At 49.5% G+C, this 116,165-nt stretch overlaps 2 protein-coding genes across 2 annotated transcripts; both read right to left on the reverse strand.

Moving 5' to 3' along the window:
• Window positions 1-6,316: 6,316 nt before the first annotated feature.
• Window positions 6,317-42,976, reverse strand: GTF2IRD1 (GTF2I repeat domain containing 1; the record flags this gene model as incomplete). Its single annotated transcript, XM_079545118.1, is given in 31 exon segments — window positions 6,317-6,391; window positions 7,017-7,153; window positions 8,031-8,068; window positions 8,405-8,597; window positions 9,603-9,680; window positions 12,069-12,116; window positions 16,552-16,580; window positions 17,046-17,229; window positions 18,294-18,377; window positions 19,072-19,131; window positions 19,294-19,352; window positions 20,074-20,257; window positions 21,344-21,409; window positions 21,773-21,832; window positions 22,105-22,194; window positions 23,405-23,485; window positions 23,667-23,704; window positions 25,670-25,790; window positions 27,874-27,899; window positions 28,837-29,020; window positions 29,697-29,780; window positions 30,672-30,761; window positions 31,141-31,451; window positions 32,600-32,783; window positions 36,063-36,209; window positions 39,374-39,515; window positions 41,284-41,412; window positions 42,590-42,611; window positions 42,613-42,804; window positions 42,806-42,870; window positions 42,872-42,976. Coding segments are annotated over 31 exon segments (3,210 nt in total). The 5' UTR covers window positions 42,881-42,976.
• A 23,850-nt stretch (window positions 42,977-66,826) lies between these two features.
• CLIP2 (CAP-Gly domain containing linker protein 2) lies at window positions 66,827-110,852 on the reverse strand (the record flags this gene model as incomplete). The annotated part of the gene is made up of 16 exons (XM_079545263.1): window positions 66,827-66,838; window positions 67,410-67,472; window positions 70,573-70,758; window positions 71,367-71,526; window positions 71,619-71,775; window positions 72,550-72,633; window positions 73,824-73,881; window positions 76,764-77,708; window positions 79,442-79,546; window positions 82,692-82,752; window positions 84,062-84,165; window positions 85,402-85,599; window positions 86,502-86,715; window positions 90,289-90,413; window positions 97,534-98,072; window positions 110,741-110,852. The coding sequence occupies 16 exons, from the start codon at window positions 110,850-110,852 to the stop codon at window positions 66,827-66,829; spliced, it is 3,123 nt and encodes a 1,040-aa protein (XP_079401389.1).
• Window positions 110,853-116,165: the final 5,313 nt, after the last annotated feature.

The following is a 116,165-nucleotide window of genomic DNA, read 5'->3' on the forward strand; positions in this document are numbered from 1 at the left end:
TCACTGCTTTACTTTCTTTTGTGCTCAAACAGATGTTTTTCCTCAAGCTGAAGTTTTTCAGCCATAGGAAGAAACAGATGTCATCCATAAGAGGAAGCAGAGAAAAGCAGTTCTCTGCTCTGCTTTGGCAGGTTCACTTCTCTCCTATCTCCCCTCTTGCAGCTCTTCCTGCTCAGGCTGTCTGAAGCAGCACAAGCCAAATTCCTCATCAGTCTCACACAGTGCCAAAGCAGCAAACCGACCACGCAGCACTAAAAACACTAAAACCAACCCTACTGTACAGATGGAAAGACTCGTAACCAAGAATTCCAAAATACAGTTGCTGCTGCAAGCGTGCCTGCACTCAGCCTTGCACATTGCTGTAGATCTGCTGCTCCCAGGGAAAAGCAGCCCAGCAGGGGCCCTTCTATAAGAAATGCCATTCTAGCTGAGCACTTGTTGCCTTACCAAGTTGGAATAAGGAGGAACATAGATTTATAATGAATGCTCTACCTGGAAGGCAGACTGCTGCCTGGCTGTTACTAGTCTCAACCCTTGGCTGCTCTGCCATCAGGGTGAAGGTATGTTTAATTGCACCCAAACATCAGCCTTCAGACAGAAGGCACCGTATCAGAACTGCACAGATTAGAACTCACAGCTGTTAAGTACAAGCAAATCTTTTTGACGATTCATACTGGCTACAAGAAAGCTCTATTTTTCTCCCTCAGTTTGATTCAGAAAACATTAATCCTGATGTGCCTTAGCTAATGGAGCACAGAAACCCTGCAGGGGTGCAGGCAGATCTGTGATGCTCAGGAAGATGCAATGCCCTTTTACCTCTACTACTATTAAAGACCACTTAAAGAGACAAAACAATCCCAACGTTGGCTACTTTAAGAACATCTCTGATTCCTTTCACCCTCAAGTCTGCTAGCAAAGCAATACTTAATTCAAACCTCACTATTTCTGGACCAACGTACACTGACAAAGTTTTAGATAAAAAAACAGCATCCAACCACACTGCTCACGAGGCAGGTATACAAAACAAGTGCATTACCCACGGAGCAGCACAGAAGCTGTCAGCACGGAGCTCCATCCCTGCACTGCAGACTCAGGAGCCCGCCCCGTCCTCACGGCCCCATCCCAGGAGCCCATGGGGCCTCACCCTACATTAGTTGCATACAGACCACGCCCCTCTCCTCCTGCACCCAATCGCGACCGCTTCTCGGTAAACGCGCCCCCGGCGCCAGCCAATAGTAGGCGGCGGCAACACAGTGGTGCCCGCCTCCTCCTGTTCCCACACCTGGATCCCGGGGGGGCGGGCAGAATGCGGAGCTCCGCCTCCACCCGCGGAGGAAAAGAAGCCCCCCCACCCCCAGAGCCGGGCCCGGGGCCTCTCCCAGCCCACAGCACGAGGGTCCCCGCTGCCCTCCCTCCCCCTCAGGGTGCCGGGGAACAGCGGTTCTCTCCCGCCTTCTATCCCCGCGTCGCACCCACAAGGTCCGATCCCACCCCGCCGCTCACCGCTGGCTGTGGAGGCTGAGGGGAATGGCGGGCAGTGGCGGCGGCCACTTAAAGCAGCCTCTCGGCGCTGGGACGGGCCCAGAGGCCCCGCTGCTCCCCTCGCGGTCTCGGGCTGAGCACAGCGCCGCTCACGGGGAGGGGAGTGGAGGGGGAGGTTTTTGTTCACCGACGTACCACTGCGCATGCGCGCGCCTCGCGGGGGCTGCTGGGATATGTAGTCCGCTCCCCTGCGGCCGCACCTCGCCACAGCGCGCGGTGTGTAACGCGGCGAACTATAACTCCCATCGTGCCCCGCGCGGGGCGGAGCGGCGCGAATCCCAGGGAGGGAGCGCGGGGGCAGTGGTGGCCTTGGAGGGGCATCCTGCGTGAGGGGGTCCGGTCGCCATTTCCTGCCCGGCCGGTTGCACTGGTCCTTCAGTTTGGGACCTAAATTCCTCGTGTCCCTTTGCTTTCCCCTCTGCTTGTCAACCAGATGAGCATCGGCTGCAGGCTGAATGAGGTGTTCACACCAGGCAAGGAAAGCATTTCTCTTCATGCTGTAACACCGGAGTTGCTGTGGAGAGGAGAATTCAGAGTCGTTTTTGCCATCGTTAAAACAGAGAAATTCCATCTTCAGCACATAGTCTCCTCCTGGAAACAAAATGAGACCAATCCGTACTTATTTCTTCTGACTCATTACTTCTGTTTCATCTCCAGAAACACGTATTATTCTCTTTAGCACTCAAAGGTTTTAGGCTATGTCACAAAACTTTGCTCCAAGATGTGCATGAGTTACAAATGTCACCTCCAGCTAAGCACAGAGTAAGGTGTTTCACTTGACTCCCATTTGAAGTATCCATGGGAAAATCTAAGTATTCTTGACAAATTACGCCTAAATATCTAACATCTGAGAGCGAGAACCTCAGTGTGTGAAACCAGAGTGCTGAAGAGCTGGTGGCAGGGTGATGGGGAGCAGGGGGAAGCCCCAGGCCCTACAGAAACAGTCCTGATGCTGAATTGTGTGGCATTCCCTTATATTTTATACTCTGTGCAGAAGCTCAGTGTCAGACACAGACCAGAGCCTAGAGCCCAGGGCTCTGGGCTGCCCATTGAGCAGTGCTCCAGCTGTAGCTAGATGGGATGTCTTTTCTTCTCCCAGACTACGAGCTATTTGAATTTCAGTTCCAAAGCCAGGAACAGCGAAGAACCCTTTGCACTTGAGAACACTACTGGAGGACAAGAACAGCACATGGATGTGCTCCTGTTGGCTCGATTCCTTTGCAGTTTTCCTTCGCTGAGCTTTTTCTCTGTTAAATAGTAAGTAAGGACATCCTGTTTTCACTTGGAACATGATGCACATGGTAAGTACAGTTACTTGCACAGTAATAGCATTATTTTCCTCCATACTTTGCTGCTGTGCCCTGGGGCATTCAGCAGGGATGCTGATCCCAGGGTGCTCCAGGTCCCACCCATTTGCCCTGCAATGCCTTTGGCCTGGAGACAGAGCCTGCAGCCAGCTCCCGCAGACTGACACCAGCACCATCCAGCTCATATCTGTAGGACAGAAACCTGTGCCATCCTATGGCAAAGCAGTGAAAGTGCCACCTGTAGCTGTCTTTTTCATTCTCCTCTTCCGTTTGATTCAAAGTTGGATATAGGGGAGAAGCCTGTTTTGGAAGAAGCTCTGAAGCAGGACAGAAGTTGTCATCACAAGCCAATGGACTACAGGTCTTCAGGGTTTCCCTGTGCCAGGCTGTGCTGCAGCACAGCAGCCCCTTGCCAGTGGCTGATCCCTTGGTATTCATCCAAGAGAACAGGACCAGACTGGGTTCAGCAAGACCAGCACCAAGCCAGAGCCAAGAGACACGACCAAGGGACCATCGTCTCCTCCCACAGGCTACCTGCACTCTTCCCTGCTCTTCCAGACCCCCAGGAACAGGACAGCCAAGTGGATCTGCACATCCTCAGAGCTGTATGTCTGGAGTCAAGCACAAGTGATGCCTTCCCCTGCTGCTCACCCAGACCCCAGCTACCTTCAGGAGGTTCCTGCCCATGATGAGCTTTGCCAGCTTGAGTGCTCAGCACTCAGCAGTCCCTGCTTCCAAACTTCTCCAGCCTCCCTATGAGCCCACACAAACATTCCATAGCACTCTTTGAAATTAGCTGAAATGTCTCCCGATTCTTGAGGAGGGAGCATCCATCCATCCAATTTTGCCAATAGCAAAATGGCAAAGCCATGGAGCTGCCCAGCATGGGTCCAGAGGGGGCCACAAGGATGCTCAGAGGGCTGGAGCATCTCTCCTATGGAGCAAGGCTCTGGGGGCTGTGGGTGTTCAGCCTGGAGGAGATTCACATCCCAGCCCTTTCCCCAAACACGCAGTGCTAACCCCTAAACCCAGCCAACAAACTTACCATTTCCCTGCATATTTTTTTTCCCGAAATGTTTCCTTGCAAATGGATTCGGGGCTCTGAATGCAGCACAGATGCTGTTTATGCTGCTCTCCAGCATCTCCGTGCACTATATTTTTTAAAAATGATTTGAATCAAAGCGCTCATTCTTTAATTAAACTTCATTTAGCTGCCATCTGCCTGGGATCAAAATGGCTTCATGTTTTGCAACTCTTAATGAGGATTGTTATTGGATTTGTAAACACAGAGACTACAGCAACAAAAAAAAAAACACTACCAAAGTCTTTGAAAAGTAATAAATGAGGAACATGGCTCAAGTGTTAAGATCTCCATCTTCTAATTGTGACAGAGTGCATCCCATTCAGCAGAAAATCACGTTGCACACAAAAACTGTGTATAAAAATATCCTGTGCTAAAAGACCAAGACGAGGGAAGATGCAAAATTGCAGCTAAGGGAAAGCAGCAATAAAGCAAGATCTGGAGTTTGGGGGAATAGGGTAGCTTGTAAGTGCAGCAGGAATCGCTGCTCATCACTCCTCAAAACTGTGACAAGAGAGCAGCATCTCCAAACCCCAGCCTGGTGCCAGCTGGCTGCAGAGCTCGGGGGCATGGGGAATCTTTGAATTAAGCCATGTCCAGAGCAGGGGTTACTGCACCTGGATTTGGGTCCAGAATGACCCTCATGCACCCACTTGGGGAAATGAGGCAGCCAAGAGTGGAAACAGCCCTGCTCGCTCCCCCTCACCTCCCTTTTCCCCCACTTCTCTAGCCTTTAGGAATGCACTCAGCTCTCTAAACAGAGTCATGAGTCCCCAGTGCAGCTCAGTGCCCTGATTTGGCTCAGTGCTGGGATCCCTGCCTGCCCATTGCTGGGAACCTCGCTCATTACCCAGCCTCAGTGCCGCCCTCGGTGTTCCAGAACCAGGCCTTTACACTGCAAAAAATAAGAGAAGTCAAGATATAATGAACGTGCTCTCCCAGGAGACACCTCCTCAGGGTGGTTTGATCTGTGAGCGAACCCCTTTCAGACATTTTAGAAGACAGAAAGTGTATTTTTTTTTTTAACCTCTAAAGCATTTTTCTTTTTGTTTCCTAATTGGAGATGCCATGGGGTTTCAGCACCAGGCAGAAACATGAAAGACTTCAGATTTTGATGCCAACTGATCAGATGTCAAACTGCACATCTAATTGGGGTCATGGGTACAGATCTTTGCCCTTCTTCCAGCTGCCAGCCTCGTGCCTTCTGCTGCATTTGTTTAGGCTTTTATTATCTCGTGCCATCATTTGCATCCAACTCCACAGCAAGTCGAGGATGAGGAAATAAAATTGCAGCCGTTTGAAACAGCTCTGCCACTGCTCAGAACCCTCTGCCAGCATGGAGACGGATTTGTGCACATCCAGAGAGGACTCATAAAGCCAACAGAGCAGCTTGTTACACTCAGAAAAGCCACTGTGAGTGACTTTGATGCCTGTGACCAATGCCACCTCTGCCTGAAGGTGGCGGCTGGAAGCAGGAATGTGGGCACGGAAACCATTCTGCTCGCTGACCCCTTACATGGCCATGCACTTGCTCCCATTGTGTCACTTGAGCACAGCTCTCAGCACCCAAAAACCCACATTAAATACCTGCAGTGATAACAGCAACCGGCAACGCCAGCTTCTGCTGCCAAAATCTGCTGGTGGAATGGAGGTAAAGTTGGGGAAATTCCAAATAACAACCCTCAATTGATAGGGTTGCTTCATTTGGTTCTCGTGGTGCACAGAGGAAGCTCTCCCCATCTCTCTGTAACACTTGCAGCTTTTGGTCCAGCACCATGGAATGGGTTGAGCACCAGAGCTCTATCTGAACGGACCATTGGAGCTTTCCTCTCCCCATAAGGCACCAAAGCTCTGCAGGAAATCACAGATCAGAGAATCACAGAATGGTCTGCGTTGGAAGGGACCTTAAAGCTCACCCACTCCATAGGCAGGGACACCCCCAGTGGACCAGGCTGCCCAAAGCCCCACAGCTTCACCATGTCAGAAGGCAGCACGCCGTTCCTCCTGCAGCTCCCAGTGAGTTTTTACCTTTGCTTCCAATCTGAAGACATCAGTGGCAAACGAAGCCCCAAAACGAGCCCAACCTCTTGGTCACAAAGACTTCAATCAGCAGCCAAAGCACAAGGATTCCTGACAGAGGTGTCCTCCTGCACCTTCTCCTTCCTACAGATGCTATTTGTCAATTATGTACGTAATAAAATAAGTACTTTTAAGAGCAAGGCAACACTTTTTATTTTTATTTAAAAAGGCCTTGATGGCAGGAATATAGTGTAAAAATCATTGGAAAAACTAAAAGGCATTGATACATATTGGAATATACACTTTTTACATAAATTACATTTATTTATTTATTCTTTCATTTGAGGTTCTTATTCGGTATTGAGGTCTAATAGTTAATAGGTCCTGGGATCTGGACATTTAGACCACCATAGTCTAACATGTACATGTTCATGGGCCATTGCTGAAAGAGAGGGAGAGAAAAAGAAGGCAGAAGTCTCTGTTAGCACATGACCAACAAATGCAAACATCAAATCTCTGACATGTTCAGACATGAGCAGTTGCTCCCACTTTCCAAATAAGATAAAAGAACCAACCCAAAAGCAAAACACCACCAGCAAACAAAAAAAGCCTTTTAAGACTGTATTTCTCTCACTTTTTTTTTTTCTAAGAAGCATTTAGTAACATCCACAACTGAAGCCAAGCCCTGAGGGAGGACAGGCTGAATGCAGCTCCACTGCTTTCATTTCCTACTTCTGTAGTTTAGATGTGCGCTGGAGCTCAGCGTTGCTCCTGGAATAAGGACTGAAGGGGGATGCTGGGTCCCACCAAGAGGCACACGGGGCCATGGGGCCACAATTACCTCCATTTGGGCAGGATGGAGCCCCATGGAGCACTGCTCCACTGACACAGCCGACAAACCCAGCAGGGAAGGGCAGCCCCAAAGCTGCATCCCCTCCTCCAAGCCCGGCCATGCCACTGAGCTTTATAGTGCTTGTCAGGAGGAGCACTGATGGTTAGAGAGCAAAGAGCAGCGTCCTGCTGCCAAAAGGCAGATAGTAAACCACTTAATATATGGAAGGCTTTACCACAAGTGAGATCTGATTTGTTGACGACGTAGACTCCATATTGGAAGAGGAGGAAGAGGAAGATGAGGAAGAGGAAGATACTGAGTTCCCTTCGGAGATCCTCTTCCTCTTCCGCTTGGGAACACCGCTGTCTTTTTCTGCAGGGAGAGAGGGAAAAAATGAGGTGGCCGTGCCCCACAAGCGTGGCTAAGGGGAGAACAGCCCAGGGAAGTGGGGGGTCACCATCCCTGAGGTGTCCAAGAGCTGTGGAGATGTGGCACTGAGGGATGGGGTCAGGGGGCATGGTGGGGGGTCGATGGTTGGATGTGGTGATCTCAGTCTCAGGTCTTTTCCAACCTTAATGATTCTGTGATTATATATCAGTGTGTATACATACATATATGATATACCCATGTATATGTGATATCCTATATGATATACCCATATTTATATATGCATATATAAAGTCTCTCATCTGTCTCATTCTACATCAGCTCAAACTGCAGGTTTGCCAGGTCTGTCTCCTCTCCCTAGCCACCTATTTTCATAAAATAAAAAGGATCCTAATTATCTCTAGAGCTGCTAATTCTGACACATTTGATTAAATGAAATTTATTGGGGAGGATGGGACACAGAAAAACACATTCAGAGGGATCACAGAAACCTTGTTTCCTTAGAAGCTCAATGGATAAACGACAGATGAAATTAAGGACTCTAACCAGTGAATAAATTGCTCGTGGTGAATAAATTGCTAATGGGAAAGGGACTGTTAAATCCTCCAGAACACGCTGAAAATTTGAGTCTAAGAGCACAGGTCTCTTGCCAGCTCATGGCAATACAGTCACCAAAATCGACAGGTTGCCTCTGAGCAGATGCTGAGTCTGACTTTTCATTTTCCAGGTCGGATCCTTCCCCTGGCCTTGCTGAGGGATGCAGGAGAGACTAATGCCTGCTCCCCATAGCCCCCATCCGTTTTGCCCATCTGTTTTCTCTGCCACACTGCAAGGAAAGTCACAGACACGTTCCAGCCCTTACCTGTTGGTTTGGCCTCAGTGCAGATTTCGGAAAATGGCCTGTGTAAGAAAACAGCATGTGGTCAGAGCCTGCAGACACCTTCCCCACCTCTTGGCAGGGAAGAAACCCCAAACAACTCACTGGGTCTCTGGGCCATCCCCTGATCTGACCCACGGCAGCCCCTGGTGCCAATGCCATGCCCTTCCCAACACAGTCATCTCAAACTGTGTAAGAAAGAGGGGATTAGTGGCTGAGCACCTCCTGTGGCACACACAGGCTCTCCATGGGTGTGCAGCAGCACGGTCCCGTGCTGGTGGCTCTGTGGGGACGCAGTCAACTGGCTGGAGAAACGGGGACAATACCTAATTAGTGCTCACAGATCTGGAAGAACTTACTGGAGCTGGTTGATAATCACCATCCGGATGCTCTCCCGTGCCTTCAGGATCTTCTCCAGCCGGTGGATGTCGTAGGTGTTAGGGTTTCGGAAAGGGATATCGTCCGGCAGCCCGGTGACCTCCACCGCATCGGGGCTGTCCCTGATGAGTTTATAGGGCACCATGATGGGTCGGTTCAAGCCCAGAGCTTCTCCTGTAAGGGCAGAGCAAAGGACATGAGGCTTCACCCCACAGGGCTTGTGACAACATCAACCTGAGGAGTGAGAGCTACAGAAGAAGCCACAGCTGCTGTGATGACCACAGGGCAGACGTGGGGCCGCGCTGCCGTGTTGCAGCCATGTCTCACTGAGCTGCTCCATGTCTGCCTGCCCAATTTTCTGCCTGCCTACAAGCTGCCAGCCTGCATTTCTCCAGCTATCAGCAGTTTTGGGGTGGTGATCACATCCAGCATGCTGTGTTTAACAGATCGCAGAATCATAGAATGGCTTCAGGAATCATTTTTTTAATTCCTTCATCCTACAGCAATGAAATATGACCATTTAATCACATGCAGCACTGCAAGTACTTCCTTCTGTGCAGCTTAAACCTGCTGTCCATTTCTCTTGGTACCCCTTTAACTCCTGCACTGTACAGAACAGCAAGAATCCCTCCCTCTTGTGCTGGTCACGGTCCTAAAAGCTTCTCTCACCTCCTCTTTGCCATCAGCTGGCTCTTTTCCCTTCTCTTTCAGTTACTTTTGGCTACTGGCTGCCCACAGATGCCACCAAACTGCCGCTGTGAGGCTGAGCAGCCACCAGGACTTGGGAAATAACCACTAAGTTGTCACTGCAAGGAGCAGCAAGGGGACAGCCCATGGGCTGAGCCAGTGACACCACTCAGGGCTGCGCATCCTCTCGCCAGCTCCTATTTCCCCCCAGTTCCAGCTGATATTCCTATTCCTTTTCCCAAACACCCAGCAGGCAACACAGGGAGCCCGCAGAGGGCACTGAACAACTCCCTCCCCATCCCAACAGGAAGGTCACGGTCCCACCTGCAGGAACGTCCCCAGGGCCAGGCTGCAGCAGGAAGAATCCCGTGCTGCGGCAGGCTGCCATGTGCTCAGCCTATAAATAGAGCCCCTCGGCCTAATTAATTTTAACTACGGCTGCTGTCAGCAAAAACAAACTCTCCCTGCTCAGCGTGCAGGCGGGAGGCTCACCGTATTTTTCATTGAAAAGCTCTTTCACTTGCTCTCGGAGAATCACCTTCTCTCCGAGCCTGTTGGCGTCATCCTCATCTGCAAAGCAAAAAGGGCAGCCAATTAAATCCCCCACTTCCTTCTGACCCACAGAGAAACCATCCTGCTGCCATCACGCTGAGCTCGAGGTGCTGCCCTGTCTGAGCACCGCTGTTCTCTGCCTGCACTTTCTGTATGAAGGAGCTATAAAACGCGGCCAGATCTGCGTCTGCTGCAAGCTGACATGGTTGAGAGCCTTTTACATCTACTTCGCAGTGCTGGAAATGACTGCAAAATATGCAAAGCAATGGAGACTCAGACCCCGAGTGCCACAAACGCTCCCCCAGGTGACATCAAGGACTATGATAGTGCTTTTATAGCCGGGTTCCTAAGTACAGTATTGTTTTATAATACGCCATATAATCAGCTTGGCTTTACTAGCTTTTTTAATTACCCTCATCATGCCAACCAGTTTCTTCTCTGTTCTCCTGTTTTAAACACCATGCCTGCACCAGGAGACCTCTCACAGCTACACAGCAGCCTCAAGGGGCTCCAGGACAAAATGAATGCGTTTGGTTCCTGCCTGCTTCGGTGCTTTGCCACCCACAGACACCACGGAGTGACCAAATGAAATTCTTCCATATCTGGCCATGGACAGCCGACCCAGCCCTGGGATACAAACCTCCTTCAATATGGGAATCACAGAGGCATTCCCACCAAGAACCGAGCTTGCCATGCAAAAAACAGGCACCTCTGCCCAGGGCCAAGGTGGGCACTGCAAACCGTGGCACAGCTAGCAAGGACCCGAGCATCTTCTGCCCACGCTCTGGGGCAATTTAATTTGATTGTGAGCAATCACACAGCCTGAAAGTTTGCTTTATGGACACACACGTATGGGTCCCTCCCTCCCTGCGTGGAGATGTGGCCCTTGTGGCACAAATCACTGCTGTGCTGCTGGAGAGCTGGGTGAGGGGCAGAAGCTCCATCCTTAATGCTCTGCACTCTCAGGAAAGCCTCCTCTTAGAGCTGCTGAGCCTGAAAACACTGGTTTCTTATTCCCAACGTGTTTTCCCACAACTAGGAAAAAAAGGGGAGAACTTTCTATGAAGCAACATCCGGGCCAAGGTGTGTTTCAAACCCAGAAACGGCAACAAAAGGAGCTTGAAATGAATGGAGCAAAAACAAATAAAATAGAAGAAACTAAAAGAAGCACCCCCAAGAACCTCTGATTTCCAGAGATGAGGCAGCTGCTGCAAGGGGCTGGCGGGGGGCAAACCCTGCGGGCTCCCTCTGTGACTTCCTTGTCATTTATGCTCAGTTTCTGGGATGTATGCAGACACCCATATGGATGTATAGATGGTAGCAGACAAAGAAGCATCAAAGTGACGTGTTCTCACTTGTTTCATTTTCCTCCCAGACTGACAAATGCAGAAGCTCTTTCCTTTCCACTAATGCTCCCTAGAGATCCAACGGGCCCAAACAGAATCCCAGGGTTTGTTCTGCCTTGTGGTGCCTTGTGCAATGGGCAGTGCTCCTCGATTCCCATCCAGGGGTATGTGAGTGCCGTGGCGAAGCTGGAACTGAGCATGCGTAACAGAGAAGCCAGAGAGGAGGCTCTGTGCCGTGGCACCGCTCCCAGGGCCCTGTGATCCCATCACCCCAGGGCAGGAGGGACCTCAGCCTGCCCTGACATTCAGGCATTTGGCTTTGGAAAATAATCAATGCCACTGAGGCATTTCATAGAGCCACAGAACCATTCTGGTTGGAGAAGACCGCTGAGATCACCAACAGCTGACCCACCCCCACCAAACCACTGCCCACGTCCCTCAGTGCCACATCTCCATGGTTTTCAAACACCTGCAGAGATGGTGACCCCACCACCTCCCTGTGCAGCTGTGCCATTGCAGCACTGCTCTTCCTGAGAAGAAATGTTTCCTAATATCCAAGCTGAAACCACAGTAGCATAGAACAGTTTGGGTTGGAAGGGAACTTACAGCCCACCCAGATCCAAGCCCTGTGCCATGGGCCTGGTGCCCCCCACTAACTCAGGCTGCCCAGGGCCCACCCATGAGCTGGGGCACCTCCAGGGATGGGGCACCCACAGGTTCTTCTCACTGTACCTCTGGATTAACACGCTAACATTACTTCAGGCTGTTCCACAGTGACGTGGGCTTAAATACAATCAGAAGCAGCTCCACCTATGCGTGTTTTCCAAGTGGGACTTGTGGGAGCAGGCACTAAGCATCCAGACACGTGGCCAGACGTGCAGAGAGGATTAATAACAACAACAGAACACTGTTAACACATACTGCATCATTCAGTTCTCGGCATCACAGGGAAAGAGAGGAAAAAATACCTGAAATTTGGGAGTTTTACACGTTTTCATTCGCACATTAAAATGCATTTCTTGTCTGCTACCATCTACGATGCATCAACTGAGCTACGTACCATTCAAAGCAGCGTACGCTTTTTCCAATGACGTTATCCGTCTAGGGGCTACAGCACAAGTTAAAAGAAGAAAACAAAAAGAGAGAAAGAAAAAGAGAGCAATGAGTGCTACAGCTTGGTTTCTTGTTCACAAACAAAAGCAAAACCCAGGGCGATGCTCTCCCTACAAAATTCCTCAGGTCCCAAGGCCTCGTGGGACAAAGACGGTGGAGGCTGGGTGCCACGGGCTGACTGGACTGTGCTCTGATTTATGACATACTCAATATCTGAGCATCCCGTGAGGTTACAGCGTGGGAGCCCGAGAGATGCACGGGAAAATCAGAGGTTGCAGCAGATGGAAAGCAGAGGGAATTGGGTTAGTTCTGCAGCAATGGGGGGAAATGGAGAAAAGGGCTCCCCAAGGAGAGGCTGAGCCTCGCTGCTGACTTCGACACAACAAGCGACATCAAAAAGAAATGGATTTCCTGGGGAAGAGCCTCAGCAGGGGGGCTGGGCCAGAATGTGCTGACAGTCCCACAAATGGTAAAGCCTAGGGGAAGGGTTGGGCAAGCAGGGGAGCACGTCCTGGTGGGCTGAGCAGAGATAAGAGCAACACGAAGCATCTCGGAATAGGCAGAGACATGAATATTTCAAGCAGGCTGGGGAAAGCCGAGGTTGCAAAATTCTGGCCAATGGTTTTTGGTGAATACATCGTGCAAGGAGGAAGAGATGCAAGCAAGGCACGCCAGCATGGGAAAGAAAAACCTGGGACAGGGATCAGGGTGCTGGGATGGAGCTGAGCACAGATAGGAGGTGAAGTCAGCCACCACTGTTATTAAAATGCATTGGTAATAAATCAGTAAAATAAACCCAAACACTTCCAGCAGGTGGAGATTTCAAGGTGCTGTTATTAAATCATGCTGATTAAGAAAGATAATTTACTTCCTTGCCCTGCTAATACACATGTGCTCAGCCAACCCCCAGGGTCACACCGCTGCCCTTGGGCACAGAGCATGAAACATGCCGGGGTGCAGCCATGACACAGCATGACCCCAAAAAACAGAGGTCTGGGGTGACTGAAGCAGGGTATGAGGCTGATGGGGAGCAAAGCAAGAGCAAAGCAAGCACAAAGCACAAAGGCCAGGATTAGCTGGGTGTTAGCACTGCCCTCTCAACGCAGGGATGCTGTGTGAGTTAATGGAAGAGAAAACAAGGAAATGAAAGGCAAAGTTCAAAGCAATCTGAAGCACAGAGGTGTTTAGATACAGGCTTGGAAGCTACAGAGTCATTTATCATACAGAATGGATTGGGTTGGAAGGGTCCTCACAGCCCCCTCTGCCCCACCCCTGCCATGGGTTGGCTGCCCCCCCAGCTCAGGCTGCCCAGGGCCCATCCATGGCCCGGGGAACCTGCAGAGAGAGAGCACCTACAGCTCTGGGCAGCAGTGCCAGGGCCTCAGAGCCCTGTGAGTAAAGAATTTCTTCCCAAACCAAATGCAAATTTCCCCTCTTTTCATTTAAAGCCATTTATACCATCATCCGCTTGGCGCTCCACCCTCAGATTCACATCACTAACCAGCTCAGAGGTAAACAAGCAATCATTCACCCTGGCTGAAGGGAAGGCAGAGCAGAAAGAAGGAGCACTCAGTAGCTCTGGTAGGGGTTAAGCACAGAGGCAGCCCTGGGACTGCAGCAATGGAGCCGTGCTCTGCTCCAAACACTGCGCACCGAGGGCTTTGCTCTCCTTTTTTTGTCATCAGGGGCTTCCAACGTGAGGCACATCTCATCAAAGTCCTGCAGAGGATGGTGCTCTCATGATTAAAAAAAAAAAAAAGAAGAAAAAAAAAAAAGGATGCCTGGATGTGTGGCTTTTTTAATTAAAGAACACTGCCTGCCCTACTTTATTAATTGGAGTATGGGAAATAATCTATCAGGGTGGTAGGGAGTTTGGGGAATAGGACAGATGGAGCTGGTGTACATTTTCAATCAAAGCACATAAAAATTAACATACAGAATGCTTGATTCTTTTTTTTTTTTTCTTTTTTTTTTTTTCCAAAGGCTCAAATGAAGCCTGTTTTGTATCTCTGTGCCTAGGGAAAGAAGAAAAGAAAGGATAAGTGCAGTGTTTATTGCACTGGAGCTTCACCCCATCACTTCCACTTCTGTTCTAACGCTGAAAGATTGCTCTGCTTTCAAAAAGTGTTTGTGAATTGGATACCAGTGGTGGGGGGAAAAGGAAACTGGAACAGAGAACACCCCATGGTACCCATGGGACACAAACCCAGGGGGAGCCCAGCTGGGTTTTGGCTGCTTTGCACTGCAGCCCCCATCGATGCTGACTACAAGGAGAGCAGGCACCTGGGTCAGCAGCACTGCGATCACAGCTGAACCTCCCAGAGCTGCTGGAAAGCTGTGCTGCAGGGCAGTGCTCACCTCCTGGGGACAATGGGGAGCACCCAAAAAACGGCCCGTTCTCACGAACACCCCATCTGCTGAGCACAGAGCTCATTGCACACACACAGCAGCCAGTCTGATCCCTGCAGCTCATATCCAGACAGAGCACCTCGCAGAGAAACAGAGATAATGTGCAGGGAAAGAGCACCAGCACTCAGACTGGACTTACATGCCTTCATCTGCTGCACTCAGAGAGTGGGATCCCCACAGAGAACAACGCACCCTGCAGCTCTGTGGGTATTTCCATGCAGGAGATGCACCAGACAGCAAACAAAATATCACAATGCAGCTTGAAGGCAAACCCCACCTCACCCAAGTGATTCAAGGGGAAAAAAAATGTTTATCTAAAGTTTCCTTTCTCCCTTAAAACATATATTTCTCACCTAACTTTTGGCAAGGCAATCCTCAAAAACACAACCTCCCTTATAATTCATAAAGTCATCTCCTGGGCTTTCCAGCTTTTCAAACCCACTGCAATGCCATTCTGTTTGGGAGTAACCATTGCTTTCATTTTAATGCTCCTCTGTGAAATAAAAGAGATTGCCATTGATTTTGTTGTAATGCCAAGCATGCACTTCTGCTGGTCTCAGTGCTACGTGGCAGGGCACCACTACAAGAGATGGAGGTGAAAGGAACATGACAGCCTCTCTTACATTTGAATTTCGTCTAATCTGTGGCTATTCATTTTGTTAAGGCAGATGAAAAGCAATCAATTTTAATGCATGGAGATACACAACCGTGTTACCACCCTCCACTGAGGCATACGGTGATGGAGAAGCAGGAGAGAGGTTAATTGCTGTCAGTGGGGCTTTTAGGGGGCAGAGACATTGTGAACTCCTCCCGAGCCCCCTCAGGTAAAACAACACAAAGATAAAACATCTTGGGTTTTGTGCTAGCATGGACAAACCCATGGAGCACACACTCAGCTAGGAAAGGAGGAAGAGAAATACTGGGCATTGAAAATAAAATCCAATTTTTCTACATCTCTATCTATCATACTGTGTTTCCAAGCCAGCTGGCAGGCTGAAGTATTTGCCTTCTGATATGCTCCTTTGTTAATGGTGTGATTTGTGTCAGATCAGTGTCTCTTAACGTAATTATCCAGATTATAGCAGGGGAGCAGGAAGACGAGATGAGGATGGAGCAGTGGTGCGTCCTCAGCTCGTTCCCATCCACGTGATTCCACTGAAAGCCAAATTCTGTCCCATTTAAGATCTGGCTGATGTGATGTGTGACCTCTGTGCTGTGCACCAAAAGATGGGAATCCTAACCCAAAACCCATGGGGTCGTGGGGCACCTCCACGTGGAGATGGCTGGGCAGGGAATGGGGACCATGCACTGCACGTCAGACAGACTGCTGCCGTCAGAGCCATCTCTGGAGTCTAACACCTTCCTGCAGTTCCAATGAGGCCATATAAATGTTTTCCCCTCTGTCAGATTTCTCTTGCCTAAATTGTGCCATCTCCATGGAGGCTGGCCAAGAAAATGGAAAGCCATCAATAAAAGACAACAACGCTTTTTGCACCCATCTGTGCTCTTCCTTTGGCTGTAATCACAGACACTGGAAACAAAGGCGGGTTGCTGGATGCACTTCCAGCAGCAGCTCTCTTTTTCAGGGAGCAATGGAGCAGCCATGGTGGGACACAGCAGTGGTGCAGGCCCACAGGTGAGCACGCAGCACTCCCTCACTGCTGAACTTGCCATCTGATTGCAACAGATATTTATTTTTATGCACTTTGTTAAGTGCAGAAAGCAGATTCCTGCCCTAGATCAGCTCTTTAAAAATGCTGTCATTTGAAGGAAATAGCAGCCGTGCACGTGGGTGAAGCTGAGCCCAGCTATTTCGGTCAGGGGAACGTTATCAAATGCATCAAACAAAACAAACATACACAAAAAAAACCCCAACAAAAAAGGAAACACAGGCAAGCAAGATCATAAGCAACCTTCCTCCAGCTGATAAAATTAGCGTGCCATTCACATCTTGCAACTCCCTGACCAGTAACAAACAGCAAGGCAAAGCACTGCTTAGGCAAAAAGGCACCATCTCTTACCGGGCTTAGGGATGAGTCCTTGGAAAGGCCTGTAAAACAAAGGAGGCAAAATGAAGATTTCATAGGCAACATCTTGAGTATACACCTGGGAAAACACTCAGCAAGTAATGGATGTGTAGGAAAATCTGTTTTTCCCCCAAGCTCCTCAAGCTTCTCCCACCTCAGGTCTCCAAGAGAAGCAGCACGGATGTCTCTGCAGAGGCACCCAGCACTGTTTCATCCCACTGAGCTGTTTTGGGGGCTGCAGCCCTGCCAGCACCACCCTGAGCACCTCCTCACCTCCTCCTTGGGCAGCGGATGGGAGGAGAGAGCCAAAGGATGCCACGCTTTATAGCCCACTCCAAACCGTTGGCTGCCAACTGAATTGCTGTCCCTGGGGCTGGAGATCTGTGTGGTATTTACCAAAGCTGTGCATTTCGGTAGAGGCATGGCAATCCCACGTCAGCCCCTTCCCCTTTCCCCTGTGGGGTGGCAGGCAGCCCTCGGGGCCGTACCTCGTCACCGTGAACTTGATTTTATCAGCTACAGCCAATATCCTCTCCAGGTTCTGTGAGCCAAAGGTGCATGGCTTGCGGAAGGGGATGCCGGGGGGCAGTCCTTCAATGATCACCGAGCCTGGATTGCTCTTGATCCTCTTGTATGGCACTTGTACGGGGTATTTAATCCCCAAGGCTTCACCTGGAAGAGAAGCAAGAGGTAAGCATGTGGGATGGCAGCGATGTAATTTTGACAGTGGTTCTGGCTCCATCCCTGTCCTCCCAAACCCCACTGTAGAGCCAGGTGAGCTGGGTCAAGGAGCAGCACATTCAGCCTTAACCATGGGGGTAATGGGTCCTGAGGCAGAGCTGGTGGGAAGGATGGAGAACCCAGAGCTGTTTGCCTGGGGACATTACAGTGGACATCACATCCACGCTCCGTCTCTCACATCTGGCTACAGGATTGAAGGGGAATGGCTTGAAGTTAAAAGAGAGGAAATTTAGGTCAGTTGTTAGGAAAAAAATTCTTTACTCTGAGGGTGGCAAAGCACTGGCACTGCTGCCCAGAAAAGTTGTGGGTGCCTCACTCCTGGAGGCATTCAAAGCCAGGTTTGATGGAGCCCTGGACACCCTGATCTGGTGGGTGGCAACCAACCTATGGCATGGAGCTGGAAGTAGATGATCTTTATGGCCCCTTCCAAGCCAAAGCATTCTATGATTCTATGATTTCCTTGCCATAATTGTACTGGTTTGTTAAACGATCACCTAGGAACATGGACAAGCCTCAACCCCATCTAGAAAATGAGATAATGACATTTCCCTGTCTTGCTTGATAACAGCAATTGTCCCTAACATCCCCCTGGCAGATGGGAAGAGCAGTGCCACAGAATTGCCTGCGGATCCCTTTACTCTCTTCTCAACATTCCCTACCTCCTTCCCACCATAGAATCATTAAGGTTGCAAAAGACCTATAAGATCATGCAGTCCAACTGCCACCCCTCCACCAGCACACCACTGACCACATCCCTCAGTGCCTCATCTCCACGGCTCCCAAACACCACCAGGGAAGTCTGTGCAGTCTGTGCCAATGCCTCACTGCTCTCTCTGAGAAGCAACTGCTCCTAATGTCCAACCCTGGTGCACCCAGCACAACAGCAGCTCCGGATGGGGAGATGTTGGGAGAGAGGGATGGGTAAGGGCAAAAAATCAGGGATGAGCCAGAGGGGAATGAAAGCAGCTAAAGCAGCTCCCACCCTGATTTCTCACCGTATTTCTTATTGAACAGGTCCTGGACTTGTTCCCGCAGCGTGTTAGCAATGTCTATTCTGGAAAGCCTGGCATCATAATTTTCTGTAAAATAAAGGAACAATTATGGACTTCTGCTGTTAAATTAAAAGGCACTCTGTGACTTTTAAGTAATACGATTTTCTAATTATAGGAAAGTCCTTATCTTGCAATTAGCTAATCTCTGGAGTAGGCCATTCAAAGTCCTTAAAAATAATCTAAACAGAAATATGTGGGTTTTTTTTTTCCCCCCGCCTGTTTGCTAAGAATAAAAGCTGCATGAAATCAAAGATTCAGTGGTGATAATCACCAGCGTTAAAATAAAACACACTCGAAAGCCTGACAAACCAAAACCCTTTCAAGGCCTCCATCCCTGGCTGAGGAGTGGGGCAGAGCTCACCCATCCCAAACCACGGGATCCTCATTGCTGCCCCTTTCCCTGCACAGAGATGCCCCAGCAGACCCTCCCCACTGGAGAGATGCACTGCGGATGGGAGCGGTGTTTATATATTAAAGAAGAAACCAAAAAATAGCCAAAGTCCAAATCTTAGAAGACTTGATGTGTCTCACAAGGTCAGATGGTGAGATAAGCAAAGCTGTTTAATTAGGGCTCCATTCAGAGCCTCTTGTGTGGACCCATGGCTGTGCACCAGCCCTCCATCTTCCCTTCGACTCTTTCCCCATCTCCTCCTCTCCCACCCTCCAAGCCCTGCAATCTCACAGCTCCTCCATTTCCACAGCGGTTCCCTTCAGAGCCCACCTTGGAAGCCCTGTCTCTTCACGGCATCATCCAGCAGTGCATCACCACAGTCGCTGGCAGCTGGGCAGGGGACAGAGAGCCATTAGCATCAGCAGTACCAAAGGGCCACGGGACCACCACGACTGCCTTTGCACAGGGCAAGAACAAGGTGGCACAAGACGTGCTGCAGGGACGTGCTCTCCCTCCCTTTCTACCCCATCACTAACAGGTCTCAAGCCCTACCTTTAGCTCCTGGGCTGTCCAAAGCCATCTCCTTAATGCCCTCTGCCAGCAGCTCCGGTCTGAATAACAGCAAGAAGCAGACACAGCGTGATCAGATCCCCATCCAGCAAAGCCATCAACGTTTTACTGCCCCATCTATCACTGAGGATAACGCTCCTACAGCAGCAAACCCACTAAACATATCTGGCTAATGCAATTTCAAAGCTCCTGCAATACAGCGGGGGAACTTCAGAAATAATTTTCATGCTGACAGCCTCTTTAGTGAGCCAATGTAACACTCCATGCGATAAGATTAAGCTTGTGACAGCTGAGTAGCTTAAATCAGCGCCTCCAAATTTGCATGAGATGTGGTCCCAACATTTCTCGGGGACAGGAAAAGCCTGCCTAACTGCTTTCAGTGTACAGAAAGTCATCGTTGTTTGGATAAAAAACCCTTAGAAATACCCAAAGATATTTTCTGTCCATCTCTGCTGGATTCTTTCCCCCACCTTCCAGGACAGCCCCTGCTCCTCATCACAAGGACAGCATCCATCCCGGTGCCTGTGGCATGCACAGATATGGATGGGCCTTGGATGAGCCACTGCACATAGGAAAGCTTCTCCTTGCCCCACATCTGGCACCCTGAAGTTTCAAGGCTTTGGCTGCTCCTAATTAAGCAAAATGACTGTAGGCGACCAAGTGATGGATACTGCCCAGGACACTGCATGGCTGCTGCATCCCCAGCAGCAGGAGTTCCAACCTGCAGCATCTTCCCATGGGATGGCCACTCCTCCTGCTCACCTTTTAATGACAAACTGAATGTTGTTGCTTGCTTGGAGGATCTTCTTCAGCTTTGCAATCCCAAAGCAGTTGGGACGCCGCAGCAGGATGCCCTCTGGCAAACCTACCACAAACAGGTCCTCAGGGTACATCAGGAACTTGGAGTAGGGAACTTTGACCGGCTCTGATATTCCTATGGCTTTTGCTGCACGAGAAACAGATCTCATTAGTCTGACACTGGATCAATGCAGCAGAGATATGGTACATCAGCATAAGTGGAAGAAGTCTTCAGAGAGTTTCTGGTTACCCTGTGCCCAGTAGGGATGCCCTGTGATGTGATAAAACCAGGTGGCCACCAAGTGTTTGCACTGGGGACTCCATTGCCGGGCCTCATTGCCGTCCCTCAGGCAGACATGGAGATGGGGGACACAGCTCCCAGTCCATCACTGTGCAAAGCCCACTGCTCTGCTGGCAGCTTGATCTGCAGCTCTTCCCTGCCCCTCCCCAAGAGCATCGTGGTCCTTCTCCTTTTCTCCCTTTACAGCCCAGGTTGGCTCTCACAGCTCTGTACTTTGGAGCTGGATGCACAGAGCTCAGTTTTCTCTTCCGTTTTCTCTCCTGCCCCCAGCAGCAGCAAAAACCTTTTGTCAGTTCACCAAAGGCACGTGTGACCTTGCTGAATTTTTCCCAAGTTAAGTAACCTGAATAAAAAGTAGCAGGAGGTAAAAGATATGTTTTCTCTGCACCTCCCAACGCCCTGCTAAACTTAATTAAGCTAGGAGACATCCTTAGGCACCGAAAGCAGGTAATAACCTGATTTTTGTTTATTATCCAGCAGACCTTTCTGTCTTTCTTTGTAAGGAAGGAGAAGGTGGAGGCATGGGATACACGACCCCAGGACGAAGCATGCCATGTCCCTGCAACCCACCAGCCCTCCTGGCCACCACACAGCCCAGTCGGATGGAAAATCCTCTTGGACGTATTTCAAACCAGTGCTGGGTGCACCCATCAGCCCCACTTCAGTGGGAGGAAGGCTGAAGGTCACCATGGCAATTCCTGGGCTGTGCCAGCACAAAGGCACTGAGAAAGCCAAGGGGAAGAGCTGCAGTAACGAGGCCCAGGGAGACTTCAAACGTGCTCAGAAGCCCGGCAGACAGTAAATGAACAAACTACATTGCACCTTTACTCAGCAACTGGTCTGGAAAGAGTAGGTGGCATTTCTTAGCAATTAGGATCTCCTCACGGCCGAAGCCAACACTTGGCATTACAAATGTGTTAATGACCAACCTACCGTATCTCGTGTTGAACAAAATTTCTACTTGTCTCCTCAAATGACTCAAAACATCCCCTATACCATCTGCAAAAAAATAGAAAAAAAAAAATAAAGGGATGCTCTGAGAAATCAGCTGCCTCCAGCACAGCACCGATCTCCCCAAGGAGGCAAAAAATAGAAGTGAATCTGGGCAAAAGATGCTACCAATGCAAGATGGGAGGAGAGAGACCTCTACTCATGAGTGGGTTGGCACCAGTGAGAGTCCCCCCACCAACCAGCAGTGCTCACAGTCTGAGCACCGAGTCCCCAAAATACAGAGGTGCATCTCTGCACGGAGGCTGAGTTCTTCACAGATAACGCAGGCAGCCCACCAAACACAGCTGTGTCCATCAAACCTCCCAAAGCCTTGCAGCTATTGGAGGTGCTCCAGGTTCATCAGAACCTCACCTGATCCCTCCATCTGTTTCTCTTCGTGTCGTTGCTCCTCACCAGGCCCCTTCTCTGTCCCTGCCAAGGAAAAAGAAGGGTTAGCAGTGGCCAGCACCAGCAAAATCAGACCACGTATCAGCAGGAACCCTCTGGGTCACCCACAGGCACAGGTTGGGTCTGGCAGTGCCATGCCTTCCCCCAGGAGCTCGGTTCATGCTATGGCAGCCCCCAACGAGCACCACCTGCTTGAGCTCCGAACTGGACTCTGTGAGAAGGTCCTGACTCCATCACCTTGGCTCGTCACCCATTGCATTGGATGACCAGTCTCCTGGATACGTAATTTCCATTACCTGCTACTGCATCTAGGATGTAGCTCGACTCCTCCGAGGCCACGTGCGCGGTCACCTGGTCATGCAACTCATCTGAACCGGGCGATCGATCTGCGGACAACAGCATGGGAAGCTTTGGTCTCAAGAAGGGCACCATCCCTCCAAAGAGTTTCAGAGGCAGGTGGCCCAACAGCAAGGGCTGAACAAAGAGCATCCTCAGCCTGGGTGCCACAGCCTCCCACAAATGCAGCCCATCTCTCTCAGACCCAAGGGGAAAAGTTTCACCTTAACCTCTACAGCATGTGAAGAGCAAAAACAGCCCTGAATTATTTAATTGGCTTAACTCCATGTGAACACTCAGTTCTGGCTTAAAAAGTTAATGCTGCTTGACTTAACTACTCCACCTTGAGAACAGCATTCCACTAATGCCGCCTTCCTCCATGAAATGACACCTCCTGAAGTTTCCCTTATGTATATATGTATGCCCTCTCAATTTAAGCCTGCATCCCCTAATACCGGACTGCCCAACGCCCTCGAAAAGCTATTCAAATTTAGTTTTAAATAAACCTTTAGCTAGTTTAAATACTTCAATCGGGTCACTTTTTAATCATCTTCTCGCAGGATAAATAATCCAAATTTCATCAATTTCTTCTTGCACCTGAGCACTTTTCTATTAATCATCTTCATTGCCCTAAGCTGTACTCCCTTTGATTGAACTGTATCTTCAAATAAGGTAATAAAAAGTGGACTCTGGACTTCAAGTGTGATCTACCCAGTGCTGGAGAAGTGATAACACCTCCTCCTCCCACACGCTGCCAGCTTGCCATGCATTAACTTTCTTCTCTTCCACGAGCTGCCAAGTTGAAAATTAAAATGTTTGATCTACCGCCATACTTTGCTCCTTCCCTTCCTCTATGGTAACCATATGTTAAATCCATTCCATGATAATCCTGGAGAGACTCCCAGCATGCCCCTGTATTAATGGGATCGGTGCATTTGGGTGCAATTGAGACTGCAGCAATTTGGGTGCCACGAGATAAGCGCAGATGCAGTTGGACAAGTTGGACAGGGCATCACTGCTGCCCGCAGCATCACTTGCACTCAGGCTCACTGGGAGTCATGTTGCTGCCCTAATTCTGCTGAGATGATTAATTGATGGTTGGAAAGCACACTGACAATGCAAAGTGCTACCTATCCACTCATTAAACCCTAAGGACAGCCCTACCATTTGGTGTGATACCCAGGTCTGGTAACTGCTCTAGGCACGGCTGCTTCTCCAAACAAAACCTGGAGAAAGAAGCAGCAGGGAGTCGGTGCCCACCTGGAACAGTGATCTGAATGATGTCCAGCTCATCTGGCTCGATTTTGATCTGTCTGATCCCACCCAGCTCTCCTGAGGTACCTGTAGGAGAAAGACAAGCAAAGACAATCTCCAACATGAACCAGAGACACTGCCTCTGCACACCTTGGTGGGCAACTGCATCACCCATGAGCCAGAGGTCAGCAGCTCACTGAGCACCTCGTATTTCCTGGGATGGCACAGAATCCCCCCCAGCAGCAAGAGAAAACGAATGATTCCTCACCTGGTTCACAGCTTTCAGGAACACCACATTTCTCTGACCTGGAAGGGAAAGGCAGATGAGAGGTGCTAATGGAGCAATCAAAAGGAAAGCTTTAAACCCATGCGCGTGCACTGGACCCATCCCAGGGGCTTTAACAGCCTCAGACCTTGCAGACTCCATCACACTGCAGCACAGAGCAGTGCATAAAGCCTCATTACAATGTGGTTACTCACGGAGAAAAAGCAAATAGAGAGAAAGGAAAAAGTCAATTGATTTGGTAAATATTTATTCTGCCCAAAGCTTTTCTCCCCTGGATACTGGGCACTATCCCAAACTTGTGTCTACAGTTAACTTCACATGCTTAGAAATTTATGCAAGGTGTTCAGCATCCAAATTAGATTACTTTTCATTCTCGGGATGGATATTCTCTCTGTCTTTCTTAAACAAGAACAACTGCTTTGGCAGTAAAGGACAGAAGGAACGGCACTGGAGAGCCACAGTGCTGGTGCTCTGAGGGAAAGGACAGCCCTTCTGATGCAGCTTCACATCTGTGCTGGCTCGGGGGGGTAGGGGGGTTAAAAGCACCCCACCCTCACCTCAACCCACTCAACAGCATCTGAATTCAGGCAGTGCAATAAATTTGTTGTAAGGACAGATCTTAACTGGGCAAAGAGGATGTCCAGGCCTGTAAGTACAGTGTGTGCCACACTGGAGCTGCAGGAAGGGCTTCCAGCTCTCCCAGGTCAGGTGAAAGGCAGCCTTTCAGAAGATGCCCTCCCCAAGTGCAGTGCAGTGCACTTCCCTTTGCCCTGCAGCATCTGGCACTGCCCCAGACCAGACTCTGACCTGGGTGGACCACAGGTATGGAAACGCTGTGCTCCTACTGGGAACAGAGCTTTCCTCATTGACAGGAAGAACAAAGCAGGATTTGATTATTTGTCAAGTACACATATGGTTTTCCTGCAGATATGTGTTATCGAGGTACTGGGAGGGTTAATTTCCACCTGCAGGAGGGCAAAGCAAGGTTTGCACCACCACCACCACAGCAAGGCACAATTCCCTTTGCAACCAAGAGAATGAGAAAAGCAGGGCATGTGGCCTCACTCAGCTTGCACCCACACAACACAAATAGGGACCAACGCACATCTATACACACAACCAGGGTAGATCTGACAGATTCTGAAGGGACCTCAGGTGATTCTGCTGCTTGTACCGAATTTAGGCCAGCAGAAGGTCAGCCCAGCCCAGCATCACCGTGGGAAGCACTACCCAAACCTGGCTGCATACAAACTGCCCCTACAACACCTACTTTTCTCCCATCATGTCTTCTGCAGTGGTTTGTCTGCCCCATGCAAACCCTGCCTGGCCTCAGCTGCTGAGATGGGGCAGGAGCAGCATCAGCAAGGTGGGACAAGGATGCTACTGCAGAAATGTGCCACTCATTTTCTACCCCTCGCTTTGCTCAGCACCCTTCTGTCTTTCTGCCTGCTTGCTTTCGGTCACACTGATTGAACTGCACTGTGAGATCTCCCGTGGCAAAAATTAAGAAGCGTCCTAATTGCAAATGTTAACAAATGAACAGAAAAATGAGAAGCCTCAGGCCAGACTTCAGCCCTGCAGTGTGCTTGGGGGAGATCTGCAGCACCAGTTTCCCCTGCTCACCCCCAAGGATGGCGTGTTTGATAAGGGCTGTGAAGCACTGCACAGGCCGTACAGAGAGGTGGGAGATGCTCCACCCCTGCAGACACCCAAGGTCAGGCTGGATGAGGCTGTGAGCACTGATGGAGCTGTGGGCATCCCTGTTCGCTGCAGGGAGTCAGACCAGATGGCCTTTAAGGGTCCCTTCCACCTCAAACCACTCTGTGACACTACGATTACTGCTGCTTCTCCTTGCTAAACGCTTCCAGTCCCAAAGCTGTGCGGGGCAGGAGGCAGCTCACATCACTCCTGCAGGTAACAGCACCGATTTCACCCCAAATCAACGATTCCAAGCTTTATTCTTCTGATACCTGAGTGCCACTTACCTGCTGGCAGCCTGTGATGTCCCCGCCAGGTCCAGCACGGCCCCGCGGTGCGGCTCGGGGGAGATCTCCCCAGGGGGACTGGAGGGCTCCAGCTTGGTTGGATCTTTGGTAAATTTACTTCCTGGTGCCAAACGTGCAGAGTGGGTTTGGAATTAAAAGCAAAACCAGAATAAGCAACCAAAGAGCTAGAAGTGCAACAATGCTGCATCTCCACCTCCATGTCCTTCCTCTCTCTTAGCCCTCTTAGTCCCAGAGCTAAGGTCAGGGAGAGGAATGGGTTTTAAGAGCTGCCTGCTTGCAAAGAAGAGGGTGCTGATTTAATTGGGCTCGCAAAGGGAGAAAGGATGTGCTGCAGGGACACAAGAGGGGACAAAAGGATCCAGTCACCACCAAACACCCCCTCTTCCCCTTCCCTGTTCCTCAGCAATATGAAAGGAGCTGAAACGAAGCCTCAGCAATGACCTTGGAGATGAAAAGGGTGATCTGATGACAGGATAGGAAATGAGAACCATGCAGGGAACGTGAAGGAAGTGCTGAAGAATTGGTGCTGAGGGAAGGAGGGAATGGAATTACGCAGCCAGGCTTCAAAAACCATATAGGTGTTCTCTTAAATAGCTGTAAAGGGCCTCTGGCTGGAATCAAAGTGCCACTGCAACATCCCCACCCTTCCAAAACACATCCTGCCCCATGGGAAAATGAAGATTTCTGGCTTTAGACCCCAGCATGGATGGAAGGGCAAGGCTCTGGCAACAGGACCAGCAGCAATAGAGAGCCTCAAAGATGCTGTTTATCTACCGACAGTCCTTTTAATTTGTACTTTCTATGGACTGAATCTTACTCTTGCAGCAATGAAGCTTGCCTTCAGCTGCTACCCAGGGGAGTAGCAAAAATAGGTTTCCTAGCAGTGGTGGGTATTTTAATTAAAGGGTGAGCAAAACTGTAAGGGGAAGCTTTGGGATGCTTTATAGCTCCGCACTGAAAAAGTGCCTTTGCAAAACTGGCACCTCCTGACTCAGCAGATGTTTTTTTTTGCACAGTCAGATGTGCTGACACGAATCGCAGTAAGACAGGTTTAATGTATTTTGCTCCTGGTAGCCCTGCGGGGAGCAGGAGGGGAAGGAGGGGCCGTCACCCACACGGATTTGCTTCCTCGTCTCCACGTTTCCATTTGCAGCTCCATGCCAAGTGACCCTGAGCTCCCAGCACAGAGCTTTCCTGCTGCAGCTCGCAGGCGTGGGCAGGCAAGAGCTGCTCCATCACCCCCTGTGTCTGAAAACGCCTCCCCCAAGGCAAACTGTGATGGATTTGCAAGGAAAATCCAAGCACCCAAGATGCGGTTCAGAGCTCCAAACCTGAGGGGTGGGCGACAGCTTCAAAATCATTTTCTAGAGCAAGAAAATCACAAATGGGACTCCAGAACCACGGAGGTGGGACCTCCTCCAGGTTATGCTGGGACTCCGCCTGGGAGCACCCTCAGGTTGTTAATTTGGCCTGTGGAGATGTCACAGGTGTTGTCTGGGAAGCTGGATGGCAGCTGGGAAGAAAGGAAAACCCCAAACACGTCTTTACTTGTGAGCCAAGCCCAGGAGCAGGGCTGGGTGATAAATCTGGGAGTGCCTGGTGCTGTTCCTGAAGTTCCTCCCCAAATCAGGGCACTGGGACGTGGCAGCCTCCCCAGCTCCTGTCTTGCTTTATTCATTGGGAAGCACTGAACGTGGCTTCTCGACCTCCAACAAGCAGGACTAAACACGGGGAAAAGAAAGCAGAAGAACCTCTCCCAGTGTTTTGTTACTGATCAAATCCATTTTTGCTGTTTTTCTTTTAAAAAACAGCCAGCCACTGGGCGATGCTAGCACTTCCCAGTTAAAATTAAGAGAATCATTTACCAGGGAGGAACCCGGTGGTGACTCTTCTTACCCACAAAAGCAAAGGAACACCCCACGTGCCTCCTGCAGCTCTGTGCAGGGAGCCAGCCCAGCCTCACGCCCCACATATTCCTCCCTTCGACCTTCAGAACACAATTTGAGGGGTGCAAAGTGCCTATTCTGAGCCCAGGTAAAGCCAGCCTGGGTTTGGCACAGACCAGGTTTCTTCTCACTGAGTGTAAAGATGTGTCCTACACCTGGCTGTCTGCATTTCAACCCTGCTTCTCTGGATAATCTTTCAATTCACAGGCAATAAATCAGAAGACATGAAGAACGTACCTGTGAAAATTCTCTCATCAAACATCCTAGGAGGGAAGGGGAAGAAAAGGATTAGAAAGAGATGCTTCTAATGACTGACTTTTAGGTTCTATTTATGAATAGGATTAAACTGAATCAAAATAGTCAACTTATTCATTCCCTCAAAAAAAAAGAAAAAGAAAAAGGCTCTGAGCCTGTTGTGCAACCAAGCAATCTTACAGCATATGCTTTTTAACCAAAGCACTTTTAAATCTCTATATAAGTCGTTCTCTTCATTTAATTAACTCATTAAATGAGGCTGTTCGAGGCTGGTCCCAAAAGATGATAGGACCAAAGCAGAAGCTTTCACTCCAGCAGAAAAGCAGTGCCCAGGACACAGCACCCTGCCTGCCTGTGACACATCCTCATGGTGTCATCAGTAGAGGATTTCAGATGTCCACAAATGATCGCCCCCAAGCACCCAGGTGTGTGCAGTAACTATGGGTGTTTCTCCTCCCGGACACCAAATGTCATCTGATAGCTGTGCTGTGATGGAAGGGTTCCAAAGCCAGTTGAAATGCTGAGTGGGACACCTGCAATGCCTCACAGCAGGATGACAGGGGCTACGGATGGCCTTGTGGCATGCTTACAAAAAGGGAAAGAGAGATGGAAGTCGGGGACTGAAACCCCCTGCTCATCTCTTACACAACAGCTGTTTAACTCTTTTCCATAAATAAGGACAAAATGAGTTCTGGGTGTAAAACAAACCCTCTGGGCATGGAGGCAACAAACTGAGCTTAAATTCCCAGTTGTGGTGCTGGCTGTGTTTTCATGGAGCTCCCAGGGCACCCAACCAGCCAAAGATGTGCTGAGAGAGCCAAACCACGAGCCAAATGTGCTGTAACTGCCCCGTTCACGTTAGACATACCAAGCTAACCCCAAGATACCTGATTCAGTGCAGCCCCTTCCTGCCAGTGGCAGCTCCTGCAGAGGATGGCCACTCACCTCTTGATGACAAAATGGATGTTGTGCCTCTCCTCCAGTATCCGCTTGAGTTTGGGGACGCCGTAGGTGCAAGGTCTTTTGAAGGGTATTTTGTCAGGGATGCCAATGATTTCCACTGCCTCGGGGTCGCACGCGATCTTCCGGTATGGGACGGGGACCATGTGGTCTAACCCCAAGGCTTCAGCTGCAAGGTGAAAGGTTTTCACTCAAACACACACTTTTCCTTTGAGGAATGATAAAAATGAAGGTGAACTCAAGGTGGTCTGAAAAGCAGAGCGCGTGTTGTCTTATCTACTGCTTTTCCCCCAGCAGGTCTCTGAGCCATGCAGCTCGTATCTCAGTTATCACTTCACAGCCCACATGTAGCTCCTGCATGTGACTTACATCACAGGTAACAACCCACAGCCCATCCACGAGCCACATCCTAACCCTATGGAGACGTGACCCCAAAGCACCTTGCCACGGTCAGCACTCATAAGCATCACAAGCAGGAAAAAAAAAAGCACTTGGAATAGCAACGATTTTCCTTTTTTCCTGCCGCATTAATTTAATATGGCTGCACACCATTGCTCCCCCTTTGCCTGCAGTGCTGGTGGGCACTGACCCGGCCCTGCCATGCTCCACACCAGGCCAATTTATGGCTGAGTTATAAATTCCTCAACAGGGGAGGCTCCAAATGGAAATATTGACATAACCTTCAACAGACACCCAGACAGGGAGCTGCTGGGCTAAATGTGTTAAGAAGGGAGCTCTAGCATATGGCTCCTGCTGCTGTGTTAGGGAACAAAAATGATTGCTATATAATGATATGCAAACCACAAGCACTGCAGATGCATAATGGGATATTAACTCCTACTCACCATATCTGCTGTTAAACAGAATTTGCACGCACTCCCTAAGGGTGTTGATATCTTCAGTTTCTTTTATAAAACTGTCCCACTTATCTATCAAAACAAAATATAAGAAATAAGGAACTTCCATATGGTTCATACACAGCAGATGCACTTTTCTCGTGCAAAGTGTTGAGAACGAGGAACGAGACTTTGTTGCTTTAAAAATAATTATTTCCCTCTTCCAGAGCTGATTCTGCCAGGTTGGCAGATAAGGTCTGGGCTTCCCCATCCCCAGCCTGCAGCAAGCTCTGCTGCAGCTCTGCATGTGCACAGCAGATTCCTGAGGAACAACCCTATAAAACATTTCAGCCCTGAAATGAAAGACCCTCCTGCACACAGCTAGCTCCACCTGAAGCACACCTCTGAAAGGCATGGCAGTTTCACCCATACCTTCTCTTTCCCAACTTTCCCACTCCTAAAGCAGAAAGGTGAGGGTTTTGGTGCAAACACGTCAGCATTTCTAGGCTGCACATCCCTGGGGTGGGGTTAGGAGGGGATGTGGCAGTCTCCTCCTCCCACCAATCCCCTCTGGGCACCACTGGCACAGTCAGATTGGGGTGAGAGGGTTCCACTTGTTTCGAAACCGCAGAAAACTTTCAGCTGGGAAAACAACCTCACCCGAGCTGTGCCCTGGTTCCCCTTTAGGACTGGGACTCCCCAGTGTCATCTGTGTGGTGGCATAACTGGTGCCTCTAGGTGGGGAAACCTTTCCCAGAGAGGTGCAGGATCACAGAATGGCTTGAGTTGGAAGTGACCATTAAACATCATCTGACCCAACTCCCCTGCAATGAACAGGGTCAGCTGGATCAAGTGCTTAGAGCCCCATCCAACCTGACCTTGAGTGTCTCGAGGGATGGGGCATCCACCACCAACTCTGGGCAACCTGTGCCAGTGCTTCATTGCACTTCTTGTAAAAAAAAAACTCCATGGTGGGACACTGACCTGTCTTGTCGTGGACAATGGAGAAGAGGATGCGCTTGGATGAGTGCACGTTCTGGATGAGAGGACCCCCAGAGACAGCTGATTTCTGTCCTGGACACAAGGGAAGATGAGAAAGCGATGTTAAGAGCCCAAGAGAGGCTTAGGGCACCTCAGCAAGCTCCTGGATGTCTGCTGGTGATACCAGCCCGGGGCTAGGCATCTGTGACACATCTCTCACCCCCTTCACACACCCAACCCCCAAAGCAAAGCACATCCATAGCGGCACCATGGAGGCACCCAATGCAATGCTGGGGCAGCACTGCAGGGCCTCCTCATCTCTGTGAGGGCTGCACAGCCCCAGGGCCAATAACAGCGTCCACCTTCCAGCCCCAGCCCGCTGGCCCCATACGCCCGGCCCCGAATGTTTCCCTCTCAGCTCCATGGGGCTTTGCACCAGGCCCTCGTCTGCGAGCAAACTCGAGGCTATTACCACAGCAGTCGCTGTACTCCTGTGAGGAAGGCACCTTCAGCTCTCCCGAGGGCCTGGGCAGCAGCACCTCACTGGCCATGGTCGCCCCGTGCAGACCGGAGGACACCTCCTGCTTTAGGTCCATGGCGATCTGCGTAGGCAGCGAGACACCATATAAAAAATTGGTCACGGCTACGGCGGGGGGAGCGTCCTGGCCAGAGGGTTTGGCCATGTGGCTGTTGGCACCGGGGTCTCGGCTGCCCTTGGGCACGAGGGAGGTACAAGTCAACTCTACGCTAGGGTTCGGCTCTCTGCTGGGCTCATCCGCCGGCCTGAAGGGAAGAAAAGGAGAAAAAGAGGAGAAAACAGGTTCTGCTGGGTCTGTGGCACTGCTGGAGACCTGAGAGTCGAGCACCACGGCCTGCGTGCGCTGGGAGCTGCCACCAACACCTTGTGCCTTGGAAGGGGAAAGCTGCTCAAGGCAAGGGTGCACACAGCTCCAAACTATGGGGACAGTGGTGGCTCCAGGCAGTGAGTTGGGTGCCTGTGGAAGTTGAGCGCGTCCTCTGCCAATGTTCAGGGTGGATGTGAGTAGGAAAAATAAGCCGTATGAACAAAGAGATGGAAGGGGAAAGGAGAGCCTAAGGGCCGTGCCCAAGAGGATGGGAGTCCCTGCACTTAAATCCTTTTTGCTCAGGGTTTCAGAAATGACAGCAGATACCCAACCCCCTATAGCTTCTTTGGGAACCTACACCATTTTCTCCTTTAAGAAGAACAGGTTAGCTTATGGCAGTGCATAATGCTTATGGCTTCGGCAAAGCCATCCAGTCCCATAGCCTGGTGTGCTTAGGAATAAAACAATTTGTGGGACTGTAACCAAGTGTCTGAGCTGCCTTTCTCAGCACTGAGGCCTCACGGCACTCTCACCAGGGACCTCAATCAGCCCAAGGATGCGTTTCGTACCTAGGAAGTGCACAAGCCTCACATGAGACAGGCAGCCATGGCTTCACTGAACGGCTCAAATTCTGCGTGTCCTACTTTTAGCCATCTCAGCCTGATTTTCCAGAAGTGCTGAGCCTTCAGAGGAGGTATTTGTCAGTGCTCAGCATTTCTCTGAATGATCCAAGGTGCCTCAAGTCAGGCGAGCTCAGAGCATCCAAAACCAACAAGTCCCTCGTGAAAACATGGCAGCTGGGGGACCTCACCCCGCTGCTGTCCCCCATCTCCCTTGTCCTCTGGCACAGAAATACATTTCAGCCTAGAAAGGAGCTTGCGACATTTACACTGGAAATCTCTTTGGAGACGAGAAAGCACAGAGTGTACTGCAGCTGAGATGCTGGCAGAGTGGCACAGAGCACTGCAGTTAACCTCGTGCACTGCCACATGCTTACAGCAGCAGCTCCACCGCACAGCAGTGTGATGAGAGCCAACGGGCCAAGGGTTCAGCCCCCTGCAGCCCCTCCAGGATCCCTGCAGTTACCTTTTTAGCCTGAAGCGGATGCTGTGGCTGTGCTCTAAAATGGCCATCAGGGACTTCACGTCGTACTCCATGGGCTTTTTGAAGCTGATCCCCTCGGGCAAACCGGCCACCGCCAGCAGTCCCGGCTCCTTCAGGAAGCGTTCGTAGGGCAAAGGGACCACGCTGCTCTTCCCAACTGCTTCACCTGGGGAAAGGGCACAGTTACACAGAGCGGGGACCCCCGGCCCTCCAGGCAGGGCTCGAGGAGCAAACCCAAAGCGAGACTGCAGGCACTGCTGTGCAAAGCCTGATGGAGACACTGTGAGAAGCAAGCAGTCTGGTGCTTAGGATCTTCCAGCTCTTTCTAAGCACTGAGCTCTCCTCATGGAGGTGGCACAGTGAAATCCTCAATTAGGGTCGCTTGGCGTGAGCCCACCTCCAAGGGACCCCAGATCCGTGCCAGCAAGGAATCTGTGCTGACAAAGCACAGATGCCAGGGGGCAATTCTTTACAGAGAGAGTGGTGAGGTGCTGGAACAGCTGCCCAGAGAGGCTATGGCTGCCCTGTCCCTGGAGGTGTTCAAGGCCAGGTTGGATGGGGCTCTGGGCAGCCTGGTCCAGCATTAAATGGGGAGGCTGGTGGCCCTGCGTGTGGCAGAGGGTTGGAGATTCATGATCCTTGATGTCCCTTCCAACCCGGGCCATTCTGTGATTCTGTGATTCTGTGACAAAGGAGATGTGTCATCCTCAGCTCGCGTGGGTTTTCATCTTAGTTTACTGAAATATTCTGCATATCTTACTGTCAGTACTTTGTCTTTACCTCTTGGAGAAAAGGAAAGCACTCTGATCCCCACTGCTGTGAGGCAGCCTTCGCTCACAAAGAAAAAGAAGAAAATCCCCAAAAGTTTCCCTCCGTTCCATGATTTGAAGGCAGAGTGAACACAGACACTTCTGCCCACCCCTTCCCCTTCAGCAGCCCCATAGTCCCACAAAGTGCAGGGCTGGCTGGGTGACACGAGGCACCTCTATACCTCTGATAACCAAACATGGCCATACAGCCAGGAGCACATGGCTTCCCCTTGCCTGGCAGCACAGGATGACCACACGGCATCACTGAGACACAGAGATCTGCTAAAAGGACGGAAGAGGCCCCGTGCCCACATCCGGGATGGCCAAGGCAGCATGAATACCAGATAGAAAACCAGGCTCTGCCAAAGCATTTTGGGGGTATTTGCCAACTCCCTTGAGCTGCTCTGTCCTGAGCAATTCCTTTGGAAGCCAACCCAACTGGCTGCAGCCACTGAAGCCTGGTGCTTGAAGCACGAAGCAAAAGAAACAGCCGTGCATGCATGTGACCTGTCTGGCAAAGCAATGTCCAGATGCAGAACATCTGGCTGCATGGCATGGGTTCACTCCTCAGCTCCTGTCCCATGGGATCTCCATCCATGCCCCAGCACTGTGGTCAGGAGCAGAGGACTCTATGGGACATTTAAATAGTGATTCTCCTTAAAATCTTCTGGTTTTTCTCTCTCTCTTAAAAAAAAAAAAAGACACACAAAAGATCTGACAGAAACCCTGGAAATCCTATGGCACTGTCAGCAAGTCCTTATTAAAAGTGATTTCTTCAACATGTTCTTTGAAGCAACGCATGATAACTAATGATGTGTGACTCGCACAAGCCATCAAGGTTCCTTATAGCTGGGCTGGATAATATTTTAATTAAGCCAATAACAGAAGCTTCAAACCAAACCTTTGAACCACAACACTGCAAGAAGACTTTCTGCAGGCTCAGAAGGCACTGCTGCCTCGATGCGCCGGCGTTAGCAGCTTTCCACCTCCCACCATCTTTGCTATGGGAGGAGGACGATGCCCAAGCGGCCCCTTATCAACCCAGCACTCAACAACTCCCTGAACACATTTTTATGGGGAGCGTGTTCCTGTCAAAGTGACCTTCACCAAGCCTTGTGCTGCCACGCAGAGCCTCGCGGTTTAGCTGAAGAGAGACAATAATCATCATTAATGCCTGTTTAATAGAAGCTGGCGGTAATCAGTCATCCTGTTGGTGCAGAGATTACCCGGCTCTGGAGGGAATATGCCGTCTTTTTGACTGAGCATTCTCTAAGATTTTTGTTTCCAATCCCTGTTGATGGGAAGCAACTGAAAGGATGAGAAAATTAAAAAAAAAAAAAAAAAAAGGCAAAGAGATAACTCCTAATTTCCAACAGCCCTGTCGGTATTGGAAACAGAATCCCCCTGGGGCTCCTACAGCTTCTCCCTGATCAACCGGGAGAGGCTTTACCCTGGGACCAGCCTGGGGATGCAGTGCAGCACTGCAGGAGCTCTTCTGCTGGGAGATGCATCCTGCAAGTCAGGCACTGCATCAAACCCACACACGTCCTCCACACCGCAAACAGCATCTCCAGCCTTATCCTCATACACGGGCCATCTAGTTCATCCAGCCCCATGCAAATGAGCCCTGGTAAAACTTACATAATCTAAATACCTAATTATATAAAAGAATAATTCTTGTATTCCCCGTTGGCTTTACAGCCTGCAGCAGGAAAACGCAGCCTGCAGCTCTAACCCGAGCAGCCCCAGCTCATCCGCTTGGCTCTCTGTATTCCCTTCTCCTCGTGACTTGGGATGAGCTCTCAAAGGCAGCAAGAGGATTTGATTACCCCCTTTAATGGGAATATCACATCCAAGCCCTTTAAGTGGTTTCAGAAAACCTCCACTTCCGATCCCAACTGCTCTGCCCCAGGGGAAGCAATGCCATCTCCCCTCCACCTCCAAAGCCTGCGATGCGTGCTTCAAACAAACAGCAATGCTGTGTGCAGGTGTGAGTGGGCACTGAAACGTGGAGCTACACCACAACCAGGAGCCCTGCAAGTGGACCCGGAGGGGATGTTCTGAGTGCAGAAGGAGCGCTGCCGCAGCTCCAGCATCCACAGCTTGGGCCCAGAGGGAGCCCTGCAACCCACCAGGCAACGTAGCAGCAGCCATATGGTCATCTACATTTTAATTGCAGGAGCTTTATTGCTGGGGATGATGCATGTGTTGGAATGGCACCAGCTTGTCTCTCAGAGCTGAGAAAATCATCTTTCTGCTTTTAAGCAGAGCTGCCATGGAAAGGGGAGAGCGAGGTGCAGAGCTTGGGACACCTGTGAAGTGCTGTATGGGCAGCACTCAGGATGAGGGTGCATTTGAGAACCCCACTTAGCCCACAGCAGAGGCTTCAGCTGACCGGGGAGCTGCAGGGTGCTCCCCCCAAGCACACTGCTACCCATTTGGGGTACAGCCCCTTTCACTGCAAAGGGACAAGGCAGTGACTGGACCTCCTCCCAGCACAGCACTGACCCCACGCAGGAGCAGGGCCCGCTGTTTTGGGTGCCAGTGGTCCCAAAGCCACAAGGTGGGCTGGTGCTGGCAGTGCAGCGAGCCCCAGGGCCGTCCAAATCCCCAGATGGAATTGTGAAGGTTCTTACTATAAAGCACATCAAACACTTCCTCTACCATCTTCCTGAGGAGGTACACGTCTGATCCCTGGTCCGGGGAGACCCTGAGCATGCTTCGCCCGCACTCCTTTGCCTTCTTCTGCGCCTCTGCGTCCTGCTCCCTCCGCTGCTGGACTCCTGGAACAAAACAGGAGATGCTGCAGTGGGAGAAGGTTCAGTGGACAATGCTGCCAGCAACTCTGATTGCACAAAACGATGAAACTGGCCGGCCAACATCAACAGCTCATCACGCAGCCTGTCCATGCAAGACCGAGACCCACAGCTGCCAGACTCCAGTGTCAGCAAAGGCCTTTAAGATGCATGGGGAAAGGTGCAGGGACAGGCAGCACTGCCACGGTGCACCCCAGCGAGCCGTGGGCATGCTCAGCTCACACGTACCCCTCTTCACTCCTATTTTACACACTCAGCTGCACTGACACCATTGTGATTAATTGGCCAGCGCATTTCTTTTCTCTGGTTTCAATCTGCTTAGCCTTCAATCTCTCGGAAAGAGAAAATCCTCCTTTCTCAGAGGCTTTTTTACCCTTCAGCGTCACATAACTTGGTAATACCAGCTATTTCCTGCTAATTTCCCCCATTAAACCTCAAATAAAGCATATCTTCAGCAACGACTTCCTCGCGTCTCTAAATGCACAGAAAATTAAACACTACAAGTACATTATTGCTATTCTAGCTAAACCGATTCACCAGGGATTTTCAGTGGCAAAGGACTAATTCCTTCATCATCCTTGACAGGCTCTCACCAGCCATCCAACCTGGCTGCTGCTCACAGAGAGCTCAGCCATCCTTCCTGGCACAGGGGGACAGCAGTGGCAGCCCAGTACTGAGGGCAGGTGAGCTGGCACGCGTCCGGTTTATACTGATGTTCGGAAGGACAGACTTGGAGTAAATCGTAAGAACTAAAAAAGTCCTTGCTCTGCCACTGCTGGATGGCTTCTGGGAGATTGCTGATGGTCTCATGGTTAGGGCAGCATGAAGGATTTAGTGGCACCACGCTGCCTGTCCCCCTACAGACCTGTTCCTGAGATGTTCCCAGGTGAAAGGAGGACATGGAGGGATTCAGCATCCCTGTGCCACCCCCATGCTGTCCCTTATTGCCCCCACACTTATTGACTGGAGTGGTGACCATGCCTTCTACTCCACAGCCTTTAGTAACTGTTTTTAAGGTGCTGGAAGGATTGGTGGTAAAGACAACAGCAGGAAGGAAACCCTGAGTATTCTACAAAAGTGGTGAAATCCACTCAAACTCACACCCTTCTAAGACTCTCCCTCCCATCTGAGTGCAAACTCGCCTCCATTAACATCCATCTTTATAACTGTCAGGTCCCACCGTGCGTCAGGAAAGGCTGAGCCAGAGCTCCAGATAAAGGAGAGCCTCCAAGTGAGGTCTGTGTGCCCGGAGGAGCAGCTCGGCAGATAAGAGCCTTCTTACATCTCCCAGCGATGTCTGGTTTAGATTATTTCAGATCCTTTCTAAGGGGGCAGCTAGCCTATAAATCAGAGGCATTTCCAGGGATGCTTTACGATGCATGCCAGTTGTAAGAGCTTTATGTAGTGGAGCTGAGCCTCGGCCATTTATAATTCAAGACAGAGTTATCACGTTTCACCCTGTCTCGAGTATCAGTCGCTTTGTTACAAACCCCAACAGTCAGAATCTCATGCTTTGTACCAGATGTTAGAATTCCACTTCCACAAAGGTGTAAATTAAACCAAAGGCGAGGGGAGCTTCAATGCCGATGGTAACTGACCGGAATCTATGCGGATGTATTACTAAAAGTGAGATGTGCATGCAGTCATCAGCTAATGGGAGCTGCAGGGCCTCACAGCTGGCATCTCATAGAATCATAAAGGTTGGAAAAGACCTCTATGATCATCCAGTCCAACCATCAACCCGTCCCCACCACACCACTGACCACAACCATCAGCACTGCATCTCCGTGGTTCTTAAACACCTCCAGGGACACAGTGACTCCACCACCACTCTGGGCAGCCTGTGCCAAAATCTGTAAGGCTCAGCTCCATTAATTACACTCACTGTCCTGCTGCTGTTGACAACCACGTTCCTCTCCTGCCTTCTTTTCACAGCGGGAAGAACCTTTCCCAAAACGCCACCGTTCAAAACAAAAACCTGCCTACAAAAGGAAACACATCGAGCTGGAGAATAACTGCAGACAGCTTTCCTAGCCCCAAATAGAGTGGAAGAAATGCCAGCCTCCCATCTGCAGCGCGATGGAGGAGTGGGGTCAGTAGGGCTGAGATGCTCAGGGATGCGGTGCTGCAAAGCCGAGTGCTGCGGGCGAGCCTTGTGCTTCACCCAGCACATGTGCAACGAATCAGCCAAGCAGACAGTGACCCTGGCAGCTTTACAGCACTCATGTTTTCACTACAATGAACCGTTCTTGAACAATTTCTCCAACGGATTAAGCACAAATATGGTTTTCATCAACACCAGGCCACTGCGTGCACGCATATGTGGGTTGTTGTCCCCACCACTGTCCCACCACGTGTGGTGGCCCTCCTGCAGGGCTCAGGGCCACCTCCCCCCATGTTAGGGCTCACCAGCAGCACCAAAACCCCATCCCTACTCCTGCAGGGAACCATGAGAAAGCTCCAGCTTGTGTGAAGGGATGAAGCCATCCCACAATGCAGGTGTGCAGGTTGGGGTGTGTTAATTGGTGGCACCTAGAACATCGTGGCTTGAGATCCACATGGAATGGGATATCCCATGGAATGAAGATTCCCGTTGGCTTCAAAAATCCAACCAGTGCTTCCAGCTCTCCAAATCTGCTCCTGTGATTCCAAAAGCCAATAAAAGCCTTGGCTGCAGGCTGATCCCTAGGAGAACCTAATTCTGCTAATTCCCTCAGACTTCCTCCTGCTCACAGATGGCTGCCACAAACCTCACCGACCAAAGGATGCAAAGGAGCCGGGACACACGGTGCCCTCCTTGGAAAAGGCTTCCATCTGCCCCACCAGCCCCAGCCTCTTTATGCAACTCTGGGGTCATGAACCAATGGAGCACCAAGTTCCATGCCCGAGGAAATCCATTCAGGGGGTTTGGAACTGAATGATCTTTCAGGTCCTGACCCATTCAAGGCACTCTATGATTCTACAGTTCTAAGGTTCTGTGATTTCATGAATCTATGATTTCATTCTGCCAAGCCCCACAAACACCACACACGAAGCCACGCCACCTGTAACCTGCCCATCCTCAACCACACAACGAACGAACCCAAGCACGTCATACAGGCAGACAAGCTCAAATCACCCAAGATACTCACGGCAGAACTTCTGGAAATCAGCCTGCAGCTCCTTCCTGGCACTGAGGAAGACTCTGCCCTTCTCAGTGCCCAGCACAAAGGTGTTCTCGTCATGCACAGCAATGCAGGCCACCTCGGCGTTCAGCTTGGACAACGCGGAGCACTGCAGAGATGTGATGGGTTAGAGCTCAAGCACTGCCTTGCATCAGCCACCCGTGGCCATCTCCCCATCATAAGCAATGTTTTGGATAGAATTTCATGGGTTTTACAGCACCCCCTGCACCACAAATACTTTGACCACTTTACAACGCCATAAAGGCTTAGATATGCAAAAAGAAGCTTGTTTTATTGGTAAACATGTGACTTCTATTCCTCCCCTCCCCGAAATAACAATTTTATACTATTTCTTTAAAAGAAAACATTCCTGCATAGAACAAAGAAACAACAATTTGTGGTTTTCCACCAGCCCTAATAAAATAAGGAGCACAAGAATCTTATTTCAGTTACAGAACACTAATATGGTCAAAGTCTGGATTAGTCGAGTGATTCTTCTTGTACAGTTATGCAAAACATTAAAGAGATGGAAAAGACTTCCTCCATTAATCCATTTTATGTAATTTGTCCTTCCTGCTATACATAACACGTGTATATGCATTTTCATTATTATTTTTCATTGTAATTCCTACACAGTGCCCGCAGCCTGGGGCCCATTCCCACGGCTCTGCCACGGCCCCATCCAAAGCTCACAATGTAAATGGGGATTTTCCCACTTTCATCCTTCAGTGACGACAAAAATGGAGCGCAGGTGACCCAAAGCACACCAGCTGAGCTGAGGATGGAGCAGGAAAGTGCTGCCCACGGCCCAAACCCCACTGCAGCCACCGCCTTCCTCCAGCTCCTTTGCACATGATTTCCTTTTGGTTGGGCTCAAAGCAAACTCTATTTGGTCATTTTCCCTCCTGCTGAGCTTCCTCAAGAAGGGAGTATTTCATTATATCACCAAAATATGTATTTTTAAGAAGTCTCCTTTCAAGAACCCGGCAATAATTTGGAATATTTTGATCAAGAAACTCAACATGCGGAAAAGAAATATAAAACCTACTGTGAGAAGGGAGGTTCAGAGGCAGCAGAACAACGGGCGTTCATTAAGAAGCCCAACTACGACAGCACGGTTTGCTGTAGATGATGGCACTGACACACATCAAAGCCATCGGGCCGTGTCAGCTCTGGGGAACCTGCTCTTTAGTGGGGTGACAGTGGTCAAAAGAAAGGAAATTGCTATCTGGGGAAAAATGCCTTCCTGGTCGAGATGAAGATGCTTTCGAGATGAATACATCGAACACTTGGCTTGAAAAGGGAGGGCTGCTGAGCACATTGCTTTCCATTAGATATTTGTTGCTACACTCGCACCTTCTCTTCTCGATCACATTCACAGTTAAAAATCAGATTAGCTCTGGTCCATGAGAATTAATCCCAACAGTTATCTTGTTTATGTAAGCACGCCTGACTTATGCAAGGTTTCCACTGGGAATTCTACGTCAAAAGATATGAAAGTTATTTTCTTTGTTCTGCCAGATAAAAGCCATTGTTCTCCTGTTGTGTAAAAGTGCACGGTAACATCGGTAAAACATCAAGTAAAAAACCCAACCAGCCCCTACATTCAGTTGATACCGACATAAATATTAATGGGGAACACTGCGGAGCTGAGATGAGCACGGGCTGATCCAAGCAGGGCTGTCAGAATGTGATGAACTCAACATCCCTCAGCACAGCCCTTTCAATGGGAGCTCAATGAGTTGAGGGGTGGTTTTGCTGGGGGTATGGAGGCTTTTTCCCCGCTTTGGGCTCTAATGTGAGCCCTGCTCAGGCTGCAGCAATGCCTTCAGCAGCTGGAAACGGGCACAGGGATGGAGAAGAGTAGGGACCCTTACCATGGAGTCTAAGGCAGACACTAAGCTGGTGATGATTTCATCTTTCTGGGGAAAAACCATATTCCACTGCTCAGGTCTGGAGCTGCCGAGGGTCACATCTAGAGGCCTCCCTGCCAGTGCCATATTCACCTGAAAATAAGATTAAAAAAAAAGGCAATGCTGTTACTGATAGAAGCAAAAAAGAATGATGAAAACCACCCCCAAAGAAAAAAAAAAAAGAAATTGTTTTTTTAGCAAGCACTCAGCACACCATCAGCGCTGCTGGGTCCCTCCTGCATCATGGACAGCACCACGGCGCCCGGCCCCAGCACAGACACCATGCACACGAGTGGGCAGAAGCAAGAGGAAAAGCAGAAAACCAAAGGCATGTGGAAGACACCCACGTGCAAATCAGCTCAGCCCTGCCAGGAGCAGAACAGACAACCACGAGTGCTGCCAAGCTGTGAGCAAAGCCTGTCGCCGATGCCACGCATCCCAACCGTGCCAGTGGGGACTCATCCCTGGGCAGGTGCCACCCAGCTGGGACACCCCGAGCAGAGCTGTGCCACGTGGGAGAAGTGACACCAAACAGCGCTGGATGACAAATGTGTCCCCATGCTCCCCATCCCCGTGGGCTCTCTTTATTCTCAGGGGAGCAACTGGCATGCAAAGGTGTCCTCAAGGCATGGCGCAATCTGCCCTCACTTTGATCAACACATAGGAGCTCAGTGTGGGGAGAAAGCAAAAGGGAATTGATCTTTTTAGGGTATTTTCCTTTTTTTTTCTTTCTTAATTGTCCACTAAACCATCAGCTCTTCTTCTAGGAGAAGCTTTGGGTTCCTGAGGGGTGGAGGTGGGGGGAGTAGAACTAGCCCTAGAAGCTCCAAAATGAGGAAAAAAATGGGGAAAATGGGACTGGATTGAGCCACATCACAGCACCCATTCGGTCACACAGGTGAAGAAGATAAGCGCCAAAATGCATTTCATCCTTCAATCCCAGCACTGATATCTACAAGCAGCTCAGAGCAGCAATGTGATGTGGGGAAGGGGAGATGCACAGAGCCCATACAACACGGCACTGCCCGGCTTCCATCCTATGAATAAAAGGACAGCAAAGAAGATGGAACGATGGCCATCCAACCAGGCTCATGAATCAAGTGCTGAAGCTGCGAGCAGATAAAAGGGGACGGGGAATTTCTAATGAGACGAGATTAGAGGGAGCCGGGCAGGGCGAGCCGAGGAATATGAATGAAGCTGCGGGCACAGAACGAGACCCGCTGTGCAGACTCAAAGCAGGGCCACCCCACAGGGTGCCAACGGGACCCACACCCAGGAGGATTCTCACAGGCCGTGCCGGTGTGTTTGGGCACAGAGTGGTGAATGAGGCTGCGCCAGCACTTCTGCTGCGCCAACACTGACCCAGAAAAATCCTCTCCTGAGCAGCTGACATTTCTGAGCGGCGCTGCCCGCCCGAGCGGAGCTGACGGCTGAGTTTTCTCCCCAAGGATGATGCTGGCAATAGGATGCGGGGGGGGGACGAACGACCCAAAGGTTCATCAGCTTGTAAAATGAAGCAGGGACACAAGCATGTCCTGCAGGCAGCCCACCCTGTGAGCATCGGGCAGTGCCGCAGAGCTGCCGCGGGATGCGATGCTGAGCAGCGATGCCACACGCCAGGCTTGGGCCATCCGTCACCTGGAGGCTCCCACTGCTCAGCCCCCCTCCCCTCCAAGCATTCATGGAAAACAGCCTTACTTTGATGATGTGCATCTTTGAGTGCCCCAATTATTATTCCGTATTGCCACCGTTATATGTTTGTTGGCAGCATTGCAGAGAGCCCCAGAGGACGGGGCTGGGGCAGGCCTGCAGCAACAACTGCAGCAGCCTCATCCCACAGCCTTCCAGGGACAGCAGGACGTGACCCAAGTAATATGTCTGGGATTTCATGAAGGGGGGGTGAGGGAGGAAGAAATATTCCTACAAAGCTTTTAATCATTTACGGTCACGCACAGCAGTGACAGCAGATTTAGAAGGGAAGAGGGGGAATAAACGGGAGGAAAAAAACTTCATGGCGAGCGATAGGCTTATTCAAATCAAATTAAGATGTACAGCTTGAAGTTGTTTGTCTAATCAGAGGGAAACTAAGCTCAAGGGAAACTGGGGTAAACCATTCTTACACCACTTAGGGCTGGCTGCAGGTGGGACGGGGGCACAGTACACGCGAGCTGGCCAGATCCACGAGCAAGGGGCCGCGGTCCTGCAGGGATGGGGACGATGTCCAAGTGCTGCCATGGGGATGGGGACTATGCATCCCCACCCCAGCCCCGTTCTGCCCCTATGCCATGGTCCCCCGCCTGCCCATGCCGTGCACCCTTCTCAGGAATAAACATCTGCCTGCTTTGTCACCATTTCCAAAGCGCCAGGAGCAAACAGAATAACAAAACAAGTGAAACAAAGCTGGAACAACCCACCCCCCCCTCTCCCTCCCCCAGAGGAAATTTCCAAGCAGAAAATGGTGTTGTTGGAACTTTCAAATTATAAACAGGTTCCGTTAAGGCAAAGTGAGGGGTACATCACCCAAAGCTGAGTTCCACTGCAAGAAGAGGGGAAAAAGAAGGCATAAAGCTCATTATTTGGGTAAGGACCCACAAGGAAGCCCTGTGGGCAGGACGGCTGCATGCACCAGGGTTAGCAATGCTATAGGATGAGAACAGCCACGTGCACATCAAAGAAATGGGTATGTACTAAGGAGAGGGACTCATAGGGCATCCATGCCTCATGGGCTGGAGAGAGACAGCCTGGGGCAGGTGCTGGAGCTGTGCCGGGGGCAGCTCAGCCACACAGCATCAAAAGGACTTCTGATGATGGCATTTGGGCTCCTGAGTCACCCAGGAAGCATCACCCAAAGGGCTGGCGGCAGAGGGACGCATGTGATGGGGACCCACAGGTAGCAATGAGACGGCGGTGATAGGGCTGTAATTGCCTTCTGCTCTGGGAAGGCGCCTTGAAAGGGGATTTCTAAAAATCACACCAGCCTTGGAGGGCACGTAAGTCATTAGCCCTCACTATCATTAAACGTGCTTTAAAATTCATCATGAGCTGTCCCGATAGGAGCCGAAGGGACAACGAATGTCACTGCCGAGGTGCAGCAGCACAGAGCCAGCATCCGCCCTCCTGCACAGGGACAGTCCCCACATCCCCCGGCTCTGACACATCCCTGATGGGGATGTGGGCTCAGGACGAGAGCCACAGCAAGGCAGCAAGAAGGGGACGCTGACTGCAGGCGTTTTTCCCACCCCAATAAATCTCAGGGACTTTCGAGGTCAGCTTTTTGGTGGTTGGCTCGGAGCACCGTACACTTGACTCGCATTGACTTGATGTGCAACTCATCATCACCGCAGTGCTGGGGATGTTTGCCCAGCACAGGCAGCTTTCTCACACACTGCCAAGTGTTGGCTGTACCCCACCAAGGGGCTGACAAACTGCACTGGACGTGCGGCTTGCAGGAGATAAATGAATGCTCCGCATGCCCTGGCGGCCCCGTAACCCACTCAGATGTAATCCCCTACGCCTAATTCAGCACAGCCCTCCTGCCACAGATTGGTCAGCATCAATGCCAGCTCCAGCACATAACTGCGATAACAGGCGTTCATGAAGTGGCCATAAATAAGCCCTCCAAAAGCCCGAAAATCTCCAATCTTATCCTCATGCTGCAACGCAGCCCTCCTGGGGCTCTGGTATTTGGGGTACCTGCCCTTCCCACACCAACCTAGGGCACATGTACATGATTCAGCCCTATAAACATCCGCTGCCCCATAACCACTGCCCCATTGCAATGTGTCTCCTCGCACCCAAAGATCTCCTTTTTCACTCCATCTGTTTGCACAAGTTGAAAAATGACAGTGTTTGAGGTCAGCCCCCAGTCAGGGGCTGGGAACAGGTCCCCCCGAACCAAGCCAGTTTGTTGGGGTTTGTTTAACCCCTTCCAAGGGGAAGAATGGCTCCGAGCCATCAGACACCTCCTCCCTTGCTTTATTTTATCAATAAAAAGCAGGGCACCTGCTGGAAAAGCTCCTCACACACGCCGGCACCAAACGAAAACATCCCCAGGCATCCATCGCAGCCACTGCCCCAAATAACCCACAGCACAGCTCCGTCCCACTCCGAACACAAGCACAGAACAAACCAGATCTCTTGCAAACAGCCAGCTTCTGTGTCACCGTGGCAAGGCAGCACCTCTCACCCCGGCTCCGCCACGTCCCTCCAGCATCCCCACACCACCAAGCTGCCATGCTGCAACCTCTCGCCGGGCAGGCGCAGCAGCTCTGGCTTTGAGCAACAGCCTCTTCATTTACTGAAGAAAACAATAAACAAATCAACAAAAATGGGGGAAAAACCCACGGAGCGTGGCAGGGAAGGGATGCTGTGCTGGGAGGAGCGCTCGGGATGCGTGCTGCGGTGCTGCTGGGGCTCAGGTTGCGTTTCCCAGAAGCGGGTGGCCCATGGCTGCTAAAATTAGGTGAGGGCATGTGGAGCTCGCTCTGTTGCACCACTGCAGCTGCCGGCTGTGAATAGATCCCCGAAGGAGAGCAAGCCCTTGGTAGAAAGATAAGACAAGGCCGGGATGAGCCGTTGGGGCTGGGATTGGGGTTGCACATCAGTGCCGAAACGGGGCCGGCGGGCAGGAGGTGAGTGCTGGTAATGAGCATCATGGCCATGCCACAGGGCTGAGTGACAGGGGGTCAAACCCTGACCCACGGACCTACATCTGTGTGTGCCCCATGCCACTTGGCAACCCGTGGGTTTTAAACCCAGGTGCAACACCACAAAGCACGGCTCCAGCCAAGCCTGGAGCCAAGGGCGATGGGGAGCAGGGAGAGGACGGGATCCAGTTTCCAGAGTCTGCTTTCTTGGTATGTAAGCTAACACTCGTGTTATTTAAAGCTGGAGTTTTAGCAGCGTTCAGCTACTGTTTGCGTGATCAGGATAAAAAATCGCAATCCTAATTCCTGGCCCCCCGGTGCCTATGGCAACTGGTATCCGTCTCCTTGGAAACTAATCTCGTGGTATTTGAACAATGTACCAAGGGCCTTTAATCTCCCAAACACTGTAAATCTTTATTCTAGCCTGCTCTCCTCCTACCCCAAGAGCCAACATAAAAAGCCTGTTGTTTTCCGTGCACTTACAGAGATCCAAACTCAGATTTTATATCACACAGCCACACAGATTTCTTTTCCCCTTCCTTTTTTCCTCTAAATCAAAGAGGAATCCCACGTGCAGGTGGCAGCAATGCCTCATGCCCACGGATGCAGAAGCAAAACCCCAAACTGCAGTCCTTCACACAAGGTCCCAGCCGCATTCTTTTGGGATGTTTCCCTACATCCCACGCCTTGGGAAGGGAACACAGATCCCATACCCCCAGTGCACACAGGGATGTGCAGAACGAAGCCCTCCCGCCATGCATTCCCATTGGGTTGGGGCAGTGCACCGGGGCAAGGTGTGTGCATTGGGCACATCCTCAGTGCTGAGCCCATCCCAGCCCATGGCCATGCTCACAATGTGCTTGCTGCACTTCTCAGGTAATTCTCTCTGCACAAGGAGGGTCTGATAGAAGAGCCACTGTTTAATCTCATTACAGTTTAATTTTATCGCTGATATTTCAGCTCTCTGCTTGTTGTTTCAGTAGCGAGTTTCCCCCCTTGTTTCAGGACATGCTGCTTGCCAGCCCCGTGCCTGGCTCCATGCTGCATCAATGAGCTCAATGAGAAATAAAAAAAAACCAGCTTTCTGCAGGGATTAAAGGATGCTCAGAACCTGCAGCCACCAGCAACTCGCAGGACACGGAAAAGCAAATTTTGGGTCTGAGTCAGCATCGATACATGAGAGCACACTGCTCCTCTATCCTGCTAGCTCCTTCTTTACATTCTCTGTTTAAAGGGAAGACCTAGAGAAGCTCAACACAACTTTGGGGCTGGAGAGCCAGCAGCAATTCTGTTGGAGCTTCTCTAGGTCTTCTGTTTAAAGGGAAGACCTAGAGAAGCTCCAACAGAATTGCTGCTGGCTCTCCAGCCCCAAAGTTGTGTTGAGCTCACCCCAACTTGGTGTTACCAGCCACAGCATCACCACTGGCTCTCAGACACAAACAGCCCTGAGTCCTACAGCCCCCATCCAGCAGCAAGATCAGCTGGGATGGGATGCCTTCCCCACGCCCCAGCATCCCCATGGCCAACAGAGCCAGACTGAGACATCCCACCCAGCATCCCACCGGTGCCACTGGTCCTGCAGAGATTCGCTGGTGGCTAATAGGGCTCAGACACACACCCCAATTTTGTCACCGGGCGCCTGGTGGGAGCCATCCAGCCAGCAGCAAATGACTCGGGATGAGCAGACAGATGAACAGGAACAGACACACACCCAGAGACAGCGATGACACCGCTCCCAAACGATCGGCGCCCAGGCGGAGCTGCTCCTCCTCCTCAGGCTATGAGGAAGCCTTGCAAGGAGCTGGGAGCCCTTCAGGGGCTGCCCCGGGCTGAAGGCAGCCCTAAGACACAGCCAGGGCCTCTCCCAGATGCTTCTGCAAGGAGTCACAGCCAGGACTAGGACTAGGTGACCCAGGTATTGCCACTAGCTCCTGCGTGGCCTTGCAGCACAGGCACCAGCATTTCTGCATGCATCAAGCCATATAACCACCTCAGTTCCCACGAGGAGCCATCCCCATGCCATCCTTATCCATATAATCTCAGGACAGCAGTCCCAAACCCACTCCCTGCCCCACACTCCTCCCTCTGTAGGGCGTTTAACCCACTCATCCCACACACATCCCTTCTCATCCCATCCCCATCCTTCTCACCACTCCGACTGCTCTCACGGTGGGATACCACTGACAGAGGTGTTCCTAACGCCAACAAGAGCAGGGAGGGATTCCAAGAGAAAATCTGCAAGAACTGATGAATGGGGAATGTAATTCCTGCACTGCTGTGCATGGGCTGGTGGTTCTGAGCATCACCAAAGCCACCCCCGAGCCCCTGCGGAGCCTCAGTTCTGCTGGTAACACATGTAGCCTTGCTAACCTCCAGATTAATTCTAATTTCCATTGTGTTATGAAACACATTATCTGTTGAAACTAAGTCAACAGTTGTTTGCATTTACGTGTAAACACAGTGAATATTAGGAACAGGGCCAGCATTATATTTGCATACGAAATGCAGCCCGCACTGCCCTCTCTCCCTGGCTTTTTCCGTCCCTGCAGTTAAAGGCAGGGGATGCATGGAGATCACACAGCCTAAAACCAGAGCAGCCCAAGAAGAACACGCTGCTTTCCCCCTTCCTATTTTTATTTTCGTGCAGCAGGAAGAAAACATCCTTTAAAACTACATAATGCAGAAACACACACACTCCCCTTAATCTTGTACCCAAAACTAAACCGCTTCAAATTCTCACTGATGTGCATATCTTATCAGCCTGCTTTGCATACCGTATAAATATTTATTTGCTTTTAATCCTGCAAAAAGCAAACCTGCCTTGTGGCACATTTCCCTTCTACGCAGAGCTGTGATGCTTTTAATCGGGTTTCCAGCACCCAGAAAAGTGCAAAGCGAAGCGGCCAAACGCCGTGTGGGGATGGGAAGGGATTGGTGCTGAGAGGCTCAGCTCCCCACATTCAGGGCAGCTCCAAGCACAGACCCTCACTGCACCCCCCTTGGTACCCACAAACCACAAAACTTATATGAACTGGAACAAAAATATCTCCCCCATCCCGAGCATCCCTCCTTGCACACGGAGCTCTCAGCTCAGGTGCACCAACAAAGGGCACCTCCAGGCTATTCTGGGGGGAACATTCAGAGCAGAAGGGACAAATTGCACATAAATACCCCCAGTTGCATCTGCACAAGCCACTCTTGCCCTAATGCTGTCCATACCTGGATTCCCTCTGGCAGCAGATGGATGGCAAGCAGTGCCTTCACCCGCATCCGTCCCTGCTCTGCAGAGATCAAAGCATTCAAACAGGGCTCTGCGCCGCCTGAGATTGGGAATTAATTTCTTAATCAGTTCCCCTCAAATGGGTGGAGAGCAATTAGGGAATCAGCACGGCCGCCTCCGGAGTGGGACACTGGAGAGCCCTCGAGCCGCCACGAGCACCAGAGCTGCTTTGTGATGGGAAGGCAAATATTGGAAGAGGTGCTGCCCCAGTTGGGCTCTCCATCGAGAGCCACACGAGGAGGAACTGGCAATGATGCCGGTCCATAATAAAGCATCCAACTGAATGCAGGCTGGCTGCCCTGAGAAAGGTTTTCTCTGGAAGTCAGGCTGTTGAGCGGCACTTGGTAATCCCTGCTGCTTCCAGGGCTCAGATCTAAGCAAGGGGCACAGAACCCATCTGGTCTCACACTTCTTATGTAGAAACCCCAATGCCCCAAAGAGCACCCAGGTAGAAACACGGCAGCCAAAGCACAGGGAGCATCCTTTCAATCCAAAAGGGAAGATGAAATAGGAGCTCAGCTTCCGGATTGGGATCCCAAAAGAGTTGCAGGATGCTCACCAAGGCGAGACAAAGCTCCTCTGAATGCCCAATCAGAGGAAAAGCTGATGCTATCTGGTCCCAAAGCAGGAGACCTTCCCCTGGGGAGCCCTTGCAAAGCCCCTCCAGGCATCTTCGGAGAACCCTCCATGCACCTCAGCAAACTAAAGGAACCAAAGGACACCCACAGGTCCTACCCAAGCCCTTGCCCCTGCCACATGCCCAGTCCCACAGCAAACTCTCTGGGAGCTGTGTTAGGGAGCAGTCAGCCCATGGATTTCTCCCTCAGCCTCCCATCCAACACCACACTGCCCATAATACAAAACTCTGAGAAGAGTCAGCTCAGCTCTCGCTGTTCTCCTTCCAGCTCCTCAAAACACCAAGGGCAATAAAGAGAGATTGAAGCAGAAAGCAAAATCAATACTGAGAAGGAACGATCTGGGCTTAAACGCCTTCTGTAACATCGCTGGCTAAAAGCAGGTTAATGCAAGGAAAAAGAAAATAAGAAAGAAAAACCCGTCACAAACTGACAGTTTAAGAGTGTTTGCTGCAATGGAAGGAGCCATCAGCATCCGCATCCCAGCTTGATGTCACCATGCACCCATTTCCCTTTGGGGATGTGCAGCAAGGCAGCTATCATGGGAACACACGGCGACAGCCATCCGTCCATCCATCCCGCATCTCTGACAGCAGTGATTTCCCTTCCTGCTCATCTGGTCCTGCATCACCCACACCTGCAAAGGGCTCATTCCAATTGCTGGCAGGCGCCTGCCCCAGCAACCCCAGCATCCTCTCAGCGCCTGGCCCAGCACAGCCAGCCTGTGCCTTCTTTTTTAATTATTGGGTTTAAAAATGAGAAAGGATGCCTACGTGCTCCCATGCATCAGCAGCAATGCGGTAAGATCCCGGCTGAGTTAAAAATAGTCCTTTGCCAGCAGCCGCCCACAGAAGCCCCTTTGCGTCTGCATTTCCATCCAATGGCTCCATTGCACTGGGAGGTCATCAAGCAGGAAAACACTCATTTTGCCCCCACCAACGAGGAACCTAACAATGTACATATTCAATAGCAGAAGCAATATCTCAGACACCAGTGCAGAAAGAAATCAGGAGTAAGCAACTCTGCCCATGGGAGGTGGCTCGGAACGAGATGATCTTTAATGTCCCCTCCAAGCAAAGCCAGTCAATGATTCTATGAGTAAGAAAGCATACGAGTGACACGCCCATAAAACCAGCAGTTTGCTTGCAAAGAGCATCTCAGGAGTGGGGTCCTGCAGGTAACAGAGGGAAACTTTTGCAGGAGACAGCTTTCATCACGGAGCAGTGGGCGCACGCAGACCTGGATGGGGCTGTATTTATGCAGGTGTAATTCCCACGGAGATAAAGACCTCTGTTTTCAATAGGAGACAGCATCATACATAAATTACAATAGCAAACATCAGAAAACAAAGACATTTTCAAGAGAGCACATAATCCTCACAGCAGCAGCTCGGGAAAACCCCACCGGAGAGATGCAGGGAGCTCACCCACACCCAGGATAATCCCATCCCATGGCAAAGGAAACACCTTTGGGCAGGTGGGAAAAAATGCACTGCCACAGCCCCTCGCTGCAGCAAAGCAATGCTGGGTTCTGCACCCATCCCAGTGGCAGGGATGCACTGCACCACCTGCGGCCATCTCACGGGGCTGCGGCTCACATTTGCTTCTCCTGAGCTCTGGTGGGGGTTTTTTTTGTTGCTTTTTTTTGTGTGTGTGAAATAAAATAAATAAATGCAACCTGACACTAATCCTAATGGTTTTAATAAATGTTTAATGCCTTGCTAAAGGTCGCCCACTCTCACTGAGCATTTGTATTAATAGCGCATGGGCTGCTTGGCGTTAACCATGTTGTTTCGTGGGGGCTTGAGGCTGGCATGCTGCAATACTGTAGGAAGAGGCATGGCTCCTGGCTGGCAGGGAGCAGTGACACAGAGCAGTCCCTAAAATGCCCCAGCATCCCACAGTGAACCTAAATGACCCCCATGCAGGGCTCTCACACCATGCTCATCCCCTCTGGCCAAACTTGATGTGGGTGGAGGTGTCTGCATCTTTTCGGTGAGTTATAAATCAGGGTGAAGTGCCCCTTTTGCAGGTTGGGTGTCTGTAATATCATCCAGGGGCTTTCTAGGCATTTGTCCCCAGAAAGGCAAGATGAAATTACAGCACTGCGATGCCCCGAAAGGGTGCAGAGCGATTTATTCTCGGCGATCCTCCTCTAATGACGCTAATTTATAACCTTGTCAGGAGGCGCACGCAGGCTCCAGGCCCCATACAGCTCCCTGCCCCCCACAGGCTGCACAGCCCCAACCCCAACAGGAACCCGGATGTTTATTTAAGACCCAAAAACCCCAAAGGCCCTTTAAACAAGCACAGTTCCTGACCTATTTCACCAACTGGGAGCGGGCCTCGCCTATGGAGGTTGCAGGAGGGCTTCCGGCACCTGTATGGACATCACCCCGACCCAACAAGCTGCTCCCAACCCCGTGTGGACCATGTTCCACTCCACTGGGCTGAATGATCCTGCACAGAAGGAAGGATGACACTTGGGAAAGCACAAAGCTGCACGTCCACCACCCCACGGGCTCCCATGGACATGGTGGCATCTCAGGGGCATCCCTGCAACCAGGCTGTGAGTCCCTCTGCTGCAGCCTCAGCCCTCCCACGTGTTCCCTGCTGCAAGAGCACATCTCCTTATAGGAAAACCAAAGAGTGGCTTGGGAAGGCAGCACTATCAGCTTGACCTGGTTTCTAAGGGACCTGAGGTGACCCTCATGAAGGTCCCATCCAACAACCCCACTATGCTCCTATGGTTCCTGTGGCAACTGTAGAGCCATTCAATGAGCCCAGGCTGGTGTGAAGGAAGGAAGCCATAAGGAAAAACCCTTCCTCCATCCAATGTACCAACAACTGTCATTCCTGCCAGGAGGTACAAGATCCAGAGCGGACGATGTCCCTCCAGCCCCACCACCAAGAGCTTGCTGAGGAGCTGCAGCCATTCCTCTGGCAGTAACGCCACCCACAGCGGTGCTTCAGCAGATGGTGGGTTGTAACATGGTCATATTTACCTAACGAGATCATTTTATCACATTCCTCCAACAATAAAGAGAGAGACAGAAACCAACTCCTGGGCTTCAGCAACCCAGTTGCCAAGAAGAAAAAGACAATGGGAGCAGGGCCCACAGGAACAACAATCATCACTCCAGAGGTCACCTTACAACAGGGATGTTTTCATGGGAAAAAAACAGTGATGTGCATGCACCAAAAAAGACCTACAATGCAGTTCTTCAACGGCTAGGCTTCAAAATGCTAAGGAGCACAGCTTGGCACAACGAAGACGTCCAACACAGGACCTGGCCAGGTAAATACTAATGCAGTACCAATAATACAGATAATTCCCACATACAGGCTGCCCAGGGAGGTGGTGCAGTCACTGTCCCTGGAGGTGTTCAAGAAAAGGGTACAAACAGCCCTGAGGGACACGGTGGGGATGGGCTGGTGGTCAGACTACACGATCTCAGTGGTCTTTCCAACCTTAACGAGTCTACGAGGCATGCAAACCCTTCACAAGCACCACAAGGTGCACGTTTGCTCTCCAGGAACATCACCTGTCCCCAGCTAAGAACACAACAACTGACAGCAACCAGACCAGAACAGGGCAATAAACACTCCACAACCAAGTTACAAAGCTTCCTGCCCACAGGATTCTCACCTCTGTCACCTCCAGTGTGATTTATGCCCCACAACGTGCTCCAGGCTCACGCTGGATGCTGCTCTCACACACAGCATTCAGGTTGCCCCTTGTGAGGCCAGGAACTGGGCTGCACCATCCCTTCCATCTCAGGATATTCTCTGATTCTACACAGCTCCCCAGAGGCTCTGAGCCTCCACATGGGTATTTTCTCCTTTTGATGTTGCAGATTTAGAGAAAATGAAGATGGAGGCACCTCGTAATTCAAGTGAAAGGTGGAGATTAGCTTAGAGGAAGAAAGTCCTGGTAAAGGATGATTAGATTGCTGCGAATTTGCAAAGGCAGAGCAATAGTCTTTGCTGGTCTCCTATTCGTTTAGTTGAAGTTAATTCTCTTCTTAAAACAGCCATAATAGCACTGAGCACAGACAAAGCCACAAAAGCCAGAAAATGCAAACAGAAGCTGTTTGTATATACAAATGTAAATCCCACCAAGGTACAATCTGCTTTTAAGAAGGTGATTCTTGCACTGACTGCTTTTCTTAATAACATTTCACCAACGGGGAAAGCTTTACTGATACTGTAGGTAAGTCCCTTGGAAATCACCATCAAAGTATTTGAGAAGTGGCGACTGGCAGCAAATCTTAAGCTAAGACTGCTCCAGAAACATGAAACCATCAGTCTTCCCTCCCCTATCACACAGGAATACAGCATAAAACCTCCCACAGCTCCTCGATGGGATTTTCTCACACAAGTGGCCCCTGTCCCCCACACCAGGTCCCACCTGGCACCATGACGATGGTCAACACCCCAGCACATGGATGGATGAGGACCCAACACAGGATCACGGCTCAGCAAGGCAGAGCTGCCGCCCCTCCAAACGCAACCACTTGGCATTTTTCTCATGGCCTAGAAGCTCATTTGATCCGTGGGGTTGTGCTAAGAAGCAAGCACTAAACCAGCAGCCTTGCTCAAAGCAAGAGCAAAACCCCAAACCCACAATCTGTAAGCCCACTTGAATCGTGGCCACTGTGCAAACCTGGAGTTTCCCGCAGCCTCTGGCCAGACCATAGGCTCCAAACCTGTTCTTGAAGATGATGTTTCATGAGATTTAAATAAAACATACAGGGAAGTGAAAGGCAACACCTGGGCACAGCAAGGTCTCTGGTCTGCAACAACCCACTGTCCGCCCAGCAAAAAGGACCTGCTTTCTGCTCTGCTGAGCACCCAGGTGGGTACCGAGCACACCCAGAGACCCCTCCCCACTGCTTTCAGCTGGGAGCTTCCCAATAAATGAACTTAAAAGCATTTTTATCTCCTGGATGGATACCTCCTTCCTGAGAAGGAGCTTCCAGTAGGTCTTCTCATCCCTCTTCTCAAGGAGAAGGCAAACAGTCCCCACCACTCGCTCCTTTGCCATGATGACCACCACACGTCTCCCATTTACAACCCAGGCTCCAACAGCAAAGGGAGCAAACACATCCTCCAAGACGGGGCTCTGCTGCCCAGCTCGGGGACCACTGGCACTGCCATGGGTGGCAGAAGACCAGCTCAGGCCCCGGCTGCCGTCCCTCTGCATTCCTATGCTGAGCCTGACCGCCTGGGTGCAGCCAACCAAATTCCCAGAGGAAGTACAGGGCATTGATAATTGCCTCAAAAAATCCCAGCTATTTCCTGTGGGAACAGCAGATGGGAATCCCCCATTAGCTCCGACAGCACGAGATCGCTCAAATCACTGTGACGGTCTGGGTTTGGGGGCTTTGGGGTATTTTCTTCATTCCAGCAGAGCATTGCTCAGGGATGATGCGACGCTGTTCACGCAGGTGTGGGTGCAGGGCAACCAGACACATCCTTGAAGGGCCAGGACACAGAAAGGGCCTGAAAATTGGCCCTTCTGCAGCACACAAGGTCTTGCAAGTTGTCTCCCATGCCAGGTTATCAGAGCAGCACGCAAGGGCAAGGCGTCCCTAGCACCAGGCTTGGAGGGCAAGTTGCTAAATACGTCCCCAAGCAGGTTCCTTCCCTTCTCTCCAGCTTCTCATTAGCAAACCTAAACGAGCTGGGGACGTTCCTGCCTCTCCTCCCCTGCACGAGCAGCTGCAGCAGCACGGAAGCAGTGGCACAAACACGGGATTGCTTTGGGGAACAAAACCCAGACACACAGGCAGGACGTGCAGCGGTGGTCAGATCCTCCTTAACCAGCCCAGTTCACCTCACGGTTTTCTCCCCAAACCCAATCAACAGGCTGCAGGGTCAGGAAGGCACACAAGCATCCCTAGTGTCCGTGTTCCCTACGGTGGTTCCTAAAGGCCGGCAAAAGCACGGGGAAGCATGCAGCCCTGCAGCAGCATCTCCAAGAAGAGGCAAAAACCCGCTCCAGGAGGGACAGCGCAATAGGGCAGTGCGTCCCTATAGGCACACATCTCCTTTAGTCACCCTGATGGGTGTCCTCACAGCATCCAGGTGGCGGCTGCAGAGGAGAAGGGAAAAGCAGCGGGGAGCTCTGAGCGATGCCGGCACAGGGCAGCGCACACGGCCACGCCGGGGCTCGGAGCTTCGCCACGGGACTCGGGAGAAGCACCGAGTGGCTCCAACACCGCAGCAGGCGGAGAGCTCAGGCCGCTTCAATTCTGACAATCGAGCGCTGCGGCGATTTTCACAAAAGTAGAAAATTCCGCCGGCTCAGACGGGTCCCAGCAGCGGGGATCCGACCGAAATGCCCCTTCTCCCACCGCAGCCCCTCCGCCGGGCACACGCACAGCGGCAGCCCCGACAAAGGCATCCCTGCCCGCCCGGAGCTCACAGCGAACACAACCCCGCAACCCCACCGCTCCGTGCGGCGATGCCCGGCCGCGGTTACCTGCAACGAGCCGCCGGCTGCGGGGCTCAAAGCGTGACGCAGTAATGGGATCGCTCCGCTTTACAGCTTATCCCGGCTAACCCCACGCGCTGGAAGGACAAGGGCACCGGGTGCTCCCCGGGGAGGAACTTTCTCCCCATCTCGCCCAGCACCGGAGATCCCCACGTCTCCGATGCCGTCTCCTACATCCGTCCGCAGGTGCGGTATTGAGATCAGGTCGGCTCCAGTACGGTCCCCAATACCGTCCCGCGTTTGTCGTTAGCTCCGCTCCCCGATCCCGTCCCGGGCTCCGGTCTCCGATCTCACGTTCCCCAGCCGTGCCCCAGCAGCAGCGCACACGTCCACGTTCCGTCCGCAGCCCCACGCCGCGCTCCCGACTCCACCGCCGCTATCGGAGATCCCGGCACCCCCCGCTCCCCCGCCCCGCGCCGCGGCCGAGCCCGGATCCCCCCGAGCCGCTCTGCCCCCCCCCCCCCCCTCCGGCCCCATTGTCCCCACGCCCCCCCCCGGCCCGCAGCCGCCCCCCGGTGCCGCGGGAGGGGCCGAAACTTTCGCTCACCGCAGGGCGGCCCCGGCGGAGCGCGGCGCTGCCTCCCCGGCGGCTGTGCGCGGGAGCGGCGGGGGCGGGCGGCGGGGCCGGGCCGGGGCAGGACAGGGCCGGGCCGGGCCGGGCCACACCGCCTCCCGCCGCCGCCGCCGCCGCCGCCACCGCCGCCGCCGCCGCCGCCACCTCCTCCCCGCGCGGGCGGCGGGCGGGGCCGGTGCTGCCCGCCGGGCCGGGCCGAGGCCGAGGCCGGGCCGGGGCGGGCAGGGCGCCCTGCTCGGGAGCGGAGAGCTCTTTGTTCTGTAATCCCAGTAAGAGTGCCAGCCATTCGCCCCGCCGTTAATCCCAGCCCCGCTCAACAACAACATCCATTGGCTGCCATTTACATACAGGATTAACCAGCCCGCAGCCCGGCCGGGGGAGGGAGCCGAGCCGTGCCGAGCCGTGCCGAGCCCATCCGCGGGGCCGGGGGCGGCGGGGACCCCCGAGGAGCGGCCCGCAGCGCGGAGCGAGCGGCGGCGGCGGTGCCGTCCCAGGGCGCCTATCGCCACCTGTTGGTGCCGGGGAGCGGCCCCTGGGCGGCAGGATTGCCACGGGTTTGGGTTTGGGTTTGGGTTTGGGTTTGGGTTTGGGTTTGGGTTTGGGTTTGGGTTTGGGTTTGGGTTTGGGTTTGGGTTTGGGTTTGCGTGAATATCTCCCTCCCACCCCCCGCCATCTCCTTCTTTGAAGCGCGTTATGCGGTTCGCTGGATTTTCTTTTTTGGATGAGTGATGACCCCTGCGAGGTTGAATGGAGGAGAAAAGCCTTTGGCGAACGTTTGGTTTGAGTTTCTGGGAGAGCCGAAACGGGGCTCGGCTCCAATGCTCCTTCCTTAGCATCAGACCTGGCACAAAACATCCCAAATCCCAACAGGGATGAAGGAGGAGGGATTTTCTCACACAAGTGGCCCCTGTCCCCCACACCAGGTCCCACCTGGCACCATGACGATGGTCAACACCCCAGCACATGGATGGATGAGGACCCAACACAGGATCACGGCTCAGCAAGGCAGAGCTGCCGCCCCTCCAAACGCAACCACTTGGCATTTTTCTCATGGCCTAGAAGCTCATTTGATCCGTGGGGTTGTGCTAAGAAGCAAGCACTAAACCAGCAGCCTTGCTCAAAGCAAGAGCAAAACCCCAAACCCACAATCTGTAAGCCCACTTGAATCGTGGCCACTGCGCAACCTGGAGCCTCCCGCTGAGGTGAGGTGGTAACAGCGATGGGACGGGGTGTGATGGCCTCCAGTTGCACCAGGAGAGGTTCAGGTTGGATGTTAGGAAGTATTTCTTCCCTAAAAGAGTGGTGCTGCTGTGGCACAGCTGCCCACGGGGGTGGTGGGCTCACACCATCCCCAGAGCTGTTCAAAATCCATGTAGATGTGGCACCGAGGGACGTGGGCAGTGGTTTGGTTGGACTCGGTGATCTTAGGGGTCTTTTCCAACCTTCGTGATTCCATGAAATCCCAACCAAATCCCATTGAGGACAGTGGTGCATCCTGACGGTGCACAGTTCTGTGCACTGAGGGCTCAGGTGAGCGCCGGGAGCATCTGCTGTCCCGCAGCCCCGTATCACCCACACACTGAGTGAGACAACCAGCTCCCCTTTCTGAATAATTAAATGGAAGACGTTAGAGGAAAGAAATCAGGGCATCATTTGGCTAATTATCTTCAAGCCAGAGCGACAAAAAAAAAAAAAAAAAAAAAAAAAAAGCACACAAAATTAATTTAATTGGGTCAAACAATAGCGTTGCCGTGAAGCAGCTGCACGGGGCTCCTGTAGTGCCTCGCTGGGACCTCAGCTCTGTGTCACTGCTTGGGAAACCTCGTGTCAGGGGAACAGCGGGGGAAACGGGCTCTGTGGACCCATGTGAGCCCATGGACATTGTCCGTGTCATCCCCATGTCATCTCCATGCTGCAACCCGGCCGTGCCCTATGCAATAGGCAGGGGTTTGGGGAGGATTGCAGAGGGAGAGTCCCAATCCATCCTGAAAAACAGGAAGAGAAGGCTGGGAATGCAGCATGGGCAGGGCTGGGAGCTCACCTGTGGGTGCCAGGGGGAGGGGGGGCACCTGGAGCTGCCCCAGATGTTCCCCAGGTGGAGCATCCATGCGTCCTACAGGGACATCCACCCAAAGGGCTGAAGGCAAAGCTTTGCACGTTCTGCTGCAGTTTGAACATCTGCAGAAGTCTCCGATGAAAAGGAAAACCGCCTCAATGGGATGAAAGCGTGTGGGCAAAACATCTTATCTGGGGCTGAAACAACGTGCCTAACAAAAACAGCCAGCGAGGAGAACGCGCTCAGAGAGGGATGTTTTAATCTGATCTCACTGCAGAAATAAAGCACTTCCTTGTCACAGCGCTGACAAAAGAAAAGGCAACAGAGCCAGAAAACAATTATATCTGCAGAAAGAGATATATGTTGGGTTTTGTTTTTTTTTTTTAATTTGTTAATTAGTGACTGCTGGGCATCACAAGGATCGTTGTTTGATATGCTGATTCCTTCCTTCTCTCGGTGGAATTGGAGAGCACACACACACAAAAAGACACTTCTTTAGAATGGGAAATAGAGAAAAAGTTTCAGAAAGGTCAGGAGAAATGTAATAGGAAGAACGAGTCTGAGTTCTCCCTCCCTAGAGGGGCGCTGTGTTGGTGTACTGCGGGTGTTGTACCCCAGCACAACAAAATGCTTTCTGAATTATAGATCAAGAGCGCTGCCAGTGGGCGCCTCGGGTGGGGAGTGCAAATGTGGGATGCAGGAGGGGCAGAGAGCAAAACCAGGGGCAGGGAAAGCGGGGGGAGATTTCCTGAGCAACATCTCTGCGCTGCTGAGCAACGCTGGCAAGAGCACTGCACCACCAGAGCTGGTATCCATGGGTCCCAAACACATCTGTAGAAAGATCAAAAAAATCACAGTCCCTCCATTCCCTGCCTGCTGGGGCAGCAAGGAAGGCTTGCATGGAATATTTACAATCTCTATCTGCCTTTAACATATCTATCTGTGCTGCCAGCTGTCTGCATTTGTGTGGCTCTTTGAACGCCGTGCTGCAAAAATAGTTTGCTCCGGAGCAATAGATAAAATGGTTTTCCAGTTGTCTCGCCTTCACTCTTGAATTATTTCCATGCTAATGAGAACCCTGCAGAGGCAACTCCCAGACAGCATCCTGGGGAGCTGAGCAGTGACATTGCCACTTCCCAACCCAGCATCCATTCTGAACCCAAGAAGCAGAAAGGAGTGGCAGGCAGAAAGCTGGGGAGCCAGGATTGTGCCAGAGGCACTGGGAGGGATGCTGATGACTTGAGGGGCTCCAACGACCCAACCACCCTCTTGGCTCCAAGGTCCATATTTCAGCATCCAGATGGGGTTGGGATGGTCTCACAAGGCTAGGATGCCACTCATGCATTTTTAATACAACTCTACGGTTACAGCTGGAACCTCCTCCCAGCCCTTGAGACCTGTGTGGCTCTGCAGCACGGCTTTGGGTCCAGCTCCATCCCATTGGGCAGCTCCTCACCCTACCCAATCTGCTTTCAGCCCCTAATTGCACCTCCCCAGCCTGCTGCCCAGCAAAGTCAACCTCCCCAAAGAACCCACATCCTTATGGACCTCTCCCATACTGGGAATGACCCCAAAGACCCCAAACCATTGGTGCCATTGATGCTCTGCCCCATGCAGTCCCAGTGCTGGTCAGGGCACCTGCCTACTCGTGGCCTTGCAGCACCAATGCCAAGGGCAAGAGAGATTGGCATTCCCAGTGGATCTGTGCAGCTGAAAAGTAAACTTAACGATGTTATCCACCAATCTGATAATTAATACCCTGGATGCTTTTTACTGGAACAAGTGAGGGCCAGGACGTGCAGGGGATTTTAATGAGGGGCTTTGATGGGGAGGTACGAGCCTGGAAGAGGACTTGAGGGTCAACGGGGGGGATTTGGGGGCTGGGATCAGCCCCGGGTGCCTCCTACCCCATATGGAGTGCCCTTGGGCTGCTCCCAGCCTCATTCCCACCTTGCCAGCAGCCAGGCACCCACTTGCCCTCTCTGCTTGGAGCTGAGCGCTGCATCCCATGGGCTTTTTTAGATAACATGCTTCCAAGATACTTCAATATTAGAGAGGAAGCACTTCCCCAGGTTCTCCCAGGCAGGACCTGCTGCCCTCCAGCACCCTGATGGCAATGGGGATGCAGGCACCGGCCCTCACACCCAATTTTCTCAAAAATGCTTATATCTGTAGTTGATCCCACTGCTATTTTTAATACAGATGCTTTATTGAGATTCAAATGAATGTTTCAAATCCTCTCTCCTTTGCATAATTCTTTTTAATTAACACTTCAAAAGGTTTGAACACAAGATCTGTGCTATTTCCCTAACGATGTTGCCCCAATCTCCTTTTCCCCAAAGCTCCCCTGCCACAGTTCTGAGGGCAAAAGCTGAGGACAGAGCTGTCCCCAAGGCAGTAGGTGATGGTGTCAGGCTCAGGTTCTGCAGGAACATCAGTGGAAGGGGTGAATCACCACTAATCCATCAGCACGACAGCCTGGGGTTGGCATAGAGCTGGTGATGGCTGAAGTAAATGGGGTTGGGGTCACCGCTCTGCCATCCTCCAGCCCAGTATCAGCTGCTGTCACACAGCAGTGCCTCCAAAATGGAGTAAAACACCCCCAAAAACGTAAGAGCTTCTCAACAGCCTTCCTGAGTGTTGGGAATAACCCACAGCCCTAAGGATAGATCGTGGGCACGGGGTGAAGGAAAGGAGGTCCCCATCCCCATGGGTCCCCGCTCGCTGGGGGGAGCCCTCCTTCACCCAGAAGATAAATGCAGTGCAGCGAAAACAGCAGTGAATTCTTGGGTTTCAATTCCTGCAAGCGCAGAAGTGATTAGACACAACAAAATTGTATAATTAGGATTTAATAAGAGACCGTCCCAGACATGCAAAAGAAGTAGGTTAGACAGTGGCCTTTGTTCAGCTACAAAAGACATTAATTTGCAAATACTCTCAATATTCTTTTTTTTTTTTGTTTTTTTTGTTATTTAGACTGATTTTTTGAAAGCCTCTGATAAAACAAGAAATCTGGACTAAGCATTCCAACTGCATTTCCAAGTGCAGGAATCCAGCTTTGATGTTCCCCTTGATAACATCTTTTTAGAGCCTTGACTGCATCAAATTAAATTCTGATTACTCCGATAGCACAACACAGCTTCCAAATGTATTCAGGTGACTTTTTGTTCTGGAAGGAAATAAGCTATTTTGACAGGGATGCTTGTTAGGCAGGAGAGAGGTGGGGCAGATGTACCCTTGTAATGGGAGAAAGCTTGTTTCTGGTGCCATTCGGCACTGAGACAGCACGCAGTGCAGAGCTGCACGGTGGATGCTCCATGTGTGCCCTTCTTCCACCCAGCCCTTCTCAAAGAGACGCCTCACAGGCACATCCCCCATGGCTGCATCCACATAGACCCCATATAGGGGTCACCAACTCCCCTTCTTTTCCCCCTCCCACCCCAGGGCTGAACTCACATCGCCACCCCATCCCGCTGTGCACTCGCGGTGCTCCACTCCTCGGCTCCACGGGAAGAGGAAAATAAAGTGCAAATATTATCGTTGGCAGAGATTACCAGCTCCCCCACTGTGATTTAGGCATTTTTAAACTTCATGTTTTATTAATCTTTGCTGAACGATTAACGGCACTGAAATGTTGTGTCTGCAAACAAAGGCGCACGCTGCGGTGTTATCTCTGGGAGATAGCAGGGGTTTGGGCACCTGATTGCAGCTGATGAACTGCACAGCAGAGCTACAAGAGAGCAAAGCCCTGAGCAGGGCCTGGGGCCCTGAGAAGAGCTAAGAGCAGCAGCCCATAAAGGCAAAATGCACGGTAAACATGGCCAGGTTTGGGGTGCCATGCTGACAGAGGCACCCAGATGGACAGCCAGAGAGAGACAAGGCTTTGGCTCCATCCCCATCATCCTGTAAGTGGTTTTATAGAAGCACTGAAGGATTCGTGTTGGCCATCCAGCCCGACCTCCCCACACTGAGCAGGCTGACCTTGAAACCTCACACATCTCCGAGGTTGGGGCATCCACTGCGACAACCACCCCAACATCAACCTCCATCAACCCGCTCCAGGTTCACAACCCTTGTTCTTACATTCAGCCTGGATCTGCCCTCTTTCAGTTTGAAACCATTTCCCCTGGTCTGTTCACAGCAGACCCCACTAAAGAGCCTAATCCCACTAAAGAGCTCCCTTCTTTCTTGCAACCCTTCCTTCAGATACTGAAAGGCTGCTGCCAGCTCTCCCCAGAGCCTTCTCTTCCCAGTGGCAGAGGCAGTGAGCACAGCACAGGGGTCAACATCCCAGAATTGTTCTCCTTTCAAGCACTGGGAGCCAGCAAAGCCAACAGTTGCTGGATGCTATCGGTCCCTGAGCAAGAAGCAACCAACGTGGTGACTGAGGGCCCCTGCAGCCCAAATCCAGCTCTTAAGGGAGACCCCAACAACTCCACGCCCAGTGGAGTTTAAGGACAGTGGGAAGAAACAAAGCCTCAGGGGCCCTGGGCTGCTGGGAAGGGACAGCAGCACTGGGGCAAACGTCAGCCACAGATTTTATTGTTTAGTAATGAGCTCACCAACAGCAGCAAGCCAGGAGGGGGGGGTTGTACATGGATACAGATGGGGAGGAGTTACACAGACTGAGATTTGTACAGCTTTTGTACAGAAGAAATAAAATGGATCAAATAACAAAATAGACATTAGCAGTCAAACCTTTTTTTCTTTTTTTTTTTTTTGTCTTTTTTTATATATCATACTAACAAAATCTGATAGCCAAAAAATGACTAATCTACAAAATTGTCATACATACTGTACGAGTAAAAGGTTATCATCCATTTATACATCTAGTAACATCTTTATTCTGGTAACTTACATGAGGCCTATAGGATCTTAGTGTATTAATCATTCCCTACAAGGTAGTGCTGAGCTGCTAAAGCTGCAGAACAACGGAGTACTGGAATTTCTGTTAAGACTTCTACAGTGTCATTTGCATCTTCTTGTTATAACAAAACCCTCATGCATCTCTACTGCAAGGCAGAGGGGGGAGGCAACGGCACAGAGCCTCAGCACCCATCCCTCAGCTCGGGTGCTGCAGGAGGGATAAAGCTGAACTCACCCAACGCCGATTTACCCATTTTTCCCTTTGGTCGAGAGGGTTCGAGAGAAGGAATGGCCAAACAGAGACGTGATGTACCTGACAATGTCTCAGCCTTCAGCAGAAGCCCATCACTCAGCAGGGTGGGAGCGAGGCGGGACGCAGCCCCCGCACCGCCCTCGGGGCTGGAGATGGAGTAAAGGCACAAACAGGGCTGGTCCCTGGCCACCACCAAGGGATGGGTGCGTCCGTGCTGCGATGCCCTTGGACATCTCCCCCAAAGAACGAAGCCAGTAAGACCGAATATTGTGAAATACTTTATACACCACCACATATAGGCAAAAATAGCAATTAAACTTACAAATAAATAGAGGGGCTGGGGAACGTCCTCCTTGCCCTTTCCCAGCGTGTCCCTGGTTTGGAGTCTGCCTGTCCCTGGGGATCCCAGCAGAGGTCCCACCTCAGCCCCAGCCACCTCTGAGTGCTCAGGTGGAACCCAGATGTGTGACAGCACGTCCTGTGCCCAGCGAGCAGCTCCCACAGACCTGCACACGAGGACCAAGTTACACCCTGCTGCCCATGTCAGCATGGCCAGGAGAGTCCCCACCTCCTGGTTTGAGTGCATGGAGCAGCACAGCTACATACAGCCAGGGAAGACCAGCAGCATTCACTTTAGGCCACCTCTGCCCCACCTGCTGCTGCCTTGGAGAAGTTGCAGCAGCTATGAATTAATGGAGCATGCTCCCCATAACCACTCCTGGGGATCCTGCCCTGCACACAGCAAGAGTTCAAAGAGGGAAGAGGAAAACTCAAACGATGTTTCACCTATAGAGGAAGTCACTAAAAAACCAATCAAGGAAAATATAAGTAACAAAGGAATGGAGCTCGCCCACCTGCACCAGGAGCTGCTGCAGGGACTTCAGGAGAACTTTGGGGAACACCAACCCTGAATTCTGAGGAACAGCACTGAGGTGTTGGCTGTTGCAAGCTGGAACAAGGAATGCTGTCACTGGGATTTTCCTGAGCAACTGAATACACCAACCAGGATTTTGGTCCCCTGGAAAGTCCCAGTGCTTCTTCCAGGTAGTAAGAACTGATTAAACGCTTCCACCAGGCAGGATGGGATCCCACCAGCATCATTTCCAGCTAATGGATCCCACACTCTTCCTTAAGCCAGACAGCTGTGTTTGCTGACCTGTTGCACTCCCTGAAGTCACCTCTTTCTCCTCTCCTGCTCCCTTTGAACAGAAGAACTCATCAACCCTGCAACCAGTGAGCAAGGTCCAGCATTACATCAATCTGGCAACCCGCTAACAAAAATTGCACAATTTCATAGGAAATGAGGGCAAAAAGTTGACATGCAGTGATATTCATCTGCCTATAGCCTGGCTCAGATCTCTCCCAGCGCCCTTTTCTGCCTTGTCCTCTTTCACAGGAGCCCCATCGTATCAGGAGAACAACTGAGAACTGGAGGGTTCAGGCAACCAGGGGAAGCCTGGTAAGTGACTGCTGTTATTTCCTCCTGTTTTCACTGTAGCATCCAACAGTGAATCTGAACTGGACTTCATGGGGTGCTGCCTCACAGCTTTAAGAACACATTCTCCCCTTACTTACACCCTGAAGTCCCCGGGAGCTCTGGTGCAAAGATGGAGAGAAGAGCAAAGCCTCCAACAGAAGGAACAATCAACCAAGCAAACTGTGTGCTTCCTTTGCCTGCCTGCACCACAGCCACAGCAGGGCACGGCAGCACCCACCTGCTGCTCTGAGCACTCGGGATTCCAGATGCAAATTTGGGTGCTTGCCTGAGCCTGCATTGCCGTGCACAGACATGAGAGCCGTGTGGGCTCTCGCCTTGGATTCCTTCTGCTCCAATTGCTCGTGTTCACACACAGGATTTCTGTAGCCATCAAATGCAGACAGCCCCTACTGCATGAGTGCTCCCAGCAGTGAGCTGCTGTCTGGGTCTGGTGCTCTGAAGCCCCCCCTTCCCCCCCCGTACAGATGCAGTGGATCAGAAGAGCAGCCCTGCCTGCTGCTCCACAGGGACACACCACCACTCCTTCCCCAAACTGCAGCGGGTGAGAAACAAAATAAATAACCCTCTGAAATCAGACCATCTCGCATGACACACTGTGCTACAAGTACCAAGTGAAGCCTCCATGCTGCACAACCAGATATGTCTTCTACAAGGCAGGGAAGGAAACACGCACACCCCATCTCCCTCAGCCTACGCGTCCCAGTGAGCCACCAGCCCAGCAGGTTGCACTGTGCAGGCCTTTGGGGTGAGTGGGAGGGAAGGGACAGACCATGTGGGCAGCGTGCAGCCTCAGGACATGCTTCAGCGTTCAACACCATAAGCAAATCCCTTTGCAGCTCCTGTGGGGCTGCTGGGACTCAGTGACACCTCAGCTACCATAGGGTGCAGCCATCGTTCAGACTGCTGGTAGGACAAGGGCAGCTCAAGCAACACAAATTCCACAGTCCAAACCAATACAGGTAAGAAACCAAACCCAGAGAGATCTTCCTGCTCCCTCCTGGAACAACAGCTACCTTGGAAAACTGGGCTCCAGGATTGTCCCGATTACATCCGTTAGTACACTATGAACATTGTCCTTCTTTAAAGTGAAAATACTGTGTCTAGTCTTTTGGAGGTGCTAAAGCCAGATGTGGTATTGTTTTTCCTGACTGTGCACAGGAGCTGATACCGGCATGAAATGATCATCTTCACCTCTTCTCTATCAGAGCTTCTCCTGGAAGAAAAGACTCGATTAGCAAAAATGAGGGCAAGCACTGAGGTCTTTTGACAGAAAGGGAAACTGAGCTGCAGAGTGGGCTGCCAGGACTGGGAATCCAGGCTTTCTGTGTCCTGACCCACTGCACTGCCCAGCAAGCCATAGTGCTGTTTCCTCAGGCTCCCCTGAGGGGCGGGTGAAGTTTGAGGCTTCAGACCTTATCCTGCATTATGAACAGCAGGAGAGAGCAGGATGGCACGGCCCAGGAAAGCCACTCTGTGAAGGGGGTGGCAGATCTGAGACTGAGCAGGTCCTGGCTCATCCTGCCAGAAGTCACACAGGCAACCGACCCAGGAGACAGAGGACAAACTCCCAGCTGCTTCCCCCCAGAGCAAGTGCCTGCTGCTGGTGGGAGGCACACCAAGGAGCATCCTCCTGGTGACTTCCAGAGATTGTAATAGTGTAGAGTTCTCTCCACTGGTGCAACTTGCTGTGTTGGCAGAGCTGTCCCCACCCAAATTCTGCCCCCAGCAAAGCAAGCAAGAAAGTCACAGTCACCATTTTAAACAACGTTGTGCTCGTAACTTACCTCTTGCTTGTGGGATTTATCCTGCTGGTGAATCCCATTAGCAGACCCAGAATTTCCAACAGGCTGCAATAGAGAACAGACAGTGCTTACTGAAGAGGGACACCGGTGCTTGCCTGCAAGGACTGAGGTAGGTTTGCCTTCTCCCTTGGCCAACAACACTCAGTGGCCACTCCATGCAAGGAAAGAGGAAAGCAAAAATATCACATCATTTTTGGCAAGAAACTTCCTGATCCCTGCATCCTGGCCCAGCCCCCACATTAGGGATTACATCCTTCCCAGCTATAAAACATCCCCTGAGCTCCTACACGGACACAGAACAACTCTTCACTTCTGACCCTTAAATCCTGGTAAACAAACTGTGAGCCAAGGGCAGCTTTAGCTGCAGACAGCTCAGCACAGGGAACATCACCGCAGCAAAAAGGACATCGCCATTCCCCATTTCCCATCCCTGGGGACAAGCCTGGCAGACAGGACAGGCTGTTCTATCTTTAGAAAGCCCAAGAACTTTAAACATTTATAATGTTACTTCAGCAGGGATAATATGGAGCCCTTCAGCTTCCGAATGACAGTACAACCTGCACAAACAAGAGGAGAAAGCTGCAGCTTGAAGTCACAGCATGCCACATGTCAGTTGTTTGGGTCTCAGTAATCAGATTCACTGTTGTTGGTGGATTGCTGGTGACAGCAAAACCAGAAGTTATGGGGAGAGACAAGACTGCCAGGCTTAAATGCATCACTTAGGAACCCCCACTGAATGTCCTTCTTGAGTCTTGCCTGGATGGATGGAGGAATAAAGCCACTGTGCTGACTTGGCCCTAGGCTGCTGCACCCATAGCCAAAGCAGTGCACATGTTGTGCATGCCAGCATCTCCTACCTGGCTCCCAGAACACCCATCTGTACACAGAGCAGCCGGGGTGCCAGGAATCAGGTTGGAAATTTGATCTCAGTGCATGCTCACAATAATGAATACAAAGTGGTGTAATTCACTTGAAATTAAATAGACTCCCAGAGCAATCACAGCATACATTCTGAGGAAAGGTCTCAGTGCCAAATCCTTGTCATTTCCTGCAAAGCTGGGAGATCAGGGTCTCCCAAGACAGAAAGACCCTCTTCTTCTATTATAGGACAAGTACTTTGCAGCTGCACAGCGAGGCAGCAACTACAAGACAACGAGACAAAGACATACGGTGCCATTATGCTCCCCCAGCTCCTGAGTCTCCTTGCCTAATAGCAAGGCCAGCCATGCACATCAAGGGCTGCAGAGCGCAGGGGCTGACTAAGCCTGCAAAGGGAGAGCAGCAGCAGCTCGTGGTAATTAGAGATTTCCTCCTCAAGCACACAGTGAAGGCTCTGCAAACAATGCCAAGCCAGATCCCTGGGCAGCAGCTGCTGTCAGAGAGGAGACAGGAGGTCAGAAGGCACTGCAGAATGGGCTACAGCGGAAACATGGCTCCTCAAGAAGCATTACTGATTCCAGAAGTATTGCACCTGGAGCTCTTTAGGCCAGCAACATCCTCAGGCTCAGCCCAAAATCCCTGTTAACAGCTCCCCTTCATAGGCAAAAGGACAAGCAGACATCATGCTGAAACCTGAGAGCTTTGATCCAGACTTCCTCGTAACTTGGGCACTTCATAAACCTGACATCAATGGAAGTGTGAAGCCCAATTCCCTCCTAATCCTCTCCCTGTCTCTCGGTACTGCAGTTTGTAATTGAAGGCATAATGCTATCCTGTCGTATCTCAAGGATTACCTTAGCATGAAGGTATCACAGGAATGCCAAGGATAGATTAGCTGACCTCATGAAGTCCGTTCCAATTCACTTTAAGGTTATTTTCTACAGCTGGGGAAGAAATAATCACCACCTGCACCACCCCTGGAGCCAGGAAGGTGGAAAGGAGGATTTCCTGGTCTCAGGGGACTTAGCATTAAAGCAAACAGAATAACTTTCCCCACTCCTCCCATAGCTTACAACAGCCAAGGCTGTCACGATGCATTTTCATTTAACACACAGCAATTAACAGCAGGAGCAGAAGTCACTCTGGGGGCCTTGACAGTATTATGGCATGTCCTGGACTGCCACAAATTTGTCATCACCACAGCTATCCTGTCTGGTACCAGCAGACAGCACTGCAGGATGGAAGGAAATGTCAGCACCAGCTTGATGTTCAGCTGAGACAGCACTGCTCTCAGAACTGCACTTTTAACCTTGCATCCCCCTGCCTGCCTCCATGCAATGCAAAGGGCCCTTTGGAGCATGTGCAAACTGTACAAAGGCAGTGAGAGAATAAGACACAGCACCCCCAAATTACCTAGCACAACATATCTACACTTGCACTGGGTAAAACTCTGCCCCTTGTCCTTGTCCACCAGCTTGTGTGTACTACTCTGTGTCCATCTTAACATGAACTGTCACTTAATACTGCAAAAAAAAAAAGACATTTTTGAGCTCAGAACTTAAGTGAGCAAGTATCAGAGAAGCACCTGAGCCATCACCTGATAGCAGATGAGAAAATACAACTAGAGTGAAAGAGGACACGAGTCCATCTTTAAGGTCCCTCACAACCCAAGCCATTCTCTTAGCCTACAAAGCTAAAAGCTTGGCACAAGGGGCAGGTCACTGCACTGGAGGAATCAGTCAGGACTTAAACACCTCAGGTATGTGGTAGAAAAGGCCAAACATGAAGAGCTCATTTATTTGCAGCCCTCATTTTCACAAGGAAAGGTGCAAGACAACAACAGCAGTTTTGCCTTCTGAGAAGAAACACAGGTATACTAGAATAAATTGGGAAGAGAAGAGAGCAACTTGAGTGGGAACACTGTGGTACAGCAGCATACTTAGATCAGGTACTCCTGCCTCCAGGAGTTCATAGGAGAAATAAAGAATGTTTTCCCAGTCGCTTCTGAAGTTTGTGCTTAAGGAGAGCAAGAAAAAGCCCTCTCAAAGAGCAGAGATGGCAGAAAGGATCAACTTTCACACTGTAAAAATGATTCTAAAGGACATTATAAATCAGTTAAGAATTATCCCACTAACAGCTTGTGTTTTATTTTGTTTTTAAATCCAAGAGCAAGAAATATTTCTCTTCTGAGAAGAAAGAAGAATTCACAAGAAATCTACATCGGAACAGATGAGTGACCTGGGCAACAGACATCTGTGTGCTCTACCTGTGTTTTCTCCGAGGAAAGCCTCATGGCTTCCATGAGCTTCTCCATCTGGTGGCCCTGCTCCAGGGCGTTGCGCAGCACATCCTCAGTGCTGACCAGGCGGTGCTGCAGCCGGATCAGCTCCGACTCCGACGAGGGGTCGATCAGGGAGAACCGCCTCTGGTCTGTCACTGCCTTCTCCTTGTCCTTGTGTAACAGAGTGGAAACAGGGATGTTTTGCATTAGAACCCATCATTGAGGAAACTGAGTACAAATCTGCAGTAACTCAATAGAACTGTGTTTTGGTTTCAACAGTAGATGGGGCCAGAGCACAGCTCTATGGCATCAAACAACCAGCACAGCTCCAACCTGTTCCCAACACTGCAAATGTTATTCACATTTCAACCACTGGAGGACACTGAAGTACATAGGAATTAGAGAACATTGTTTTACGCATCTTACGACATAGGAATAAGCAGCGAGGGGAACTGACGGCCCTCCAGTTTCTCCCAACAGTTTTAGCCCTAGTTAGCCATGGATCTGAGATCTCTGGGAACAGGGTAGCAGTGGGGGAGGATGGACGCATATTTTACTGCTTAACAGGGTGCTGCTACACCAGGCACCGTCAGGGAAGCTCCCATCAGATGCTCAATAGCAAATGGACTAAATAATCTTAGTGGTCTTTTCCAGCCTTAACGATTTTATGAACGCAATCATCGTGGTTTGAAGCAGAAGCGACGGGCGTGAGCCCTACAGCATAGCACAGAGCCCTCCAACCTCACATCCAAGGCCAGGAGGGGCTCTGAGGCTCTCACCAGCACAACCAGTTTCTCTCGCAGCCCTTTGATGTCATCTTTGAGCTTCTGTTCCTTCAGCCGCCACTCGGCCTTGTGCACCTCCCGGCTCAGATCACGCTCAGGCCCAGGTGAGTGCCGGTTTGCCTCCAGCAGCAGTGCTCTGAGCTCATTCAGGCTCCTGGAAGCAACAGCAACAAGAGACGAGGACATTCCAGCTGGGGTTAATGGTGGTTACAGCACTGTGAGCACACACACGTCCTGCACACTGACCTTTCCTTCTTGAGGAGCTCCTGGCTGATCAGGACCAGCTGCCCCGACGCATCGTGTGTTTTCCTGGTCAAGGCTTCCAGCTCCCCTTCCAGCCTCTTCTTTTCTTTTAACACCGTATCTGCCTTCTTTTCCGTGGTTTTGCATTTGTTTTCCAAAGCTAGGAGAAGCAGAGGATACAAGGGGGAAGAAAAGTTGCTTAGTCCTTTAATTACTTCTACTTTCGCCTTTCCCAGTTCTCAGTCTTAAAAACACAGGGCTGGTAAGCTCTGGATCTGGCCCCGTTTAAGGGAAGATTTCAGGAACATCACACCAAGCTCCATTTGTTTGTCTGTTTCCTCCAGTGAGCCCATACCCCTCCTTGCTCATGCAAATGCCTTCTACAGAAAAGAAGGCTCTGGGGAGACCTCATTGCAGCCTTCCAGTACTTGAAGGGAGCTTACAAAGCAGGAGGGAGACTGACTTTTTACACAATGTGAGACAGGACAATGAGGAATGGCTGTAAAATAAAAGAGGGGAGATTTAGGTTACATGTTAGGAATAAATGTTTTACTCAGAGATCCGCAAGGTGCTGGCACAGGTTGCCCAGAGAGGTTGTGGGTTCCTCATCCCTGGAGCCATTCAAGGCCAAGCTGGATAGGGCTTGCAACCAGCCCATGCAGAGGGTTGGAAGCAGATGATCTCTAAAGTCCCCTCCAACCTGATCCATTCTGTGATTCTATCATGTGTTCTCTTGGACTAGAACTCTCAAATTTTTACCAGCAGCACCCACTGACAGACAGTGCCATGTTTTACATGTCTTTACACATTTTCTTTACATGTTTTTACATGTTTTACACCTGTCTTTGAGCACCTGGGCTCTTATTCAACAGAAAGATGAAAGATGAGCAAAGAAGCACCTTGTTCCCACCTGCACTGGATTAGGGAAACTTACCACTTACTTGGGCCCTTAGGGCTTCGGTCTGGGACACCAGTGATGACACCTCTTTGTCTCTTTTACTCAGTTTGTCTTGAAGGTCTCCAGTGAGATGAAAAGAAAAGACAAGGATTAGAAGCCTGGAAAACCTTCTGTGCAAATCAGGAAGGTGTTGAATCTAGGGTTAGGGTTCAGAGTGCCATAAATGGGGTGTGATGGGCACCAGAGGCAAATCCACATCAGCAGAGAAGCAGCAGCAGAGGGGTAACACACATTCTTCACCTTGCACCTCACCACCACTCAGCACTAGGAGGCATGAGGAGGCAGGTTACACAGCTAGGAAGCCAACGATACAGGTTTAAGAAAGCAAAAATAAAGGGTAATGAAGCTCTGAGCAAAATCTAAGTTCCTGGAAAAGTCCCAGTGATCTCCTTTTAGATTGCTGCATCCTCAGAAGGGCTTTAAAAAGGGATTTGCAGAAAACAGACTCCTTAGAGATGAATAATTGAGAAACAGATATAACTATAAACCAAATACCATTTGAAAATGGAAGTGACAAGTCTTGGTCATCTGGCAAGGCTTTTCTGCTAAAAACAGACCAATAAACCCTAAGAAAGAATGAAGAAACCTGAGTTTTGTAGGAATGAACAAGAAAAGGGGTGATCAGGAAGGATCTCAGGCGTCTCAGATCAGCCCCAAATTCTCCACAAAGGACCAAACTCAAGGACATCCTTCTCAAGAGGAAGAGAGACCCAGAGTCTGTCTGGGTCATTCAGGTGCAATCGTGCAGCTCTGTCGTTGCTGGGACTGGGAGTCACAGCTCACCCTTTTGGTCAGGGAGGCTAAAAGCAATTCAGCTTTCAAGCGACATCATATAAACTTCCCAAGTGCATAAATTCTGGGCTTTATTCAAAGGATGGATATGATGTATAGCAAGCTTAATAAAAATATCTACCATGAGCAATGACCTTATAGAAGCACAGTATGCTCAGTGTCCACGTTTTACCTCTGTAACATAAGGGTGGGATGGAGCGAGCCCATTTCCCCAGATCTGTCCCCATCCTGCACCGCCTTTATGGTGAGTGCACAACAAAAAATGAAAACCACCACCTCTACATTAGAGGGGGCAGACAGCAAATGCTATCTAGCAAAAAAAAAAAAAAAGAAAAAAGAAAGAAAGAAAAAAAAGAAAAACATGACTTCTCAGGCTCCTTTCATGTAGCTGTGCCTGCAAGAGCAGAACAGCAGAGGAAGGGACAGCACGTGAGTTGCTGGAATGCTTCATGACCTACCTTCCATGGTCTGCTTCATCCTTATCTTCTCTTCTGAAATATCATTAGTATCAATCATCTGAAATAAATGTAGAATATGAGATATTAAACAGCCCTCAACTCAAAGACTCAAAGCAAAACCAACAACCACAAAGCCCCATCCAAGCAGCAGAAGTGGGATTGCACCCAAGTCTGGATGCTTTGCAGTCTTCCAAGAGGAAAGCAAACTTTTGTGGAGTTGCTTCTCCACTTGGGTACTACCAGAGGTCTCCTGATCCAGCACCACTCCATAAAGCACACCCTTTGGGATGGCTGTTCATGTGTTCTCATCAACACCTCAAGACTGCCCCTGTTCAGAAAAATGTACAAAGATCTCCATCTCATCTGTAACCTCGTGAGGCTTAGAGAATGGCAAACACTTCCACTGGGTGCAAATACACTTATTAAAGATGACAACTTGGAATAACACAGCACTACCCCCAGGTACCCCACATGGGAACAGCACAGGCATAGTTCCATAGGATCACCAAGAGAAACAATGTGCCTGAAGCATTAATGAGTACAATTAAAACAGTGCAGACCTCAGGAAGAGCACAGACTGTCAGTCTTCTTGAGACACGACAGTCTCAAATGGAAGCCAGACAAATGGCATCAAACTGTGCCCAGCCTACACATGGACAGCATCCACAGCAGTATTAGCATGGAGAGGCTGCCCTTGGGCAGTGTGTGCCAAGTGACACAGTTGCACTTGTACCTGCTGCATGGTACCCAACAGAAGCATGGGCTCTCATACAGATGGAAATCCTCTCACATGCATCCCCTCTCACCTTTTCCTTTCTTTTCCCACAAAATCCTATAGTTCATCTCTCCAGACTCAGTGCAAATGGCCAGGAGATTCCAAGGGAATCCCAAACACCCTGGAGAGAGGGTGGCCATTGCACAACCCCCTAACAAGGGAAAATCCATCCCAACCCAGGAGACTTCACTTCTGCCCCAGCCAGGGTAATTTCTCCCCTACAACACCATTGAGCTGCACACAGTTGCCAAACATCCACTTCCCAGATTTCAGGCTTCATCTCAAGGCAGATTCAGGTAAGCTATAGCATGAAATTTCATTACCTGCCCAATTTGGCACCGTGCAACTACCAGCCTTTGACTTCTACCTGCTTACTAACAAACAAGTAAATAATAAAAATGTTTTCCATTGCAGAGGCTACAGTTCAGCACTTGAAGCCTCCTCCCATCCAGCAGCCTCTGGTGGGACTTTAGGACACAGTGTTCAGACTGAGCAATTGCTGCAGCCACCACTGCTGAAAGCCCCAGCAGCTCATGCACACTGCAGGACCCAGCTTGAATAGAAGCAGGAGCACACCTGAAGGGGAAACACGTTGCCTGATGCATTTCTGGCACAGAAAACTATTTAACTGCTCTGTTCTCACTTGGAGACATAGGAAAGAAGGCACGTTCACAGTCATGAGACATTGGTTTGCTCAAAATATTTGGATAGCTACAGTCACATTAAATTAGCTGTTTTAAGATAGAATTTATTCTATGACACTCAAAGGCTTTCATCAATGGATTTCTTCCCAAGTTTTCCTGATTTTAATCGACACACACTTAAAAATAATTACTTCAAGACTTCCTGGTTCTAATCCAATACCAATAAAATCCCCAGAGCCCTCTCACTTATTTAAATGGCTCTGGAACAAGCCTCAAGTTTCTTTTACATTCATTCTTTTTTAAATCTTGGCTATAACATACGATGCACTGTAATAACAACTCGCTTTTCCCAGGGCCACAGCTGTACTTATTGTTCATGACCATCTTTACTAGAGGAAACATGTTGAGCAACCCTTGAAGGACCATTAATGCTGCAGATCCCTCCTCAGCCTTTTTTCCTCCTCTTCAGTGGAGGAAGTCTTTCTGCAGGCATGAGGCTCCGACTTGGCCAACACTAATTCATTGGCTTCACTTTGTTGCCTAGCGGTACAAATGATTTCAGTGGGGTTGTTCATGCTGGCAAATTAAACACAGACATTATATCCACTTCATTGGCACCTCGGTCTGGAACAGACTACATCTCCTGGTAATAGATTTCAAATGAATGTTCTCAAAATGTGAACAGTTTATGGCTTATTTTCCTTTTCCTCATCCCCACATGGACAAGCTCAAGTTGGCTGCTAGCTCATTTCTCATGCCAAAGGCAAACACAAACCCTGCTCTAGGGCCATGGGTGGCAACCTCCCTGCTTCACTCTAGTGAAAAGCCTGTGAGTCAGTCACATACTTCACAGTACCACTGCTTTTACCTAGCCTTCCTGGGGGAGGCTCAGGACTCTCATTCAATCAGGCATTTTATTTCCCTGGCCTGGTGCCACTCTGAACCCTGCTAGCAGCTCTCCCACTACAACCCCAATAAATTACAGCATTTCCTAACATCTCCCAAATATGCCATCAGGCCACGCTGCTTGCTTTCCACTCAGCTCAACCCTGCTGAGGCTCTCAAATCATACTCCATGTTCTCCCTTAGCACACACAATGCTTCTTTCACCCTGTCCTCCACCTTCCCCTGGAGGACCTTGCTCCTGAAGCCTGTTGCAGCTCCTCAGAGAACAACAGATGCACAGCAGAAATGATGCTTTTTCAGCTAAGGACACTGCTTTCTCAGAATGAGCACCTCTCCCTGCCAAACCACAACAGCCATGTTCTGCTATCACAACACTAACACAGCTTTGAACCCAAATGTGGCCCACCTGCTTTTGACTCTTACTTTCTATACCACTGTAATGGCTTTCAAGGATGGAAAGTCCCCGAATGGAGCTGCAGCACAGAAAAAGCATCATCAACAGAAAGTAAAACCTCAGAAGCCTCAGCAAACTGCACAAGACAGCAGCTGAGTGCTACTCCTAGGAAGAATTATTAACAGTGATAACAACTAAGCAAAATGACCCAGAAGTCATACATTTGCATGCTGAGAAGGATGTAAGGCTTCCATGGACTGCAGCTTGTTCTCTAAGACAAGCACTTTTTCCTGCAATCTGTGGATCTCCTGTTTGTTCTGGGCTTCTGTTTTCTGTAGAGTTTCATAGTCCGACATCTTCTTCTCAGCTAAAGAAATCTGCTCTTTCAAGAAAGCTATTGCTTGTGTCTGATCTTTGTATTCGCTGTGAAGTTTCTCCAGTTCATGCACCCTCAGCTCAGCATCCCGACACTTGTCCTTCACGTCCTGGAGCTCGAGAAGGTGCTGATTGCTTTTGGTTTCCAGTTGCATTTTCCAGTTGCTGTTACTTTTTTCCACTTCATCCACAGCCTCCTGCAGCTTCAGCTTGAGGCTCTCTTTCTCCTTTATGTGAACAGCCGTCTCGATGTCATGCTTTGCCTTCAGGTTCTCCAGCTCAAGCTGGTGCTCCATCTTGATGCTCTCCACCACCGCCTTCAGCTCCACAATCTCCTTGTGCTGGGTGTCAGGGCCTGTGTTCAGTGTGGCTTTGAGGTCCTCCAGAGACTTCTGGTGGTCAGAAGCTAACGTGTCCAGCTTGGACTTCCAGTTGTCCATCAGTCCCATGTTCTCATTGGTGGCCTGCTGAACCTTATGCTTTAAGTCAACGATTTCTTGCGAATACTTCTCATTGACAGCTTTCAGCTTCTCCATCTCCTGCTGGTACTTCTTTAACGTCTTCTCATACTTCTCCTTCAGCTGGCTGCTCTCCTTCTGGTGCTCCTTGTTGGCAGACAGCAGCTGATCCCGCAGACGAAGTGCCTCAGACTGCAAGCCAAGGCTGTGCTCGGGGGTCTCTGCCTGGTGTGAGCTCCGCAAGCACTGCCGCAGCTCATCCACCTCGCTGCGCCGCAGGCTCAGCTCCTCCTCCAGCTGCAGGATCCGGGACTGCTCCGCCACCGTGGTCAGCTGCAACGGGACAGAGAAGACAAAGTCAGCACCCACTGCCCATTGCTGCACCCACCCCTTTAGGAAATGGGCTGCGGTGGAAGTAGATCCGAAGTACGTTAGTCAAAATTCAAATAAAAGGGGAAGGACACCCAGCACCCTCCAACCTGAGCACAGTTTTGCACCAGGGTAATTATCACCGATAACTGATAGCTACATCTTTGGGCCAGTTTGCTTTTCTAATAGGAGCCGACTTATTTTCAAGACAGAAATACATACCTTGGACAAAACCCTTTAAGTTTGCTAGGGAGCAGCGTCAGCAGTTTATGAAAAAATAATGTCCTGAAAGGCCATTATATTTCCAGACCAGGCACCTTGCCAGATGATGCACAGAGGAAATGTGACTGCACATGCAGGAAGACCGCAAGCATTGAAACCAGCATTAAGCAAAATGTTTCCATTCTTGCTCAGCAAACCTTGGCCTACAGACCCCACCTCTGCTTGTCATTTGCTTACCCTGGTGTAAAAAGGAAAAGGGATTTTATGCGTGAGTACTTGTTAGAGTTTGTCAGGAAAGTAAAAATAAGGCTAGAGGATGCGGGACAACAAATCTCATGATGGTTAACAGGGAGCATAAGGCCTGTGGATCAGTGCCATACAACATGAACACAACTTAAGAGGGCAGAACTGCCTGCTGGTCACGGGGAGTTGGGTGTGCTCTGGCAATGGATGTAGAAGAGGAGATATGACCAGCTGAAATATTAGGAAAAAGCAGAAGAAACAAGGAAACCAACTGAATTTCCCAGTATCAAAATAACTCCATTTCATTCGCCGTATCCCCCACAACCGCCAGCCCAGGAGGACTGGACAGTTTTGCTTTTAGTTGGGCAAAGGGGCACTCCAACCGTTTAGAAACCTTTTGAAAAACCTCACAGTTGTGTTTTCAACTCTAACAAACCCACTGCTGAGAAGCAGGCTCATCACAGTGAGCTGGCCACTTCCTACACCACCCAACAGCAGGAGAAGGATCTTTCCACATCTGGCAGCTGATATTAGGAAGAACTTCCCCTCAGAAGGAGCGGTTAGGCATTGGAACATGTTGCTGAGAGGTGGTGGAGTCACCATCCCTGGAAGTGTTTTAGGAAAGGGACACGGGTTAGCGGGCAGTGTTGGTGCTAGGTGGACATTTGGATGAGACGATCTTAGAGGTCTTTTCCAACCTTAACAATTGTGTGATTCTTTCAGGATTGGGTGCAGGTTCACATGGGCAGTGCGTACATACATTGCTGGACAAGGATTGGAGCTGTCCCATTTGGCCTCACCACTGCTCTTTCATTTTGAACCACAGCTCCCACGGCTGGAGCTGGGACAAAGGAATGCTGATTGCAATGTTATTTCCTATTGCAGCCTCTGGGCAGCATGAATCGCGCAGGGTTGCAGGTATTATTTGAGCATGTTAATTGAATGATGAGTTGTGAAGAGCTCATGGTCAAATGGTGGCATGGGGCAGAGAAGCAAGCTCAATCTAGGAAACATGTCCTCCCCGCAAGAAGCCAAGCTAGAAATCAGACAGTGCTACCATTTCCAGGGAGGGAGAGAGCAAAGAAAAACCAAACCAAATAAAAATCAGGGATGCCTACATTCAAGCCAAAACCAATCAACCGCATAAACCAAAATGAAACCCAAAGCGGTATCACGAGCATCAGCGTGGGGCAAGCGCTGTTCTGCAGGCAGGGTAAGTGGCAGTGGATTACCCTGGTGTCCTCTAATTCTCTGAGGAGTTTCTCAGCCTGTGCCTTCTCAAACAGCAGGCTCTGCTCGAGCTCCCGTATTCGGGCATGCTCCAACTGCGTCTGAGTCTGGTCACACAGGGGAAAGGAACAGTAGAGATGGGGAAAGGGAGGGGAGAGAGAGGGAGAGAGAGGGAAAGAGAAGGCTGCAACATCATCTCTGGCATACAGGATAAGGAAAGGTAGTTCACAACACGAGGAGAATAAAGATCCAAACAAGCAGGAAAAATCCAACCAAACAGAAAATGATCACTGTGGGATTTTTACATGGTACTCATAGCAGCTATTCACAACAAAATGCAATCCAAGGGGAAAACGGCCCTCTGCATTAGGAGTATACTGAAGGTAATTGCTAAAAAGCAGAACTCTGCCTGCTGCAGACCACCAGTACAAGACCCTTACATCACAAAACGATCTTGCAATGATTCTCCCACACCTCTCCTCATAAGGTTGATCAGATTTACATTAGGACTGCTAAAAAATAAAACTCTCAAACTGTGCATCATTGCACGCTGCAGTTCTGGTTCCAAAGCAAGAAGTGATGATACACAAAGAGGTCTCTCGCTCTTCAGGTTGACTGAAAAGTATTGGAAGTTCCCATCCTTTTTGCTCTGGAGACACCTTGAACCCTGCACTAGGTGGAAAAAACACAACAGCAGGTCACACTGTGCTCAGCGTCTGCTAAAACCAAACCACACTGCACTGAGCATAAATCAAAGAAATACAGGTACCAGGCTGTAATACAAATCAGTGCTTAATTTTGAATAGGGCTGCTGTGAGTTTCAAAGCAATTTCAAAAACCTAGAACTAGTAAGCTCTTACAAAAGACAGCTTGAGAAAAATAGCACAGATAAGTAAGCTAAGCACAAGCAGCTGTCATAACCTGACCAAATCCAAGAGCACTGACTCCATACAGTGCTTCCCCTTTAAGCAGAAGCACTGTATAGATGCCCTTGGTGGCAAACTTCAGGGCTCTGCAATCACCACTGTCACATCACGTTAAGTTTCCCGTAAACTAAAGAGGGGATACATGGGAAAAGTGGATGCAAACCCCACCCCAGCTTACAAAAACACTTTCCTTTGGAATAAACTGGACATACCATAAAAGGAACTTGCTCTGAATATAATATATATGTATTTATAATCTCCCTTTTCTGACCTTCATTTTCAATAGGATTATTTGCTTTCTCTATTGGAATTGGTTTTATGATTTGTGTGTTTTTTGTTCGTTTGTTTGTTTTTTGCAAATGTTTGATTGGCTGTCTACAAATGAAGTTGATACTTGTGAAAAGCCATGTTTCTCTTGCCTCGAAACATACCATTTTACACAGACTGTAAAGATCACAGCTACCAGGTACATTCAGATTACTCCATATCCTACATGATCTGTTTGAGCCCAGGAGGAGGGAAAAAGATGCGGACTCAAAAACACAAACATTATCAAATGTCTCAGTTAACATCACTGCAATGCACTGCATCCTAATTCAAGAAAATCAAGCCTTGGTACTCTAACTTGGTACCAAGTGGCTTCTCCCATTCTCTACACAGCTCAAAGATCCACACCTTCAGATGGAGCTCCAGGTTTGAATTCATTCACAGGGATGGTTATTCCATTAACACTAATGAACTTTCATTAGTTTACTCTTGCTCAAAATACCCACATACCTTTCAGTAACGTAAACTGCTGAAACTGCCCTTACTGCTGGTAAGTCATGTAGCCCACAGATGCTGACCTACCACAGAACTCAACTCTGAATCTCCACAAAGGATTTTCTCAGGATTCCCGAGGTCGGCACGCAGATTTCCAGCAAGCCACCTCAGTGCCACCTGATATTCCTTCTCAGCATCCATCAAACCTACTGTTTTCCAAGTCTTGAAAATCAGTATGAAAATAGAGGAGAAAAAAACACAAAAAACAAAACAGGGAAGAAAGCTGGATCGACTTTTTACAGGCCTTAAACACAGCTTCATTTAATAGTTGCAAGAACTTCTCCTTTATTTCTTATTTTATGCCATTTGATTTGCCTAGTCCCCAAGAGTCAGCTTCAAATCAAAGTTTCCCTTTGAGGAAGGTCAGAACTGCATTTCAGACTTAATCCCCATTATTAGTCTCAGAATTTCCAGTGGTGTGTGAAGTGCCATGCAGATTCCAGGAGAGAAGCACGAGGAACAACCTCTCCAAGGAAATATTTTTCTGTAACAACAGTTTTACACTATAAAAAGCTTTTCTGCCAAGTTTGTTTGTTTTCCCTGCCGTTGCCTTCCATCGTCCAAAGCATCAGCAGTGCCAACCGGGACCAAAAGAGAACTTAAATTGTGATCACATTTCAAGGCTAAGCACAGAAATCCTCCCACTGTGTCCAATGTCTGAATATTGGATCCATAGCTCCAAACGCTGAAAAACTCCAAGTTCATAATGCATCAAGGATGGAACTGTCCAACAGGACGAACCCTAAAGCCAAAAACCACAGGGAAAAGGAGAATCACTTCTGAGCATCACACCTGGTGCTCATTCCAAAGGGACTGATGGATCAGTGACCTTTCTCTAAAGCACTGGGGGAAAGCAATCAGCTCAGCTCAGTATCAAACCCACTTCATTCCCCACTCACTAGGGCAGGAACTGCACTTTGCTGTCCTTTGGCACAGGTCTGCCACCAGGGCACTGCGGATTTACATCCATCAAACATGATTCTACTTATCTTTTGGATAAAGAGGAGCTTATACCAAGACAGTCACATCCATAGCAACATACTCCTAGTTTTCACATTTTCCTGGCCCTTTGCTGATAGAATTGAAGCAGGTCCTTTGATTTTCCTGGCTGTTACCAACCTAGCATGATAGCTAAAGATGAGGAAAGCCCCACAATTAACACCTGCAGAGCAGAGCCTCACTTTCACAGAAACATTTCCTTCTTCTTTGCACATACTCAGGACAAGCTCCTAATACCAACTTCCAGTTTATTAATTGCAACAAATTTTAACACAACTTGACAACTCATGGCAAAACCTAAAGCCAGGGTGGCTGGACACGAGCAATTCTAGGCAACTCCTACTGTTACCAGTGATGGGGCAACATATCAAAGATCAATCGTCACAGTTTTTGTAGCATATCCACAGCCATCAGTAAAGAGAATGCAGAGAGAGTCAGGTAGGAATTACCACACACACAGCTCCCAGTTTGGCCCCCACATCTCAGTGAGGGCAGTGGGGATTACCTCCAAATCCCCCTTGGTAATGGATTCTTCTTCCACACGGAACTGCAAGTCCTCCACTTTCCTGTGGGAGGAAGAAGAGACAAAGAGCAATCAGTAACACCCAGATGAGCACCCTACTAGCAGCCGTTGCACACGGGCCACCCTTGTGCAATAAAAAGATGAGAAAAGAAGGAACTTTACATAAAAAGTGCAGAGGTTGCACTGATTTGCCATGCATAAATACACATAAAGCCACATACTGGAAGTGCCTAGGACTCTTTTGCAAAGTCTGAACGTAAAATCTCATAACAATACACAGTAATCCAATCTTCTGCTGAACTCAGTCTTCTTTGTTCTCTTTACTGATTTAAAAAAAAAAATAGCAGTAATGAAGATGTTACACTGGCAGCCAGATGTAAGGGCTCTGATTCAGTTACAGAGACAAAAATAGCTGTGACAGTACATATCTAACTTCATAAACAAGCTTCCTTGTCTAAACCTCCCCTAATTAGAGGAGGCATCTGTTGATATTTAGGAAATAGCTCAGCTGTTGTGGGTTAAAGGGCCTCCTGGAGCTGGGAAAATGAGCTGCCTGCCCAAAGAGCATGAATGAACAACTCCTCTCCAGGAGGAGCACCGTCCCACTGAAACCAGCACCATTTCCAGCTTTCTCAGTTAACACACAGAAATGCCTTCGTTCCCACCGGAGGGTTCAGTTATACGTATGGAGCAATTGGCCTCCAAGAATGACAAACAGATCTTTCCTCTCATCCAGAAAGGAAATGCATGTATCATCACATGGGGCCCCTGGGACATGGGGAATCACAATGTATTCCACTTTGACTTCCATTTCTCACAACATCCACGAGATTACCACATCACAGAGAGATATATATGCTCCCTGTTCAGTATCTTCAGTATCAGGAACCAAAAAAGGGGGAAGATGGTTGGAAGCCTTCAATAGGTTCATAGCCCAGCAGGAGACCAAGGCTGTTTGGCCATCAGCCAGCAGTGGCAGAGAACTGTTGCCCACATTGTACAGTTAGGGCAATATCTGCCATTGTCACATGCTCTTGGACATGCAAGCAACCTGAAAGTTGTTACTGGGGTCCTCACAGGTGTGCCAGCAGTTTGGGGTCCCCATCAGGAACAGAAGTGCTTTTTGTCTGAAAAACTACCTGTATTTGGCAAGAATACGGGTCCAACCACACAACAGGCAGATTGTAGTAGCCAAGACAGGGGAGCACAGCACATGTGAAATACAAGGAGACATCCCAGGATGTCTCTCCAGTCACTTTCTTGTCCTTACATCCAACCAACGCCATTCACAGCTAAGAGCTTCATCTCTTACACGGTTTCACCTCCCCCATGCCCATTCACTCCCATTTTACCTCTTCTCCTCTTCCAGTTGGTTCAGCAGTTCAATCTTCTCCTTCTGCATCCCATCCACCAGAGCTCGAGCTCGCTGGAGATTCCCCTCTGCCTCTGTGACATACTGCAGCAACAAAAAGAACCTGACTCACAAAAGCTGGCAACATTTGACGTACAGAACTGTTTAAAAAAAGGATCAGAACAAGGGAACAGAAGGTTCTGATGATCTATTTCAGAGGCTGCTATTGTAAGAAGGTAGATTTGCCAAAAAGCCCAGGACATAAGCATCAAAAAAACCTGCTCAATCTCCTCCAGCTGTAGATGTGATCCATGTTTCAGTGTCTTTCAGATTGGAACCCTTTGGAGAATCCAGCTCTGATTAGATTTAAGCACTCATAGCCCAAACAGTTTTGAAAACCTGGTTCGAAGTCACCAGATCCAGTTCTGCCCTCATCACTGAGCAGGAGAATCATTTTAGGCTCCCATTAATTCATCACTGATAATTACCAGAAAATATCATTCCAGAAGGAAGACGTCAGCTTGCAGTTGATTTACCATTTCCTCCCATGGTTCTGGCAGGCAGGTGTGGCCCACCACAAAGAGAGTCAGTGCTACCCATCCCTGCTCCCTGCAGCTGAGCAGGGTTTATAACAGCAGCAAGGAACTCAGGGTAAGAACAGTTTATTAGAGAGCCACACATGGATGAACAGCATAAACATGTGACTCCTTTCTTTGTACATTCAGGTGGATAAAATACCATCTACATACAATCTTGAACAAAATTCAAAGCGTTAGCACGATCAGCCTGCTTTCCTTACAGTTGCCAACTCTTAGTATGATTAAATCATCCCCTCTGGATAAGCAGGGCTTACACCAACTGATGCAGCATCTGACAGTATCATAGAACGCTGCAGTGCAGCCACAGCCAAGGCCAGAGCGGGTGGCTCAGGGCACTGTGCTTGTTTCCCACTGCATTTCAGCACCCAGATCTATCAAAAAGCAAACTACCTTCTGTCCTTGGACTGGCATAGCCCTGTTTGTGCTCCTTCCTTGAAGAAGAGAGAGCATGTTCCAGCGGCAGGAATGGAGAAAGCCTGCTGCGTGGGAAGCTTCCTCCACACAAAAGGCAGAAAGTTAGAGCCTGGTTTGCACATGAGGTACCATGGAACAGGTTGGGTTGGAAGGGACGTTCCAGCCCATCCAGATCCAACCCTCTGCAGTGGGCTGGGTGCCCTCCACCAGCTCAGGCTGCCCCAGTGCTCACCCACAGCTTTGGGCACCTCCAGGGATGGGGCACCCACAGCTTCTTTGGGCAGCAGTGTCATGGCCTCAGCGCCCTCTGGGCCACCCCTCCTCCTACCTGCTCGTGTTGGGCCTTCATGATGGCGATCTCCTTCTCCACCTCACAGATGTGACTGGTGGCCTTGGCCACCTCGGCCCGCTCCAGGTCACGCTCTGCCAGCAGCTGCTCGATGTGCTGCTGCTTCTCTTTCAGAGCCTCCTGGAGAGCCGTGGTGCCAGAGATTTTACGGGCGTAACGAGAGGAGGTCTCTGTCAGCTGAAGAAGAGATGAAGAGACAGAATAAAGCCATGTTCTCCCCAGTCTAGAATAGCTTGAAGTCCAGGTCTACTGATCATTTATTAGGCTGTACAGAACTGCAGTTCCAGCTTTGGAACCTCTGGGCCCCCACAGGCCAGGTTAATGAGTAGGCAGAAACCTTGCTCTGCCATGCTGCAATGGAAGAATCACTTTCCAAAAGGTGGGAATTGGGTTAAGAAAGATTAGCATGCACTGTATTGCCTGCCTTTTAAAATATATTTTGTTGATGCCCAGCATTGGTGCAGTCCCAAAGCGAGCTCAGTTAGGAAGATTGAACTCAAAAGGAGAGTGGTGTTGTTTGGTTGGATCCACTCCCAGTGATGGATACTGCACCCTTGTCCCCAGCCAAGAGGACTGCAGGTGCTATGCAGCACACACTACGTCAGAGCTTTTAATGATATTTCTGCTGCTCTGGTGTCTGCCTTCTTGAGCATCTTCCAAAGCACAAGGCATGTGATCCAGGAGAGTGTCAGCCCTTGGAGCTGAAACGCAGTCACTGCAGGGCTGGAAGGCAGAGCTGCTTAACAGCACACTGCTACACAAACACATGGGCAGGAAGCAGTGGCATTTTGTGCAGGGATCTTATAACAAAACTTGCACTTGACAGCAGAGCTGAGGTGCAGCCCATTGCAAATTGTGACTCTAATGGTCACAATTGCTCAGTGTCTGGTTACACCTCTCACATCCGTGGAAGGAGTCCAATTTGTAAGGTCGGAAACCATATCCCAAACTCCACTTTCCTCATCTCATTGACAGGGAAGGAGCAGCTGCCCCAGTGCAGCTGCTGAAACCGAACTCCAGCCCTCCCACCTCGCAGAGCTGAGTCCCTCAGCAGATGGAGAGTGGAAAAAGCCACTTACCAGCCCACTGCGGCTGGGCCTGCCCCCAACAGATGAAGCCACGGAGCTGACGGAGCTGATGGAGGAGCTGCTGGGGCTGTGGGTTAGGGCAGACACTCCCATGGCCATCCGCTTGCTCTTCTTTGCCTTGGCAGGGCTGGTTGATGGAAACCCAATCCGAATCACCTTGTGGATGGGAGCAAAGAGGCCGAACTTGGGAGGGCACTGAAAATACCTGCAACAGGAGAGATGCTCTGTGTCAGAAGGGTGATAGCATCCACCTTGCCCAAGCCCTGCAGAAGGGCATTGCCACGCACTAATTGCTACACATTTTGATGAGCTACCAGGAAAGAGCCATGTGGTTGCCCAGATAGTAGCCCAATACACAAATGCAATGAGAGCACACACACTCCTTCCTTCAAGAAGCAAACCAGGCCTCCCCAAACCAGCATCTGGGTGCTCTCCACCCTACTTGCAAGAAAGTCGCACAGCAAAGTGTATTCACAAATCATACAGCTCTGCACTGTGTTCTACCAGTAAATTTGTCCTTCCAGAGCATGAGGAGTAGCAGCTTTCAGCTCAAGCTCTGCCAGCACAAGTCCTTTTTCTCCAGACGTGAGCAGCTGCTTCCAAACGGCTTTTACTTGGAAGCGGTCACAGGGCTGCGTCACAGAGCTCTGTGTGCTTGGGAGGCCAGAGAACAGCCTGATCCCCATCCAGAAGAGAGCAGTTTGTTTTCAAACACCTGCTCAATTCCCCACTCCTCCCCCCCCTTCCCCAAAAAATAACCCTTAAAAAAAAAAAAAAAAAAAAAAAAAAAAAAAGACCCTATGATCCAAAACTGCTTAGCCCCTGTTTGCTGCTAAGGCTCTTGGGTTTGGAAAATCCAGCGTGCCACAGGCAGATCTTAATCCAGAATGGAAAAAAAGCAGGAAAATCTGTGTGACCTCTTGCAAACCAGACAAAGCCTTCCTCAGCATCATCTTTTCAACCACATCTGGCACAGGCAGCCCAACAGCATGGCACTGGTCTACACGTTCTAAACACAAACTGCTACTTGGGGTTTTACAACACAGCCCCTCAGCAGCTGTTTGCAAATTAGAACCTGCATCACACTGCATCTACCCACCTACTTTTAGTCCAGACTGGAAGTGGTTGCAGTTAACTTTTATATAGTTCATAAACAAGAATTGGGTCCAGAACACTTGGCAGCAGAAACATCTGCTAGAAAACCTTCTTCAGCTTGAGGAGAATCGGTAAATTCAGCTGATCTACCATCAGCTCACTCAGAGAGCTCACCTCAGCAAGGATGGGGATGGAATCCTTTGCTACTCATTTACCCCTTGTCCTTAGCACAGCTGTAGCAACCAGGTACTGCAGCACAGAGCCTTGGGCAGCCAAGCCAAGCATGCTCACTAGATGGCAACAAGCACTAAAGCAGAGCCCTTGGCAGTCTCTTCCCAGACTAATTCTGCAGGATGAACTCAGGGCAGTATCAGGAACACCTAGCAGCCATGGCAAACATTGGAAAGGCAGTTTAAGAGGTGCCTACATGTCCCAAGGGAGTCAGGTTTATTATGAGGGCTTTCCTCTAAAACCCTGCTGATGAAATCAGTGCGTGCTGGCAGCTGCCAATGAGCCATTCTCACTGCTGCAAAACCAGAAGGTTAGATGAAAGCTCAAGGGATGAGCAGGGGCATGCGTTTACTATGCTAGGAGATCTGCATCATTAGCTGGGATACACAGGGCAGGGGTGCCTTACACCTTCCCCTAAATTTCCCCTCTTTAACCAGAAACTCTGAATTCACTCCATTTCCTTGATCCTGCCATAGAATCAAGAGCAGGAACAAAGCATGAAATGCAAGACAAGAGACATCTTGCAGACACAGTACACAACATAGCAAAATAAAACCATGACACAGCAGTTCCAGAAGTAAGATGGCCTTCAAAAACTGGGCTTTCAAAACCCAGCAATAGAGGTGTGAAGACAAGAAGCAGAAAGCACCCTGACCACTCACATCTGCCTTCCTCGCATCCCATATGCACAGAGACAATAAATCATTTCTTGACAACCTGAAGATTAAGCTTAGAGATAATTTATTTTGCATGATAAAGAAAGCAGGGACTTGGATCCACTCCATCACATTGATTCTTTTCATTTGAGAACAGGCTGGAACTCATCCATCTGCTGCCAATCATCTACTGCTTTCTTGCCCTGACATTGAACAAGGCAGAGTTTCTCTGATTTTAAATGAGAACATATGACTGCTGATTCAACACAAGAAACCTTTATTACAGAACCTGAGATTTAACAGCAGAGGAACTCTCAGTTCCTGAGTTGTTTCAAAGTTAAAGCTCACTTTTAATGCAAGTTTCCCTTAAGAAGCTCTGCAAAATCAACTGTATTTCCCCTGAAAGGGGCTCGTGGAGGACAGGAAATCAGTTCCACCTGTGTTGGATGAGGGTCAAAGCACTGATCTGAACATCATCAAACTCAGGATGTGATTCTGGGGGCACTCCCTCATCTCATTTCTACGTGAACAGAAACATCACTTCTTGGGAAGCTTGCTGGGTGTCCCCGCCTGGTTATCTAGATACAACAAAGACTTTTTTTGAGACAAAAATGACAGAAGAGTCCATTGAGGCAGAGCTGGTAAGATCCATCAGCAAAATGAGCTGAGCTGGGCAAAAAAAAAACGGATGAGGTTTAACAAAAGCAAGTGTAGAGTCTTGCATCTGGGGAGGAATAATTGCATGCACCAGTACAGGTTGGGGGATGAGCTGCTGGAGGGGAGCTCTGCGGAATGGGACCTGGGTGTCCTGGTGGATGACAGGTTGGCCATGAGCCAGCAGTGTGCCCTGGTGGCCAAGAGGGCCAATGGCATCCTGGGGTGCATTAAAAGAGCGTGGCCAGCAGGTCGAGGGAGGTGATCCTCCCCCTCTGCTCTGCCCTGCTGAGGCCTCATCTGGAGCACTGCGTCCAGTTCTGGGCTCCCCAGTACAAAAAAGACAGGGATCTCTTGGGAAGAGTCCAGCGGAGGGCCACGAAGATGGTGAAGGGCCTGGAGCATCTCCCCTATGAGGAAAGGCTGAGTGAACTGGGTCTGTTCAGCCCGGAGAAAAGAAGACTGAGAGGGGACCTGATCCAGGTCTATAAATATCTAAGGTGTGGGGGGCAGAATGGCGAGGCCAGACTGTTTTCAGTGGTGAGTGGAGACAGGACAAGGGGAAACGGCTGGAAACTGCAGCATAGGAAGTTCCGCACCAATGTGCGCAAGAACTTCTTTACAGTGAGGTGACGGAGCACTGGAACAGGCTGCCCAGGGAGGTGGTGGAGTCTCCTTCTCTGGAGATGTTCAAGACCTGCCTGGATGCCGACCTGTGCGACCTGCTGTAGGGAACCTGCTTTGGCAGGGGGTTGGACACAATGATCTCTGGAGGTCCCTTCCAACCCCTACAATTCTGTGATTCTGTGAAATAGCCGCCCAGGGAGGTGGTGGGTCACCATCCCTGGAGGTGTTCCAGGGCCATGGAGATGTGGCACTGTAAATGTGGACAGTGGGGATGGTGGGGGTGGGTTGGGGATCTTAGTCTTCTCCAATCCTAGCAATTTATGATTTATGAATTACGGAATTAAATACAAGAACAGATGACAACCAAAAAGCAAGAACTGGATTCTTCCTCCCACCTCACCACATCCAGCCAAGCACCCCAGCCATTCCTCCCAGCCCCAAATGGTGTTTGGTGCCATCACCCAAAAGGTGCTCGGACCCCACATGCCCGGGCTGAGTTTTGGGGTGCTCAGTACCTTGTCCCAGCCACAGCCCCATCATTCTTCCCCAAGGGCTCATCCAGCTCCACTCCACACCACTCTCCTTTGGCAAAATCTGTCTCTCCCACGTAGCGCACAACTCCTGTCTTCGTCCCACCAACCTGTTGGGGATAAAATGCTGAAGGTTAGAGGCAAAAATGGCTTTAGTGCAGGTCAACTAAAGCTGGGATAGCTATGGAGTGAGAAGGGGGAGAAAATGATATCAATCACATTTTCCACTGTAGATGTAATGAAACCAGAACAGATAATTTTCACACCAAAGTCTCCTGGCACTAAAGATATCTTTCCCATCTACCAGCAAATCTCCCACTTTTTGACATGCCCGTCTGGGAGACGTCAGGACAAATACAACAAGAACATCAACTAATTGCATACAGTCGCTTGTCAGGCCTTGAAGGAGTTCAGCCCTCCAAGCACAGCCTTCTGCAAAGAACGAACATCTGCACTAATGGGGTTTCAGCTCTCTGCTCTTTCAGCTGGCAGCTCTGGGACAGGATTTCAAAGGGATAATCTGAGCAGCAAGGCATTCACACTGCTTGTCAGCTCATCCCCGTGTAGGGTTTGCTAGCACATAGCCAACAGCCCTTCCAGCAAACCTCTCAAAATAAAGATATTTTGTTCAGAAAGAGCTGTGCTTTTACCTACGCACTCTACATCAATTCACTGAGTTAAAATGCCATGTGAAACAGGGTCGTCTTGTACTGCGAGGCTTCAACTGCCACCTGGTTTTCCACCCCCACCATGGAGAAATAAGAACAAATCACACCTTTTGCTCCCATTTGTACACTTAAAACTTTCAATGTGCAGAGCAGACCCCAGGACAGCACAGGTCAGGAACGCACAAAGCCGTGCTTTGATCACTGCAATGAGAACATGTTTCACTGAGCAGCAGCTCTACCAGCTGCCACTATCTTTACACCTATGGGTTTCATTAGATATTTGCGCTGAGACAAGAAAGATGGAGAAGTAGGAGGGATGTTCTAAGGATTCGAGTGAATCAGCACATAATTTAAACCTTTTTTGGCCTCTGCTAAGCCTGCGTTCAAGGAAGAAAGCTTAACAATCTTAAAATTAGATCTACAGCTTCTATCTTAATGACTGGTGGTTATTAATTTTCTCAATATTAAATTTTATATTAAAAAGGTGCCAACAAAATAATATTATCCTACAGAAAACAGCGACAGAACACAAATCTCCAATCTTACATACTCTGGGCTGAGGATGTAACAGATTTACCAATCCTTAATCACTAAATATCCTGCACATGGTTTAACACAAATGGAAATGAGTGTTCCCAACCTAAAAATAACTGCACCTGAAAGAGCACAGCTCTGCAGGATGGGTCCTACCCCACGTCCCAGGAGGCCAAGCTGCATGCAGCTCAAGTTTGTCTTCTGTAACTTCCCTCACTAGGAATTTAGCCAAGTGTTACTTATGGAGAAAACTCGATTCAGTGCAGGAAGGAGGAAAAGCATCACAAAGAAGTTTTGAGGTCCTAAACTGTGCCCAGGAGTGAAATGGTTTAATGTCAGCAATGGGTACTTGGCCAGTTATAGGTTCAAGCAGTCTCAGTAAAATTCTTTACTCGTGGTCAAACAGCAGCCCTCTTTTTTGACTTATTTGAGTTTAGACAGTTTTACTCTCTCAATATTAATGCAATGATTTAGTGTCCTTCTAATACGTTTCTTGAGCTGCAAGTTGAATTCTGTAGAGTTGTAATTCATCTTAACATCGTCGATAGGAATTTAACACTTCTGGGAGGCTCCCTCAAAAAACCTGATGAGCTCCCTCCATCAGTGAGATTCTTACCACACTGCAAAGGGCCACTTCCACACACCACAGAAAGTCAAAGGGTGGATAGGTTGGAAGAGACCCCAAAGACCATCCAACTCCAACCCCATGTTGTGGGCTGGGTGCACCCACCAGCTCAGGCTGCCCAGGGCTCATCCATGGCCTTGGGCACCTCCAGGGATGGGACACCAACAGCCCTCTGGGCAAAGAACTCCCCCAGATGGCTGCATGATTCCATTTTACTTTTCTCTTTTAAGAGTCATTCTGTCACACTCGCATGGCAGCCCATGGTGAACCTCCTAACTTCTGGCAAACACAACAAACTCTCACGGATGGAGAGCCTCGAGAACTCATCCAATGCAGACACGCAGATTTATTCAGCCTTGATAATCTGTTAACACTGCTAAAACAAACAACATGCTTTGGAAAAAGCCAGCTGGCAGGTCACATCAGCACACACAGAAAATGTGCTCATCAAAACAGAAGCGTTTGTTTCTATTCTACCCTTCGACAAATCAGAACTATCACACCTTGGAAGGAAGATAGAAGCAGTTTCACTACAAAATAAAACAACTGTCTATAACTGTCCATCTGGCACAGTACTCAGGGCCACAAACACACCTCCAGCACTGAGTGTATGGAGCTCCCTTTCCATGCCTCTGTGCAGAGATCTGTGTTTTGACCTCCTCAACAAAATCTCTCCAGCAGTCTTAAAGTCTTGAGCTTGACCTTCAGAATGATGAGAAGCCACAGATACAAAATGGCTCTGTATCCTTCAGAGTGCACGAGAAAAGCACTGTGCAGTCATCAAAGAGGTCCACCCACCTTCCTGCTATCTGTAGTAACACTGACATCCTATTTTACTATGGCTTTCTCATCAGAATGACAAAATTGGATTCAGACCAGTATCCCAGGGCTGGAAAGGCAATGATGCTGATCTCCCAGACACTGTCTTCATCAGAGCTACGAATGTATCATTTAAACAATTTGTCCAATTAGCACCAGGCCATGCCTTGATCTGGCTGCTGCAGGTCCAACTCCTGTCATCTGCATTTGCTCTTTTCCCTTACACCCTGCTTTTACTCTCAGCAAGAACCTCAACCCAGGGCCTGTGAGTGACACACTGCAATTCACTGCTTAGGCAGAGGGGAAAAAAGACCAAAAAACACTAATTCAGATCAACAGGGACTGTTTTCCAGTGTCAGGCACAGTTCACAGGCTGCAGACCCCTGCTTGAGCACATCCCCAGGCAGAAACCACAGAGATGGTGCTGTGCTGCCTGCTCACAAATCTCATACTCCATCCCCATTCATTTTCTCTGCTCTTTTCCAAGCCATTTCCACAAGGCAAGGCTGCTGACCAAGGTGGGAACATAAACAAGCCCAACATACTGACACATCTGTGCTTTCTTTACTCAGAGGACCATCTTACAATCATACGATATCCCATGGAAGAGACCCATAAGGATCGCTGAATCCAAGTCCTGGCTCCACACAGGACCACCCAAAAATCAGCCCATATATCTAGAGCTATAGATAGGCTACAGGGTGTTGGGCTGTGTGGCTGGGGAGCACCTCCACGCACAGCGTGACACCAGTTCCCCAGTCAGTGGTCACAGCTCAGAGCATGAGTGCCCAACCTTTTGGCCTGCCTGGGCCACACTGAGTGAAGAGGAATTGTCTTGGGACTGCCAACTACTTCTAATGAACATCATGAGCTGTTCTTGTTCATCTACACTGACAGTGGATGGTACCAACAAGAACTGGAGCCCATCTTCATGGAGGAGTGCTTCTAGCTCCTGTTTGAGGGGCGGGCTTTCCCCAGCATTAAGCTGAAGCAGCCATCTTTTCCCTCAGACAGGCATTTGCCTTTTCCTCGTGCTCATCTCAGGAGCATATTTCTACTGAGCTGAGAGCGAGAAGCTGCTTCCCAGCTCCTTGCCATTTAGCTCTTCCAAGACTGATGGCAGAAGATCATCACACAGGACTTGACTTATAGAGAACGCCTTTAGCAGAAGCAAAGCAGTTTGCATCCAGACCCTTCAAATCATGGGAAATAACCACCTGGAAGTACAGGGGGATGAACACACACCTATGGGAAGTGCATGTCAGCATTTCCAGGGGTACATCCCAGCTGGCAGCCAGGCAGAGCACCCTGCTGGGTAAGGTGGAGATCTGGTTCATCTTCAGGTGTGTAATTACAGTTCATGACAAAAGAATTTTTATAACCTCTTTTAACCCAAACATTTACCTCCATCCCCGCAGCACAGCACTGCTGACACAAGGCATCCAAACACATTTATCTTTCAGGCAGCAGTGAGAAAATAATGCCCTCGGGATGCACTGCAAGGGGAAAGCCTGCAATTACAGCATCCCTTCCTGGGGCTGCCTTTGATTCCAAGTCCGCCCATGTTAATAATACAGTTTGCTCTGCCATAAGGCACTCACAACTCTTATTTAATGTCAAATTTAGCACACAGAAGACAAGCACTGGCCAGTGCATTGGCCTAAATGAATGGTTAGGAGGATGTGTGCATGCACAAAAAGCCTCCAAGGGTTAACGCAGCAGCAGGGCAAAGGCAGCAGCTTTTTATTTGTGTGCTGTTATCTCTTAGTTTCACTAAGTTCCTCAGTTCCTTCCTAATGCCCCACATGCCTTCACAGCAACCAGACTTCAGTCCCAGGGCTGACACAGCTCAAAGCAAGCTGCCAGCAGAGCTCGTGGCTGCCTGTGCTCAAGGAGAGAGGCAAGGGCTGCAGTTCCCCTCGCTGGGAGCTGCTGATGGGAAGGATTTATCACTCAGCTGCTTAAAGGCTTTCTGCAGCTCTGGGCTGGCAAATAAAGGCTGGTGTGTAGATTTGCAAGGGGTGCTAGAGAAGAGGACACGATTAGTTTACTCATGAGAAATTCCTGCCATTTGCCAAGAGCAAGAGGTGGCAACACGCTGCTGGCAAAAACCACTCTGCAGTGCACAGAGGGGAAAGTGATTGCTATCACATGCCTGAGGTGAGCCCAGAGCACCTTCCCAGCAGCCAGAGCTGCCTGCCAGCAAGGCAAGGCTTCATCGTATCCCACCTTCAGCGCTGTCCATTGCAGCAGCAACTGCAGCTTCAGCCACCTCCAAGTTCTGGCAACATCACAACCACAGAATCCATCTAAGGAGTATCTGGGGCAGCACTCCACAGGAATACAGTCAATCAGGAAACATCACGGCCCTTAGGTAGTCATGTTTGTTACTACATTTCAGTATGGAATTGTGCAACCTCAGTATGGGAGCACAAGGATGGCTAAAGGACAGAACATCTCTATGAAAAGGATATTCTTTATTTAGACTTCCTCACTGAGAAGTCACCTCCTTCCCACCGTTCTTAAGCAAGCACTTTAGGGTGGAATCAGTTCAGCTGCTGAACTGCCTCCCCCTCAAAGCATGTAAAATGCATTTTCTTAGGGGGAAAAAAAACACATAGCGGAGATTCCTCTCAAGCAGAAAGTGCTCAACTGCTCCATCTCCTTTTCCATCCATTCTGTCCCTGGAGAAAGGCAACAAGGCAGACTCGCATTAATGGCAGCACTCGGGCGATTGGCACACTTTGGGAAGCTCTCTTCTCACTAAAGCAAAGGTTAATTGTTTCACATTCATCTGCCAGACCTCAAGAAATGAGTTCCGCAGCATCACAGTGAAGGGCTTTTTTCACCTCTTTAATGCAATTTTTGCATCTCTGGGAAAAAAAAGTCTGAGTTCAAAAGTGCCAAAGGCAAACATTACCTAACTCTTTTAGTGGAAAACTCCATTAGGTTACTTTTAGCAACTGCTTCAGTTGGAAAGGCTCTAAGAACAAAGACATAGAAACACAAAAATGGCTCAAATCCAGCTGATGGCTGGACTTGGTGATCTTAGTGGTCTTCTCCAACCTCAACGGTTCTATGATTCTATCTGTTCTTTTCCCAGATCTCTGCTACTGCATGCAAACATCTCCTAATATTTCTCTAAGCTGAGAGCTTCTGCTCGTTTCAGATCTGTTCTTTTGAAGTTATTCATTACAGTAACAAAGAACAGCACAAATTCTCTAACAACATCTGGGGTGGATAAGGCAGCAGGGAGGGAGGGCTTCCATTCATTTATAAACAAACAGAACAACAACAAAAATACAGTCTAAACAAAGAAACAAAAAACAGAAGGCCAGGAGGAAAACCACCAACAGTCTCTATGACACGAGCATGCTGAAGGCTCAGCCTGCATTGCTGCTGCTAAAAGGGGCAGTCCTCACTTGAGCACTGTCCCTCCAAGAGGTAAAAGGACAAGAGGGAAGCAGACAAACCAGCCAGAGGAGGACAGATTCCTAAGGTTGCTTTTTCCCCATGAGCTTATGAATGTTGAACCCATCAGTGTGTGTGAGCAGAGCATCTCTGTTGCTGTCCCTGGAAGCAGCGGGGCCAGCAGCAGGGGTGATGCATCCATCCATGGAGCCAAACCCTTGTCTATAACCAGAGAGCAGGTCTGCCTACACTTCCCAGCTGTAGCTATTGGTATGAGAACCACGTGCCCCAAACAAACTACACAGCTGGGAGCCAGGCTGTCCAGGATGCACAAAGACCTGCCCCTGGAACCTGCTATCCCCATTGGCTAAAGTCATCTCCATCCTTCAGTTCCACGGATAAAGTCAGAAGAGATGTATGCTCTAATGCTGGCTTCTTCACAACAATTGATATCACAGCATTCATCATCCATACTAAACAAAACTGTGATACTCTTTTCCTTCTCAAATGCCACTGAAGAAATGACTCCTTTGCTGGGACAAACTTGCAATAAGCCATTTTAGCACAAGTATACCACCAGTTACTCTAAAACAACAGATATCAGTCATAGATAACCCAACCTTCAGTGCAATGTCCCACCCTTCAATAAAAATAATCACAAGTTTCTTTCCACATGGGAAAGGATTTAACATCACATCCAATATCTTAGAAACTGGAGCACCAAAAAATGGAGTAAAGAGTATGCATGAACACATGCAACAAGACACACTACTGCAAATCCTTCAAAAGTTGTGATACACACCATTATGGAGAGCATTGCTGGGATAGAAAATAATATTCTTCTTCTAGTTCCCTCTCATGTTTGAGTTACTCTCCTTCTGAAGGCACTCTATTGTACTGGGCAAGCCCTGAGCAAGCAGTGCTCTGGAGTAAGATGTCTTGCACCAATTAAGAGCAAAGAAGATATCCACAAGACACTGCATCCCAAATAACAATTAATGCAGGAGTTCAAAGCCTGCTTGGCTGAGGCACCCCCTTCCCAATGCCACATTCCACCCCCCATCTCACCACCATCCATCATCCTTCCCTCACCCCAAACCTAACCAGAAGCACCCAGGGATGGAACAAATCCCTTCCCTTCACCTTTTGAAGGCTCCCCCACCATCAACTCACCAGCACGCGGTCCCCGAGCCGCAGGTCCTTCTCCCCTTTCTTCACAGACCCACTGTCCGACAGGTTGGATCCCGACTCGTTGCCCGTCTTCATGGCGCTGTTGAGGACGCTCTCCCTCAGCGGGATGACGCGAGTGGAGAGCGGCGGCGTGGCCGTGCCCGAATGCAGGGACAAGTTCTGAGCTGTAAGCGAATCCACGGAGGGGACGTCGCTCCCTGAGCCCTCAGCCACGGGCTGCCGCATCAGCTTGGACGGTCGTGTGAAAATCCCCTGCAGCGGCTGGCACTCGAAGTAGCGCACGCCTCCAACACAGCCATCGTTCTTACCCACGGGATCATCCAGCACGACTCCTGCCCACTGGCCCGGAGCAAATTGTGTCTCTCCGAGGTACTGGATCACTCCTGGCTTCACTCCGTTCACCCAGACCCGCTCGCCTACCACAAAGTCTCCCAGGAAGTCATCGCCCACCTCGGCAGCCTTCGATCCCGACTTCTCGGTGCTGGAGGTGGAGGTGGCACTTTGCTTGTGAAGAGGTGAGCCTGCAAACCAAGGGGAAAGGGCTTGGTATGAGGAGGAATCCTACATCACCGAATCGTTAACGATGGAAAGACCGCTAAGATCATTTAGTCCGACCATCAATCCTAGGCCATGCCACCCAGCGTGACAGCTTCCTTTTTCTGGAGCACCTCCAGAGATGTCGACTCCCCCACCTCCCTGTGTCAACACATCACCACTCTGAGAATTTTTCCCAACATCCTCCCCTGGAGCAACTGATGGCCATCACCTCTCACCCAATTGCTGTTACCTGGAGAAAGAGGCTAACCCCCATTTGACCACAGCCTCTTTTCAGGGTGTTGTAGAAAGGCAGCCGAAACACCAGCAAAAGGCTTTTATAAAAACGAAACATCTGGGAGCATGGCTCAGGTTGCACATTTACATCAGGCAAAGGTTAGAAACAGGGCAACCCCATTAATTACAAATCTTCCTTGGCAGAAAGGCAGTTTGAACAGAAATCTCTACGTGCTGCTCAGTTTCTCCAGATCCCACATAAAATAAAGGACAAACTCCGTGTCATCATCCCCCATTATAACATACATTCATTCCCAGTTCCATTACAGCATTGAAGGATATTTTGCATGGCAGTGTGAATAAGATCAACAGAACAGGAGTGCTGGGAGGTGCTTAAAAAAGGGGAACCAAGAGCAATGCCAGCCACCTTTCTGTCCTAAAACAAGAGTGGGCGCTGATGTTTTAGTCAACTCTATAGAACCACAGGTCTGCATACAGTTAACCCAAGCATTGAGTGCCCCACTGGAGGACGTTAATAGCTTCTGTGGGATCCAACAGCTGCCTTTGCAAATTATTTGCTTTTCCCAGCTTCTGCCTTTGCAGAGCAGAAGCCAGCAGTGAGCAGACACCTGGGGTATGTTTAATACAAACAGAGCATCTATAAACAGGAAGCATCTACAAACCCCAATTAGCACAGCTCTTCCAGAGCTGACCTTCAGTGTACAGAATTCAGACCTGCAATAGGGAATGCTCTTATTTCTACATCAGCTGCTCGAGCTGAAGCCAGAACTATAGCTATGCTTTGCTGGGACAAGAAAAGCTGCAGATGATGCTGGAAATTCACTGTCCCCAGAGGTTGTGGCCAGCTTATCTGGGAAACAGAAAGCCAAACTTTCTGTAACATGATTACAGAATCACAGAATCATTAAGGTTGGAAAAGACCACCCACATCATCCAGTCCAACCATCAGTCCATCACCACTGTGCCCACTAAACCATTTCCCTTAAGTACATGGCTGCACGTGAAGGATCAGCAACAACTCCAGCAAACAAGTTAGCAGTGACCCTATGCTTGCTGACCCCAGTGACAAAATCTACTACAAACATCATGCTTTCAGCCTAGGCCCCAGAGGAACTAAAATAAAGAGCATATGGACTTCATTAAAGCTTCCCCAAGTCAAAAGAGGGGGGTGGGCAACAGCTCTTGGACAGGGCAGGCAAAGAAAGTTGAACAGTGGCAGGGATGATCCAAACGTGAGTGCTTATCTGAACTGTGAAATTCATCCAGCCTCAGCCATCACTACAGCTCAGCCAGCACCACTTCCACAGCTCTTCTCAAAGTAATGGGTCTGACAGATCCAGCTCAGCTCCTGCACAGCCCAGAGAACACAAAGCTCTCAACCCGAAGTAATTTGAGCTGTGCTGGAGGTCTGATTCCAGGGGAAAGAACACAGCATCAACACTTGAGAGTTGGTACAAAAGTCTTTCGCAGTTTAATAGCCAGATATGGCTGCAGCGTTTTATCACCACAGCCCTTCAGAAGCACAGAAAGGAAGAAAGCTGCTCCAGGGCTGAACAAACACTGCAGCACAACTTACACCCCCATCCAGAAGCACCCACCAGAGCAAACACCTCCAAAAATCGTCTAGGACAGAAAAAAAAGCAAAGTGGGAGTTTCCATTGGACTCCTGGTGCCACACAGAATTCCAGTAAAAGAAATAAAGCCGACATTTTAGTGGGACTTCATAGACTTTGTTCATTTTAGTTGCCTGCCAAACTGCAGCAATTACAGCATCTTGGAGAAAGTGTCTAATTACAGGTTTCTGAGGAGAGCATGCACTCAGAAGCATTATGATCATTTAGCATAAGGCTATTCCAAGAGACAGCGTGTAAGAGAAGAACTGCCAGAAGGTTTACTTTCATTACAGCTGTAGTGTAGGAACTTGGTATTCCAGTGCATGCTTTCATTACCCATATACAAAAATTACCAAGCCACCAACTTTCCTACAGCACAATTAAAAGGTTTTGTGCACTCTGTTTCCAGGGAAAACAACAGTGGTCAAACTACACCCATTCTTCCTGCCTTCAGATCTGGCAGAGCCATTAATTAGATGATCACACAACACCCAGAACAGGCTAAAAATCATGGAATCCTTAGAGTTGGAAGGGATTTTAAAGAGCATCTGGTCCCACTCCCTGCAAGGCATGGGGACACCCACAGCTCCATCAGTGCTCACAGCCCCTCCAGTCGGACCGTGGGTATCTCCAGGGACGGGGTATCCATCACCTCTCCAGGCAGCCTGTTCCCATGCCTCACCACCACTATTGTATAAAACCTCTTCCTTATATTTCATCTAAATCTCCCCTCTTTTGGTTTGAAGTCATTTCCCTTTGTCCTATCACTACTGAAGAGTCTGCCCCCTTCGTTCTTACAGCCCCCCTTCAGCAAGAGCTAGGCCAAGCTCCAAACAAAGGCAAAAGGCAGCAGTGACTGATCTGTCCTTGATCCCAAGAGCATATTAGAATAGCCCACAGCAGAAATTAGCTGATAGCAGAACTGGCTAATGGCATTGTCCTCTAAGAGCTGACACTGGGGGGTTACCTTTCCTAAAGGAGCTGAGTGGGAAGCCACCAAGGTGTTCAGAATTCCTGAGCTCTCTCCAGCCTACAGGCACCCAAACAGCTTCACCATGCCTATGTCACCTGGATGTCTGCTTGCCCTGGTTGGCCTCACCAACGAAGCAGGAAAGCTCCATGAAAAGTTGCTAACAGCAAAGCAACGGTATAGATCTCAGGTACAAAGCAGAGAACAGAGTTACACTAGAGAAACAAAGAAAAAACCCAACAACAACAAAAAAACCCACAGATTTTGAGTACCTTCTGCTCCAACCCTCCCACCAGCAGTTACCTCATGATGGTAAAGAAGAAATTCCTGCTCCTTCACACCCAAAGATCACTGCCTCCCTCTCTGCTGCTCCATCCAACACGAACCTCAGGACAGACAGCAGCTCCTGCCTGGCTCTGCTCCTAGCAGGCTCTGAGACACAGCACAGTGTGTGGGATCTCCTCTGCTTCGGCTTTCCAGCTTTACAACCCTATTGTGCTCATTAGTCAAGCTCATTCTTTCCAATTTAAATGGTCTTCCTGTAGGTCACAGCTTTCAGGGCTGAACAACAATTTAGAAATCAAAGTCAGACGCAGCATCCGCTAAACGCACATCTTATCCAACTCTAAATCTCCATTTTCCCTTTTGCTTTTGTAAGGCTAACGCAGCCCTGCTGCAGCCCTTTCTGTAAGCTCCTCCCATGGCAAGGCTGATGCTGACCGGGCACCCCGTGCTGGTTCAGGCACGGAAGCCAGACAAACTCCTCTGAGCTCAGCACAGGGGAGGTTAAAGGTTTGGATCTGAAGCTTCAGCCTGCTCACATGGCTCTCATTACTGCGCCAACGAAAGCCATGTGTCTGAAATCCCTGGAGCACGGTACAGGAGGAAGAAACTCCTTCACACAAGCTCTGCTCCTTGCCTTCTGCTTCAGCTTTCCATCTCTTTCCAGCATCAGCAGGGATAACTTTCACAGCAAGATCCCAATGACACACACAGCCTCGTGCTATGAGTGCCATCCATACCCACCAAAGCCGCACGCCCTCCAACACATCCATGTCTTCTGACACTCATTCCTTATCACTGTGTAACTGAAACAAAGAGAAAGGAAACTTTTTTTGGAAGGGGAGGAGGGAGAGGGAAAGAGAAGTAGTTTAGCATGAGGAGCAGTGCACAGTGAGCATTACCCATGTATTTCCTACTCCCTGCAGAACTCTTTTGTCATCTCACGGCTCCCGCGATGCATGCCAGGCACCCCGACTGCCAACAGCACCAGAAACTCAACAGCCTGTTGTGTTGCCATGGGAATCGGGAGACAGGCAGCTAATTGATAAAATGGAGGCACATTGGGCTTAAAAGAGGGAAAAAGAAAAAAAGAAAGATATCCCAGAGTAGTGTCTTGTGCCAGGAAGGGAGGGAAGAAGGGAGAAAATGCACTATATTCATAACATAGCTATACAGTGCCCCCAGAGAGGGCTTTCCTTCAACATTTTAATTGCCAGAGTTTTTCTTGTTGTTGGGTTCGATTGTTCCCAACCACCAGGCAAACAAATAGATCTGCACCTAACACAACACTAGCTTAACCTGACAGATCATACAGCACCCCAAGTTGGAAGTGACCCATAAGGATCATTGAATCCAACTCCTGGCTGCACACAGGACCACCCAAAAATCAGCCCATATATCTAGAGCTATAGATAGGCTACAGGGTGTTGGGCTGTGTGGCTGGGGAGCACCTCCATGCACAGCGTGACACCAATTCCCCAATCAATGGTCACAGCCCAGAGCATGAGTGCCCAACCTTTTGGCCTGCCTGGGCCACACTGAGTGAAGAGGAATTGTCTTGGGCTGCATATATGTAGGTTGCTCCAAAAGTAATGCCTTTTTTTTTTTTCCATGGAAATGACAACAACTACAAAGAGCACAAGAACTCTGATAGTAACATTCTCAGTTACAAAATGCTATTTTCACTACCATTAGCCCTTCCTTTTTGCTTGTAAAAAAATACGTGGAGGTGACTGACCATCATCACTGCTGAAATGAAACCACCTCACTGGTGGCAGACTGCAAGCCATGGCTTGGGCATGGTTGGCTGAAAGCTTCCATACAGCCATGGACCAAAGGGCAGTCCAGAGCACCAGTTTTCAGAGAGGCCTCAGCCCCTGCTGAATACACTGTTGTCTGTCCAGGCAAGAAACAAGGGGTCCAACCTGCCGCACAGCTTCCTTTGGCTCACAGTGGTTCTCCAGGTTCCCACAGAGGGATCAGAGCAGCTTGGAAGACACAGAAGTGATATTGTTGGCAGCCAAGCAAAACCCAGCCCACACTGCTCTACCCAAATTCCAATTATTGAGCACATCGACGAAGCAGCTGTTTCCTGCAAGATTTATCACGGCCTTTTCAAGCTGTGGGAGAATGAAGAAAGAAAGAGGGAAGAGGATGGCTGCAATGCTTTACAGGGAACGGCCGAGTGCCTGGCAGCACATTGTGGGAGGAAGCAGCCCTGGAGATTTATGGCTGACTGGGAAACAACGACTGAAAGCTTTCCAAGTTCAAAGCTGAAAAGTTGGGTCTATAATGGCTTATCTCACGGGACACGAATGTAAGGGCTGGCATGGAGATGAACTCTGCATCTGGCACCCTGAAAATCTGTCGTCCCTGCTGTTCCCTGGAGTAAGCCCCACTGTGCAGATATCAAGATCTGATGCAAATTTCCACATCACAGGCAATGATACCTAGAAAAAAAGTCTGCAAGGAGGAGGAAAAGAAGGAGGAAAAGAAGGAGGACAATAAGAAACCAAATGGGAACTATGAATGAGCAAGGAACAGCAAATGGGAACTGCTGCAAAGTGGATTTGCTCTGAATGCAAGGAGGTGCCCATTGAGGCCGATATTTGTCTTTGGGAGGCAGCTGGGAGGGCACTGAACCTCAGACAGACATACTGAACAAAGGCATTCACATAAAGGTCTCATTCAGGAGGTGGCTGGTACGAAAGCTGCTCTCCCATGGGCGAGACAAGCATTCCCAGTGCCCACTGGAGACAGCAGTGCTGGAACTCTGAGTTCATAACAGCTACACTAGATCAGATAACATCAGGCTGGCTGTTCTTAAACTGGGAGAAGGTATTTGTTATATGCCCAGATTTTTTTTTTTTTTTTTGTATAAACAATGGTATTCAAGAAAATACATTTAGCAGACCCTTCTTGGCAGCACAGGGCACAAAGGAAGTGACTAGCAAAACATGCACACAATTTCTTTCACTGAGTGGTAATTAGCTTGCAGCATATGGAAGGATCTATTCATCCAGATTAGTGTTATTTTTTTACATAATTATTATTTTTAAAACCTTAAGTATATTCTTTCAACATTTGTACTTCAATCTGCTATGTGATATTTTCCAGCCTGAAAACAGAATCCATCTATCACATCCCTTTGCAACAGCACCCTGTTTTCCTGGAAAAGAATGCAAACAAAAATCCCAGACTATTAAAGGTGTTTTAGGTTTGACAGAATCAGAGTCATTAACACTGGAAAAGACCTCTAAGATCATCCAGACCGACCACCACCTACCACCAATACTGCCCACATCAGTGCCACATCTCCATGCTCCTGAACACCTCCAGGGACGCTGACTGCCCCACTCCCCAGCAGCCTCTGCCAGTGCCCAACCACTCTTTCAGAAGGAATGGAGCACCCATGCCTCCCTCCCCAGCCTCCAGAAATAAACCACAGACCCATTTGACAACCTAGGGCTAAAGTAATCCACGGTGTACTGAATCACACAGGCTTCATTCTTTCCTAAGAAAATAACAAAAATCGCTAATTGGAACGCTCCACTTGGAAGCATTATTTGCTTTATCGACTACAGCTGATCCTAACAGAAAATACAGTTTGCCATTTAGAAAAAGCACTTAGCTGTAAAGACTCAACACGCCCCATCCCCAAACCCCTCAAAGCAGTCACCCTACCCAGATCCCTGGGATGCAAACCCTTAAGAACTACACGCTGGGAGAGTCAGAAAGCAGCTAGAAAGCACAGGGCCACAATATCCCATGAGAACAGCGTGGTGGATGCACTTACTTGAGATGAATTTGCAGGGGGTTCCTGATGGGGGCCACTCGAGCAATGCACGGTGACACCGCCGTCCCCAGATCACTGGTGCGCACACCCCTCTGCCCAGTGGCACTGCTGCAAGTTCAGCTTCCAGCACAAGTGTGGCTTCCTAGAGACTCTCCTTTTCACATGAGCGTGCAAAAGCTCGGGACTGAGCTCAGCACAATGCCTGCATGCCCTGCACACGTGTCCATGCAGTTGTCTGTGATTTCCTCGGCTGTGGGAATCTGTAAGGCAGGAGCTCAGTTCCGGAGGTGCTGCTGCAGAAGTGCAGACAGCTGCTCTCAGTGAGCTGATCCAATGGCAAAAAAACAAGGAGAGAGGCAGACACGGGTCTTTAATGAGACATGTATAAATGGTTTCCCAGGCACAGCTCTGGCGGCTGCTCAGAGAGAGGAGCGGTCTCAGGACACCTTCAAAACTGCAGAAATTTATCTTCAGTACCAAACACTGCAAAGAGTGGCCAAGCAATCAACCAGCAGAGTTTTGAACTCACCAGCCTTCAAGTGCAGGATTTTTGCTCAGGCATTGTTCCCATGCAAAATCCATTCAAATGGGCTTTGCTGCTGCTCCTACAGCAAATGGGAGAAGAGCAGCCAAGCAGCACATTGCTCAAGCAGGTGTGTGCAGAAGGGCTCATTCACTCAAAAGTGATGGAATTAGCTCATTGCCAACGAACTCCAGAAGAGAAGGCACCGGAAAATAGCCCATCTTGTTCCATCACAAGCAATAACTACTTGACAATCAGACTGAGTCCAGTCTGCTGCGTGTGTGCAATTTGGGATGCTGACTCACAGGATACAAAACCTGAGCAGCCACGTGGAGTGTCCCTACTGCTAACAACCAAATCATACCCTTATTAAGGTTGGAAAGACCACGAAGATCATTGAATCCTTCCCAGTAGGGGAAAGAAAGGTTAAATCACAGGGACTGGGAGAGCCTCATTCAGCTCTGGCTCCAGCACAGACACTGGGCACAGGGCTTTCTCCAGATACATAATGCACATTGCCTGCTCTTACATCACTCCAGCGCTCAGATGATTCAGTAAAGCAAAAAAGTTGAATAGGATTTGGTTCATTATAGCCAAACCCCCATAGGCTGGACATCTGTGGGAAGCAGATTTCCCTTCCATGGTGTCCTGCAAGGAGCTGCTGATAGGGAGCAGGAGGGCATCCAACCTCTATATGCCTTCAGCATGTGCTCACATCTCATTCTGCAGTGGGTGCACTGAATGTTTAAGGATTAACTACATCAAATCCCACTAAGAGCATCTCACAGTTAAGACAATTAAAATCAGACTCTCAGTCATCTCTAAATGTCATCTGCAAAGCTGATTAAACCAAGATAGATTCAATGGCCTTTTGTATTGGTTGGCATGCACCAAATCACCTTCTTGGGAAAGGAGCTCCCAAGGTCCCTCCCTTGTTCAAGACGGAAAGCAGAATGGGAGCAGGGGATAACGTACTGCAAGGCATCCCCCCCTCCTGCATCACAAACACCTGCACTAAGCTGAATACAACCTTCATAAGCATCCCATAATCAATTCCCTATCAACTTTCCAAACACTCTTAGCAGCCACCTCTTTCTGTCAGGTTCTAAATTAACAAACCATCAATACTCATCTGCAGTTTTTCTTCTGTGCAACACTTGAAAGCATAGAGCTGTTTTCTTCCAGGTAACTCCTGAGCAGGTGAATGCTGTGTGCTGGAAACGTGGCTGTTAGTACAGACTGATAAATATCTGTTGATGCTGCAGCACCTAACCTAGAAATTACAAGTTCAACAGACCCATGAAGATAAAGCAAAGCCCAATCAAACTTGACTGTTGCATCACCAGTGTTTGTGTACTGGCTGCTGATCTAACTCACGAACATCCATTCACTCTTGCAGCATGGATTTAATTGAGGGCAGAACCAAAGTGTCAAAACCAAATGTCTGCTGGTCCCTGGAGGCATTCAAGGCCAAGCTGGATGTGGCTCTGGGCAGTCTGGTCTGGTGGTTGGCAACTCTGCACAGAGCCGGGGTTGAAACAAGATGACCATTGTGATCCCTTTCAACCCAGGCCGTTCTAAGGTTCTATGATAATAGCAGGCTCAGCCCCATGGTATGGAGCCATTTCTCCCAATTTACCAGTGCACAACACCCTAAGTTTAATATTAATCAAGAGCCACAAAGTTTTGAATAGACGAATGTCAGCTCCCTCTGTCTGTGCCGGTCAGTCAGCTGCTCGGGGCACCACAACCACATTGATTGTGTTTCAGACAAAACAGTAGTTTTGTGTCTTTCACATTTATTTCAAAGTGAGAATTAATAAATTGGTGAGCAAGAAAAAATAGCCCTTCTTCTTGCAGCTTAATAAAAAGCCTAAACTAAAACAGTGAGAAATCCTGTTTAGATGAACAAAAAAACCACCAAACAACGATTTCTCAAAAAGGAATGGTAACAACAGCTCTAAAGACCCCAAACCTCTGATCACACAGCCCAAAGCAAGCACTGTTGCTGCATCTAACTCCATCACAGCTACCAGCAAAGTACAGCTCATCTACACCAGGCTCAGACTGGATGAACTTCAGTCTTGCAGACAAAGACACTGGTGTGGGCTGCTCTGCCTCTACCAGGATTGTCCCATTCTCATCCAATGCTGTCTACATATACTGGTTTTCCTTTTTTCCACCACCCTTCTGCCAACATTCTTTGACTGAAGAAGAGATTTAAGAACCTCACAAAGCAGACAAAAGCACTCAGAGCAGCAGTACAGCAGCTTGGTTGGAGAGGAAAGCCTTTCCCATCAGCTGGCTCCAGCATTCCCTTCACCTGTTCCACCAGCTGGAGGCTGTGTGGGCCCATTCATCACAGCTTCCATTCTCTCTCCATTTTGCAGCTCCAGGCAAAAGCAGGCTTTTCCCAGGAGGGGGTGGGGTAGAAAATAAGACTATGAGCTTTTTTAGAAAAAGAAATCCAAATGACATATCGAGCCCTTTAGAGTGTCCCACACCTTTTGCACAGAAACTTTGCTTACATGCAGGGTTGAAGGCAGTAAAGTTCTTTAGTTGAAGCATAGAGAATAGGCCAACACATGTTGAAATCTGCTGTCCTCACACAGCTAGAGATGAATTTTCAGTCTGGTTTTAAGAAAAACAGTTACCAGAACAAAGTAAAACTTATTTTTTCCATTGTTTCAGCTTTATGGAAGAGAAAGGGAGGGGGAGAGTCATCACGGACACCACTCATTGAGGCGGACGTTTTCCAAGAGCCCATGCCAGGTGCCTCTCTCCTGCTGACTTTCAGTGGAAATACCCATTTAGCTCCAACTTAAATAGACCACAAAAAGCCCTCAGACCTTCCCAAGCATCACATCAGGCAGGAGATGCAGTAAATCTCCACACTGAGAAAGTTCAGTGACAGAGAGGCGGTAAGAAACTGTGGAACCAGAGTAAGAGTGTCCAGGGCAAAACTCAGATATGCCATGCCCATTCTTCCGCACATGCTATGACTTTGTCATATGGGGTCTTCACAAAGACACAAAGCCGTGAATATACACACACCTCATGTTTCTATCAATCATATTTTGTGTTATATAAGCTGTCAGGAGTACATGGAAGCACTCAGCAAGGTACATCTCCACTGCCTGGAAAAGGAAGAGATGAGAGATGGATGAGAGACTCTTGACTTTCTACAGAAGAATGTGAACAGAATAGTAGAAAAGAAGCAACCAAAGCACCTCTGCATATTCCGGTCAAAGAATAAAAGACAGCATGTTTCCTACCACTATTTCAAGACAAGACAAGACTGATGGGCTCAGGGGAAGGCACAAGGAAGAGTTGAAGCTTCTCAATATATGTTTGCAGCAAATGGTTTCTGACAACTCTCAGGTACAACTGAAGAACGAACACCTTCTCTTCATTGCCCATTTGGATCAATCCATGTGCAGGATCTTCCTGAGCCAGCCCCAGGTTACTGAAGGCAGCTCAGAGCCAACAGACTGCATTTTATTTTGCACTAATGCATTTTAATTCTGCACTTTAACAGATCTGTGGCTCTCTTTTACAATTGCATTTCAAGCTTAGGAGACTTCTTTCTTCCCCCCATTACTGCCTGCACTATGGCTGGGCCCTGCCACCCAGCGATGACTCTGCCCCAGGCTGTGCTGAGCATCCCATGCTGGCAGAGTGCTGTAGCTGAACAAGGCACAAAGGCTGCAGCAAACAAGTGCTGCATTCAGCACAGCAGTCCCATCAGCCCCCAGTGCTGCTCTCTGCAATGACTCCTTCACCCTGCAACACACATGCTGTGTTTGCTGGGATGCTTCTGTGCAAAGCCTCAGAGGGAAGAGAGAGGCCTTGGGGTCTGCCCCATCAGCTTTTCTTAGGATAAAAACCAACTGAAAGCAGCTCCACACCATGCACAACTATCAATCCACTGTGCCTTGAGAGATTCACACCCAGTGGTAACTAGTCACTTAGAGTCCTCAGAGTTCATTTCTCAGCTACAGACATACAGCAAGAAGAAAAAAGTGGGGGAAATACAGAAATGAATCTGGGGAACAACTTCAAAATAAACACATAATCCTTACCCTAAGAATTTCCTTTGTCAACCTGAGCATCCCTCTAGGAAACAGACAAGGAGGCTTTTATTTTCTTTGATTTGGATGCTAAACTAACAAATGACTCTAGTATTAAGAACCAGTAGAGTCAAGTCGCCAGCTGAGAAACAACAGTGATGTTACATTCCCATTGTAGGGAATGATCTCTACTTCAGCCCATAATCTCATGTGGTCACCAGCCCCTCAAACAACACCTTGCCAGTTAAAGTTAAAACTGTGGTTCTGAAACACTGTTCAAATTAAGAACAGCAGAGATGATGAATGCCCATGAGCAGAGCACAGCCCCTGCCACGTGACAGCAAAACACAGCCAAATTTGCTCAACACTGAGCAGAGGCATTCCATGCAAAGACCCCACATACCTCACAAAGCAAAACAAAAACCACAGCAGTCAAAACAGCCAGAAGAAAATGCTAAACAACACTCAAACCCTTTTGAAGTGTAATTTATACAGCAGTCTGTACAGCTTCTGTATATCCTGGATATAGATAAATGGACAATAAGACATGTATGTGTGTGTCTAGATAAATCACTGTTGATATCCCAGTGCTTCCAATGGTTCTACTGAAACAAAGGCACTAATCTGAGATAACTAGCGCAGGGCAAATTACCTTCAGTGCCTGGTTCTCACTAAAACATTGCCACAGGCCAGAAGCAATGGCTATAGGACAGTGTTTAAGGCGTTCCAGGGTGAGGTTCCCATCTGCACAAGTATTACCAGCTCTTAGATTTTAATGAATGTAGGACACATACAATTCCCTCTCTGTCTCGCAGCACCACACCAGTGCAACCTTTTGGCTAAAAAACCACTGTCAACCAAAATCTGCCCAAACTTGGGTTGGGGGCTATGCATGTTGGCAATCCCATGCTTTGTGGCCATCTCCAACTGCCAGAGCAATCACACCCATACCTAAACGATCCAGACAGGAGACATCAGTTGGACGAGGGAGGATATTTGTTCATATTTGTTTTGACCCACGCTCAAGATCAGCCTCCTTACAAGATGAGCGATTTCTCACCTTACTGAGCACCACTGGGTCTTTGCCTTTAAACCTGGCCGTCACTTGGCTCAGCTCATTGACCCCACTGAGGGAGTTCCTACCTTCCTTTGTACCAGTGGTGACAGTCGCCGCTGCTGTCCCTGATGCTCGTCCCACTGGGCTGGAGTGCTTCACTGCCCTGCCAGGGATTTTAAGTCCACTTGGCTTCAGCATGGTTGCTGCCTCTGTATCTCAGGTGGTGCTACCAGTGTCTCCAAGTGCTGTCCTGCTGTCAGCATTCAGGCTCCTCGATGTTGGGTCTCTTCTTCCATCGCCACAGACCTAGGGGGGAAGAGCACAGAAGTCAGATTATTGAGAAATAAGACAGACAATGGGTGGGAGAGCACGAGCAGGCTTGCAGAAAGCAGTGCCCAGCTTCACGTGGGTGATATGATCTTTCTTTTCTGCACCTGTAAAATGAGGGAGATTTTCTTTGTCTCCTATTTTTATGTTACAGCCTTTTCCTTTATCTCGCTAAGTAACTTCCAGCCTGGAGACCTAGGTTAGAGCAGAAGATTCTCAGAACCAAACAAGAATTCAAATTCAGTTTGGGAATGCTGATTTTCTTTAAATCCTAAAGTCTCATCTCATGCATTAGAATCACACAATCATTAAGGCTGGAAAGACCAATTAAGATCATCTAGTCCAACCATCAACCCATGCCCTCTCTAGGTCAGTTAGCCAAGATCCACTTCTCCTGTTCTGCAAGGGCCTTCCCAAAGCAGCATTACAACCCCGTGGCACTACACCTCATTGCATCTCCCCATGTTCACACAACTTCAGGGCAGTTCCTTCAAACCAACACGAGGAGTACGGAGGAGGTTCAACGTTCATAACTGGGCTTTTAGCTCCTTCCATTAAGAATAAATCTCCAACCTTGGTAGAGAAAACAAGGCTTCCCCCAAAGGGGAAGGCAAAGGGAATAAGACATCTAAATGTGACTACGCAGCATTAACAAGCACTGAACTTTTCAAGCAAAAAGTTTGATGGCAATTAAAAAAAAAAAAAAAAAAAAAAAAAAAAAAAAAAAAGGAAAGGAAATGACTAAGTTGCTGAAAAAATGCAAAAACATTCCGAATGGGTAAAGAAAAACAATCAAAAAATTGAGACTATCAGCAAAAAGGAAGCTACGGTTGGCTGATTGAGCAGGGATGTGGGCAGAAGGAGACAGGAGACAGAGATACAAGAGAAAGATGGCTGCAGAGCGAGACAGGGACAATGGCAACAAACTGCAAAGGGAACAGCAGCGCAGCCAGGAGATGAGGACACCCAGGTCTGGGCTGTGGGATGAGACAGCCTTGTGTCTGCATCATTGGAGAGAACTGACGGAGCAAAGTCTTACAGATGCTGTGAGGGGAGAAGTGCAATGGCCAGGATGGGAAGTGATTAAGGAGTGAGTAAGGATCCCAGCACAGGCACGAGGGGAGGGCTGGCAGCTCTCCAGGGTGAACCACAGGCACACAGATGGGAAAAAGAAAAAAGGAAAAATTCCAAAACTGTTCCCGAAATCTCCTGGAATGCTGAAACACCAAAGAGTGTTTCAGCAGTAAGTCAGCCATCCCACACTGGGTTAGAGATGAGAGAATAACAAAAGGAGACTAAGGAGAGAGGGAGCAGAGAGGGATCTGGGTGACCAGGAGCCAGCAGGGTGCCGTGGTGGCCATGAAGGTCAAAGATATTTGGGGTGTATTAAAGGAGTGTGGCCATCAGGGCATGGGAGGTGATCCTTCTGCTCTGTTCTGCTCTGTGGAGGGCAAATCTGGAGTGCTGTGTGCAGTTCTGTGCTCCTCAGTTCAAGGCAGACATGAAACTGCTGGAGTGAATGCAAAGATGATGTGGGCCTGGAGCATCTCCTGTATGGGGAAAGGCTGTTTGCCTGGAGGAGAGAAGGTGGAGAGGGGATCTCATCAGTGTTTATTGATATCCAAACAGCAGGAATTGAGTGGATGGGGCCAGGCACTTCTCAATGGCACCCAGTGACAGAACAAGGGGCACAAACTGGAATACAGAAAGTTCCATCTGAAGATGAGGAAATATTTCTTTACTGTGAGGGTGACAGAGCCTTGGAACAGGCTGCCCATAGAGGTGGGCGAATATCCTTCTCTGGAGATACTCAAAGCCTTCCTCATCAGGTGGATTGGATTTTATTTATTGGGGTGGGAGGGAATAAGAGGAAGTGCATTCCCATTGCATTACATTTCTGCCAGAAACGCTGATGCGAACACATGCTTCCAACATACTGATGAAGAACTCCATGGGCTGCTAATTAAGCTACCCTGCAAACACAGAGCTGCTTTTATTCTACTATACAGTCCATGTACATCCATACTCATAGGGCTCCAGGCCACACAACAAAATCAATAAATGCCCAAAGTGCCACCCTGTGTGCAACCCCAGTACCTCAGTCTGGGCACTCCTGAGTTACACCATCAGGTCATTATCCTCACCCAAGCTGCTCTGAGCCATCTAAGCCTCTTTAAGCTAAAACACTGGAAACAGAGGTTAGATATCTACTCAGATAATGGTGAGGCACTGGAACAGACTGCCCAAAGAAGCTGTGGATGCCCAACCCTCGGGAGCATTCAAAAGGCCAGGTGGAACACAGGCCTGGGCAACCTGATCTGCTGGGGGACAACCCTGTTACAGCGTGGGGGTGAAACTGGATGATCTTTAAGGACTCTTCAAACCCAATCATCCTACTATTCTAAGACCCAAGCAATGCAGCTTTCATCCTGCACTCACATCTCAGGCTGGGACGTTGGCCAGCATCTCCACAGGGCACTGTCCTGCTCCATTAGAGATAACAACTTGCTCTGAGCTTCTGTACTGCGTCCTCAGCACCCCAACAGGCGCTCTTAGCACAGTTCTGAACACGCACAAACATGCTGTTGTATGGCACGTAAGAAAAACTTGAGCCATTTTTTCCTATTCCTTGTATCATCTGCCCAGGTTTAATATTCCAGTTTAATATTCACAGAAATGAGATTTTCCCCTGCCACAAGGTTAAAAAAAAAAAAAAAAAAAGCCACCACAAAAATATCTAAAAATATCTGCCCCTATCAACACTCAGGGGCCAGTTCAGCTTATTTTGTTTTTCCTTCTTCCTCAAAAACGATGCAGACTACAAAGGTCTTCATGATCTCCACTGGATTCTTCCTGCAGTCTTGTCATACCAGGATGAACGTCTTTGTGTGTTCCCACAACAAAAAACCATCCCAGGAATGCACAATGCAAAAGCTGCTCCAAATGACCAAAACATTCTGTTCTCCATCTTTCCATTGGAAAAGGAGACGGCCAAATCTGAGTCACCCAGGCTCGGATTCAAGGAAAACAGCTCTCAGCTAAATGCAGATGTACTCTCACCAGCAGCAATAGAACTGGATACATGAAGTACCTGCAAGAAGGGCCAGGCATCATAAAAGCATACATCAAATACATAGAAACGGCAGGAGGTGCTGAGATCTCAGTTATTTCTCCAATAGGGTAGGGGGGTTGGAAACAAAACCTATATTACCAAGGCTGAGAAAGGTTCATCTTCAAGTTTTTCTGCTTTACCAATCCCTTCTACCCTCAGCAAGGCACGCTGCATGTGGCAAATGGGTATCCACACCATCCCATTCAAGACGGCCACACCAACAAAGCAGATCTTCAAACCCAGCACGCTCCCTAGAAGGAAACTCTCATGAGTATCTGTTCACCTCCACGTACAAAACCACCAGCACAGGAACAGGTTTCCAGACAGACTGAGTTGGCCCAAGTCCCATCCTGTGGCTGGTGCTGCCTTCTGGATGGATCTGGATGTAAGAAGAATTTACACACAGCACAGGGACTCTGTGCTGAATACAGATTCAAGTGGAATTCAGGCTGGTGTGCCTGAGCACTGCTGGAATGGATCAATGCCTACCGTGTTTTATAGAGAAATATGGAGTTGTTTTGTTAACATTAAGTACACAGCTCAAAGTCTAAGTTCGAAAACTGAGGTTTCTAATTTTCTGAATTTGCAAAATTTGATTCCTTGCCTGCAGATTTAAATTTACAGTCAGTGATGCATACAGCTTTTCTAAGACCCAGACCCATAGGAGAAGGTAAAGCATCCAGTTATCATACTGAAGGAAACAATGGTTGCTGTGTTGCATGGGAATTGAATGACAGAGCGCAGACAAGCAGTACAACACTTCTGTTTAAGGCAATCTTGACTGATGCACATTATCAGCAATTCCTAAAGCAATTATTTGGATACAAAAAGGTTTGCACAATGAAGCCTGCTTTTACCCACTTCCATCTCAGATGATGTTTTGTGACACAACTGCTTGTGTGTTATTTCAAACAGTCAGCCAGCTTTCTGCATATGAACGCTGAGGATGGGGAACCCCAGGGGTTCTGTACACAGCCCCATGGGAGCACACATACAGGCAGGAGGAACACAAAGAGTTTCAGCCATTTTCAGGGCTGCTATAGCATGATGCAGTTGCGTGGCTGTGTTCACAGAGATTCTTACATTAATAATAAAGACAAAGCCTGGGAAGTCCAGGAATTCCACCTTCAGCTGCTGATAAGGTAATAACAGCAATTCCATATGGAGAAATGGAAGGAAAGAGAAACAACCCCATATGATGCCAAACATCACACAGCTGAGCTCAGCAGCACCTGGGTTTGGACATATCCCTTGCATGCACATCCAGGAGAGTTGAGCATCAATGCAGGACCCAAACTTTCTACCTATGTCCTGGCTTTGTGCCTCAGACCTTCAGCAGGTTTCTGGGTTTGCCCATAGCATTACTGGTTGCAGGAACCTCCAGCACTAGTCAGTGCCAATGCTGCAAACAGAGCCCAGAGCATCCCTGAAACTCAATTGCTACAAAAGGAGGGGGTCCACCTGAAGGAGCTCTTCACCACTTCAGTAAGCACAAAAGATAAAGGCAAAAAGCTTTCAGTGTTGTATTCATTTATTAGACCTTATACAAAACCACCACTGGCCTAAAGGTAGTGGTATCTATTAAATGTATGTAAAGTTGCTTCATTTCTTGTTTCCAGGCATTTGTGCTACATTCACTTCATGCTTTCAAGCTTTTCTGCACTCCGTTCCCCCCAGAAAATTGAGAATCTCATGCAATAAAGCTCAAGCTCAGAATCATTACATTGCTGCCCGTTTCCCTGCATACCACAGGCAAGCAGAGGTTAAGATTTGGTGCCATAGGCTCATGCTGGCTGTGCTGAAAAGATGAAGGGGAAGGTTTAAGAGAAGAATTTTGCCTTGAAAGCAAAACCCCAAAGACTGAACGGTTTGAGTCTGGTCTGCAAAAGGGACAGGAAACGAATCCAGAACACACAAACACCATGATCTGATAAAGCCAAACTGCAGCTCTGCTAGAAGAGAAAAGCTTATGCTGAGAAGAAAGGGGGGTTTTATCTTTTAATTCCTTCTGATGCCCCATCTGATCTCAGGCAATCATCCCATCCCTTCGCACTTCTCTGATTAGTTACTGC

This window comes from Tetrao urogallus (assembly GCF_951394365.1).
Source record: "Tetrao urogallus genome assembly, chromosome: 20".
In the NCBI taxonomy this organism is placed as follows: Eukaryota; Metazoa; Chordata; class Aves; order Galliformes; family Phasianidae; genus Tetrao; species Tetrao urogallus.